The 113,730-nt window shown below is 39.1% G+C and overlaps 7 protein-coding genes and 3 long non-coding RNA genes across 19 annotated transcripts; 3 read left to right on the plus strand and 7 right to left on the minus strand.

Moving 5' to 3' along the window:
• Positions 1 to 12,014: 12,014 nt before the first annotated feature.
• Positions 12,015 to 15,510, minus strand: foxb1a (forkhead box B1a). Its single transcript, XM_037765966.1, has one exon. The coding sequence runs from the start codon at positions 13,452 to 13,454 to the stop codon at positions 12,495 to 12,497; it is 960 nt and encodes a 319-aa protein (XP_037621894.1). The 5' UTR covers positions 13,455 to 15,510; the 3' UTR covers positions 12,015 to 12,494.
• Positions 15,511 to 16,203: 693 nt separating this feature from the next.
• Positions 16,204 to 24,426, plus strand: LOC119486095. Of its 4 annotated transcripts, none has more exons than XR_005206454.1 (5): positions 16,204 to 16,338; positions 17,596 to 17,673; positions 17,832 to 17,991; positions 18,245 to 18,458; positions 24,125 to 24,426. It is a non-coding gene; the product is annotated as an uncharacterized LOC119486095 (long non-coding RNA). The 4 variants fall into 4 exon arrangements; XR_005206453.1 differs by lacking the exon at positions 24,125 to 24,426 and adding an exon at positions 18,663 to 18,953 and having other exon boundaries at positions 17,596 to 17,722; XR_005206452.1 differs by lacking the exon at positions 24,125 to 24,426 and adding an exon at positions 18,663 to 18,953 and having other exon boundaries at positions 17,774 to 17,991.
• Positions 24,427 to 33,476: 9,050 nt separating this feature from the next.
• On the minus strand, positions 33,477 to 51,389 carry LOC119486096. Of its 2 annotated transcripts, none has more exons than XR_005206455.1 (3): positions 51,168 to 51,389; positions 50,980 to 51,078; positions 33,477 to 35,785 (listed from the first exon to the last, which is right to left on the minus strand). It is a non-coding gene; the product is annotated as an uncharacterized LOC119486096 (long non-coding RNA). The 2 variants fall into 2 exon arrangements; XR_005206456.1 differs by having other exon boundaries at positions 50,980 to 51,055; positions 51,168 to 51,388.
• Positions 51,390 to 53,972: 2,583 nt separating this feature from the next.
• bnip2 (BCL2 interacting protein 2) lies at positions 53,973 to 66,182 on the plus strand. Of its 5 annotated transcripts, none has more exons than XM_037767227.1 (13): positions 53,973 to 54,384; positions 54,600 to 55,012; positions 58,511 to 58,606; positions 58,738 to 58,805; positions 59,220 to 59,396; positions 61,062 to 61,244; positions 61,435 to 61,537; positions 61,615 to 61,746; positions 61,873 to 61,959; positions 62,051 to 62,149; positions 63,313 to 63,369; positions 63,932 to 63,959; positions 65,461 to 66,182. In XM_037767227.1, the coding sequence occupies exons 2-12, from the start codon at positions 54,618 to 54,620 to the stop codon at positions 63,942 to 63,944; spliced, it is 1,410 nt and encodes a 469-aa protein (XP_037623155.1). In that variant the 5' UTR covers positions 53,973 to 54,384; positions 54,600 to 54,617; the 3' UTR covers positions 63,945 to 63,959; positions 65,461 to 66,182. The 5 variants fall into 5 exon arrangements, with proteins under 5 accessions (XP_037623155.1, XP_037623157.1, XP_037623153.1 ...); XM_037767229.1 differs by having other exon boundaries at positions 63,313 to 63,348; XM_037767225.1 differs by lacking the exon at positions 63,932 to 63,959.
• A 370-nt stretch (positions 66,183 to 66,552) lies between these two features.
• LOC119486817 (beta-1,3-galactosyl-O-glycosyl-glycoprotein beta-1,6-N-acetylglucosaminyltransferase 3-like) lies at positions 66,553 to 67,994 on the minus strand. Its single transcript, XM_037767231.1, has one exon. The coding sequence runs from the start codon at positions 67,992 to 67,994 to the stop codon at positions 66,702 to 66,704; it is 1,293 nt and encodes a 430-aa protein (XP_037623159.1). The 3' UTR covers positions 66,553 to 66,701.
• A 7,008-nt stretch (positions 67,995 to 75,002) lies between these two features.
• Positions 75,003 to 76,386, minus strand: LOC119486818 (beta-1,3-galactosyl-O-glycosyl-glycoprotein beta-1,6-N-acetylglucosaminyltransferase 3-like). Its single transcript, XM_037767232.1, has one exon. It carries the CDS (start codon positions 76,316 to 76,318, stop codon positions 75,029 to 75,031), a length of 1,290 nt encoding a protein of 429 aa, XP_037623160.1. The 5' UTR covers positions 76,319 to 76,386; the 3' UTR covers positions 75,003 to 75,028.
• A 2,681-nt stretch (positions 76,387 to 79,067) lies between these two features.
• Positions 79,068 to 82,099, minus strand: LOC119486134 (beta-1,3-galactosyl-O-glycosyl-glycoprotein beta-1,6-N-acetylglucosaminyltransferase 3-like). The gene has a single exon (XM_037766016.1). The coding sequence runs from the start codon at positions 81,620 to 81,622 to the stop codon at positions 80,147 to 80,149; it is 1,476 nt and encodes a 491-aa protein (XP_037621944.1). The 5' UTR covers positions 81,623 to 82,099; the 3' UTR covers positions 79,068 to 80,146.
• Positions 82,100 to 82,198: 99 nt separating this feature from the next.
• On the plus strand, positions 82,199 to 86,723 carry LOC119486135. 2 transcript variants are annotated; one of them, XR_005206462.1, is made up of 5 exons: positions 82,199 to 82,221; positions 84,412 to 84,556; positions 84,654 to 84,768; positions 85,106 to 85,311; positions 86,314 to 86,723. It is a non-coding gene; the product is annotated as an uncharacterized LOC119486135 (long non-coding RNA). The 2 variants fall into 2 exon arrangements; XR_005206461.1 differs by lacking the exon at positions 82,199 to 82,221 and adding an exon at positions 83,793 to 83,985.
• A 7,534-nt stretch (positions 86,724 to 94,257) lies between these two features.
• On the minus strand, positions 94,258 to 94,929 carry LOC119486661 (beta-1,3-galactosyl-O-glycosyl-glycoprotein beta-1,6-N-acetylglucosaminyltransferase 3-like; the record flags this gene model as incomplete). Its single annotated transcript, XM_037766951.1, has 1 exon — positions 94,258 to 94,929. A coding segment is annotated over one exon (672 nt), but the record flags the coding sequence as incomplete, so codon positions are not given.
• A 14,951-nt stretch (positions 94,930 to 109,880) lies between these two features.
• Positions 109,881 to 111,414, minus strand: LOC119486100 (beta-1,3-galactosyl-O-glycosyl-glycoprotein beta-1,6-N-acetylglucosaminyltransferase 3-like). Its single transcript, XM_037765961.1, has one exon. The coding sequence runs from the start codon at positions 111,412 to 111,414 to the stop codon at positions 110,125 to 110,127; it is 1,290 nt and encodes a 429-aa protein (XP_037621889.1). The 3' UTR covers positions 109,881 to 110,124.
• Positions 111,415 to 113,730: the final 2,316 nt, after the last annotated feature.

Consider the following 113,730-nt stretch of genomic DNA (forward strand, 5'->3'; position numbering starts at 1 on the left):
GTCCACTGCATATGGAAGGGATTGTTTGTCTATAACACTGGGGGATGGAGACGAGGAGAAGTTCATGGACAATGTTCCTGGCTGTGTTAGCACCCCACAAGCAGCGAGGCTGCCCTCCCTCTGTTTTGTTGTGCTTTGTGGAAAAAGTTGATAAAAACAGGTTGTAAATGGAGATGGGCAGTTGGAAATGAACATGTTGGGGTGGAGCAGTGAAGCGGGAAATCCAAATATACAAGACCTCAAAGAAAACTGGCAAACGCAGATAGAGAGAGAGAGAGAGGGAGGGAGAAGCCCCGGGGACGTTGTTTATGACGCATTAAAATTCAAACTACAGGAGCAATTGAGAAAATTACCCAATAATTTAACACTAAATGTTGAGATTTCTGCACGCACTTTGGTGAAAAGCAATTTTAACTTAATTTTAAACTGTATGTGCAGTGTCTCAAAGTCATTTATCCCTCTTATATTTGGCACTTTACAACAACAATAATTTCTAAATATCATATATTCTAGACATTTTTATAATAATTAAGTGCAGATTTGTATTCTGTGTTACAAAAATATGAAAGCGCAGAGTCTGAATTCAATATTTGATGAGTCTCTATTTGTTGTGAACTTAACTGTTAACAAGATCTTATACTCAAAAGGTCTTCAGGAAATCCTTTAAGATGTATCAACACACGCACGGATATCATCCTAAAAGAAAGATTGGCAGTTGCAGCTTGCTTTCAGAGAGTAACAGTTAAGAGTGGCACAATTGGATGAGCTGCAAACAGTATCAGAAAAGCCTGGAAAGGAATGAGCAGGCAGGGAAGCTTCAAATCCCCCCTCAACCCTAAGTGGGTGGTCCTTTCACTGTGGGTAACTGTGCAGTCGCCAGGCATTCGCACTGAGGTTTTTTTTTTTTTTTTAGGAGGACTGGCTCTCCAGACGCAACATTCACCGTCCCGGCAGGGCCCATACATCCACAGAATTAGATTCATGCTACACTGACTTTATTTAAGCTAAGAGTCCTGGCAGTGGCAGCGTTAAATGACAGCCAGTTCTCGGGGCCTTTTTCTCTGGATTAAAGGATGATTCAGGAGAGGAAGGCCGAATGGCTTAAGAAAGAATTCATTCAGGGAGAAAGAAGTCCATAGTTTATCTGAAAAAAGTAACTGAGACCTGCAGAGGTTGCCAAAGTGTATTGAACACTGTGGACATGTGTGAAGATTGACAGAGAAATATGCTGCAGCCCCTCGCTCCTCCCATCCACCACCACAGGATACACACACACACACACACACATCCTTTCCAGTTTTAATCGTATAGAAGTTCACACGTGCATTAAAATATTCCAAAATAAAATACAATTAAGTGAAAGTCCTCCAAAAGGCCATGCAAAAGAATGCTAAAAATTACAGTTTTATCCCAAATGTTAAATTTTTTTTGTAGTTATAAAATGTAATGTATTGATTATAATACACTTGTTTACTTTAATATCATACGATATTAAACTTACTTTTCTCATTCATAAAAGCTGCAATGTAGTTACTGGTTCCTTAAAAGCACAGGATCAATAATCAAATAAAAAAATATGACTTTGGCATACTTTCTTCTCTCATTTTTGAAGTTAATTTACAATCAAACATCTTTTATTGCCTCTAAACTTTAACAACTATTTTAAATGGACGCGTAAAAAAGAGGATTAAGAAACAAATGGACAGATCAAAAGGTCAGAACAGGCAATTCATTGTATATTTTTTTCAGTTACCATCAATAAACACCCAAATTTTTCTGTCACTTTAACTTGTCTTGCTTCCATGGACTCTTTCTGGACTATTTCTGATCTGACTATTTCAGTCGTTGTATGGATTTACATGTACATGCACTTTTTCTATGAGCTGGCAGTTTGTTTGTTTGTTTGTTTTATTTTGTTCAATTCTGTCATGTCTATTTGTCTGCTTTTTTGCATTGTAAAAAGGAAAAATCTTTATAAATAAAATACGTTAAAAAAATCTTTTTATCTAACTTAGAAATTTTAACGATGATAAAAAAAAAACAAATTTATATTTAGATCACTTTTACTCTTAATAGCTAATATTTGAGTGCCACCCAGGCCTGGGAATGAAAGCCAGCCACCCTCCAAAGCCAAGCACATGAGAACTGTTTAAGTTGGCCCCACAAGTCATACATTTCAAGGATTTCAAAGAGAGCCCCAATTAAAAGCTACAAACATGTCTTTGGAATGCGAACTAACACAATTAAAAGTGCTTCATGAGTGTATTAGAGGAATAAGTTGTGAATTAGCACTTTGAATACACAAGACTGTTTTCATTCCCCAACTCCTTTCACTCATTCAAGAAGCCAAGGGAGAGAGGTCTTTTTGAAGTCAGCCGGTTCTCTTTCTTTCTCTCTCTCTCTCTCTCTCTCTCTCTCTCTCTCTCTCTCTCTCTCCGAGCAAAAGAAGATTGAGTCAGCCTAATCTGCTCCTTGTACATTTGAATGTCTTCTGCAAAGAGCTCATCCTGGCTGCTTGATAAAGGCCCAGGTGCAGAGACAGTGGCCGTGCCTAACTTCGTCTCTGTGGGGGCTGTAAATCACGGGGGGAAGCCCACCCTTTGAAGATACAAGCTTGCCTCCCCGGCTGATTTGTGGCCAGAAGGGCAAGCCCTTTTCTCCAGGCCCTGCACAACGCTCTCGCCAAACCAGAGAGCGGTGTCAGAACTAAGGAGGTAGACTCATAACTCGCCGATATGCTCGAGGACCCTCAATCAAGCCGCACAACACACACTCTCCATGTAGTGAGAAAGAAGAGCTCCTGACTGTCAAAGGTCAAGTGGAAGGAGACTCGGGTGACACCGTGGGGATTTAGTCACAGTTCGGAAAATCGTATGCAAACAAAAATGTTTGCTTTGCTCTCACGAGAAACATCAATAATGACTGTTGACGAAGTTCCAGGTGTTGAGCGCCGCCGATGGCAGCGAGAAGAGATTTTTTTAGACAGGTCATAACTCTCTTTTTGCAAGTCCTCAATTAAAGAATGAAACAAAAGACGAAGCTGTGAATCTAGCACGACCTTTATACTTAAAAAGGCTTGTAATTCATTTAGCGCTGCAGGGCTCAGACATAGTGTCAGTCATTTTTGCATTGAGGCATTTTTCACAAAATGTTCATCATCAAACTGACAACATTGTTGGGGTGTGAGATAGGTGTTTTAATGACTTGCATGTTGCAAAATCCAAATTTGATTTATATATAAGCGCAACTGACAATGTCACATTGAAGACATCACATGTAGAAAATGTGACTCATTTTCTTCTCCAGCTCTTTATAACAAGGCCAAAGCCAGTAATCCATGACACACACACACACACACACCAATGGCCCTGCTTTTCATTTGTCCACTACAGTGCCATCTAATGATGCCAAAGAAAAGAAATTAGTCGACCATTGCACGCTCCCTTTGACCGAGTCATTAAGGTGGCCAGTGTGGAGCTAAAGCGGAGCCCTGTGAAGCTCACTGTGACACACAGACTTGCATTCCTCTGTTTGTTATTTAGATCCTTATTTACACTTGTTGTCAGAGACAGCCTGGAAGCACAGCAGTGGCTTCCTCCATAGGCTGGATAACAATGAGCTGTAGGGAGCAGCCCAGCGAGGCATTTAGCCCGGCCCTGCCCCGTCTCCAGAATGAAGGGGAGAGGGAAGTTTACTGCCCGTGAATCAGAGACTTTCACTCCCCAACACACCGAGCCTTCCCGTCCCGCTGATCTCTGCCCGACAGCTCGGTCGATCATACTGTCAGGGTGGAAGAGACCGCAGTTTGATTTCAGCTCTGAAAATATACCTTCAAGTCTTGAAGCGAGTCCAAAAATCAGAGATAGAGCATGACTGTAAGAATGAGTCATTCTTCTCATCTGCTCTACTTTATACTTTACAGAAAAGAAAGATGGATGCAGCAAGCAAGTGATGTTCATTTGTGGTTCTTAAAGTGCTGCCCTGGCTCTTTCATCATATTTCATCACTCTGCGAGTTAGCTAATGAATTTAATGACCCAAAAAAAGAAATAGAAAATGAGAGGAACACCACTTTTTCAATGCATCATCACAAAAAAAAAAAAAAAAACGGCAACACAAACTAGAGCTTCTTTGCACACAATTTTGGGAAACTCAACGCTATATGAAGATATGATATCAACTATTTGGGGAAAGCAAGACACTGCCGAGTTAAATCAACACTTTACTTAATGGAAAAATAGTATGTGGCATATTTTATTACCTTAATTAGTAATTGATAAATTAATTGTAGCTAGAGGACCCACAGAACCTTGAAAGCTTGTTTAATGACAGCACCTTACATCATTCATAAAGAACCCCATTTCCCAAGAGTATTGGCGACTCTTATCATTTAGATTAATGAAGTGTATGATAAGAGTACACAAAAATCACAGTTTAAAACGAGCCGTGTATGGGTGTGTGCGCCCATTGTAACCTTTTTGTTTGGCGACTTCCTGAGAAGACAAGCAGTGTGTTCGGAGGTATCAGCAGCTGTGTGCTACGTGCCTCTGATCCAGGCAGCTATTGACTTCCTGAGATTTGAATTAATTACTTGCTTCACAAGAGAAACTGGATTGCAGTGGAACCCCCTAAGAAGTCCACTCATTCTTAGGAAACTGCCCCATGGACTTGCAGATGGTTTCACTGAGATGTGCTTTCCCATAGAGAACAATTATACAGGGGATTGTGGCGCTGGCATAAACCTGGAGCACACAGTCTCCATTCTGAACATTTCAAAACAGCCATAGGGGAGGTTTGTGACTTAACATAAATTAGACCACCAGGGAATGGGGAGATCTGAAGTGGCGGAAGGGCAATATTACAGATAAATGCGCTGTGCTGAGAGCTCCTGCACCACAGAAGAAACAGAAAATTACACTGTGACACATTGGAATCAGATAATAACCACATTAAAGCCCTTTTAATGTTTGGCAAACGTGATCGCTGCACCCTTTTCTGCAAATGTAACTCGATGCTGGTTTTGCCAATTCCTCCTCATGTGTGTTTTCAATCCAACAATGGCGAGAGCAATTAATGACATGAAGAAAACAATTACAGTTGATACTTTCGGGGCCGGTGTGTTAGTCTGAAAGGGATTAAGTTGCTGCTTGCGTTTGTATTCTTGCTTACTTTCAATTGGCTCGAGGCCCTGTGTTTGGTCTTGTCAGTGCCAGCGGCCCCAGTGAAGAGTACACTTCAGCTGTGATGAAGGATCCTGGAACGCAGAGGTTACCAGTGGCTGCTAATTAACCTCACATTGTGTTCGCTAACAAAGAAACAAAGGAACAAAGTGGAATTTCAATGCAGGAGATTATCACAATCACAATGAGCGTAGTGCTGGATCATGCACTTGATAGGGATTTTCACACTGGCCACGACAACATGAGATTGGATCAAAGACAGATGAAGTTACATTAACAAAACAATGCAGCCTTGTTATGCAATGACAAGCAGCCATCTGGGCCTCCTCTGGTTTGGGAGAAGCCTCCGAGTGTGCAGCTACACCAGAATCTTCCTCTGCCGCAACTTCTTCTGCAAGATTGCATTTGATTGTGAGAACTTTTATTGCGGCTTTGTTCTGTCAGAGAGGAGGTAGCATCCTTCCTCAAACACATCAAGACAAAGAGGAAACGGGCTGTGTGCTCTTCGCTGGTTATTGTTGCTTCTGTTTCTGTCCCACTGGCTGAATGGCAATTACTGCTGACTTCCTATCCAGCGTAGAGTCTGGGACTGCTGAGGGTGCCCTGACCCTCCGGTATCCAGAGGGGAGAGACAGGAGCTGTCAAATCTCACACCTCTCTTCCTGCTCCCGTGGGGAGTGCTCCTCCAGCTGCTGCCCCCACGGGGCTCGCTGCACACTCCCACTAATCAGCTCCATCTCATCTCTGGGAGGAACTAGCCCCAAGTGGATGTAGGCCCTTTTCTCACCTCTGCTACCTAGCGCACCTTTGAAGTCCTGCGCAAGTGTTAGTTTATGGCTGGAGATGGTACGATAAGATCCCAAGGAAAGGTGATAAATTAGCTTTTCGTCCCACATTTAAAAGGGGGAAATAGCAGGCTGCTAGAAAATCCACAGAATCTGTTACAGATCTAACACCTAACAGCTAAAGCACTCGAGAAGCGAAAACATTGCGGTGTCAAATCTGTTAAGTACCTTCATTAAAGCAGCTTGTTTGTATTTAGTTTGCTTCCCACACCGAGGTTCTGCATGAACAAGCATTTGGTCAAACTGTAGCTGTGGGGTAAGTAAGTATATTAGGATAAATCTATTATCTAATATGCTGCTAGTGCAATAGATATCTACTACAGGACGTGCTGGGACAGAGCACCCACCTTTTGCTCTCAGAACACACCCTTCACAGGCATGCCAATTTAAACACTGGAATAATGTTGGACTTAGCAGCAATTAACACAATAGAATTAGACACGATCGGCCACGTGGAAGAGGCAATAAAAGAGTCCAAACCCTACTAATTTTAATCCCACTTTTACTATGAAATGAAGAAGACGTGAATCAGATGTAATGGCTGGAGGTTGACAGGGCTGGAGCCTGAAGTTTGATGAAGGAGTTTCTGTCTCACCTTGTCTCAACCCGCCCAACACTTTCACACATTCAGGAGCCAATAACATGAGATCCATCTAAGTACACTTGTACAGAGACGGCGACATGTTGCATCACATATTGTAAACTGAAAAACATGTCAGTGACTGTCACTGCGTTGTAAAACCAGTGTCCTATCAAGGGAATATGACATTTAATGATTTTTTTTTACAATCTGTACAACATATGGTGCTCTCTATCCAAAGACACTCTATTCAGATTGGGAAAACTCCACAGAAACAGTTAACACAAGGGGGAAAAAAGGGAATAAGAGCAACAGAAGAGGGATTACTGTTTGCAAAATGTATTTCCACTTAACATTTTAAAGATTTCCAATGTTTTTCTGCATGTGAAATGTTTATCTACAAACTTGTTTTTCTGCTGACAATGTCAGAGTAGGAACTCTTTCATTTGCACCCCGCCTGCGACAATATGCATCCTTATCTTGAATAACAATTATCACCCCATTTCCTGGAACCATTAGATCTTCTTTACGACACTACCACTTCCATTTGAAAACTTAAATGTTCCTGTCTGCAGCTCGAGAATATATTGAAAAAGCAATTCTTAAAAAATATACTTTCACTCCTTTTTTGTGCTGAGCTGGAGCGTGAACTGAGAACCTTTAAGTTTATGACGTAAAAAAAAGTTTGATCACAGTCTAAATCTACGGCCTGCTGTAACTTCCACGCAGCCACTGTCTGCTGCAGCTCAGTGGAATTTCGCCGCTGCCACCCGCTGACATAATTTGTTTCACAGTCACCACCCAGCAGCATGAATCAGATGTTGACACTCTAATTTCATGCACACATGGGTGTTTGGCTGAGCCAGCCTTGAGTGCTGCTACATCCCCCTCCAGCTGCCCACTATACCTGACCTTTGCCCTCCGACACAGCCATGTAATGTATTTAACCTAGGAGTCACACATTATGACTGATGATTTAACCATATACTCTCATAATGATGATGTGCACCGTGAGGAGTTCATTTAGAATATCATTCCCATTGTGATATCAAATAAAACAGATGGATGACCTCTGACAAAATCTTATGAATGGCAAGTTTTAGTACGAGCACATTGTGTCCGATTTATAAAAACAGTTTTAAAAGAATGATAGTATCTAAGAAAGTAAGGATGTTCACTCAGTAGCTCCTTTCTCAGCCGTCAGGAGAGCACCACGCTGCTGTATGTACCACTAAAATAAATCTGTTTACCATGGTCCACAGCTCCGTCTGAAAATATTTGTTTTACTTTGTTGTTTTTATAAAAAAAAATATGTACTTACAAGAAATAATAATATATAGCCACTAGCCATGTTTCAAAATGTCAAAAGGCTTGTCAAGGATTGACACATTTGCAGAACATAATTAATGCAAGTTTTGTCTATCACTGATTATTATTTTGCTTCTTCTAAAAGTCAACGCTGACAGTCTGTCTGCGGTGGGAGAGGAGCGGAGCGGAGCTATACCTGGTGGTGTTTGTCCACGTCCTCATTCTGTCAGCTCAAAGAGCCAGCATAAAACTATTTTTCAACACTATAGTGACCGGATTACCGTGAACATATTCCCAATATCTCTCCTTCACAACAAACCTGACAGCTTCTCTTATGAGTGAGCATAAATCCACAAGATAAACTCATAAACAAATAAGTTGTTTGTGTGCAGTGGAAGCCAGATAACGGCCAGCAATTTTTATGAAACACTTGCTTCCTCTTGACAAATATCCAAACAATAAACACATAGTAAATAACAGCACCCTGTCCGTATCAGCTCCCTACTTGAGGTTAAGTTGAGTTTATTGCGGAGGCCACTGCCTGCATGCATTAAGCAAATCATAAATTATACATGCTAATTACCTTGGGCCTCCACTTTAATGAATTATTTTAATTAAACTACAACATTGGGGTTTTGCATGTGGGTCTATATTTCATCCCCTGCCTAAGATGACCTTCTTCTTTGTCTAAGTGGAACATAGTTGAGAGAACAAGGACAATGCTGACTTGGATTATACAACTGAGTTCATACTGATGCTACTGAAAATATGGAAAACATCATCTGTATAATAGGCTGAAATAGCGAGAAACAGATTTTATTTCTCATGGGAAAGAAATGAGGAAAAATCTGGGATCATGTTTGCAGATAAAAAAATGACTGTAGTGTTAGAAACAGTTATTGTTTAAAGGTTTTATTCATCATTTAAAAAAAAAAAATGTTTTCCAGACTATTTGATTCAGTTTCATGGCTGTCAGGGGAGTTTCCTATAGTGAGGTTTTAGTATGTGTTTCCTCTCTTTCCCACCTGTAACCTGTGGTTTCACACTTTCTCTCTTAGGGGTTAAATTCATCAGCACATTTGGACATTTTGTGCGGGAAAAGCTGAAGGTGTTTTATTTATTAGTAATGAACTGAGTGCCAGCCAAACAAAGCCCTTCATACTATTGATGTGCAACATTTCCACAGAACATCCACGTGTTAAAACATAATTATAGGATGGCAGGATGTTGTAATTTGAGTATTGCATTTCTGCTCCATAATAGCACATACTACATCAAATGATGAGGTTATTTCACATTATTATTATTATTCACATTCTGGGAAAAGAATGACTTCTTATTCACAAAAGTTCTTTTCAGACATTCATCTATATGTATATTACATTAACATTTTATTTATAACAGTGCAATACACACCAAATAAGACAAAGTTACACTGAAATCCAAATTGATAGAAAAAAAAAATTGCACAAGTATAAATGTATAGTAAATATATATATATATTGTTGTTACAGTTGCTGGATTTCATAGCTTTTTTAAAATAAGTCCCATAATGTGGTTTAAATGTAATTGTAATGACCAGCAAGGAAAATAAAAATCTGATTCAAAATTAAATCTTGTAATCTGCCGTTGCAGTTTCAATACATTTAATCATCCAGAGTCAGAATTAATGTTACACACACAAATGCACAAAGTGGGGAGAAAGAAAGAAGAAGAAGAAGAAAAAAAAAAAAAAAAACTAACACTGTTGTCCAAACAGTCCATGGGGGAGGGGTGGATTTAAATTCCAAAAGGGTCTTGCAGCTCGTTTCCTAGTTCCCCAGTCAGCAATGTGTTTGTGAAAAAATCAGTCTTTTTGTCTCGCTGAAAAAAGGCTAAATCTACATTGGTGGCCCAGTCTAAGTTTGCTATTCTTTGCACTTTCAATTCAAGTGAATGAGGGAGAATGAAGTGGCCCGAGACCCTTTTATTTGATCTACTCGATTGCATAAAGTGACGGAATTCTAATGTATTTGTTTAATACCCCGAAATAGGCTGTTGCTTTCTATAGGGGAGCCACATAAAGCGCGTTATTTATTTATTTATTTTTAATCCTGAAAACAAATCGGATAAAAGAATGAGAAATATATTTGGATATTTCTCAGTTTGTATTTATAAACCTGTTGAATAAAATCCACCCGCAAAGGAAAACATTATAAGGTCGAACAAAAAAAAATCAGCATGACTCATTTAATTGCCTCTCTATGACATTTTTTAAGTCAAAAATATGCAACAACATTAATTCGGACACTGTGTGCAGCTTTTTCTAAATGTTTATTGTTGGGCTTAATTGTGTTTCGCCTACAGCTTGATGAATGAGCCCAGTTGTCTGCGCTGTGACCATGGCATCGCAACTCCATGCATCCTAATCGACTCCACGATTCATTTCTCTCTCCACTGCTTCTCTGCAACTCTCACACTCTGAAATCATACAGGTCTGGATACAACACAAATCAAAGTATTATTATTATTATTATTAATATTATTATTATTATTATTATTATATAATATTATAGTTGTATGAAAATTTCAAGAGTGATCAATATTTTCTGCCAATGTAATAACTGTGTTCTCTGATACCTATTATTATTATTAATAATAATAATAATAATAATAATAATGATAAAAATAATAATAATGATGATGATAATGATAATAATAATAATATGTGACATCTTCTTAGATTAAATCTTCAGAAACATTTTTGATTGTTTACTTCACTTTTAATGAGAAAATATTTTGATGACCAGTTTTTTTTTTTCCAATTCATTGCAGACTGTTTGCACACTTTTCAAAAGCACGCATGCTTGCAAAAAATAAACAAACAAAACAACAACAATAACAACAATAACAACAGCACCAACACAATTTTTTTAGAATGCATGCTTTTACCTAAAAAAAAAAGAAAAAAAAAGTACAAATTTACAGCATCTGATACACATGGTCACCACAGCCTTTTTAAATTAAATGCTTCACAGAACATTTTCTGGAAAATAGATATCTAAAACATAAAACTAAAAAGTGCATTTTACAACATTTCAGTATCAGTATTATTTGCAATATTCACATCTTGCATTTTGAGGACGTCTCATACTATTTTTCCATTTTGAAAAGATTTAATTTTGCTTTCTTTTTTTTCTTTTTTACAGGGATGGTAAGAACAAATCTAAAATCCTATTCCTATTTGGTATACCCTTACCCATCATTCCAGTATTAAAAAAAGCAAAGAAAAACAGAGCCTCGCAATTTTTCATTGACATTACAGTGGTCAACACAGAAACGGTGCAAAAGTTTTGCTATTTGATAAAACTGAAAAACTGGAATTGCAAGCACTGAAAATCAGATGGTGCCAAAAAGAAAAAAACTGGATCCCCCCCATCAGTGGCTCCACTTTTCAACACTCACATTTCACAATAAACTGAAAAATATAACTATCAAATAATTTATATTCTCAAGAGCAAATAACTTCTTCTGTGCGATTCTGTGCTGGACTTCTATATGACACAATTATTTTTAAAGCGACACATTCAACACATTAATACACAAATAAATTCGATATGCAACAACTTGCAACTCGCCTTGATAGTTATTCCGACGACAGAAAATATAAACTTTGGGATTGGTAAAGGCAGGGCTGGACTGGGACAAAAAAACAGCACTGGCATTTTGGCCCAGTTATCTGTGCTGTGTGTACCACGTTTTGTTGAAGGCTCTGTTCGAGGAAATTCCTTCAAATGTGGTTGTTTTGCATACTCGCCAAACTTGAGACCTCAAAAAATAGGGATGATTTCAAAACCAAAAGCTGGGGGTCTGAAAAATTAGAGCTTCAGAGACTTTTGTTTCCTGAATTCTGGTGACTTTAAAACAATGAAAATAACACAATAATAAGTACACTTCAACAGCATTTTTTTTAATGTTAAAACTTCTAATTTTACCTTTAAATCTCAGGAAACAAAAAAATGATTTGCCCTCTCTGGCATAAACTTTGCATGTGAATATCTAAAGCATCATCTAATATTCATCAGTTATAATTCATTTTTGTTAACCCCTGCTGTCCTGTCTCTTTTTTTAGGATTATACATGCTGTACAGTGCCAGGAACATGTTAAAAAAAAAGTAAATTTGATATAAATTGGGAGAAATACGAATTGTGACCCAGAGCACCATCTAATATTCATCAGTTATAATTCTCTTCTTTTTTTTTTGCCCCTGCTGTCCTTTTATATTATTATATTATACATGCTGTACAGTGCCAGGAACATGTTAAAAAAAATATGATTTGATATAAATTGGGAGAAATTGTGACCCAGAGAGGGAAACCAAGGAGAGGGCGATAAAGAAAACGTGAGTCACACAGCACACAGCACAGAGCGATTGGGCCAGCAACGTGTCAATTAAGGAAAAGAAATGGGCCTATTTACCTGTTTTATGGGCCAAAAAATAAGACATACATTGGCCCAAAGGGCCGTCTGTATGCACAGATGGCCAGTCCAGCCCTGCAAAGGTAAAGGTAAAGTTTACTGGAGGGAAATAGTTGATCTTGGTCAGTGCACAGCCACAGACTGCTGCTGCTGCTGCAGTGTGGAGGCGCTCGTCAGAGTGTCGCTCGGAGTCGCAGGGCTGCTTTGGCTCGTCGCTGTCTGTGGCGACGTCGGGCTCAGAGACTGCGGAGAGTTTGATGAGAGAAACGCGGGGATGTGTGGAGGTAAAGCCGATGAGAAACCGGCCATGGAGGTCGGCGTGGGCTTTATTGGCACAGGAATAGCTGGTAAAGACTGTCCTCCATGGCACAGACTCTTTATGGGCACTCCATACGCGCTGTAGTCGGACATTGGTGCCACAGAGTCAATCATACTGGTGTTGTACATGTGTGGCCATGCTGTCGTCAGCTGGTTGTGCAGAGGGTAACCTGCAGACATGGACTGCATGGTGGAGAATGCAAGACTCCCTGGCACTTTATACTCTCTGGCGATGATGTTCTCGATGGCAAAAGGATGCTTAAACGTGGAGGATTGAGACACTCCCAGGTTGTAGGTGGACATCTGTGGAAGATGCGTCCCTGTCGTGGCTGCAAGGGCGCTCAGCCTCAGCTTGGCTTGCTGCTGCAGGTAATGCTGTGCAGCATCCTGCGACTGTTTGCTCGGTGCCAAGTGATGATCGGATTGCATCAACAGCTTGAATCTCTTGCGACGTCTCAAGAAACTTCCATTCTCAAACATGTCTCCACAGCTCGGGTGCAGAGCCCAGAAGCTGCCTTTACCTGGCTGATCTGGACGTCTGGGGATTTTGATGAAGCAGTCGTTGAAGGAGAGGTTGTGTCGCAGGGAGTTTTGCCACCGCTGAGTGTTTTCCCTATAATAAGGGAATCGATCCATGATGAACTTGTAGATTTCGCTGAGAGGCAGCATCTTCTCTGGGCAGCTCTGGATGGCCATGGCTGTGAGGGAGATGTAGGAGTATGGAGGTTTCTGGTCGCTGTATGTGTTTCTCCCTGGGCGAGGCATCCTGGAGGTTTTTCAGAAAAAAAGCAATAATAAAAAAAAGTAGTCTCCCTTTTAATTCCTATGCGAAAAGTTGCCGCTCTTCATGAGAAACAACCGCTGCTGAGGAAAGTTTCAATGCTGGAGTTGCGTCGTGCGTAAAAGCAAGCCAAGGTTTTGCGCGCCTCTCTGCAGAGTGTGCAGGACGGTGCACATTTATGGAGTGACTTGCTTGCTTTAAGTCTTTTTCTTTGCAAAGTAAGTCAGCTTGCAGAGCTGAATAGACTTCATTTGGCGTCCCTGGATCTGGATATAAGACGACGAGCTAAGTGGATGCCTCCTCCATGGCCCTTCCTCTCTAACCATCTGATAGTTTTATGTAGTGACATGAGCAGAAAAGACCCCTGTAGAGGCGCGCTCCATTAATGTGCCACCTCTTTTTTGCTTATCACATGACAATTGCCATGGGAGGGGAGGGGAGGGCGGGGGTTTGTGGAGAGGAGGGAGGCAAGGCATAATCTGGTTTCATTTACACCTATTTACATGGACACCTTGGGCCAATGGAAATCATTTCCATTTGAAGACAGAGGAAAGAAAAAAAGGGGTGAAAAAGGCTCGGCAACCGGAATTGAACTGCGATGGCACTCAGTGTGTGTGAAGGTATGCGTTAATACTTCTTCAGCAGGACTTTACAGTTTACAATTCACAAGAAAAATGTGGAATTTTTAACGGACACGAAATTAATATTATAGCATATTGTGATTTAATTATATTTTGTCATAAAATTGGCTTATGTGATATTGTAAGGCAGATGCATTTTGATCTAAAGGTGGATTTTTTTTTATTTTTAAAAATGCTCCTGTCTGTGCAGTGATGTGCGTAATGAGTGCAGTTTTCCATAAATTGTAAAAAGACAATAACATGTCAAAGACAATTTTTGGAACAGTAATGCAAAACAGCACTTTTAACTATGGACATAAATGCACTTTTATCTGCTGCTAAACACGACTGCAAATTGTATGAAATTGTGTCTTTACTTATTTTATTCTTTTATTGTTATTTTTAGGTATGGTTAATCTTAATGCTTATTTATTCTTTTTAATTCACTGACGGGAGCTGCTGGGAGAAACAATATTTCGTTTCCTTCTGTGTACTCAGTGAAATGACAATAAAGTGAATCTAAATTGTTTTATGCAAGCTTCTAACCTTTTTTATGATGTTGGATTTGACTGAAAACAGATTTTTTACAGATAAACTGTGATTTCTCCCCCCCCCCCCACCCCCCCCCCTCCTCCTCCTATAATTACAGCCTAATATTGTTTACGAAAATGCCACACAAAAATACTTTGCCATGAGCAAGTTTGTTGATGAGCCCGACTCTATTAGTTTTTCTCAGCTAATTTGGCCCAGAGCTGCTTTGGAGGAAGTAGACGATATGAAAACATCAACACAATGCAAACAAACGCTGTTCAAACTGAAACTTCATGAGGCAATCAGGTCTATTGTGTTTATGTAAAGAAGATTCAAAAAAAGTACTTCAGAAATGCAAATAAACCCTTGAGGATGGTGTGGCGATAAACTGTATAAAATATCCATAAGTCAATTATATGAATGTGAAAAACCAAATGGGGAAGCCTATTTTGAGCTATTGCTATTCAAGCTTTTTTGGCCATGCAGGGCCACCTTTTCCGCTTGGAGGGTTTGCAATGCCAAAGGACCACACACACGCACACGCAGATTTGCTCATAATTTATGCTAATTTCCCCCCATAAATCCACAATGCACCCCATCACCAGTCTGACGGATTACGAAAAGAATCGCATTGCGGGGGGACACCGAGATATTTTCACCCAGAAACCAGGAGCTGCTGGATAAACACTGTTTAACAATCTAAAACCATGACTTACTACACACAAAAAGAAAAGGAAAAAGGGCTGTTTCATAGAAATGATCTAATTATAGTAAATCATTTTATACTTCTTATTCTGAGAGGCTATAATTATTCTAGAAAAAAATATATATAAATTGGAAAAAAGTAAAAACAAATTGTGTGTATAGGTTGAAGTTTCTTCTAGTCCAAATCTTCCATCGTGCAATTTCTTTATTTTTTTCCCTTCATATTCTAAGAGGCTATACATTATTCTAGAAAAAAAATATATATAAATTGGAAAAAGTCACATTTTTTTGTGTCTATAGGTTGAAGTTTCTATAATCCAAATCTTCCATCGTGCAATTTCTTTATTTTTTCCTTCATATTCTAAGAGGCAATACATTATTCTAGAAAAAAAAATAGAAATTAGGAAAAAGTCTAATTTTTTTGTGTCTATAGGTTGAAGTTTCTCTAGTCCAAATCTTCCATCGTGCAATTTCTTGATTTTTTTTTTTTCCTATACAGAGTGCCTTTTTAACACCTGTCATTTCCCATTAATGTTCAGCTGAAAAGGTTTTGTCCAAAAGGAAGTGGCCCAGTCGACCCATCTCCAAACACACTGCGCGGATAATGACAACACACTGCCAAGTGCCAAACATCTTCTGACATCCACCTCTATTCATTCATTCATTCCTTTACAAAAAAAATATATATTATTATATTATCTCCCTCAGATTAAAATGTCCGTATACAAAGCAGTCAGACTGACTTTGTTATACGTGCAACAAAAAAAATATGATTGTAGAAATGTGATTAATGTGAGCTGTTAAAAAAAAAAGCGCACTGACGCATGCAGAGAATCCTTCGAATGAATTCTGGAATTTTACGCACGATTCTTAATCACACAATTTCCTCTTGAAATGGCAAAATCTTTTAAAAGTCACTTTTATTTCTTCATGTTTGCACTGCAAAACATGCTGCCAAGTTTAGTGCAAGTTGACCTGCAACACTCGCATTATAACCAGCCACAGAGGAGCAGTAAGAGTCTTTTTCTCTCTCTCCTCTCACACACAGACGGTGTGGCTTTTTGAGCTTCAGGGTTATGGGATATTGGTAGACCTTTTGTCCCACGTCGAATGCACACACTGAAAAATACCACCATGACTCTGAATCTGAATAGGTTTTTTTTTTTTAGCTTGCTCCCAAAACTCCCCGAGTTCAAGCAGCAGTAGATCAAGTCTGCACTATGTTTGGTCATTTGTAGAAACACCGAACAAAGGTTGGGATAAGCCAAATTGCATTGCACTTGTGAACCGTGCCTCAGCCTGAAGTATCCTTTATAGCAGGAGAGGAGGGGGGGACCTCCACCAAGAACAATTTTGTGTGAGCTTTTCACAAAAAAAAAGAGGGGAAAACAAAGGGCACTTTCTGAAACATCTTAAAGTAGAGTAGTGAGGCGTGACATTCCCAGGGTGACGAGACACAAAAGCTGAGGTCATGGGGATGAAAAAGAGAATCAAACAGCCACTTTCACACGTCTGCCCTCCTCTGCTGCACCCACCAAGAACACAATAGGAAACAAATGTTGTTAAAAGAGGATCGATGCCATTCATCCCTAAAGCAGCGAATGATAGCCAAACAATATTGTCACAGTGAATCGAGTTGAGATATGCTGCCACCCAGACCTATAAGGGAGAGAGAGGGGGAAAAAAAATAATCTGCCTTTCAGGGAACGATTAAGAGAAATTTAAACCGGATTGTTGTTAACATTTATTCCAAAGGGTGAGCTCAAAATTAATATTAATTAATAAAACATTTTTTTTATTTAAGCTTTAATATTTTGGAAATGTAGGTCTACACTTTTTTTGGATGCTGAAATATATATTTTTTGTGGTGATTTTCTTTTACACTCCTGTGTTTGTTTTATGCATGTCAGTGCCCTAGATGATAGGGTGTAATGTCCTAGACCTCTAACAATTTATCATGATTTATGTTTATTTATTTTGTTTTATTTATTTATCTATTTATTTATATTTATTTTTATAATTTTTTTTATAACAGTGCCCTCTGGGTATTGTCATGGGTGGGGGGTGAGTGGGATATCTATCAGTCCAAACATGTTTGTGCAATGGATTGTCAGAGTTGTATTAACAAAATTCAGAAATAAACTCTGTTTAAAAAAAATATATATATATATATATTATATATATATTTTGGAAAATGTAGGTCTACAATTTTTTTGGGGGTGCTGAAATATATTATTTTTGTGTTGATTTCTTTTTTTTCCCCCTACAGAGCTGGCAGGTTGCTGACTGCAGGCAATGTATATTTAGGCCACTAATCAACCTATAAATAGACAAATCATTGCTAGAGGTGAACAAATTCGCATCTTTAAAACAAACATTTATAATCCCACTGAATTGTGAGTGTAAATTACAGCAATTTTCTTTTTTTTTCTTTTTTTGTCACGCAGATTATCTCGAGCAGGCCTATAGATTTGAAAGGGGATTTGTTTTTGTTTCTACCTGCAGCCTCTGCGTTCAAACACACGCTCAGTGAAAGCAGGTAGAGTTTGTTGTCTGCTGTGACTCTCCAACTCAACCAATAGGCCTGAGCTGCTAATTAAGTCCGTGGTGATTTCAGCCCCCAGAGATGTTTTACGGTGCAATTAAGGACGCGCTGATGATGAAGGTATGAATATTCAGCAGAATGACAATTAATTAGCAGACAGAGGGCTCTCACAAGAACCTCCTCAATGGCAAATTTAGCCTATATATATATATATATATATATATATATGACAGGGCAATGTAAAGGCCATCTTCACAATATTAATTTTTGTCCCAAAAAAAAAAGGATATCAGAATAAAAGCATAATCTCTATGTTCAATATCATATAAATATGGTGAATGTATTTTTTCGTGTTGTTTATTTTATCAAACAGCGGGATTATAGTGCTCGCAGCAGCCCGCCCCATTAGTTTGTTTCTGGGTGACATCAGAGGGAGTACCTGGAAGAAGACCTCAGGGCATTTACAACATATGCTTGGATTATGCTTAATGGTCTAATTACATAAATTAGGCATTCATTATACGGCACATCATCTGTAACAGATATCTCAATTGTACGGAGGCGGGAACATCTAATTCAATTTGTCTGTGAGTAGTTTCATCCAATTAAATACTGAAAGACGTGGAAAAAGGAAGAAATGTTGACCATTATGCCGATATTTATTTATTTATATATATATATATTAATTATAATTATTAATTAATTAATTAATTAATTATCCAAGACACTAAGGATTTTTTTTTAAATATAATTTTCTTTTATTCTTTTTTTTTGGACTAGTTTTTTCTCAGGCAGCAGTTTCACTCTGTGACCATCAGATGGGGACACATGGTTGATGATCTATGTATCTCTATATATGATCTATATATAATTGCATTTGCCTTAAGTATAATTAATATATCTATATCTATCTATCTATCTATCTATCTATCTATCTATCTATCTATCTATCCATCTACACATCTATCCATTTATCCATCTATCTATCTATCTGATTTTATAAGTATAATTAAATGAGTCACTGTTATTTTGAGTCAATATGACAATTTTGGACAATATAAAACACATCTATCCATCTATCTACTGTGCATTACTATGAATTTGTATCTGCAGGCGCATGTGAGTGTGCATGTGAAGCCTGTGTGTGTGTGTGTGTGTGTGTAGGAGGGCTGTCCCAGTTCATTGACTCCATATGGTGAGAAACAGCAGGACTGATGAGTGTGCTACCTGAGGTCCGTGTTTGTGCTGTCGACTGTAACCAAAACAGAGGCCCCTGACCCACTGCATAATTCATTACAGACAAGACAGTGCCGCTCACACTCTCATTTCATCATTTAGCTTTTGGTGACAGATGACTCCGTAACAACAAATCATCCTATTAAACTGCACATGATACTTAGCCAGCTGACAGATATGAAAGGGAAGGAGCAAAGAGCAAGAAGAAAGTCGCTGCGAAGATGGTGAGACAGGGAAAAAAATGTAAATGGGCAGAAAGATGAGAGGAGAAAACAGAATAACAATATGACTGAGTCCATTTCAATATTGAGAAGAACACGCAGAAGCCCTCACTACTATATGCATCGCCGTATAATGAACTAGTTTCACATGAACACTGATTCTCAGTTACTGTATATATTGTTGAAAATGAGAGAATAATGCAATATTAAGCAATGTGAGATCATAATATATTAACAACAAACTCAACAGAAGAGTGAACTTTCACCGTAAAGCAGAAAGATAAAAGGCCAATTATGCAAAAAAAAGAAGGTGTGAATTATCATACTGTAGTTCAATCACATACAAAGAGTTACCTTTCACAGAGGAGAAAAAAATGAGGTGGAAGGCTTTGAGGTGGATGAATCTGTGCAGCAAGGATCACAGGGTGAAGTGATATTATTGGAGGTATACTATGTTTAGAGAGGGAGGATTTTAAAGCTCCCTGAACTGTGTTGTCATTAAACGCTGATGTACAACACACCCAGATGACAGGTGACATATTAACTGAAGAGCATAAAATGGATCAATATGTTGGGTCACTTTAAGTGAAATTACAACCTCTTGAGGTCAATGTTGTAGGTTTAACCTTTCACCTCTCCTTTTGTGTTTACTATTATCCTTTCATTGTGGAGAAACTGGTGGAAAACTGTTATTAACTTTGACTTGTTTGCCCCAAATTAATGACGTTTGTAAAGGTATGGGATATAGTGAGGGATGAAAAGCTTTGAACTCCGGGATCAATTCAGAGAAAGTTGACATTGTTGTTTTGTTAGACATGTCCTCGGCAACGCCACCAACACGTCTCTCCTTTGGGGGTTTAGCGTGTAAGAGCGTCTAAGTGAGGCAAATCCTTTTTTTATTGTGAGCTTGTGTGAGGAAGGCACGGCCCTTTTGTGTGGCTTATGTTCATCCAGACCTTGGCAGTGATCAGAACGCGCTTAACCAACTGGGACCAAATGAGGGGGCATTTTGTTCTGTCTTTCATCTTATACATCAGGGAAATGCCTGGTCTCCAAGGAGGTGGCTAACGGAGCCAAAGACCAGAACAACACAATACACAATAACAATACAGGAGTGTTTACAACACACGTAAACAAAAAAACACACGGCTGATAATGGGGACACCCACGGGGAAGGTAACAGAATGAAAGGATATCACAGGAAATGTTAATAGAAAAGTTTGAAAATGTAATCCATGTGTGGACGTCCGGTTGTTAAAGCAAAAGAGAGACAAACTCAAACACCTAAATTGTTCTTTCTGACCTACATCTCATCTTATTTTAAAGACAAGGGTCTGTACTTTGTTTTAATGTCACTTTGTATTTGTATTTTACAAGACAGGACTGCAGCCACCCAAGCAGTGATCAGTCCTTTTTTTCCTGGGTGACTACCACAATGACCAATCACCAAGTGCCACTTCTATTGATATATTTTAATTGGTGTGTGATATATGCTGCTGTAAGACTCACATTTGCATTGCTAAGCATAAACAAGCCTCAGTAAATCACAAAAGAGCTTTAAAGAGAAACGCAAACAAGCGATGTTGCATGGTATACGCTTTGCACTGCTCCTTTATGGTTGACCAGCTCAATGTGCCTCCTGCTGAAAGGTAATATGCATGACACATTTCCAGGCACTAATTCATTTGTTTAGTAATAGGGGAGCTAACCTGTGCTGAAAACATGGGTGCAGTGAGGAAAACACAAAGGTCCTGTTAATCCACGGCTAATCAAAAGGGCACTGAAAACAACCCCTGCAGAAGGATTTTGTCATATTAATTAAGGCGAGGCTTGAATATTTGTGCGTCTATAAAAGCATGCTCATAAGGAAGGGCACAGTGCCGACTCTGTATTATTATTATTCCTCCAGACTGCTTTGACACTGCCAGTGTGAGAATGCAACCCCTAGCTGGCGGCCAAGGACCTTGGAAAGCATGGCTAATATCTAGAGAGAAATATGTATTTATGTGTCTGAAATCCTGTTGATTAAGGGTTCTTGAAGCGGTGGCTGATATATACGATACGGTGTATTTTTTGAAGGATAGTAGTAATAGAACTGATGAACTGTGGTGTTGATTACTAGACCCTTAAGGGGCTACACTTGAAAATAATGTTGTTGACTCTGACCTGTTCAGGAGCAAGTACTCCAGATGTGACAAAGCATTTGAATTATAGATGGGGAAATACACACAGACTGCATGCACACAAAAGAATGCAATTACATTTCTATCAAACAAGTTTAATCTAGAGTTGGGGTTTACGCTATTACAATGCACTGATGGAAAAAAAGCACAGGAAGAATCCTATGAAATGTCAAGTACCGCTGCATGCCAGGAGAAATCTTTATCGGTCACGGCAACTGTATTCACAGAGTATTAACAGCCTTATCAGCTGGGGAAATGTTCAGTTCCCCTGCCTAAACCAAAGCTATTACAATCCCAAATAATTAACTTTCAGCTGGATAGCCAGTTGTCGTGACAACTAAGATGAGAGGATCTGCATGTAGAACAATTTTGATCAAAAGTATCTGTTTCTCACTACATCTCTAAGTCTTCTCATACGCAACTGGGTTCAGATACCAAATCATAATGACGCACTACGCTTTTACACACTGTTATCATGTTCAATTCAGAGCTTTGGTGGAAATATGTCCACTTTCTATATGAAAGGTTCTTATTTTTCATATAGCTGACAGATACTGCATATATCTAATGTTTCTATTTGAAAGGATGCACATATCAGTCTTCACAATAAACAACATCTACATAGCTTTCCACAATTCATATCCTCCTCTCCTTTCTCTAAGAGAAAATACAAACTTTCTTATAAAACAAACATGACATCACAAATTTCTGTATATTGGTCTTAATAAATAAGCTAAAATGCCATTTAAAAAGCTAAAATTTGCATATTTTAACAATTTACATATTAAATATTGTAGTTTTATGTTGTGACAAAATGCAGTGAATAATCGTCCATTGTAAAACAGAAAACTGCAAACAAAAAAAAAAAAAAACAATAAATCAAAAACAGAAAATAAAGGTAAACATGGTCATTGACTCAAATGAAAAATTTCACAAAATAAGTCTGAATTCAGTTTCTTTATTTCTGGACTTTTCTTGCCATCTCGGTGTGCAAAGTTTTCTATGAGTCGTAAGTCTTGTAGTCTTGTACAAACACAGTCTGGGAATATTTAAAGCAAACTTCTTAATGCTGAAAGTTAACAGCCGCGACTGGGAGGGAGAGACCGTTTTTAAGTTAGTATTTTCTTGGTTCAATCAAAGTGCTGAAAGTCAGCTCCAGTTCTGAACTGAGCTCTCAAATCAACACTGTTATTCAATCATTACACTGTTTATGTCCTCATCTCACTGACAGACTTCAACAGGCGTTAAACCAACTCAGGTAATATGGCCTAATAAATCGGGACCAATAAAAAGCATTTAATCGTGAGTGTCAACATGATTAATTGTGCACTAAAATCCATGTGAGACCTCCCAGTCATGGGGGCAGTGAAAAGGCATTTTGCATTTCAGCATAACTGGCACCAGGATGAGCAGTTATGTGAGTCTATCCATGGAATTGGTATGAATATCAAATTAATAATTAGTCATGTAATTTCTCCTCAGGAATTACTACGCCTCAAACTGGTTGGTGAATTTAATTATTAGCAGCCTTTTTGTTTCCATGTCCCTCTCATTACTGTCAGGATTGATGTAACATAAACTTCATTAAAAATTAAAGCAAGAGTCTTAATTATGAGGCTACACTGACTGAAGTTAGAATTAGCCAACTCAGTGATGTGCAAATGAGAGCATTATTTAAGAAACATGCTGGAAGTAGTTATGCTAATTTCAAGAGTTCACAGTAGCAGACCTTTCACTTGCAGTTGCATATTCATTAAACACACTATGCAAATTTAATGTAGCAGTCTTAGTAATGCCTTGTTAATTTATTCAGATTTATTGAGTACGACTTGTAAAAAGTACCAATTTAATTACCCTATCTCCTTGGAAGGTAAGGGATGTGGCCAAGGTTTTAAACTGTGTAAATCAGGATTAGTGTGGTTTGATGGAGAAAAAGGGAATGAAAGGACGTTTCTGTTAATGGCCATGCTTGAAAGACATATTGATTTACTTAAGATATGATTCAAGTGAAAATATGTAAAGCACACTCAACCAGTCCAAAAAAAAAGCATATGTGCTGGTATAGCTGAGTTGGAGTTCATCATGCATATAGTCTTCAGGTCATATAAAGTAGCATGAGCTCCCTGTCTACTGAGGGTGAGGTTGTTGTTTTTGTATGGAATATGAATTTAGAAAAACGTGAGGGATTTATACAAAGTGCTGAAAAACATCACAGTCTGGGATTTAGTGCTAGTGAATCCATTTTAAAAGCATGAATCATACCTTAGAGGCAGCAAATGAAGAAGTACTCACATCCTTTACTTATGTAAATGTATGGATACCACAGTCCATAAATACTCTGTTACGTGTTTAAGGGCTGCATTCAAAATGTTGTATGTCGGCGGTTCGATCCCCGGCTCCTCCAGTCCACATGTCCAAGTGTCTTTGGTCAAGATACTTAACCCCAAATTGCTGTGTATGAATGAGTATTTATGGCAGGTGGCACCTTGCATGAGAGCCCTACCAGTGTATGAATGTGTGTGTGAATGGGTGTTCAGTAGACTAGAGGCACTATATAAATTAAATGCAAGTGATGCAAGCTCTTATGTCGTCCTTCTCTTCTTTTCTCCCCAGATGACGTCAGAGTTCCAGGCCAAAACTAAGGGCGGCAGAGTTTCTTCACTTCATCCACATTGTCCACTGTATGAACTCAAGAGGTCTCAACAACCCCATGTCAGGTTGACCCTAGGAAACATTTTGGGTTGTCTGTTCCATAACCTCCTCCTTCTATCTCTCCGAAACAATGGGAGGCAATAGTCTCATACTCGCTTGTCCTCCCTTTCAGTGTTGGACCTCAAAATTCACTGTGCCTCATAAGGATCAAACATACAATTTCCAGTCTTCAGACTACTCTTCTATCATCCCGAGTTATTTGATGTGAGACATTTGACAACTGTTTCATAGAGCTTTTGTTTAGCTACGGGGGAGACGGGATATGATCTTTTCACTTCAGACTTTTCGTTGTAGTTTTCAACTTTTCTTGCTGAGACACTTATTTGGTCAGAAATTAGGTGATCATTGTTGATCTTGTTCACATTACAAAGAACAGATATCCTGAAAACTTAGAGAAGTGTGAGGGCAGGATTTGATCTCTCAGTTTCATATCCAGGAATGACATATTATACTTTCTTTTTTTACCACTTTTTTGACATACTATACTACGACTTTTTTATCACTTCTTTCGATATACTTTCTTTGACTTTTTTTCGACATACTATACTATGACTTTTTAATCACTTTTTTCAACCTATTATACTATGACTTTTTGCGATGTAGTATACTATGACTTTTTTATCACTTTTTTCAACATACTGTACTATGACTTTTTTAATCACTTTTTTTCGACATACTATACTATGACTTTATTCAACATTCTATAGTTTTACTTTTTTAACACTTTTTTCGACATACTATACTATTATGTTTTTTACCACTTTTTTTACATACTATACTATGACTTTTTTTATCACTTCTTTCGACATACTGTCCTTTGACTTTTTTCGACATACTATACTATGACTTTTTAATAACTTTTTTCGACATACTATACTATGACATTTTTATCGCTTTTTAGACGTACTATGACTTCTTTTGGTGCCCAACAGCAGAATGAGACAAGTGTCTCCTCACAGGACTTTGGAGAGATACAACATGGGGGTTATGCAACAGAAAACCAGAAATTGTAATAAATTCTACTGAATTGTTACGAAATAAATATAAAATACCTTCACACATAAAACACCTTCCTGCCCTCTGTGTGCTGGAAGAGGATTCCTTTCAACATCTCCTCGGCAGCTGCCATAAAGCCTTGGCTGATGGACGTTACTGCTGGCGCCACAACCAGGTGCTCAAGGCAGTTGTGGACACAGTCACCACAGCCATTCAGTCCAGCAAACACCACCCCAGGAAGAAAACCATCGCGTTCCTCATGGCTGAAAATCATATGTATGTTGAAAGAAAAGTCATAGTTTAGTATGTAAAAAAAAAGTCATGGTACAGTATGTTTAAAAAAGTCATAATATAGTATGTGGAAAAATAGTCGTAGCGTAGTATGTCGAAATAATTCATAAAAACTCATAATATAGTATGTTGAAAAATGGTCATAGTATGGTATGTTGAAAAAAGTAAAAAAAAAAAAAAAGTAATTGTATAGTATATCAAAAACTTTCATGAAAAGAAGTCATTGTATAGCATGTCGAAAAATGTATTTAAAAAAAGTCAAAACAAATAAAAAATTCATAGTAGTAGTAGTATGTCGGAAAAAAAGTCATAGTATATTATGCCGGAAAAATAAGTCTCACTATGTAGTAGTCCTGTTTGTGCATGTGTGTGTATTTCGGGCCTGTGTGTACTATGTAAAAAAATAACAGAGTGAATGAATTTCTCCTCGGGGACCTTTCTTCTTCTTCTCTTCTAGTATGTCGAAAAAATATAAAAAGTCATACTCTAGTATGTCGAAAAAAAAGTCATATAATAGTATGTCAAAAAATATAAAAAAGTCATAGTTCAAATGAAGAAGATACAATAACAAACACCATGTTAGTGTATCTGGTCAGATAGCTCAGTGTGGTAAATATCTGGTTAGAATACTGGAGGTTGTGGGTTTGATCCTTATGTGGCACAGTGTTTTTTCAGGTTTAACGTCTAATGACGAAGTCAAATATATGAAGAGAACAGCTCCAAGTGCGTGTGGCAACTTGGTTGCTAAGTTCCCGGTTCTGGCTGCGGCAGAGCAGGGTTTGATCCCCACCCTCACATCGATGCCCGGTGCCTGACAGTGGAGTGAGATGAGCGTCTCCTCCCAGGGTTTACCAGAAATACAACTGGGGGGTTATGCAACAGAAATTGGAAATTTGGTTTTACTGCTACTACATTGGGATGCATCATCAGTGACGCAAGTTCAGCGAACTTGAGTTGTTGTCCTAGATCCACTCTCAGCGGCTGTGGACAGTCGGCATTGTGGTTGGGAATGGGGCTTCTCTCAAGCCTTGAGGAACGGGATGGTTTCTTCCTGGGGTGGTGTTTGTGGTGAATGAATGTTTGTGGTGACCGTTTCCACAACTGCTTTGAGCACCTGGTCGTGGCGCCAGCAGTAACGTCCATCGGCCAAGGCTTTATTGCTGCTGAGGAGATGTTGAAGGGATCCTCTACCAGAGGTGAATATATTATAAATTATTAGGGTTATACATTATATAGGGTTAGAATGGGTTATACATTATATAGGATAGGGTTAAGGTTAGGGTTATATATTATATAGGATAGGGTTAGGGTTAGGGTTATACATTATATAGGATAGGGTTAAGGTTAGGGTTATATATTATATAGGATAGGGTTTGGGTTAGGGTTATACATTATATATGCTAGGGTTAGGGTTATACATTATATAGGATAAGGTAAGGGTAAGGGTCAGGGTTATATAGCATGCAGGTCAGGGCTATAATGTATATGTAATGTATAATATTATTTATAATGAATATATATATATTTATTATCATTAATATATATGACACTGTGTTTTCTGTTGCATAACCCCCCAGTTGTATTTCTGGTAAACCCTGGGAGGAGACGATCGTCTCACTCCACTGTCGGGCACCAGGCATCAATGTGAGGGTGGGGATCGAACCCTGCTCTGCAGAACTGGGAACTTAGCAACCAAGCCACCAATGCCACACGCATTTGAAACTGTTCTCTTTGTATATTTGACTTCATCATTAGAAGTTAGACCTGAAAAAACTCTGTGCCACATAAGGATTGAACCAACAACCTCCAGTATTCCAACCAGTTATCTACCAACTGAGCTATCTGACCAGATACACTGATGCAGTGTTTGTATATGTATTTCACTTCTTTATTTGAAGTCAGCCCTCAAAACTCACTGTGTCACATAAGGACTGAACCCACAACCTCCAGTATTCTAACCAGATATTTACCACACTGAGCTATCTGACCAGATACACTGATGTAGTATTTGTTATTGTATTTAACTTCTTCATTTGACGTTAGACCTGAAAATAGATTGTGTCATGTCGAAAAGTTAAAAAAGTATGTAAAAAAAAATAAAGAAAAAGTCATAGAATAGTATGTCGAAAAATCAAAAAAAGTCATGGTAAAGTATGTTGAAAAATTTCATCATAAAAGGTCATAGTATAGTTTCTCAAAAAACTTTATGAAAAAAAGTCATAGTATAGTATGTCAAAAAATTGTATGAAAAAAGTCATCGTATAGTATGTCGAAAAAACGGCTAAAAAAATTTTTTTGTCAAAAAAAGTAGTGAAAAAGTCATAATACAGTATGTCCAAAAAAGTGATAAAAAAGTCATAGCATAGTAGGGCGAAAAAAATTATATTATAATATGTTGTAAAAAGTGCTATACCATGCCTTTTTTTCACCTTTTTCGACAAACATTACTATTACTTTTTTTTTAAATACTATGCTATGACCTTTTACGACATACAATACTATGTCTTTTTTACCACTTATTTCAACATACTATATTATGAATTTTTTCGACAAATTATAGTATGACTTTTTTTTAATCTACATAATATACTATGACTTTTTTAGAATTTTTTCGACATATTATCCTATGACTTTTTTAGACATACAATACTGAGACTTTTTTCTTTTACCGTTTTTGACATACAATACTATGACTTTTTTCGATATGCGATACTATGGATTTTTTTCGACATATTGTACTAAGAATTTTTTTCAACATAATATATTATGACTTTCTAATTTATTTGACATACTATACTATTATTTTTTTCGACATACTATACTATGACCTTTTTGTTGATTGTTTTTGACATACTATACTATGACTTTCTTTTACCTATCTCGACATGCTATGCTGTGACTTTTTTCGACATACTATACTATGACTTTTTATTTCGACACACTATACTATGACTTTTTTTTTTACATACTACACTGACTTTTTCAACATAATATACTATGACTTTTTACGACATACTATACTATGACTTTTTTTGACATACTATGCTATGACTTGTTTTTCGACATACTATACTGTGACTTTTTTTTACACTTTTTGAGATACAATACTATGACTTTTTTCGACATAGTACACTACAAACTTTTTTTGACATGGTATACTACTCCTTTTTTCAAATGTTTTTCGACATACAATACTGTGACCCTTTTGTTGTCTTTTCTAGACATATTATACTATGACTTTATTCACCTTTTTCGACATACTAGTCTATGACTTTTTTATGCTATACCATGATTTTTTTTTTTTTACCTTTTTAGACATAGTATACCATGTTTTTTTTTCACCTTTTTCGATATACTATACTATGACTTTTTTATCGAGATACTATCCTAAGACTTTTTTAGAATTTTTTCAACATACTATACTACAATTTTTTTTTTTTACCTTTTTGACATACAATACTACGACGTGCAATACCATGACTTTTTTTCAACATATTGTACTATGACTTTTTCTAATTTTTTTTACATACTATACTATGACCTTTTTGATGACTTTTTAGACATACTACAGTATGACCTTTTTGTTGACTTGTTTTTGACCGACTATACAATGACTTTTTTTTACCTACCTCGACTTACCTACCGTGACTTTTTTCGACATACTATACTATGACTTTTTTAGAATTTTTTCAACATACTATATTACTTTTTTTGACATACTAAACTATGACTTTTTTGACATACTATAATATGACTCAGTCTTCGACAAACTATACTATGATCTTTTGTTGATTTTTTTAGACATACTATACTATGATGTTTTAGTTGACTTTCTTCAACATACTATACTGTGACTTTTTTTTTTTTACCCTTTTTGACATAAAATACTGACTTTTCCGACATGCTATACCATGATTTTTTTTTTTTTTTTTTATCTTTTTAGACATACTATACTATGTTTTTTTTCATCGATATACTATACTATGACGTTTTTCGACGTACTTTACTTTGACTTTTTTATCAAGATACTGTACTATGACTTCTTTAGAATTTTTTCAACATACTATACTATGAGTTTTTCCACCACACTATGACCTTTTTTTTTTTTTTTACTTTTTTGGACATACTATACCAAGACTTTGTTATAACATTTTCATGACATATCATACTATTACATTTTTAATGACATACTATGCTATGGCTTTTTATGACATATTATACTATCACATTTTTATGACATATTATACTATGACTTTCTTATGACTTTTTTTCAGCATACATATTCTGTTATATTTGTTGAAATCCTCTTTACATTGTGACTGCAATCAATAAATCAAATGCTCTGACTCTCTGCCTACCTACCCGCCTACTTGCATGCATTCTGCCTGTGCACTCATTGCGTATCACTGGCCTCCCACAAGCTGCTAGTTTGACAGCTGTGAGTACTAACAATAGCCATGTTTACTTTCATTATGATAATTTTACATTCATAATGATAATTTTGTGAGACTTGATTTAGTGGGAGACCTGAACGGATGGACTGTCTTGGCGACTTGCTCACTAAACATTTTTTTGGTTGAATTATTCTTAAAATCTATTGTACTCTTGCTACTTTGTCAGCATAACCGACCTGGCCTTTAAGTGGTTGGTGCATTGAAAACAATGGCATAATTGCAATTCATACAATGAATAGCCTACTTCCAAATACATTGCTTGGATAAACAATGTTATTATTTATAAGTTTGTCTGACGTCTTATCATCTGACTCATATTGCCCCAATAGACTCTGGTGATGCTGCTATGTGTCTAGATCTCAGCAACCGAAACGGTGGGTTTAATAGACAATAGGAATGATGACAAAACTACAAAAAATAAAACCCAGATTGCATTAAAGGTGTAGTTTTCCTTTAAGTTTCACTTCCTGTATTTAAAGTTAAAATATTCCTAATTTGCAATCTATAACTGTCACAGCATGTAAAATGCTGGTTCAATGAAAGGTGACTATTACAAACAACACAGCAATAAACATTTGCATCTGAGAGCAAGTTTACTGTGTTGGACCAAATCCAAATATAAAGAATTACTGCACAAAGAGAGGGGTGTTAATTAATATGCACTTTTAATGCAATACATAAACCCCTGAAGAAGAAAATAAACATGTCCGCACACATCTGGGCACATGGGCATAAATATGTCACTAGAAACTGATTTTGAATCATATATTTGAATTGCTCAATTTGAATTGTATTAAAAAACTGAATATAGAATCACATAATTTGAATTTGCATTGTTTATAGGCTTGGACGATATAAGAGATTATCGTTAGACACGATACTGATTGGCCACGATAATGGTCCTCACGTGTCCACGATAACAGAACGATATTCGATTATGTTGAATACAGGGATTCCGCCAGTATTTTGCAAGACCGACGGGCCTGAGATGACTCCCCGCCGAGGCAAAGCATCAGGGAATTATGTATTTTTAAGATGTTTTTTTAAACTAAAATGTGTTATACAAGTAGCAAACTGCTTTAAGGAATAACTCAGTGTGTAGGTTGTGTGCTTAACGTTAGCGAGTGTTGGTGTTTGCGCTCAAGGGAGAGACAGAGAGAGAGAGCGAGGGAGTGTGTGTGACGGAGTGACTGCAGTGTATGTACAGTTCAAGCTGTTGGTGAATAAACGCTACAACTCCTCAAGACACAAGCCAAGTTCCTGTGTCTTGTAGGATTTTTCCATACATGACTCGGAGCGTCAGCCCAGCACGGCAGGGATTTACGTCTCCATTACAACAGTTACCCGCTACTCAAAGGAGCAGCTGTAAAACAGTGTTAAACACATTTCATTTCCTATATTCTTCACAATAAAAGTCCCCTGTTATTTTGTTATTTTAAAGCTTTTATCATGAAGAAACAATTCAGGGAATGTTGGGTTATCAGCAGCAACTTAACATGACTCCTATGCAGCTGAAAAGCGAAACGGTAAAATAAAGCAGATATCTGAAAGTACAAACAGTGAAGTCGGAGATTCTGTTAGAAGCTACAAAAGTACTGAAAGCTGAACACACAACGTCTTTCTCTCTGGTTTCCTGCACGCTTGTTTGAGAGGGAGAAGGGGGCGATTCTTTGGTTTTAAACCAAACCAAAAAGGGGAGCCAGACAACGTGACCAAAGTGATTTGTAAGCTGTGCGATAAATAAGTCAGGACTAAAGATGGAAACGCCACAAATCTCTGCTCCCATCATAAAACTCACCATCTAGTATACGCAAGTCTGCCACCGACTCCTTCAACAAAGAGCAACCGGACCAAAACTCCTCCCACGGTGAGCAGTCAGCCCTCAATCAAAGGTAACCAAATATAAAGGGTGGCGAGACTGTACGAGGGCAGTTACTAGTCACCAGCTGATTGATCCGATTTATTAATCTCAGCATGTCATTGTGTAAAACAGCGCTAACTTCAAATTCATTGTGGCCACTTATTGGTATTGCAATGTACGTGTCTCCAGTCCATAGATATTTATATCTATGTGCGTCCCTCTTCAGCTTTTTTTGGACGATAATATCGTATATCGTTTTTTTTTTTCTTAAAGCAATATCGTCAGTAGGGAAATTTCAATATCGCCCAACCCCAATTGTATAATAATAATTCAAATACAGTTCTTAGTGACACATCTTTCTGCCCATAATTCCCTGTTTATTATAATAAACCTTTATTTTACAGTCACATATTCTTGTGGAGCAGGTTCTGATCTGTATTCTCACAACAACACAATGTCTTCTCAGGTAATGGAGACTTCAAAAAATAAGAAAGACAGAAAAGGAAAGCTAATACACTGTGCAACCAAATAATCTTGTTAGTTTCAAGTGGTATGGTCACTTGTCAGTGACTCAACGTTAGTCCTTGGGGACACAGTTGAAAGGCTGAACTGGAGAAAAACATCCTTGGGGCTTTTTCGGGGAAGAAGCCCAATCATTGTGGTGGTAAAAACAACCTGCAGATGAGCACTGAGGGTCACACAGCTCTGACCATGGCAGAGCAGAGCTCACTGACTACATACACCACCCCAGGAGACAATTACACTGGCTGGGTGTCTATTGCTCATGTCTGTTCATTCCTCCCTGTTGTCCCTTGGGGGTGTTTATGGGACTGTGTGTGTGTGTGTGTGTGTGTGTGTGTGTGTGTACTAGGGGACCCTATACACACTGAAATCACCTCTTACTGCTTTGCTGAACAAAAATTAATCGTTCGTGTGTTTGACGCAGCCATCCAAACAAAAATAAAATAAAGACACAAAAGCTGTTAAAACACACTCTGTGCAATTAAGCTGCTCAGGGTTATATTTATTTTGAACTAAAGGATAAGACCTTACTTACTTGTTTTTTTTATTACAATCTCCATAAATAAAAAAAGGCACTCAAAGGAAGCAAATGTAAGTGCCTGAAAAGATTGCACACAGTATAAACTACTGATGTGTGTAGGCGTTAGCGCTGTACCACAAACACCTCTGAGTTGATTACATAAATATAGCATTACTCAATTATTTATGTGTTATTAATTAAAAAAAACATTTTACTTGAAAAGGAAAATATTTGTTAGTAGAATCACTGGACTTGTGTTTAATATATTGAAGCATACTTTAGCAGCATAAACATAGATATTATCATTCTGCATGCTCGGGGTCAAAAATGACACCTAATAAAGTTTGAAATCCAATAAAACTAAATAAAAGTTTTTTATCTTTTCAATGTAAAATATAGAGTTTTACTTGCACAATTAATAATTAAGTTAAGAGAAAACAAATATACAAGTATGCATGGGGTTTCTCTTAGACATTAAAAGAGTTGTATTAGCTGTAATCCATTTTTCTGACCATATGGGGAATATGGTCTGTGTCACTCTGAGTTTTTTAGAGAACTAATTTGTGAGTGGGCACAGTGGGAACATGCTAAAAAAAAATCTTAAAACTGTCTGATTACTATTTTTATTTGACCAAATATACAAATTTGCAATTTGCTGACATAACAAAAGCACTGAACATATTACACACACAGGCACAGAGAGTATGCTCAGGTGTAGATAGGCAGAAAATATTAGAGTCAGTTGTCATTATCTCTGCAGACTTTGGTTTTACGAGACAGGGTTGTGAGTTGTCTGGTACAATGGTTGTAAACATTGACATTATCACGTCTACTGCTGCAGTTTTTCCACATTATTCTGACACTCATAGTGCTGATGTCGAAATCAAAATGCTGATTGTATTCATCCCCGCTGAACCTCCAACCAGCATATGACTTAATATACATCCTTTATCATCTTTGAGGGGCCGATCATTTCCATTTTTCTCACTAAGACTGACAGATGTGAACCATCCCATTGACCATAATTAATCTGTGTTTAAAATGAACAGGCCACAGTAGTGGAGGCATAGCCCAGGGTCTGAGGGGGCCCGTGTCACAGTGCTGTCTGTCTGGCCCCATGCATCTCAGTGTAATTATCCCATTGCCATGAATAATGGGACAAGGGGGATCAGAGAGATGCTTTGATAGAGATGAGATTAGTTTAATCAAGTTCATTGCTTAGGCTAGGCCACCGAAACGCATCATCCTTCCTCTCAAATCACCAGACCCTCGCCCCACCCGCCAAAGCTCCCTTTACGCCTGCCACATTAGCCAGAAAAATTTATGACATCGTTAGTTTTAAGTGCTACCTCTGTTAGGACAATGCATACTTAAAGCAGAACCCTTTGTGACTAAAGGATTCATATTAAACGGGGCAAAAGCAGGAGTCTTGAATCTGTGGGCCGACTCATATCATATGGTCTGAAGGCACATTTACAGAACGGAAATAATATCACAATAATGATATTACATTACGGTTGTGCTGGGAGTCTGCCTGTAATTGTAAAATTGTTCAATAAAATTCTACTTTCAAGTCAGACATATGGCATATCTGAGGTGCCTCTACATTCAACTACAACCTTTGGACAAACAACTGAACAATTTGGGGTCACATTTCGATTCATTATAAAGAAAAAGTGTTGGTTTTCAATAGTTTAGGCACCTCTCATTAGAAAGTCAAACATGGGATTTATCATTGTAATGTGTTGCCACCCCTCAGGCAGATATTCATGTAGAAGAGAAAGAACGTTGCAAGCCACTGTGTGTATTTACAGACAACAAATCATGTTTGTCAAAAACTGACAAACCCAGCGTGAGACAAAAGGCGGCGGACTCCTATAGTGATCTTAGCCAGGAGAAATCCATAAACACATGTTCCCTGCAGCGCACCATCACTCTCTCTGGCCGGCCTGACGTCAGAGGACAGGGCTTAAACTGTCCACAGAGGACTACAACTTTGCAAACAAAGCCCCAAGTCCAGCCTCTCGGAAGTCCCGACTTTGACTTTCTCCTAGCTCCGTGTCAACACTCCGCGCCGCAGCCCCCTCCGCGAAAAAATACCACTATTACAGCACAATTTGGGAGCCATTCATCAAATAAGACATAGGATTAATTAAGCCTGAGGACTGAATTAGCCTCCCTCTTCACTCATCAAGGTGTACCCTTGGCCTGATGGGGGTGGGGGCTCCACGCTGGTGGTGAGGTGGGGGGGTGGGGGCAGGGATTTCATACCACTAGCATGTGTTTAGTACACCGCACATTCATGCTGGCACAAAAAAAAAATGAAAATCCCTTTATCCCCAATTTACATATGATGTATGACAATAAAAAACTCCAGAGGGTAATGCTACCACAGTGCTGTTCATTACATATTAGCTTTATGGCAATATATTTACCAGGCTGAAAGGCCTTGCAGGAAAAAAGTTGGAGATAGATTGAATGACAAAGTGTCTGCCCCTGCAGGTACTTTTTCACACTAAAACATTAACCTCCATCTGTTTTATGTATATCGGCTGTTGAAACCAATAAGCATCACACCCAATACATCACAATGGCATCCAGCCTTTCAATGTTGTTTTTAGTGGAATAATTCCACATCCAACACAAGGACAAAGCACCCCAGACAGAGGTGTCTCTTTATATTGAAATATGATGCAAGTGTGTTTTAACGTGTTGTGATGGCCTGTAACAAATAAAGATCCCCCTCCCTTATGTACAGAGATATGACACACATGCGTTCGTATCGTGCACTGAGTTCATTAGTCCATATAGCATCCTGTCCCTCACCGGAGAGGGTCATGCTTTTGATGAATGGACTGTGTAGCTTTGTAGCTTCAGGCTAGGATTCAGCACCTCAAGAGGCAGAGAGGAGACCAACTCTGGTTAGGGCGAAGAAAGAGAAGAAAGAAAAGGAGGAAATGAGGGAGAGAAGCAGAGCGAAAGAGAGAGATGAATTTGGATTACCCAGGAGTTCTGTCTCCCCCGAGTCCTGCATCCGAGAGACATTAGGAATCTAATGTGCTATTATTCTCCATCACCCCCCTAAGCCTAAAACATCTGTCCTTGGGGTGTCTCCGGTAATAGACAAGGGCTTTCGGACCCTTCGCTAAGACAAGACAGTAGCTTCTACAAGGGCCCTTGACGTCCTGCCGACTTAATCTGGAAGTACTTTCACAAAATTGACATTGCCTAGAGAGTAAAGCAATCAGCAGACACGGTGCTGCAGAGCATTTATATTTCAGCGGTGCTTCCAGAGACAGTGAAACCTGACCTTTAGGAGGGCCCGGCAAAGAATTAGAATTTAAGGCAATTATTACAAGAATTTCTTTTCACTGTTTTTTCTAACTTAAAAAAAGTTTTTTTTTTGGTCATTGAGTTTCTTCAAGGTTAGCAGTAGGTGGGTTAGTTGTGTCATGTGTGGATGTGTGTACATCAAGATATGTTGTATTAGGGCTGCGGTATTATGGCCAAAATGATAATCACGATTATTTTGATCAATATTGAGATCACGATTATTTATCCCAATTATTAATAGATTAGGGACAAAATATTTCTATTGCAATTTCACATTTAAATAAACAAAACGCTGCTTTCACATCCATGTTGTGCTACATTTCAACTGTCAAAAACTCTAAATATTATCCTTTTACTTATTTATTGTCATCTATAGCGGTTACAGAAATACATGATTGTATTTCTATTTAAATATTTGTTTAGATTAAAACAAATCTTGGCATCAGTATTTCTAATTTTATATTATAAGCAGCTTAGAGCTAGTGTCAGGATGTTAAAAAAGTCAGAATATCTATTTCATAATGCTGTGAAAACATCTCCTACAAACAACTTTCTTCACGTTTCTCACCAAAAATTACATTTTACAAGATTACATTTGAACGCATCATGATAGCGTTATTATTTACCATCGCCCAATACTCATTTGTACCATAATGTAATTCAATGGAATCTTTATTTGTATTTTTTTCATTATTTATCTGCTTTTGAAGGTGGATACAAAGTAATCTGGATAAATCTCAAATGATACTCGACTCTTTTCTCTCACAGTTTTAATATATAAAAAGCTTTTTATCAACACCCCGATCACTGGTGGACTAAATCAGTTGATTACGCGTTCTAATAAGGAAAACCATGTGAAGCTCTTCCTCCTCCTTCCTTTCTCACACTTGACTTTCTTTTACCTATGTATGTTTATGCCCCAATTACAAACACCACTGTAAATCCAAATCTTAACATAAACTCTACATCCCTTAGATTGTGTGCTTAAAGGACGATATTCTATATTTATCCTATTGCCAATCAAACCCATGAAAAGACTAAAACCAACAATGACTTTATCCTACTAACATGTATTATCTGTGTAGCCAAAGCCTGATATACCGTGATTCTTAAATTTACAAAAAAAAACATATGTGAAACTCATAGTTGTAATGGCTAAAATGTTCCTTTATTATGATTAGCATGGGGACTGTATTTGAGTCAATCCCACCAACACTGTTCTGGTGCCGTAAATAAGTCACTTGCTCACTAGTCCCCAACAAAAACACAATTTACTTCGGTTTGAGTGGTTTGCTAAAAAAAAACAAAAAAAAAAAACTACAGAGCCCAGCTGTTTTAATAAATTGTTTAACCTTTTTTTTTTTTTAAATTAAAATTAAAGTAACTGTGTTTTTTTTTTTAACATTTACTTCTTCATTATAAATGAATGGGCTTGAGGCTGAGGGCCACAGACAGAGTAAGTTGGATTTGGTATTTTCAGGGATTTGTTGACAATAACAATAATATAGAATATTGATGATTAGCAAGAACGTGATCGTGAAAGCATTTCCCACCAAAACTTAAAGGGTAAAACGCTCTGTTTTCACTGCCACTTGATCCTCTGGATAGTATTTGTCATCTGATCATTTAGATGGGTTCTGTGAAGTGTTATTTCATATTAAAACAGCCTGTAATTATGTGAACATTACAGCCCGGAGTTAATATCTGTCAGATCTAAAACTAACCACTACCTGAACAATGTGGGGAAATTACTTATGCAGTTTTTTGTATCTCCACAGCATGAGAGAATAATTGTTTTCATATGACCACAGATGTAATATTCATGATACTCATTTTTAACATGAAAGATCTGTTAATGGAGGCATAGTATTTGATGTTGTATTTCTACTAATTGAATTAAATCTAGTCAAAGAGCAGAAATATTTGTCTTAAAGGCTTTCAAACCCCCAGGCTCTGATTATAAATGCACCCCGTTAAATGAAAAGAATATATCTTGATTCATTTATTATTGATGAGACGGAGAAAAAATACTATGGGTACTCATTAATTTAAGAGAAATAATGTCTCATCGTTACGTAGGACGGCGTAGCAACAACTCTGCTGTGAGTGTGAATGCCCCAATAGATCCATCACACAGGATGCAGTGGAAACCATGCAACCTGTTTAAATAGGAAGTTTCTTTGCTAAAGAGATGAACAGATGGCCAAACCTGTGCTTTTCACTCCTGCTTCTGTTGAGCAATTAAAAGTTTCTGGCTGTTTTTCTCCCTTCCCCCCAAAGTACAGATTGCAAACATGACAAGAGGTCAAATATCTGCAAGGGAAAAAGGAGTGGAACAACTGTTCCACCGAGCTGCTCTGGCCTCAGCTGGTGTGCAAGCGGACGTGTATTCACCTGAACGAGGACTGGTAATCACCCCACACCGAAGTGAATAATTAGTGTAATAATTACCAGGCTTAAAATGAATCTGCGAGCTGCCCTCTCTCACAATGCCATCAAGAATAACAGGTGTTGAAAGTGCCTCGAAGGGACAGAGATTAAAGATTATTTCGTTATCCCGAGTCTCCTTCAGGCACTACTGTCTTGTGTTTCATCCTGTCATCCACAGCGAGGGTCGTGTGGGGGCTCATTTTCCTCTGGCTTGGCAGTTTTGGGAGCTAGGCATTTGACAGAGAGTGAATGTTGTTTAATCTGGGAGTGTGAGCCGTCCTTGAGATCCTGGACACTCCATGTCCACATAACCTCCAGCTACATGGAGTTAGGTTGTACTAATGGTTATTATTAGCTGCCACACTGTCTTTTTCTTTTAGTGAAAAAAATTGTAGATAAACTGAGATGACATTTTTGGTGTTTATTCATATCATGTAGACAAAATTGTAAAAGAAATGTCCGGATAACAATCTCAGTAATAAATCCAAATAATTACACTATTATGCTTTTGTATATTAATGTCAGTATAACCACATTCATATTGATTTTAAACCCTTTCCAACAACACAATAAGCTCATATTTTCCTCAGTGATGACTATTCAATAACCTAAATTTTCTTATTAAAACAAATGGGCACTACTTATCTTATTTCCATGGCAGTCTAGTGGCTGTATGTGCTCTCTGTTTTGACTTAAGCAATGAAGCAAGTGAGCCTTGGGGTGTTTGTTCTTGTAAGAATTACTTAAAGACTTGTCAAGATGCCACAACTCGTGCTTCGGTTCCCGGGCTCTTTCTGTGTTTGTTATTCACACTTCCTGTGTGTTTTTGAAATTGCTACAGCAGGTGTAACAGATCTTAGACACAACGAATTAAATATTTGTTTCTAATGCTTAACAAAGTGTATTTTGTGTCTTAATTACAGTGGAACTGGAACGGTCCCAGTAGTATTACAGGGAGACGGGTATAAATGGTCATTATACTTCCAGCTATAATAATAATATAGCCGTAATGTGGTGATATTCCTGTGCCACACAAAAGGATCCAGCTACATAAATAGCTATTCGAATGAGATTCCTCAGTGTTTCCATTCAGAAATGGCTCGAATATGTGAATGTCTATGCAAAATCAAGATGAATGTGTGGTTGAAACAGACATTGGTTGATTATAGTATCAGCATGACATCCTGCACTTTATCTTTTTCCGTGCCCCTGTTGTCTTATAATGCCGTATCATTAGTTTCCCTGACAATGATTTAGCATTCAGCCATCTACCCCATTGACCTGTGCTGTGTTTAAATGTAACCTTCTTTTAGCCCGAGCCATCATTTGTCACCTCTGAGCTGTCAAATGCACATAAATTGGAGACGAAGCTGGCTTGGCCAGTGACAGGGGAGACACAGAGGGGCTGCAAAACAGAAGCAGGGCAATCAGCTGCATCTATTGCATTTACATGGTCTGGGAAGGTTAGCAAGTTGTTCCTGAAAGATTACCACCTCTAATTTCTTTGGGGAGGATGGGACCTTGGTTCTGCTGCCAAGCCTGCTTTTCAGGTCAGGGCCCCCTGAATGTTAACTAAGACCCAAGAGCAGGTCAGCAGGCAGGCCAAGGGACCAGAGGAAAGCCGGCGCCCGGCTCTTACACTGGCGGCCAGCAAGTCGTGCAGAAAGTTGCCATCCATCTTTGGCACGATGCTAATGATCCATTCTGGGAGAGGTCTGTGGTTAGGAAAGCCATCCAGGTATAGTTCTCCACTGGTGCCTCCCTGCTGCTAAGTGCAACAACCCGCTATGAGATCTCTGCCAGCCAAAAAGACAGGCTCGATTACCAAAAAATCTCTAGTATTTCTTCAATAAGAGGCAGAACTGTTTGATGTCCTCATAACTGCTCGTCAACCCTCTGGTTGTCTTCTTTAAGCTATGCTGCCAGAAAAATTTCATGCTGTGCCACAAAGGGCACCTTCTGCTTTCAGTTTTTTTAACTTTTTACTTTGATCTAAATTATTAAACAATTTCAACTCCATCTCAAACTGTGATGAGCGCAACTATTTTTCTGCATCTGTTTGAGCCCTACATCATGTTTTGGTTGCCACTCAGTGCCTTTATTGCAGGCAGCTACAGTAGACTGCATTAAATAAAGTAGAATATAGGTCTACGACACTATATATGATTACTATACTAATATTATTGCACATACATGTGAAATTAAACTGTCAGAGACACGCAAACAATAATAATAAGTGGTGAATACACTAATTACAGTATTTTTTAACAACTGTATGTAATGTACTCTGTGCTAACATGTACAAATAATGTAAATTAAAATTGTTTTTTTTTCCAAATCAGCTCCAACTAGCTTTATTAAATACTTAAACTTAAAATCCATTTAAAATACTATTGAATTTTCATCAACACTAATACTGACATATTCATGTAATATACATGTCTCAATACTCTCACTTTTATATTATGGCTTTTTCTTAACTGATGGTGCATTATTGTAAGTATTTATATGATTTTATCTTGTTTAGATCTTAAGTTCTGGAAGTTAATTACTTGTATCATGCTTATATTGTAAAGCACTTTGTAACCTTGTTTTGAAAGGTGCTATATAAATAAAGTTATTATTATTATTATTATTATTAATATTAATATTAATATTAATATTAATATTAATATTAATATTAATATTAATAATACTGTACAGACAAAAATGGCCCTGGCCCTACACAAATCTACATTTTCATAATACACATCATAATAAACACCTATGTTTCAATATCATACAATACATAATACCCACCTATAATAATAAACAGGTCATAGACTTACACTAAAATAGTGTAGGCTTACACCTAAATGTGTAAGTATATAAAGTTGTTTCAGCACTTTCATTAAAACTATATTTTAGATCATATTTTTACTTCTGATGAGGAAAATATCCTTTGTCCTGACCATATGTCATTAGAAATACAAAAGGTTAAGAAGACAATACACTGTCCTGTTCTTCAGAAATGTGCCCATGTCATTTTATCTAATTTGGTTTACAATGAAAGGGCCAATTAAAAATAACGTCATTACTTTGTTAATAAAGCAGAAGACTGACTCGGGGGAACATTTCATTGGCAGTTAATTATGCAGTCTGGTATTCTCAGATGTTCCGAGCAAATGTACAGTGAGACTATAAAGCTGTTATTGCGCTCTGGTTGCATGTCATATTTGCATAACAGAAAGCGCACCATGTGTTTTGCTGCTGCCGCCACATGCAAAGGCTCAGCGTGTTTAGAAAAATGCTAGTGTTATTTGTGTCTGTAGAGATGCATTATCAGTACGTCAGTAACTTACACGATTCAGTTGCTGTGACATAAGGTGGTAATCCCTAATGTTTGATTTTCATAACATGAGTATAATCATGTATTTATGTTGTTGATGCTCTGTAATCCATAAGTACACACACAATACACTGAAGAATTGATGCCCACTATGTATAAGAGCTACATAATATTCTATATATAAATAGATGAAGAATATATACAATTATGGTCCATCTACATTTCTTCTATGAAGCGAATCCTTCAATGCTTTTACCCATCTTCATTGAGTTATGTTGTGACACTCTCTGTTTTCGTGTCTTTCTGAGGTAAATGATGCTTGAACAGCAGGGAGATCGCTCACTGTTAACCATATGGTTTGGTGCAAAAGGTCACCAGTGTTTCTGAGGGTTAATATCAAACACCCAAACATAGACAAGAGGGACCCATGCATATTAATGACAGTCTATATTCCCTGGTGCGAAGAAGACCAGGTAGATGGCATTGTTTTTTTTAAAAGACAACAATGAATGTACAGTGTTTTCAATGCACTTTCATCACAGTCTATTCTAACTAACAGACTGATATGAGATTCAAAACAAAATAGAATAGGATTAATCAAAAAAATGTCATTCTTTTTCAACTATTTGCTCAAACTAATGGCAATAATGGGGATGGATCTTTGCAGTCTTTCAGTCAGTTATCAACAAGACAACGATCATGTTAGACTGAAATGAACTGAACTCATAAAGTTTAAATATATAAACTTCACAAAGGGTTACATTAATAAGTGATTTTTCTCCTAGGTATGATTTTTCCGCTTTCCTTTGTCGACATTTCTCTTTACATTGACAGTGTGCGGGACCGGTCTCCCCCTCAGCGATAATACGAAATATTGGCTTTTAACAGCCACTTTAAAGCATATGGACGCTCAAGGCCATTCCAACATTGTGTAAAAGCCTAAAGGGATTTAAACAGAGTGTAGTTTTCCCCCCACAAAACTGCACCAAAACAACTATCACTTTATGTGAGAATTAGCAAATAGTTATCATTTCTGTGACATAAAAGGGTCCGTGCTAACATGCAGTGAAATAATAAAATATTGAAAAGGTCTATGAAACATAAATGTGAATTCTTGCTACATCTGTCTCTTGCTAATTGAGTTGCTACCAAGAATGTTAGTACTCTGGAGAATAATTTGTCAGTGCAAAACATCGAATGGACCAATTTATTGGTTGCTGCAGGCTGTTGAGTTCCAACAGTCTTTGATCAACCTTTTTAGGTCAGTATCTCTCGAAATACAGAGAGGAGAATTACATAGCAGAGAAAATATTTCATCTTTTTAAAAGACAAGGAAAAGTATTTTTTGTAGTTACACTGTTTGGCTGTAATGGTGGATAAATTCTAAGCCCGAGTAGGGGGGAAAATAGCAGCTTTTGTGCACAATATTTATTGTTTTGTGTGTGGATGGTAACTTAAACATTTATCATAAAAAAGTGACAGAAAGAGTAATTATAAGTTTTGCTTTTTCTCATCGCTCACTGGATGTAAGATGCATGCACTGACAGTTACCGGTAGGCTTTTCTGACACACTAGATAAAAAGGATGCTTCAAAGAGTTTTGTGTTGGCTGAGGGGTTGATCAATCTTTGACTTTGAAAGATTCTTGTCATTTTGACAACAGATGTACTAAAGTTTATTTGATAGCTCAGTCAACTGTCAAAATTATAATTTGCCTCAATAACATGATAACTCTTAACTGAGTTATAAGTAGTGTGCTGGTGTTAGTGTCCTTGGTGAACCTGATGTAATATAACATTTCCCGGTATTGTATCAATAGTGTTGAACCTTGATCTATATATTGTATACATGAAATGTGGACCATGTGAACTCAGTTAGGCAGTATTCAATTACTTATTTTAACAGCAACAATAAACATGACTAACCTTTTGCTATTACCTTAAGTGACTCTAAACTTACTCTGATAACATAACCTAAATACAAAACAAATTATACAAATCTATACGGTATGTTACAGTTATGCTGTAAATCAGAATGTCTTCAGCTTTAATAGGATGTGAAAATAGAAGTTGTGCTTATCATACGATATAATACAAACTGTTGGGAGGAAAATCACAGTTTCAGGACATGTTTTATTCTATTTTTAAAAAGGACAGATCATAACCAGACGCCCCTTTAAATGGTAACCTCTCTTTGAACAGAGATGTGGAAAATTTCAATCCATCATTCCTACGGACGACATAAATGCACTTGATACTCCATTAGGTAATTGCACATGTTGGTGGCCCCACAAGGCAAACAGAGGCAACTGACTGAATACTGAGGACTGCAATTTGCATTACTGAGAAATCACAGTCATATCTCACATCTGCAGTCCAATGGTGTTCCGAGACGAGTACACAGTGTATTCTTAAAGCTTATCAATTAATATTAACTACAGTATATCACAACAGTAAATTGCACACTTCTTAAAACTATATATCTGATCTTAGTGGTCATTTGGGGGAGAAAAAAAATCTGTTTCTTTTCAGTTTATTCTTTCTGGATGATCTGAATAAAAGTCAATAAAATGCTCATTTATTTGTCTTATTTGTTAGTGAATTCAACGCTCTCACTGACCACCCAAGAACCTCAGCGGTTCCTCCCTAACAACCTTTGCTTTGGATGTGCATAAAGACTATGTTTACTATTTGTAAAGGCTCTGCTTAAGCACCAGGCACCCTGGGTCTTGTAACCATAGAAACAGACAACAAATCCTATAGTGACTTTTTAAAGCCATTTTGCTGTTAACTCACACTGCAACATTTTACAGTAACAGGTGACAGCTGGATGAATCAAATGACACTGGAGTTTCCAACGCTGTGTGTGTAATACTATGCACTAAGTACCCAATATGTGTACTATCATTCAGCATACTTTTGTGCGAACAAACAGTAGTGTGTATCTTTTCGGACGCATTGAGCAGTAATTTACGTCGTCATTTCCTGAGTGCCTCCTTGCCGGTTGGAGACATGTAACCATGGTAATCCGTACCAACCTCATGTGATCAAAATGACGATTTGTGAGAATCAAAGTCTGAATGAATTTAAAATATATATTACTCCTAGCAAAGTGAAATCTTACTTAAACTAGACTTACTAACTACCAAATTGAAGCATTATGGACGTTAAAGAGCTGTCTGTCAACGTCTGTTATGAACGTTGTCTTCACTACCACATTGCATTGTGGGGTATTTATGCCAGTGTAGTGTCCAGCAATCCATACTGTAATATACGTTTTGGATGTACTAAAAAATCTCACATACTGTTTTAGCGTACTAACTTTCATGTTAGTATGGAATTTTGGATGCAACCATAGTGTTATTGCAAATAATGGCATGGTGTGTTATAAAGGTATAACATGTTATAGACCTTATGCAACATATTTTATTGTAATACCTTAGAGTAAAGCTGGCCTTTCTCTCACTAAGCAATTTTAGTTAGAAAAATGTGAGTCTATGCTGATCATCGTCTTACCCCATTCATTATACCGAAGAATGGTCCCTTGGTCACTTGGCTGGAAACTGCAGTTATGCTGGCAGTAAAAGGAAAAATTGAGCAGTACATTTAAAAATGCTGAATTGGTTTAATTAATTTGGAAAAAGTAGACTTAGCTAGTGGAGGCCTATCCTCCTGTGTCCCTTTCAGAAATGCTGTCTCAACACCAGGCCAACGCTTTGTTGGTCTGTGCCCACGTGAATCTAAATGTAGCTATGTTTGATTTTTTTCACCTTGTATTCAAATTAAAGTAAAGAGTTACAGTCTTTTAGTACAAATCATCCAACACTATCAACTGCAATATGGCAACAAACACTTCCATATTTCAACCACAATGAGAACCTAATCACAAAGCAAATATCTGCTTGATATTTTGATTGTAACACAACCAAACCTCTACTAAAAAAAAAACTCTGAATTCACAACTGAAAAAAGTCAGAATTATCAGTCAAGAACAGACAATAAAACTAAAACATGTTTGCTTGGAATATATCCACACTCCATAAAAGTGAGGTCATGTAATTCATTTCTACTCACAACATTTCAACAAGGCCCTCCAGATAAGATATCAGGCTGCACAGCGCACTACATCATTAGCTCACACATGTACAGCGTCTCAGAGGACCTTTAATTTGAGTAGGAAAAGTCTGTTCCTCCGCTATGAGGTTAAAGAGTGGGTGACAAGTGAAGAAAATCACGGCGGAATGCATTAATTAGATAGACCTAAAAGCATATTTATCAAAGGCTAAGCCATATGGGAATTATCTTAGAAAGGATCCAATAAAGACAGGACAGGTTAATAGAATAAAAGGCCTTGAATAGAATGTGTGCTTATACATAAAATATCAACCTGATCTCACATGTAAACGAATCATTAGGATGTAACGATTAAATGTTATGGCAAGCAGATCCTTAACAACTGAAATGACCTTCATGTGGTGTGACAGTGACAATTGGCTTCTTATGTTCACTCTGATTAAAATGTCAAAGCCTCTGACTTAATTCATCTCGCCCGTTTGAAAGATTCCACATGAAATGGACCAATATTTGCTCAGAGTGAAAAGACTCATTGCATGAAGTTGAATATGCTGATATCAAGAATAAATATTTCATGAACTCCCTTAATCAGAAAACATTACACTGGTCCGCAGAGGAAAATAAACAGCCCAGTGATTTCTGACTGAATTATCTAAACGGTGTCAATCACAAGTGAATATGGAAGGGGCTGCCGTCCCGGCTAGTGATGACGGATGGCCCCTTCAGCGGCGATTGAGACAGACGGAGCTGATTGAGAGAGCTTATCTTTATGGTGGAGCCATGGAATTGTTAACAGGATGTGATGGCTCGCGTCCGCCAAGTTGAGCTGGGAAATAAAGCTGTTGGGCTCGGGCTACCTTGCCATCATTCACAGAGGTAATGATCTCTGTCTGGCTCAGAAGTAAGTAATAGTCTGCCCACGGGTTAGTAAGGGCATGACACAGCATCACTGACAAAGTTGAACTCGGACAGATGAACTCAGGTCGGTACACTGCTACATTTGAATACATTTAATAGGCAATTTAATAAAGATTAGAATATATTGTGAAACCTAAGGTTCATGAAGTTTAAGTCACAGATATATACTTTGATTTCTAGCCATGGACATTTTTACATTTTTTTCCTTATGATACAGGAATAATGTAGAGTAGTGCGGAGCAAGATGACAGCAAAATTAAAATTTAAAAAGGTCCCACATGTCATCACACCATGGCAATTTCTGTGAACACACACAGAAGTGTGCACGATGACCACATATTATAACCGATGGTGGAAATGATATACTTCAAGATCAAAATGGAACGTTGAAAGGAAGCAGTCAAAGATCCAGCTCCACTCAATTATCTTTAGCAGGATAATTAATCAATTCAGTATGCACATCCAAGTCTCAGAGGCGTCTTTGAGATAATTGTTCTCATTGACTTGAATAATTATTTGTTTGCTGATTTAATCATTTTCGCATTTGGAAAACAAATGAACTGTGCTGGTACATACTCCACATTGTTTTGTTTTTTTATTTTGACATCGGTAGGTTTGAGATTTTACAAAATGTAGTAGTGTAGAGAATCAGAGTGAAACACTGATGTTATAAACCGTTATGCAGAATGTCTCCAGAGAAATTAACCAGCAACCATATTCAGAATTTATGTCATTATGTGTTTTTTCAGAAACCTAACCTCAACATGAAGAAGGTCAATAAAACATCAATAGTTTCTGCCTTGTGGCATCAATACAAACTCCACTGAATCAAAGGCTAATATTTCTCAGCTACGAGGTCAGCCCTGGGTTACAGACACAATGTCCTCATATAATGAGTGGCATGTTGAAAATATTGTCGGAGTCCTCAGTTCGCAGCATTAGTTCGAGTATGAATGAGACCTCATGGCTACTGCAGCAAATAGCACAAATTAAGAGGGTCATTTTAATGGCACTCGCTACTATTTATCATGCCGTTTTAAATGTTTTGCTCATTTGTTTCCATTAAATATTTCATCTTCCCTTAAATATTCATTTAACTTCCTCTTTAAATTTTTTACCAGTCTCTTTGCAGTTGCTATCTTTTTGCCTCCCTTTTAGGCTTTGCAATCATAAATAATTATTCATCTACACCCAGAAAGAGATTGCATAAAACATGCACATGAATCCTTTTTGTCTTTTCTCATTAGTGATATACTTCGAGTAGCCTAAATACATCCCGCTACCCCACTTATGGAAATTGGTTGGAGAACCCTCCTAATGATTCTGCTTCACAAATAGGTTACAGCTTCCATCTCTGATCCCAACGTTCATCCCTCCTTTCATCATGAAAGGAGGGGTCTGCTACAGCATCTGCACTGAGATCTGGAGCTCTTGTATTACTTTTAAAAAGGAGACACATCCTGCATCAGACAACGCTACTTTATTTTTTAAATCAACTGCTATACAGTGGAACTGTATGAACAACAATAGCAACTCCCTGACACTTAACTGTGTATTGACAAGACAGGTTTAATGAACAATGCAACACAAACATTATAATAGTGCTCTTTCACTATGGTTATTTGCACTGGCCTTTTCTGTTTTAACAATATCATATTCTGGTTGGATTTTTGCTAAAAAATTTTTTTAAAAAAAGCTTCCTTATTGTCATATTTTGCATTTTCACATACAATTTCATAAATAACAAAAAAGTAAGGATGAGGACAAGCTAAAAATATATATATATATATATCTCAAAAGTTAAGATTAATCAAAATGCTGCTGTTTATCTTAGTATTTTCTGAGACATTTGGGGTATAACTGTGAAATGAATTTACAAGAAACCTCATTCTTCTATCTGTGTTATATGCGTTAATGCTATACCCTGGCACAATACATTTATCTTGGCTAAACAGGCAACATTTGTCTTAATTTGTTAGATAATTGCAACAAGACTCATTAGCAAACAGCACCACGGTGGAAGGTGGAAGGGAAGCATAAACTCTCAATTTGACTGGATTATCCTTTTGTGATGAGGCCTAATGATCCAACAGAGTAAATAGCAATGTGTTAATTAGAAATTACACTGAATGATCCGCTGCACACAGAGGAGGTATTAACCAGGCAGCATCATTATATTAGATCTATAGCCGTCTTTTCTTTCTTTTTTTTAACCGTGAGGTCTGATAGTAAAATTGCAATTATAACTATCCCCAAAAGAAAAATTATAGCGCATTTGTTGACTCCTTTCGGTTTGGAAGTGAGTGTTGCTCAAAGTACTTAAAACTAAATAGACTGACATGCTCTATACTCAATAGAATTATTTATCGATAAGGCCACACCTGAGATGTGACTGCAACCATATTAATTTGGGAATATCACTATCAAAAAGACATGTAATTTTGCCTGAATTACAGGTCATAACAGCATGTCATTGCTAAATTCAGATAAATCTGGAACCATCTGGAAATGTAACTTAAAAGTTGGCTTTTATAATTATAATTTCAATTGGCAAATTTCTCCTCATTACATCTCCGCCTTTGGTCCAGTTTGCGTTGCACATTGAGTTATGGTGGATTTTTGATCAATAAAGGCATCCCCCCAGACTGCAGTGTTTAAACAAGCCTCTGCCTCCACCTAGTGGCAAAGATTAGTCACTGAGGGTAAAGCTAAGACTTATTGAAGTGACTAGTGTAACTGTTCAAAATTAGATTGTGACCTACCATGTATAGGTGGGAATGGTATAATTAACCACACAAAATTTGTAGCACATATAATGAAATGATTAAAATTGTAATATGATATATCATTTAATGTGATGATGTGGTCTTTAATACTACCGATACACTTTACCTGTGCATGTTTATCCACAAATACCAAAGAGAAAGAAATATTATATTTGTAGCCCACAAACTGAATTCCAATTTTGTTATCAAATTATCATTGCATACTCCACATCTGATAATCCCTTCGCATGCGAGGTGAATTGCTGAGGGATACTAAAACATAAAATTAGGATGCGTCTACAGTAAATAACAAATTTGGGCATATGACTTTGACGAGGGTGCAAGCGAAGCCAAGTTAGCTCATTGTATAGCTATACTGTTATTGTGATCTTAAAACTCCTATGCATACGTAGTCACTACCCTTATTTTGCCACATGAATCACATTAGAGATTCACAAGATTAAATGCAATAACAAAGAATATTTATAACAGAACCAGGTAATTCACACCACTAAAATGTCCTGGTGACCTGAATTAAATAAAACTAAAATAACAAATACCCAGGCTTTTATATTTCAGTTTGGTACCACAATGTTGGACATCATTTGAAATCCTCTTCAAAGGTCTTTTTAATAATTGTCTATAATCAAGAGAACAGTCACTATACAGGGAAAGTTAATTTTAGTTTTTCTGAACAACACTCAGCCGTGACACAAAACATCAGTCAATCATACCTGACAAAAACATACACACAAACAGCCACAGCTGGCCACAAAGGACCTAACTAAATCTCAATCATGGACACATAAAATTCAAATTGTAGAGAATACAACACAGGGAGAGTATCCACAAATAAGTCATGAAATAATAATAATAAGAAGAGAAACATTTTTTTTTTAAATATATATAAATATAATATGCTAAATTATATTTAGCATAATATATATAATTTATATATTAATATTAAATTTATATATATAACGTTTTTTTTTCTGATTCTGATTTTTTTTCTATATATACATACTTACATACACACACACATACACACACATACATATATATACATATATATATACATACACATACATATAAAAATAGAATTAAAAAAAAAATAATAATAAAAATAATAATGATAATGAATAAATAAATAAAATAAAATTTAAAAAAGAAGATACTACTACTGGCTACTCAGAGATTACTGTAGTGGGTTTCTCAAAAAATGACAAATTTAAAATCCTCAAGGAAGATATATGTTGTTGTACTCACTGTTCCATGAACTCAGCACACTGTTAGCATCAGTCTGTTCAAACCCTCAGTCCAGCAGGAGTCCTGCAGCAGCAACCTGTTGCAACATCCCACACAACACTAAACCAGACAATTCACAAACACTAATGAACTTACATCTTTTAACTATTAATGTACAAGTCATTGCATGTTTCAGTGTACATACTCACTCAGAAACTCGGTGGCATAAAGGTTTCCTGCAGTCTGGTCTCTCCTCCCAGCTAGCTCGAGCGCTAGCGTTAGCTACTTAGCAACAGTCCACACGTGGCGGTTGCTTTACCCGCTTCTCTTTGCCAATCATAGAACTAGTCTAAATACTCATCACTGATTGGCTAATTACAATTTAAGGATCTGACAGGTTCAGTGGCTACTCAAAATCAGAGGACATTTCAGCTACCTTACCAAACTAAACTCGGAAAAAAAAGTTAACGTAATATTAAGACATTATTCTCGTAAAGTTATGACTTTTTTCTCGTAATATTACAATTTTTTTCTCGTAAAGTTATGACGTTTTTCTCGTAATATTACGACTTTATTCTCGTAAAGTTATGACTTTATTCTCGTAATATTACGACTTTTCTCTCGTAAAGTTATGACTTTATTCTCGTAATATTACAATTTTTTTCTCGTAAAGTTATGACTTTTTTCTCGTAATATTACGACTTTTCTCTCGTAAAGTTATGACTTTATTCTCGTAATATTAAAAAAAAAATCTCGTAAAGTTATGACTTTATTATCGTAATATTACGACTTTATTCTCGTAAAGTTATAAGTTTATTCTCGTAATATTACGACTTTTCTCTCGTAAAGTTATGACTTCATTCTCGTAATATTAAAAAAAAAATTCTCGTAGTTATGACTTTATTCTCTTAATATTACGACTTTTTTCTCGTAAAGTTATGACTTTATTCTCATAATATTACGACTTTATTCTCGTAAAGTTATTACTTTATTCTCGTAATATCACAACTTTTTTTCTCGTAAAGTTATGACTTTATTCTCGTGATGTTACACCTTTTTTTGTAAAATTATGACTTTATTCTCGTAATATTACCACTTTTTTCTTGTAATATTATGACTTTATTCCGGAAAATCTCCTATTTTTTCCCCTCAATGTGGCCCTAATACTCCGTAGAACATTTGCACTTTGGCCCTCACTGCATTAGACGTATATACTATATACTTAGACTATAAACTGTGTTACCGTCATCACAATGCTTAAATGTTTTGCAGCTCCAGACGGATTTTTATTTTTTATTTTTTTTACTAAAATGTCTCTTTTGATAGTAAAGGTTGCTGACCCCTGGTCCAGAGGAATATCAATGTGTTGAATACACCTCGAGAGTTCACGGAAGGATCAAATCTTGCAGGGGTGCCCGTTCTCTTTATACACTCCTGGGGGTTGCCAGGTTTGATCATTTTCCACGCATTTTCAATCTGAGCACAATAGTCAGAAACAGTTAGACTCATTATTATCTAACGTTATTAACCTATATGTCAAAGCACCTAACTCTAATAATATGACACAATTTGAGCTACGGTTTGAGAGAAATACACTTTTATCAACTTTGTTTCGATCGTTTCAACTTGTTGTGAGACACTTTAAAGAAGTGATATTTTTACAGTATAGAATATCGCAAGATGAGGCAATGAACAACATCATTATTCAGATGGTGAAAACAATGCAACAGAAATATAAATGTATTGTTATGTAGCGTGCTTTTTGTGTGCTTTTTTATCGCTTGACAGATGAAGACAGAATGTTGAGATACGAACCTGCAGGAAACACAACTGGCAACTCCATAGCAACGCTCGCTTACTAGTGATGGGAATTCAGGCTCTTTTTAGTGAGCCAGATCATTTGGCTCAGCTCACCAAGAAGAGCCGGCTCTTTCGGCTCCCAATCGGCTCTTCGTTTTACCACTTCTGCCTTTTATAATTTAGCCAAATTTAGCGCTGTTTTATTAATATAATTATACTAGATCTTATAATTTCCAATCCGTAATTTGACATGCTGCTTCGTTTCCGACTGGCACTCATCTTGTCTGCTATTCGTACACCGCACTCCTCTCTCTCTTTCTCTCCTCCTCTTCCTCCTGCTCTGTACCTGTAGACCGTCAGCACACTGTGCATTCCCGCCCCTTGCTGCTTGATGGTATGATCCTTGTCTGTCATTACCTGATTGGTCACACGGATGTCATTAACACAACATTCAGTCACAGTCAGTGCATGGAGTGCCCGTGGCGCGGAGAAGATCGTCCTGTCATTTTGCCTTGAATTAAAGGGACTGTTCGTAAATTTCAGAAATGCTTGTTAACAGCGACACCTGTGGCTGTTAAGTCAACGAAAGTCAGCATCGGGCTATCGCTTGCTCGCTCTAAATATACATGAACGAGCATCGCTCAAAACAGGGAGGCGACACACGTCAGCTAAAACCACAATATCACTCTATATTTCACCTGCTTGGCAGTAATGTTAGCTGACCAGACGAATCTCTCTCCATGAATCAATGCTGATCCTAGTGTTGGCTTTTCCTGCCTCAGCCTCCGGGGCTGAAGCAGGAAGAGAAACGTTATCGTCTCCGACCGGGTGCTGGAGGAAACACCGGCACCCAGTCAGAGACGATAGCGTTTCTCGTTGCGGAGCCCCGTCACTTCACAAGACACGGAAAACCTCTGTTGGTCTGGAGGAGCTGCAGCAGTTATTTCTGCACAAACGTCCACTGTACATTCACTAGATATCCCAGAGCTAAACTAACTCTTCTGCAGTGTGTGGTGAGACTCCGGCCAAACGTGAGCATGCATATGCAAGCGCGCATGGGAAACCGACCCGGTAGATTTATAAGTGTAAAAAGTTACAAACAGTCCCTTTAATAAAATTTTTTTTTTTAAAAAACGGTTCTCGGACGGTGCCGGCTCCCATCGTTCACTTAAAAGAGTCGGCTCTTTTAACCGGCTCGTTCGCGACCGACACATCACTATCGCTTACCGTTAGCTGGCAACGTAGCAACAGAATGCTCCGGTTAGCTAGCTAGCTAGCTAGCGTTGTTAGGAAACAACCGTCTTCTACCACATCGATACCGGTGGACCGGCTAGTTAAATCATCACATACTGACACGGATCCATGGATTAGTTGTCATAACATTGCGTCGTAGCTCGATTTCATGGATTAATGCCAACTGGCGTTAAAGTGGACAACATTAGCTTGTCTTTTTAGCTGTGGCTAAGGTAGTTAGCATATGCTAGCGTGACGTCATCAGGAGAACATTGTGACTTGGAGGAAGGAAAGGGAGGAAATTGATCAGTAGGATCACTGCGTGCTTATGTAAAGCGAGCATACTCGTTTGGTGTCCTGAGTTCACGCACTGCGACGCATTTAGAAAAAAAGGTGACTATCTGCGCACCCTGTGTGACATTTAACACTTATTTGGTTATTGTTTAGTTGGCATAGCAAGCTGTCAACAACAACAACAGCCTTCTTGGCTAGTTAGCTGTAGAGCGGACCAGAGCTAGCTAGCCACAAACTTTTAAAGAAGTTGTGTAGGTCGGATTCAGCTCTTTAACTCATCTAGATTATCTGTGTTTTTAACTATTTATTGGCAGGACGACAGGAGCAACTCAATGGCATCGGATGTGATTGAGAGTGAAGCGGTGCTGAAGGCTGGAGGCGATGTGAAGTTGAACAATAGCAGCTTAGATTGTGTCACACCCAGCAGGAGGACTCATCATGAGGAGCTGCTGGGACACAGACAGACGTCTAGTAGTCCCTCGTCTTCTGGAGTGTCTGGAGACGGTGATGATGAGGATGAGGAGGAATTATTAGACGACTTGGAAAATAGCACAGCTTCTACAGTTGAAAATGGCGAAGAGGCACTTCAAGAAACCAAAACAAGAGGTGAGCCACCACAGGAAAGGACAACTCCAGACAATGAGAAGGAACAGCCGGGAGCAAGACGAAGCTCTTCTACCCCAGTGAGCCTCCCACAGCCCAGATCACCACCTGGACCCATTGGAAGGTCTGTAAAGTGGACAGTTTTACATGTTGGCTTCTTAAAAAAAAGTATTATCTAGTTTCTGGTTTCTTCTCTCCATTGCAAGAATACTGTTCTCCAAGACTCCAGCACCTGAGCCAGATGACTGCCTGTGTTCAAGTGTCTGGAAGTTTTCCAGGGTACTGGATTTGAGAGACTATCCAGTGTTGTTGTTGCCAAAATCAGTTGCCATTATTTGCTGTATTCAGCTCCTCAATTTGAAACCTTCCCCTTACAGTCAAAACTTAGCAGTTTGACCCAGAAAACAAAGAGGACCAATACTGTTAAAATCATAACGGGATCCCACTACACTGGCTTTCAAACATTTAGTTTTACAGAAATGTCTCTAAGTCGATTCTTACCCTATGAACAGGTTTTCTTTTTTTTTACCTTTATTTATTCAGGGGGAGGTTCACTGAGAGCAATGCTCTCTTTTTCAGGAACGCCCTGATCATGTTCACACAGTTACACAGTCACACAGTCACACCAGGAAGCTGCCACAGTACAACTACAGTCTGATCTGCTGGCTACTGGAGTGGTTGGGGTTGCCTTGCTCAAAGGCATCTCAGTGGTGGTAATGAGGGAGGGGCAAGCGCTACTTTTCACTTTCCCCACCCAGATTTATCCTGCCGGTCCGGGGGATTGAACCGGCGACCTTCCGGTCTCACTTCTCGCTTCTCTAATCTTTAGGCCACCACTGCCCCCCACTGCATTGATACTAAAAGAGTAGGACATATCCTTTCAAAACCATATGACATTACCAAATTTGTAGCTTAGCCAGAAATACAGGAAAAGTAGAAGCTAGACTGAGCAAGTGGACACAATAACAGGGATACCTGTATAATCTCATTTTATTATCTTGTCCATTCATCCATTATCTGTAACCGCTTGTCCTAGTCAGGGTCACAGGGGGGCTGGAGCTGATCGCAGCATGCCTTTGGTCCAAGGCGGGGTACAGCCTGGACAGGTCAAAAAACTACCACAGGGCTGACACATAAAGACAGACAACCAGTCACGCTCACACTAACTACTGCACCACTGTGCGTTCAGACTAGGATGTCACAAATGGCCAGTTAAAACAACACTTCTCTGGCACAATCTTAACCAAAATTGGTAACTATAAGCTCCAGGAATGTAGAATATTGGCTTGTTGGGACGGCGTGATATTGTACACATGTAACTGTCGAGCCTTTGTAGGTTATAGTAAGCAACATCTGTGGACAGCTGAGCAACATTACATGCACAGAGCATCATTTAGCTGACCTTTGACAATCTTAACAATTGTCTGGAAATGCCCACTGTGTCGATCTGTGTTTGACAGGATAAGATGTTGCTATGCATTTGTGTTTTGGCCTTTTTAGTCTTCATATAAAATAACCAGCAGTTTTACTAACAGAAGAACTAGAAATTTAAACTCCGAGTGCTTCACTCAAGCCAAAATAGACCACTCCGATCTTTATCTGACAGAGACAGATTAGCGTATCATAGAGACTGTGGTAAACAGGTCCGTGCCAGGGGAACTCAAGGCTCTCTCTCAGTGGGTCCATCCAGTTTGTGCTGTATTGCTATAAGGGAACTAAATTCAAATATAGCATAGTAATGCTTCCCCACTCTTTTCATCATAAAGATGGGACATAAGAAGAAGAAATGTGTAGATGAAGAACAGAATAATATTGCCAATATGTTAACAACAAACCATATTCCATCCTGTTAAGATTGATGAAATCATGACCAGGAAAATCTTCTCAATACACATTTTGGTCAAACCCTTTGGTCTGATCTGCAGTTTAATTAAAATCACCACTAAGTGCTTTATTATTATTATTATTATTATTATTATTATTATTATTATTATTATTGTTGTTGTTTCTAAACTGTCATTCATCTTTTCCTCTCCTGAATGTGGTTGATTCCACTTACATGCAGCTCGGTGGTCTCCAGTGTACTTTGATTGCAATGGTTTATTTTCAGGAAACCACATTCCTGCAGCACTTCTACCTCCCTCAGTTGGATTTCAAATGTAATGTAGGGATTAGGACTATACTTGAGCAAACGGCTAAACTTTAGAAATGTTGAACACCAAATGCCCAGAATGTTTTTGTGTCTGGGAGCACAAATACAGTCGTGTATGTGATTTAATGCATCAAAGGGAGCTCTGTACAGCAAAGATACAGATACCATGATCAGCATTAGTGAATAGCCTTATGGTTTATGAACTAAGCCCTTAATACAAGCTTGTAAGCTTTTCAAGAAGCCAGTGATCTGATTATGTGGCCAATGGCCAGTTGCAAGCTGAAACTCTTAAGGAGATTCTCGATCAACATGCAGGACTGCGAATTATGTATTGGTTAGCACTGCAACACAAAGAACCTGTTCAAATCAAAGTGTTTGTTGAGAAAAGGCAATACCGCTTGGCATATAAACATAAGCAGGGTTGTCACTGACTCAATGTAATGCTGAGGTGGTAAGTAGCAGGCGGGGCTACCACAGCACACAATAAAGCTGTTATTATTACCCTTTATTATATGTTAAGTATTGGAGGTTTAAGGCTCATCCTAAATGCCAAAGGGACTCTTACCCACACATTTTGGTTAGGTTTTAAAAATTGCACTTTATACACAATATGTCCAGTTGTGAAGCTAAAAAATGTGCTTAAATGATGCAAAAAGTGCCTGAATGCAACATTGACATGTTTCATTCCAAGGTATTTGTTCACTTGTCATGTCATGTGCAATGTGACTAAAATCTTACGTAATGCAAACTGAGGAGTAAGCTGTATAAGTGAACTTATTAGCCAATTCATTTCAACTATTTGATAATACATGACACACACAATCTAGCAACTGTTTCAACAGATCTTGTTAGAATGATCTGTCAACCATAATAATTGTTACATCAGATTTCAAACGTTGATCTACAAACCTGTAAAGGTTCATTGAGAGTCAGTAGAGGCTGCTGTTGGCCCACCAGAGGGAAAGTATTAGATTTTTACACATCAGTAGATTTTATATAAATCATATATTGAATCAGTTTTAAGAATGAGATTTCATTCTTTTGTCCATTGAATCCTTTAAAATCAAATTTACTGGTACTGTGTTGCATTTTCTCAACATAGCCTATCCTATTCACAACATAATTATCCCCACCCTTGAGTGTAAAATCATGTGCTTTTGTGCAGCTTTATTCAAGTGTATCTATTGTCTCGTGCCGCTATCCATATCCACTAACTTTGTTGTTGTTGCTGACTGACTTATGAACCCAAGAACAAGTTTCCCCCCATAATCCTCTGAGGATTGTACAAGTCACAAGCAGCCGTTGTCAGACAACTAATTATGTGTTTGGGTTTTGTTTGTCACGTATAATCTCTGCTGGCCCTGCTCTTGATTTTAATACATTTGTAGTACAAAAGGGGCCTTTTAGCAATTATAGTAGAGATCATTAAACTCAAATGATGGTATAATCATTTTGTGTTTTCATTCCCAGCCTGGAGCGGCAGGAGTCGGTCGCCACAACAGAGGCTCGCCTGAGAATGGAAGGAGTTGAGCTGAAGGAAGAATGGCAGGATGAGGACTTCCCACGGTATTATCAATCACTCCCTAATGTTGTAAATCACGTATGGATCATGGTTCCACGGCTTTGTATCACATGTTTGTGTTTTTGAAAGTCACATGAAACGTAACCCTACTGAAGGCACGATGTTTGATTATTAGGCCCCTGCCGGAGGAAGAGGAGCTTGAAGATGAGCTTTTTGCAGGAACCTCTGAAGAGATAGACCCTGGTAATGAAAACACAGTCATAAACGGTGCATTGTATTACAATAATTAAGAACATGTTCACATTTTCAAGTCTATCTTAACACCTACATGTACGCTGAGAGAGTTATTAGTCACTGTAATCATTCCTGTTCATTCTTGTTGTTCGTGGAAAAATGTATTCTAACATTCAGCTGAAACTAATATGAGGCCTCAGCAGTCTGAGTTAGCCAACAAAAAGTCTTTTTAGTAAAAAAATTCTCCCAGACAGTAACACAAAGAGGGAATATTGTACAGAAAGACTGTAAAATTGGAAGATACCACTTGATTTTTGTAACTCAGACTAAAAAGAAGCCCCATATGAGCTTTGGCTGAGTAATAGAATTGTTTTATAAAAGACTTGAACAGTATAACCACTCATGATTTGGCATCTACCCCAGGCTATGCAATGGACCGTGGCAAGAAGGCTAAGAAGAAGCTTGCGGCTCCGGACATCAGTCTCACACTCGACCGCAGTGAAGGGTCTCTTCTCTCTGATGAGCTGGATGACAGCACAGAGCTGGACCTCGACGACATGGACACACCTTCAGACAACAGCAATGAGTTTGAATGGGAAGGTGAGAGCTTTATATCAATGATAACAGTTTCAGTGCAGCTGGAAACATGCTTTCAAATTGGACCCAGATGAAGTCCACAGTTGTGTAACTTTATTTATGAAAAGATTTACCTTTTCTTGGGTTTATTTGTTGGCTTGTAACACAGAAGTGTGTTATTTCCTGGCTGTTGGATCCATTGGTATTTTCCTTCCTTGATTTTACAGGTCTGGGTAGGCAGCAGACTGCCTTAAGTGTAGTTAAAATGTGCTTTGTTGTTTTTGTGTTTCCACACTGCTGCCTTCCTCTTTTTCACTTGGAAGAATTGTTTCCGTTCTCAGCCTGGAAACAGGCTGCGGGCCAGCAGCAGGTTTCGCTCTTCCTCGTGGTAAGGTCTCTTGGACAGCCCCCATTTTTGTTCTGCCAGCCATGAGTCAATCAACTCCTATTGTCCAGATTATGTTCTGTCTTCTGTTTTTTCAAACAAAATCATGGGGAGAATTTGTGTTTCACACACTTCATTTTCAGTTCATATTTTTGTGCATGTCATTTCCTAAATCTGTGTATGTGGATCATACAGTACTCTAAAGAAGAAACAGATCAGTGTGTTTGATTCGGTATATTTTACGGAAATGGGCCGCTGAAGGAGAGATACTCATAAAAGTGTGTTGATGTGATTTTGTTTCACGTATTTTTGATTCTGCTTGTTGCATGCTTGACATACTGCATATGATCATTTTAAAGGGGACCTATTATGCTTTTGTGCTTTTCCCCTTTCCTTTAGTGCATTATATAGCTTTTTGTGCATGTAAAAGGTCTGCAAAGTTACAAAGTCCACGTCAAAGGGAGTTACTCTCCCCCACAGAAACACTGATCCTGAACTGCCGGAAACACCTTGCTCGAAGTCCTGCCTTTTCTTCCGTAACGTGGTGATGTCACCAAGTAACACATTTTGCCTAGCGGCTAGTTTGGCACATCCTCGAACAAAGCTAGTTAGAGCAGAGTCCAAAGAGTTTGGTTCAGTTTACCAGTCACAACAGTGGGCCGGCTGACCAATCAGAGCAGACTGGGCTTTTCGAGAGGGAGGGTTAGGAGCTCAAACGGAGCGTTTCAGACAGAGGGTGATAAGAGGTGCTGCAGAACAGCTGGTATGGGAAAAATAAAGTGTTTTTTGAACATTAAAGCATGTAAACATGTTCTAGTAGAAACCCAAAATACAAGTATGCACCTGAAAATGAGCATTATAGGTCCTCTTTAACACTTTACTTGATGTCTACACATGATGCGCATAATTAGACATTGTGCACGGCATGCAGCCTCACATCTTACGAAAGATGCACAGAAGTCCTTTCAGCAGTGTTTGTTCGACACATTGATTTCTCATGCAGGGAACAATAGCGGGGTTTCCCCCAGGAAACTGTATCAGGTAATTGTAAATGCTGACCTCAAGTGGAAGTTGAGATGTTGATTGTTGGTGTTGATTAAGAGAGAAAGCATGCCGTCCAGATACAATAGATGAAAGCAAAAAAATGCATGTGATTGAAAAGTTCAATTCTGAATTATTGAGTGATCTAAACATTTAATAAATAATTTGATAAATAGATCTGATTTGATGACATCAGACAGCCCTCTCATCTGTTGTGGGTGTAGCATCCAAGCTGTGGGTTTAAAATGCTTCCTCTCCTTTAGACGATCTCCCCAAGCCGAAAACCACAGACCTCCTACAGAAGGGCGTGGAGTCGGTCCAGGAGTTCTCCGCCTCGGAGGAGAGGGAGGAGGGTCGACGCTGGAGGGTGTTTCGTATCGGAGACCAGGAACACCGAGTGGACATGAAGGCCATCGAACCTTACAAGAGGGTTATCAGCCATGGAGGTCAGTGGCAATACTTTACCCACGTACATACAGTCATTTTAAGTGTGTCTTATGTTCCTTGATGAACAAGCTGTATCGCATTTGTGTTTGACATGAGTTGATCAGTCTGTTTATTCAAAAATGTTTTGACAATGAAAATAGTGTTTTGATACTGAAACATCAATTCTTCATGTTTGATCTTTCACTGTAGGTTACTATGGAGACGGTTTGAATGCCATAATTGTGTTCGCTGTGTGCTTTATGCCTGAGAGCAATCAACCAAATTACAGATACATCATGGACAATTTATTCAAGTGAGTGTTTATTTGATTTCCTCTGGCCTCGTGAGCGAACATTTCAGAACCGGCGCTAATGGTCCCGTTTCCTGCAGGTATGTCATCGGCACGCTGGAGCTTTTGGTCGCTGAGAACTACATGATTGTGTATTTGAACGGGGCAACCTCTCGGAAAAAGATGCCAGCTGTCGGCTGGCTCAGAAAGTGTTATCAGCAGATAGATAGGAGGTGAGTCTGAGTGGCCCCGACAATTAAGCACAAGTCGTTTTTACAACAAATGCAGACACATCAAGAACAGCATCATCATATGTGATTATTAAGTTGATGACAGCTTCTCTCTTTTTCTTTTTACAGGTTACGGAAGAACTTGAAGTCTTTGATAATTGTCCATCCCTCTTGGTTTATTCGCACCCTGCTGGCACTCACAAAACCCTTCATAAGGTAACTTTAATGTTTCAGGTCGCTACAATAAATAGATGAAGACCTTCTCCGGTAACCTTTAGATCCTGACATTTCCTGCTTCTTTTCACAGCACCAAATTTAGTCAGAAAATCAAGTATGTCTTCAGCTTGACAGACCTCGCGGAACTGGTTCCAATGGAGTATGTGTCCATACCAGATTGTATCAAACAGTAAGTATGCTCCACTCAAATACATCAAACACGAGACAAAGGTCCTGTCAGAAGACAAAATATGTAGGTGTCTGCAAGCTAATGAATATAAATCCAAGGCCGTATTAAGAGATTTGGTGATTTTACCCTCTGAGTTTTATACTTTAGCGAAGAAAAGGTGTTCATGATCAATTCTAACACTTGAATACGCATTCACGTTATATGTTTACATATCAGGGTGGTTCTCAGTTGAGGGTAGAATCAAGACTGTTTTTGTTTCCCTATGAAGTGGACCTGGTGATTTAGAGATTTTACAGCAGTGCAATGAAGCAACACATAGCCGCTCACTTGAATTAGTAAATAATAAACCAGTAGAGGTAACCTTCCAGTTCCTCCTTTCTACAGATTTCATCCAATCCCCATCAAACGTGGTTCACAATATCATTAGATAATTCATAAAAAGTAACTCCTTTGATGTGCCTTCCTGTTTTTCCTTGAATTGGTTCCCTAATTCTAGAAACGTTTTGTGCATACGCAGCATCAGCTCTGACTGATCCTGCAAGATGTGGTTACATTTCATCTGTAGGTGGTGCCACAGAAGCGTTCTGCTTTTCCTGTGTGGCCACTGTAGATAAGATGTCGGTAGTTATGAGTCTGACTCACTTGACATTTTGCACAGTCTCATCTTAGTTCAAAGCCCTGATATTTCTATGCAGGATTTAGGCATTTTGCAAGCATGATTGTCTCACTTACACTATATGTATTCTGATGGGGAAGAAATCCAAATGCAAACTACTGATATCTAAACATTTTCTTTTGTAAAATATACATTTAGAGCGTAGTATAGTCTGTGTACACTATGTGAGTTCTTTTAACATTAGTGTCAACATTACTGAAAAAATGCATCTAGATCATTTTGTCCTATAACAGCTATTCAAGAATACATTAGTCATTTCCTTATGTTAACCTTTCCTGATATGCATAACTATTGAGCTCATGCTGAGAAATTGCTCGTGCTGTATTTTTCCATGATGTGGCTTGAACCTGAGGCGGGTCCATGTGGCATTTGAAAAAGACTTCAGATCTCATCTTATCAAATGTGTTTGTGCTCTTTTGGATGTCTGGTTGCTGTTGGCTGTGTAATTCTCCTTTCCTTAACTCCATTTCCCTGCCCCCCTCTTAAGGTTTGACGAAGAAAAAAATAGGAAAAGCCGTAAAAGGTATATGCACTTTCACTCAGGGTCAGTCTCAGCATTTTAAATTTTTTTTTTTTTTTTTGCATTTCACAAAACTAACAACGAAATGATCCGTTGGCTTTCAGAAATGCACCAATACACCTCATTCTGTCCAGCGTGTTTGTAGTTGGATTTGCTTTTTACCTTCTGGCTAAAAAACCAACAACTTTTTCTCCCCAAATGTCCCACATTTTCCTCTCAGTAGATTTCGGACGTTCCCTTAAAAGCAGGCTGAGAAGCTGTTTGATTGGTTTCCAAAAATAGCTGGCTTGGTGATTGTTTAACCAACTAAATCCCATTTCTGAGCCAATTCTGTGAAGTTCATTTCAAAGCCGATTCTTGTTAAATTTGTTCTCTATTTATTGCCTCAAAGTAATATCAGCTATCTGTATGTGGTTTAAAAAGTACCTTTTGTAGCCCATTTTACACCCAAGGTACTGTCTCCACTGTGATGCTGAATTATTCTTTCATGTCCAAGTTAGAATAGTTGTGAGGTAAATGATTGCATTGCTGCTTTCTGATATTAAAGTTGGTGCACTTACCTGCATGTATCTTTTTGAAAAAACAGGTTTAGATTTTGATGTGGTTGATGTTGGGTAAATTTGTTCATGTTTGTACAACTGAATGGGGTGAAATTACAAGGAAGTAGCTCGTCTTAGTCACCGTGGGTTTGTGGTTGCACCGTAACCATGTCCTCCTCACATGGTTCCCCTCAGTAGCTCGTCCTCACTGAACACTCGGCTTGTCCACTCTCACAGCTCTTTGCATGACTCACTGCATACCCGCTCCCTGCTGATGTTTAAACATTGCCACAAACCTTTTGTCAGACTTGTTCACGCACACAGAAATATGCTGCTCAATACTGACAAGTGTGAGGTTATTCATTGGCAGATATATCCTTGTGGCGTGTTAGAAAATGAGAAAAGTAATGACTGTGGGGTTGTAGAAGAGACTCGGTGTTGTGTGTGCTACAAGTAGTTGCACTTCTGTTATCGGGTGCATGAGTTCCTGAGCTGATTGCAAACTTGCAAGACGAATGCACTAAAACGTCACACGTTATGGAGTTTCTGAGTCAGTTTTAAGCTAGTGAAGACACTGGCATCATATGAAAACCAAATGAATCCATTGTTACCAACCGTGTCATGCTAGCTTGTCGTGATGGAGGCTAAATAAAACTCCAAACTTGTGCTAAATTTTTGCGAGGAAAAACTGGCATGGCCATTTTCAAAGGGGTCCCTTGACCTCCGACCTCAAGATAAGTGAATGAAAATGGGTTCTACGGGTACCCACAAGTCATAGTCTAGTCAGCACACTGACAGCTGTTGTTGCCTGTTGGGCTTGAGTTTTCCATGTTATGATTTGAGCATATTTTTTTATGCTAAATGCAGTACCTGTGAGGGTTTCTGGACAATATTTGTCATTGTTTTGTGTTAAGAAACTTCCAATAATAAATATATACATACATTTGCATAAAGCAAGCATATTTGCCCACTCCCATGTTGATAAGGGTATTAAATACTTGACAAATCTCCTTTTTAAGATACATTTTGAACAGATGAAAAATATGCGATTAATCACGATTAACTATGGACAATCATGCGATCAATCACGATTATTTTTTTTAATCGATTGACAGCCCTACCGTATACATTTTCTTATTGTACAGTATGACGTCTACGACTATTTACAGTGTGTGCAGCAGATAATGAAAATGGTCTGTGCCCAAACATGAATTTTGGGCTTCAAAGTACACGTTAGTGCATTTGTCTTGCAAGGTTTCAAGGGAAGTCAGAACTTCATAATAACAGAACTCATATTGGTGGTTTGTATTGCTCAGATATTTAAATTGTTTTCAGCAGAAAGCGTTGCTAATATAAGGCATTCATTTGTATGCTGAAAATAAGTCCGGTAAGTCCAAAAAATAGAAATATTCTTTGACGTAAAGAATTCCCTTTGTAATGGTTTATAGGTAATGATCACATTGCAGGATGTGATTATATGAAAAGTGTGTTTATGGGCAGCGTAGTAGCCTGTCCCTGTTAGATGGCATGCCGTCCCAGTCCCCCAGATGTCTGATGATGTTGAATGTGTCTGCAGAACCGACCAGGACATGCACGGCAAAGTGGAGATCGCTGCTGCTGCTGTTCCAGAGTGACCCGGCTCGCACTGCAAGATGTGGAAGAGGAGGATGTCGCCAACAGCCGCTCTTATGATGCGTATGTCCTGGGCGACGTGACTGAAGATTTAGCTCTTTGCATCAAGAGAATGCCTTTTTGAAACTATGCTGCCTGTTACACCGTGGAACTTTTTACAGCTCGATCTCCAGCTTTTTTTCCACATGCTGTCTGAAATGTTTTAATCTGTTGTTTTTTTTTTTTTTTTATTTACTGCCGATATATCATGTAAAAACTTAGCTTATTGGTGTTCCCTAGTTACTGGTGTATCTCCACGTTATTTAAGGCACTCTGTTACAAATGGTTGATGCATGTTCTGCTTTATTACATTTAAATATATATTTATATTCAAAAGGTGACAAAGGAGAGAAATTAATATATTTTTATGGTTACTCTGATTTTAGACTGCATTTTAGGTCTCTGACCCGTTGAGTGGCATTTCACAGAACAAGTTTTGACTGCATCTTTTTCACTGTTCACTGCTGACGTTCGCTATCAAAATCCTGCCTGGGGAAAATAAAGTTTTATTTTCACTTGAATGTGCCCTCTGACTTGTGGAGGGAGGACATTTGTGGGAGCAACAATCTGAAGCAAAGATGTAGGTATTCATGTAACATTTCCTCCAAGTAAAGTCATGGATCCACATCAGTGTTTTGTATTATTTTTAATTCCATTTAGTACCAGTTTTGCAGTGGTAACAAGGTCGACATTGTACGCAACATTAAAAGTATATAGTGACCAAACACCAAGTATGTTTGACAAGATTCAAACAATAATCTCCAAATTGCTATTGATAATGTCATTTTGTTTTGCTTTGTCTCTTTTGCTTAGAATCCACTAGATGGCACCACAAATACAGATCTCATTGAAATCATAAAGAAAATAATAATATAAGAAATGACATAGCAAGATACATATCAATATCTTGACAATAAATTCAAATGCACTGAATATTATAAATTATAGATCATAACAATATACTGACAACATTAAAAGCTACAGACTTAAAGAAAAAATCAAGAATAAGAAATATTTAAAGCCATTTCAATTGAAAATCTTTGACAATATAATAATCAATGAATATGGTTTCTATCATATTTAGCTGTCCAGGTACGAACTGTTTCCTAAGTACATCATATTTTACATTTTAAATAATGACAAGCTTTACAACGTGGTGGAATATTGATCTGTTAGCAGTGGGTCATGGCCTAAGGCTTTGTGATACAGGACTGACTCCAGACATCTGATAGCAACATCATCAACCAGAGGATCAAACTTATTTGCAAAGAGATGATGTTGTCTCATGAGCCACGGGAGGTCACCAGCTCCGTACACACAAATTGCTCTTCTGTAAACACCAGTGCAGGGATAGTACGGGGCTCCATGTTTCACATCTCCTTCTAAATCGCTCCACTTCACCACACGAGCGATGGCCTGCAAGTCTGATGTATCGTACTTGGAGTGGGCTGGTGTTGATCCGGGAACAGAGGGCATCCTCTGTAGAGTGGCCCACAAGTGCTCATCAGGGCTGTATGTGTCCCTCTCCCACTCCACAAGCTGCTGAACCTCTTTGTCCTGCATCACATGTTCCACAAAGACTCTTGTGACCACAAAGTAAGCAATTCCTTGGAACATGGGGCTGCTAATGGGTGGGTCGCTTTTCTTCACATGTGTCCTGATGACAGTGTTAGTCACATCGTAATGATACTGCCAACGGCCTTTCTTGTAGTCCTCGGTGGTCTCAGACTCAATGCTGTTTCTCCCGTTTAGGGCCTTCAGAGCATGAACAATCTCTCCATTGGTTTTGATGGGGAAGTCTGTCCCGCAGGTGTTTAGCAGGTACCTCCACTGGACGTGTGAGTTCATTAGGTCTATCATGCAGTTCAAGTCTGCCTGCACCCGCGACCACGAGGCATATACAACTCTTTCTAACCTGCTGGCTATAAACACATTAGGAAAACAAGAAGTAATTGCCTCCACGGCCTTCTGAAATTCCTTAGGGGATTTCTGGTCCACATGTACACAGTAGATGTTCTGCGGAGTGTAAACAGCTCGTAGAAGTCGCTCGAACATCTCAATCTTCTCATGGATCACCATGGAGTAGGCAATGGGAAAATCCTTCTCCTCTTCACTGAGAGGCTCTGTAAAGAAACCTCTCCTTTCAATGTAAGAAGGACAGTCTTGAGTCACATTAAGGTAGAAGTCCTCAGATAAAAGAGACTTTCTCTTCCTGGATGTCAGAAGCATTTCTAATTTGTCTTTCTTGCCCTCTACGTTTCCACTGAAGATAGCCGAGCAGCCAGGCAGGTCATTAGAGAGCTGCTGTGGTATTCTGAGATCAGGCAATGACGTCCTGTTCAATGCAGTTTCCCAAATGACAAAAGAAAGGAGCATACCTGTGAGGATAAGACAGGGGATCCTCAACATCTGCCTCTTCAACAGCCTTGTAAAAGCCATTTCCTTGCTTCAGGTAATTACAAAGCTGTTGAGCTTGTCTTCAGTGCAAGTTACAGTTTGACAAGTGCCACATGATCAGCCCCCTGCAGCAGGTAGGTGTGAAAAACTAAGACGTGAAAGGAAATTCATCAGAATATTACTCAGTAATTCCTAAATAGAATGTGACCTAATGCATTTCTGTGTGGCTCTTTCAACATCAATTGTGTAGAGTGTCTGCAACAGTTTGAGGTTGATCCTCTAGACCAGTGGTTACGCAAGCTGTCTGTAGTGGTAGGCCTACGCGGAGGAATCTCTGAAATATTTTTTAAAAATTAATAAGAAACAGGGCTAGCAAAGTACACTTACACTTGCAGTTGTAAGTTTTATTGAAGTTACAGTAACGAGTAGTTGTAGCTGTCTCCAACGCGGCCTCTCTGATCAGCTGTTCACAGACTGACTGCACTGTGTGTTGATGTGAGTGGAGAGCTCCAACACAGCGCAGCAGAGGAGAGGATGCAGCGTTAACCATCCCTAAATATAATGATTTTTCTGATTCATCGTGTTCCAGACAGCCTTTTGCGATGTGTTCATCGCGCATGATAATATTACAATGACGATGAAAATACGATTTATGGGTCAGTCCTATTTCTTATTACTTTTTTAAAAATATTTCAGAGATTCCTTCCTCCACTACAGAGAGCTCCACAGTTTGAGAACCACTGTTTTAGAGGATATGATTATCAGCTTAAATAAATGGGCTACTGTTTGTATTATAATTAGCCAGAACAGCCCTTACAAATAATACATGGCAGAGTTGGTTTTAGATACTGTGGATTTAGTACTTTCTACATAAGCATAAGCAAACATTCATACAGTTGTAAATCTTTGCAACGGTTTCCAGTGATTTATCTGATCAACCAGTTAGAGCACAGTGTTCTCGTCATGCTGGATTTCCACTCCACAAAGCTGGCTAGCAATATCTCAGTGTGCACTCCTTTAATATTCATATCTTAATACCTTTGTTGAATACTCTCGGACTCTGGAGGACCATTTTTGTGTCAAATCATTATATTATTAAATATTCAAGTTCAAGTTAAACTTTATTGTTATTTTTCCATATACAAAGTACACAGTTAAAAAGAAATGTCGTTGCTCACGGACCAAGGTGCAAACACAGACACACAAAAACAGTCACAAACATAGAACATAACACAGTGAACAAAGTGCGATGGTGCAGCACAATACAAAGTGGATGACAGGATATTAACAGAGTAAAGCAGTATAAAAGCAATCAGGTCTTTAGAAGTGCTATATATAAAAAACCCAATGACTCTCCAGTAGTTCTCCTTGTATAAATACCTAATAAATAGATAAATAGATAAATAGAAGTGTCAGTGCAAAGTAGTCCTGAAATCAGTAGTAGTCAATTAATGTCCAGCATGAGACGTGGGGAGGGAGGGGTCACGGATAGGAGAGTGGTGTGGGGGGGATGAAGTGTTTATGTGGTGGATAGCAGCAGGGTGTTCAGCGATCTGACAGCTTGGGGGTAGAAGCTCTTGCAGAACCTAGCAGTGGTGGTTCTGATGCTGCGAAACCTCCTGCCTGATGGCAGAGGTGTAAACAATCTGTGTGAAGGGTGAGAGGGGGCCTTCACAATGGAAGAGGCTCTGCTTACACAGCGCCTCTGAAAGATGTCCTGGATGGAGGGGAGAGAAACCCCTATAATCATCTCAGCTGTCCTCACTATGCGTTGAAGGGACTTGCGTTCCGCTGCTTTGCAGTTCCCAAACCACACTGTGATACAGCTGGTGGGGAAGCTTTCCACAGTGCCTCTGTAGAAAGTGGTAAGGATGGGCAGTGGTAGGCTAGATCTCTTCATTCTCCGCAGGAAGTGAAGGCGTCGCTGTGCCTTCTTGGCTACGGAGCTGGTGTTCATGTGCCAGGTGAGGTCGTCGGAGATGTGCACACCAAGAAACTTGGTGCTCTTGACCCTCTCTACTGTGGAACCACTGATGAGCAGTGGAGAGTGGTCAGCGGGCCTCCTCCTGAAGTCGACAACCATCTCTTTAGTTTTTTCGACATTAAGAGATAGGTTGTTGTCCTTGCACCAGCTCACCAGTTGCTCCACTTCCTCTCTGTAAGGTGTTTCATCATTGTTGCTGATGAAACCGTCGTGTCATCAGCAAACTTAATGATGTGGTTGGATATGGACTTGGCAGCACAGTCGTGGGTCAGCAGTGTGAACAGCAGTGGACTGAGCACGCAGCCCTGGGGGGAACCCGTGCTCAGCGTGATGGTACCTGATGTTCTCTTGCTGATCCGTACAGTCTGTGGTCTCTGTGTCAGAAAGTCGACCAGCATTCTAACACAAGTGCCCCCAGTGTCCAGGTGAGATAGGGCTGAGTGCAGGGTGTGTGAAATAGCATCATCGGTGGAGCTGTTGGGGTGGTATGCGAACTGGAGAGGGTCCAGAGAGGTGGGGAGGGCAGATTTTATGTGTCTCATGACCAGCCTCTAGAAGCACTTCATTATGGTGGGAGTCAGTGCCACGGGGCGGTAGTCATTGAGACACATCACAGTGGGCTTCTTTGGCACTGGTATGATGGTGGTCTTTTTGAAGCCAGCTGGGACAACAGCCTGGCTCAGAGAGATGTTAAAGATGTCCGTGAGGACGTCTGCCAGCTGGTAAGCACAGTCTCTGAGCACCTGCCCGAGTATGTTGTCTGGGCCAGCAGCTTTCCGTGGGTTGACTCTGGATAGGGTCCTGCTCACGTCAGCAGCGTCCAGACGCAGTGCCTGCTCCTCGGGGGTCCGGGGAGTCTTAAATGCTGGCATGTTGTTTTGGGCTTCAAAATGTGCATAGAGGCCATTTAATGTGTCAGGGAGGTAGATGTCATTGTCGCTGACCTGTGATGTAATCTTATAGTCCGTTAAGGCCTGTATGCCCTGCCACATACGCCTGGTGTCATTGGTATCACAGAAGTGGTTTTGAATCTTCTGTGCATATTGACGTTTTGCTTTCCTGATGGCACGGGAGAACTCCACCCTCGCTGACCTGAGTGCCGCTCCGTCCCCGGATCTGAAAGCAGTGTTCCGTGATCTCATCAGGGCACGTACCTCCCCCGTCAGCAATGGCTTCTGGTTGGCCCGTGTGGTGATGGGCTTCATTACAGTGACATCCTCTATGCATTTCTCTATGTATCCAGTCACAGAGTCACCGATTCCTCTACACTCGTGTGCTGGCCATAGGTAGCTGCCTCCCTGAACATGTTCCAGTCCGTTCTCTCAAAGCAGTCCTGCAGGGCTGAGGTGGCTCCTTCTGGCCAGGTTCTGATGGTCTTTTGAGCTGGCTTGGAGCGTTTCAGCAGTGGTCTGTATGCTGGGAGAAGCATGACAGATAGGTGATCTGAGCAGCCCAGGTGTGGGCGGGGAATGGCCTTATATGCCTCACGAATGTTATATTATGAATAATATGTATTATTGTTAATATTATTATTATTATTATTAATAATAATAATAATAATAATAATAATAATGTATTATTACTGCCTTGTTGTTGAATGACTCCACCAACCAGTCAAGTTGCAGTTTCCATCCATGTCTGTCATAAATGTTGTCACTTCATCCTAAATGTGTGAAATTATCATAATTAGTATATGCATTGATGTCATGGCCAAAAACACGTTTTGTGAGGTCAGAGTGACCTTTGACCTCCAAAATCGGACGTTCAGTTGTACAGTATGTAGGTACAGACAGATGGACAGACAACCCGAACGGCATAGCAAGCGCAGGGGCATAAAAAGGTGACACATTGACTATTTCAAATAAAGTTTCCATAGGTGCATGCCAGATAGTGCACGCTACAGTCAGAAATCTATGTTTCCCTGCATATTTAGCACTGCTTAAAAATCAAATCAAGTCACATCTGTGGTGGCAGTGTCTGTTAAAACAAGACACAAACCAACGTAACAACTTGTCTTTCAGTGAATTTAATAAAAAGGCATACATCAATAACTAAAGCATCTGCAGATGGACTCACGAGCACAGCCACCTGTTGTGGACTGTGGCAAGTGAGCCCCGAATACAAAGAGTAGTCCGTATTTATACATTTAAAGCATAACACGAAGATAAGTGCAAAGAAGAAAAAGAAAAAAGAGAAGGATAGAAAGTGTATCAATGCGTCAGCACACAGCAGACAACAGAGCATCACAAGACATAACAAGTATTTCAGCAATCTGTTGTTTGCAGTTACAGAGAACTAAAATGTCAGGTCACTGTCCTATGGTGACGAAGTTGAACATGTGAGGCCCTGAGATTATCTAAAGGTACAGTGTTAAACTGCAGATATGAAAATTGCCATTACACATCTTAGTATCGAGAGGCTCACCTTGACATTCCATAGCTTCGGTTTCATAGTAGGTACCATTGGGGCAGTCTTTGGAGCATGCACACTTATAGAGTTTGGGGCTAAACGTCGAGCAAGTCTCACAGTCATCTGCCAGGGGCCCTGAACAGCTGCCACAGGTCGGGTGGCACTGACCACAGCAGCCCTCCTCCATGTCCTCATAATAGCCCATGGGACAACTAGCCTTACACACACCGTTCAGCATCAGGTAAAGGAAACCGCATTCTGAAATGATATTGAGGAGGAGTTGTCACAAGAGATTTCAGTATGTGATACAATGTCTTACAATTAATTTTAAAATATCATCCACTATCATCCGATAACTTACTGAAACAGGTCCTTTCATCTGAGCAAACGTCACAGTGAGGAGAACAGCGTCTGCAGGTACCATCGTCTGCAGGGTATGTCCGCAGTGAACAGTTGAGTCTACACATACCACTCTCCAAATAGTGGCCATCAGCACAGGACAGACACTGGGACTTGATCCCATAACATGACAAACATGAGCTATCGCAGACTTCACATGACCCCTCTGCTGTCTCAAAGGAACCTCTGAAATTAGTCAGGAGATTTGTTAAGGCATAAGGAGGAAAATGCAGTAAATAAAAACACACCATCATTACAAAAATGATCTGACTGCTTACTCTCAGCAATTTGAAAAGCACCTCCCCTGGTGGAGAAAAAGTTTATAGCTGCCTTTGGAGCAGCTGATGCAGTTATCACTGGTGTCCACACAGGCCTCACAATTTGGCGAGCAGTCCTCACACAGCTGAGTGGCAGAGTTTGCGTACACTGTTAAGAATTTCCAAGAACAGTAAAGAACTGGCAGCAAGGTTGCCTTTATGTTACTGTAAAATTAACATTATTATACTGTCGCTGAAATTTACAGCTTTGTACTGATAATGAAAAATACAGTTACAACTTTATTAATTTCACAGTATTTTACAGTTAATTTACTGTTTAAAGATACATTATATAGCTGTTTTTCACCTTTCTTTTACATTATCTTACTGATTTGTTTTAATGCACTATTTAGGTTGTATTTTTTACATACATTTTAATAAACATTATTTTTTGCCTAGATGAATAGACTTTAGGTTACAGACATAGCAATTGTCACACTAAATACAATTAAAGACACTTGTTAGGAAAAAGGCTCTAATAGACTCGTTGACACTTTTCCCGAAATGTATGTCTCTACCTGGCTACAAGCACAAAATGCAAACCATAACAACATGTGAGTGAAGAACAATAAAGCTAATTCACTGATTTTTCAATCATGTACAATGTACAAGCCTCACATGAGCAGATCAGGTCCTAAAATTAAACAAATACTGCATGAAACTGTTACTGATGATACTTTAGACAGTTGATCAGCAGTAAAGTGCTGTTTTTTAAGAACGCATTATAGTTCAGTTAAAAACAGCCTATGAGCGTAATTTAACAGGTTTTCTTTTGTATTAACAGTAAAGCACTGTTTTTAGCAATAACAGGTTAATACTGTTGAAATCCTGCTGTAAATTAACAACAATTGTTTACAGTGTAGGAGCCAGATGGACACTGTAATAAACAATAACTGTCCTGACCAAGAAATATCCTGTGACACACAAATGCACACACACACACAATTTACAAGAAGAACTGGGATAATGTTTCAATTTATTGTCATGACCAAAGACAAGAAGAACAATCCAGTGCTTGTGGGCCAAAGTAGGACTTACAGGATGCATCACATGCGTGGCATTTGCTATATTTGCCTAAAATAAAAACAATAAACAGAGTAACCACATCTCATACTATAACAAAACATCACATTTGACAGACCACAGAGAGAGTGTCCTGTTGACCTGAGCACTTGGGCACAGAAACTTCAGAAATGTCTGCTTTACCCACCTTTACCACCAGATGGGGGCATAAGAAGGTGTAAGTATGGTGTTGCTTAGGCACAAATGATGGATGCAGTTGGTGTGTATTAAACCTGCAACATGTTACCTGCTATTGTAGGAGTCTAACATCTCTTACACCACTGTTACAAAACTTAAATGTGAAGATTAGTGTGGGAAAATTGTTTAATGTTTAATTTTCTGATGGTCAAACAGTTACACAAAAAAGATGACACAGGATATAAAGATTGCATGGAAGGCATAATCAAACTTTTTAAATTAATCTGCATTACAAACAGTACAAACAGTATAACATACATTTCCACAGTTTGTCCATAAAGGTATATAGTTAATAATAAAACTTTAAATGTAGCTATTTATACAAATCAAATTGTACACAAATATAATATTGCATATATATGGGCAAAACCTGGGGGCATTTATTTAACTCCACTGACGCATTCACATCAAATGTCACCTTGAAGGAGGCTACAGTGTGTCAAATCAACATAAATTGAGTAAAACAGAAAACTTACCGACAGCCTCAGAGTCAATTTGCACTGCAGCTCGCTATAAAAGGTAAGAGTACTAATGTGGGCAAAAAACAGAAGTACCTGTACTCAGTACCAGTGAGAATCGACCCATTTCAGGCACTGATTACAAACATAAAACTCACTTATACATGTAATGCAACATTGTTCTGAGATTACTAGCTTTTGGTCAAAATCTCAAATCATCATATTTTACATTTCAAATAATTACTAGCTTTACAACGTGGTGTGATCTGTTAGCAGTGGGTCATGGCCTAAGGCTTTGTGATACAGGACTGACTCCAGACATCTGATAGCAACATCATCAACCAGAGGATCAAACTTATTTGCAAAGAGATGATGTTGTCTCATGAGCCACGGGAGGTCACCAGCTCCGTACACACAAATTGCTCTTCTGTAATCACCAGTGCAGGGATAGTACGGGGCTCCGTTTTTCATATCTCCTGTTAAATAGCTCCACTTCACCACACGAGCGATGGCCAGCAAGTCTGATGTATCGTACTTGGAGTTGGCTGGTGTTGATCCGGGAACAGAGGGCATCCTCTGTAGAGTGGCCCACAAGTGCTCATCAGGGCTGTATGTGTCCCTCTCCCACTCCAGAAGCTGTTGAACCTCTCTGTCCTGCATCACATGTTCCACAAAGGCTCTCGTGACCACAAAGTAAGCATTTCCTTGGAACATGGGGCTGCTAATGGGTGGGGGGCTTTTCTTCACATCTGTCTTGATGACAGCTGTGTTAGTCACATTGTGATGATACTGCCAACGGCCTTTCTTGTAGTCATTGGTGGCCTCAGTCTCCATGCTGTTTCTCCCGTTGAGGGCCTTCAGAGCCTGAACAATCTCTCCATTGGTTTTGATGGGGAAGTCTGTCCCGCAGGTGTTTAGCAGGTACCTCCACTGGACGTGTGAGTTCAGGAGGTTTTTCATGCAATTCAAGTCTGCCTGAACCCGCGACCATGAGGCATATACAACTCTTTCTAACCTGCTGGCTATAAACACATTAGGAAAGCAAGAAGTAATTGCCTCCACGGCCTTCTGAAATTCCTTAGGGGATTTCTGGTCCACATGTACACAGTAGATGTTCTGCAGAGTGTAAACAGCTCGTAGAAGTCGCTCGAACATCTCAATCTTCTCATGGATCAACATGGAGTAGGCAATGGGAAAATCCTTCTCCTCTTCACTGAGAGGCTCTGTAAAGAAACCTCTCCTTTCAATGTAAGAAGGACAGTCTTGAGTCACATTAAGGTAGAAGTCCTCAGATAAAAGAGTCTTTCTCTTTTTGGATGTCAGAAGCATTTCTAATTTGTCTTTCTTGCCCTCTACGTCGCCACTGAAGATAGCCGAGCAGCCAGGCAGGTCATTGGAGAGCTGCTGTGGTATTCTGAGATCAGGCAATGACGGCCTGTTCAATGCAGTTTCCCAAATGACAAAAGAAAGGAGCATACCTGTGAGCATAAGACAGGAGGTCCTTAACATCTGGCTCTTCAACAGCCTTGTAAAAGCCATTTCCTTGCTTGAGGTAACTACAAAGCAGGTGAGCTTGTCTTCAGTTCAAGTTACAGTTTGACAAGTGGAGGTAGAAGGAAGTTAACGCTTTTATTGTTGTAGTCTGAGTAACATGACAACAGTGCCTGAGGTGGACAAAAATAACTCCCCTCATTCACATGTTGGTGTGTGTCGGCCGGTATCAACAGTCTCTTGCAACCTATTCCTATTTATTAATTATTTCTTTAAGCATGTTAAACTGTGTCAGTCATAATCAGTTGTGATTTTATTGCTATATACATGTGCTTGGGCTGTGCATCTTTTAGTAGGCCTGTAATACTACTAGAATTTGATATGGTTGATGTTGGGTAAATTTGTTCATGTTTGTACAACTGAATGGGGTGAAATTACAAGGAAGTAGCTCGTTTTAGTCACCGTGGGTTTGTGGTTGCACTGTAACCATGTCCTCCTCACATGGTTCCCCTCAGTAACTCGTCCTCACTGAGCACTCGGCTTGTCCACTCTCACAGCTCTTTGCATGACTCACTGCATACCCGCTCCCTGCTGATGTTTAATAATTGCCACAAACCTTTGTCAGACTCGCTCACGCACACAGAAATGTGCTGCTCAATACTGACAAGTGTGAGATTATTCATTGGCAGATATATCTTTGTGGCGTGTTAGAAGATGAGAAAAGTAATGACCTTTGGGTTGCAGAAGAGACTCGGTGTTGTGTATGCCACAGTTGCACTTCTGTTATCGGGTGCATGAGTTCCTGAGCTGATGCAAACTTGCAAGATGAATGCACTAAAACGTCACACGTTAAGGAGTTTCTGACATTATCAACAAAAAAATGCACATTTTAAGCACAGAGGTTGCATTCACCACATGGCCATGGATTGTAATAGACTGTTCACAGGTTTGCAAAGATTACATAACCTGCATACTAGGGCTGTCAAAGTTAACGTGAAAATAATGCGTTAAAGCAAATTTGTTTTAAAGTCACTCATTTCTTTAACGCAACTTGCGATTTTGAGGTTGTAGCGGGCTCATTTTTAAAGCTAGTGAAGAAACCTAATGAATTAATTGCTATCTGTAGCGGACCTCAGCCAGACAATGATGAAGCGTACTGATGTTTCCAGAAGCCTTTTATTTATGTTCAGCCGACAGCCATATTTCGAACACAAATTCACTTTGCTTTCTGTAATAACCTTCCTTCAGAAAACACCTTTCTTCCTTTAACACCGCAAGAGCTAAAGGACAGACAAATAAAATAAAATGAGCTCTTACTAAAAATGTAAACATTACAACCCTTATCCATATACTGTATTTGCCATACATATTAGCATTAATCAAACCTTAAGCCTAATATGTGCACATGAAAAGCTAGAAAGCTAGCATTATAGTGATGTCCACGAAAAGCTAATGTTAGCAAGACTGTCAGAATGACAACACAATTAAACACACACACTGTAAATGCGTCCCCCTAATCACATAATGTTACTGAGGCTAAATAACGCTCCAAACTTGTGCTAAATTTTGGCGAGGAAAAACTGGCATGGCCATTTTCAAAGGGGTCCCTTGACCTCCGACCTCAAGATATGTGAATGAAAATGGGTTCTATGGGTACCCACGAGTTATAGTCAAGTCAGCACACTGACAGCTGTTGTTGCCTGTTGGGCTTGAGTTTTGCTTGTTATCATTTGAGCATATTTTCTTATGCTAAATGCAGTACCTGTGAGGGTTTCTGGACAATATTTGTCATTGCTTTGTTTTAATGGATTTCCAATAATAAATATATTTCCTTGCTTGAGGTAACTACAAAGCAGGTGAGCTCGTCTTCAGTGCAAGTTACAGTTTGACATGAATGATCAACTCAGATACAGGAATTAGGTGTCAAACTATAAGGCGTGGAAGTAATTTCTTTAAAATATTACTCAGTAGTTCCTAAATAGGATGTCTCCTATTGATTGTCCGTGTTGATCTTTCAGCGTTAAATGTGTAGAGTGTCTGCAACAGTTTTAGGTTGATTCGTTAGACACCATTTTCACCATGACAACAAAGGACTTGTTTAAACAAAGTATTGTAAGTTGTAAGACTTGTTTGAACCAAGTATTGTTAGAGTTCTAATCATGCATGGTACATATGATATTGGCATAAACTTGTGACATTTCCTACATCATTTTATGATACTGTACGTTGAAATGAAACCTGCAAATATTCTCAGTACAGCCATCGTAATGAAGCCAGTTTTATTTCATTTAAATTTATTTTTACAACAACTCATGCAGATTTCAATTATTATACATGATCATTTCACTGTTTAGCAAATATCTCTTTATTTCTCGGTGCGTACCGGCCCACTTCAAGCACTGCGTAATGTCATATCCGTTCCGTATCCGTCAACCAAAACAAACCGCAGCGAGCCAAAAGGAGAAAGTAGAAAACGGCGGACGGTCTCCGTGGTTACAACCTGCACCCTCCCATTTAAAATCCAAAGTGGTAAACACTACACATACAGTAAAATATGGAAACACTTTGGGTTCCACACATTACAGGAAACACAGAGGTACACATCACGGCTAAAGCTGCATGCTAACATTGTCATGGACAGAAAACGTTATCATATTGAGGTAACGTGCGGTCAAGCCGGCCGTCGCTACAACTGTAGAGCATAAACTGATATTTATGTTAAATGCATTCAAACGACATTTTTTTGCATGCATGTTTTTTTTTATTATTTTTCATTCTTTTTTATTATTTTTCTATTTTATTTTATTTTATGCTTGTTTTCTGTATGTGGGGTTGGTATGTTTGTGAGTCTGTCTGTAGATGTTAGTTTCTTTGTTTGTTATGAAAATAAAAAAAAAAAACATGAATGAGGAAACAGGTCAAAGATAAGCACAGGTCATAGTATATAGGTATATAGAGCCTATATTGATTACCCTTTTCCTGCCTGTTAGTAAGAGATATTGTGAAAGGGGAAATAGAGTGATTTAATATGACATTGTAGGTCTTGTCGAAGCAAAATATTTCAGACCTTGGGCCAAATGATGTCTGAAATCCCTGATAAACTTTCTACAAAAATCAATGTTCAGGATGTCAAAAAAGTCAACAAAGGATACTCAAATAAGAGCTGGGTTTTAAACAAGGTCTCTGTTCGGTCTATATTCTGGTGGAGAGAAGAATGCAGTCTTATCAAATTGTGCTGTGGTCATGCAAATGGGCAGGGTGAAGTCAAGTTGGAGACACACACACAGAAGGTGAACAGTATGCTGGCTGGGGATTATAATATAACATTTAATAAAGATCTTATACCTTTATGATCAATATTATCTATCATTGGTTAACATATTTCTATAAGTTCTAAAAGTTTTACTTCCACAGTCTCTGAACTGATGAGACGTCGCTATCAAAATCCTGCCTGGGGAAAAAAAAATGTCTATTTTCACTTGAATGTGACCTCTGACTTGATTCTTGTCTCTTCCGCTTAGAATCCACTAGATGGCACCACAAATACATTGAAATCATAAAGAAAAGAATATTATAAGAAATTACATGGCAAGATACATATCAATATATTGACAATAAATTAAAATGCCCTGAATTTTATAAATTACAATACAATTACAATAACTATATAATGACAACATTAAAAGCCACAGACTTAAAAAAAAATCCCATTACAAGATATTTTGAAAATCAAGAATAAGAAATATTTAAAGCCATTTCAATAGAAAATCTTGACAATATAATAATCAATGAATATGGTTTCTATCATATTTACCTGTCTAAGTACCAAGTGTTTCCTTAGTACATCATATTTTACATTTTAAATAATTACAAGCTTTACAACGTGGTGTGATCTGTTAGCAGTGGGTCATGGCCTAAGGCTTTGTGATACAGGACTGACTCCAGACATCTGATAGCAACATCATCAACCAGAGGATCAAACTTATTTGCAAAGAGATGATGTTGTCTCATGAGCCACGGGAGGTCACCAGCTCCGTACACACAAACCTCTCTTCTGTAAATACCAGTGCAGGGATAGTACGGGGCTCCGTTTTTCATATCTCCTGCTAATTCGCTCCACTTCACCACACGAGCGATGGCCAGCAAGTCTGATGTATCGTACTTTGAGTGGGCTGGTGTTGATCCGGGAACAGAGGGCATCCTCTGTAGAGTGGCCCACAAGTGCTCCTCAGGGGTGTGTGTGTCCCACTCCCACTCCAGAAGCTGTTGAACCTCTCTGTCCTGCATTACATGTTCCATAAAGGCTCTCGTGACCACAATGTAAGCATTTCCTTGGAACATGGGGCTGCTAATGGGTGGGGGACTTTTCTTCACATCTGTCTTGATGACAGATGTGTTAGTCACATCGTAATGATACTGCCAACGGCCTTTCTTGTAGTCATTGGTGGCCTCAGTCTCCATGCTGTTTCTCCCGTTTAGGGCCGTCAGGGCCTGAACAATCTCTCCATTGGTTTTGATGGGGAAGTCTGTCCCGCAGGTGTTTAGCAGGTACCTCCACTGGACGGGTGAGTTCAGGAGGTCTTTCATGCAGTTCAAGTCTGCCTGAACCCGCGACCACGAGGTATATATCACTCTTTCTAACCTGCTGGCTATAAACACATTAGGAAAGCAAGAAGTAATTGCCTCCACGGCCTTCTGAAATTCCTTAGGGGATTTCTGGTCCACATGTACACAGTAGATGTTCTGCGGAGTGTAAACAGCTCGTAGAAGTCGCTCGAACATCTCAATCTTCTCATGGATCACCATGGAGTAGGCAATGGGAAAATCCTTCTCCTCTTCACTGAGAGGCTCTGTAAAGAAACCTCTCCTTTCAATGTAAGAAGGACAGTCTTGAGTCACATTAAGGTAGAAGTCCTCAGATAAAAGAGTCTTTCTCTTTTTGGATGTCGGAAGCATTTCTAATTTGTCTTTCTTGCCCTCTGCGTCTCCACTGAAGATAGCCGAGCAGCCAGGCAGGTCATTGGAGAGCTGCTGTGGTATTCTGAGATCAGGCAATGACGGCAAGTTCAATGCAGTTTTCTGTGGTACTCTGATATCAGACAATGACATCTTGTCCAATGCAGTTTTCTGTGGTATTCTGATATCAGGCAATGACGGCAAGTTCAATGCAGTTTTCTGTGGTACTCTGATATCAGACAATGACATCTTGTCCAATGCAGTTTTCTGTGGTATTCTGATATCAGGCAATGAAGGCAAGTTCAATGCAGTTTTCCAAAGGACAGAAAAGAGGAGCATACCTGTGAGGATAAGACAGGAGATCCTCAACATCTTCAACAGCCTTGTGAAAAACATTTCCTTGCTTGAGGTAACTACAAAGCAGGTGAGCTCGTCTTCAGTGCAAGTCACAGTTTGACATGAATGATCAACTCAGATACAGTAATTAGGTGTCAAAAGGCGTGGAAGTAATTTCTGTAAAATATTACTCAGTAGTTCCTAAACAGGATGTCTCCTATTGATTGTCCGTGTGGATCTTTCAGCGTTAATTGTGTAGAGTGTCTGCAACAGTTTGAGGTTGATCCGTTAGACACCATTGTCACCATGACAACAAAGGACTTGTGTAAACAAAGTACTGTAAGTTGTAAGACTCCGCCTCCAGGTCGGTACATCCGCCCTAGAGTCCGACTCGTTTCGGCTATGCGCCTCCAGAGAGGGCACTGTCCGCACACCGGACTCGCCTTTTCCCTCAACAGTTCAAATATTTAACATTGAACATTTTTGAGGCAAGAAATAAACTGTAGATTTTGAATATTAACTGTTTTACAACATTTGCTCCACAAACTGCCGTGACAGCTAGCTAGCGCGTGCCGGGGTTGCTACCTCGCCAGCCGGGCGGTCACGCGCACAGAGCGGCTACAGAGCAGCAGAGTGGTGAGGGAAAGAGCAGCAGAGTGGTGAGGGAAAGAGCAGCAGAGAGGTGAGGGAAACAGCAGCAGAGTGGTGAGGGAAAGAGCAGCAGAGAGGTGAGGGAAACAGCAGCAGAGTGGTGAGGGAAAGAGCAGCAGAGTGGTGAGGGAAAGAGCAGCAGAGAGGTGAGGGAAAGAGCAGCAGAGTGGTGAGGGAAAGAGCAGCAGAGTGGTGAGGGAAACAGCAGCAGAGAGGTGAGGGAAAGAGCAGCAGAGTGGTGAGGGAAAGAGCAGCAGAGAGGTGAGGGAAAGAGCAGCAGAGAGGTGAGGGAAAGAGCAGCAGAGAGGTGAGGGAAAGAGCAGCAGAGAGGTGAGGGAAAGAGCAGCAGAGAGGTGAGGGAAAGAGCAGCAGAGAGGTGAGGGAAAGAGCAGCAGAGAGGTGAGGGAAACAGCAGCAGAGAGGTGAGGGAAAGAGCAGCAGAGTGGTGAGGGAAAGAGCAGCAGAGAGGTGAGGGAAACAGCAGCAGAGTGGTGAGGGAAAGAGCAGCAGAGTGGTGAGGGAAAGAGCAGCAGAGAGGTGAGGGAAAGAGCAGCAGAGTGGTGAGGGAAAGAGCAGCAGAGTGGTGAGGGAAAGAGCAACCTCTGGCTGATGTTGGCAGTTACAGTTTTTCTCGATTGTTTACACACATTTTCTGAAAGCATGCCTCATACTCTCAGAACTCTACACACAAATCAAAAAACACACACACAATGGGCAAAACCCCTCAATTCTCCTGCAAAATGAAACTTTACATTCAAAACAATGTTATTTCTTCTCAAAATGGTATTTTGTTTTCAAATGACACACACACACCATCATATGAATAGACATTTATAAGAACCAGTTGAACACTGATGTGCTCAATGTAAAACACTATGATGAATGGAAAACACTTCTTCTCCATTCATCATAATGACTTAGGCCTTTTTTTTGTTCAGTGTTACACTTACTACAGACAGTACATACATAAGTGTGTTGTAAAATATTTTAGAATATTGTTTTTATACTCAGAACACACAAATACACGGTAACAAATATATTTTATTTTCCCCACAAAAACAATGTACACAGTGTACATCCCAACCAACACAAAGTTGCACATACAGTGGAAAAAAAAAAACTGCTGCATCCTCTCTTCTGTTTCGGTCTGGCCACAGCACCTCATCCACATCACAAGCAATGTTTTCCCTGGCCAAGCAGCGGGGGAAATATCGCTTAGCATGTCGAATCCAGCCATGAAAAGCATCAACTGATTGCTAATTGTAACACTGTGTGACAGGTGTTTGCCCATGTGATGAGTCAGTGTGCATAGAAGGGCAATTGACTTTATAATTTTGAATGACAGTGTGTTCTTTGTGAAAACGAGATTTTCTTCATGAAAATTGTGCCAAATGCAGAGAATTGTGTGTAGTGTTTTGAAAAAAGTGTGTTTTAGAACTGCAATTTGAGTGTAAAGCAGGAATTGTGCTTGTAGTTTAGCAGAATTGGTTCAGGGGGTTGGTGCATGAGTTACATGTTGTGGTCATTGTGTGTCAAGTACCAGTATTTGTGTGTAAACAATTGAGAAAAACTGTAATTCATTTCCAATTACAAGACAAAGGATGAAGCCATTTTTAGCTTGTTGTCATATTGTTGTTTCCCAGGGAGAATGATGATGTATTGATGGTAGCAAAAGTTGTAGCTCTTGTAAAATAAGGATCTGTGACAAAAACGGACAGTGACTGCATCATCACAAACACGACAGTCCATGTGAAACTGGATAATAATTGACTGTAAGTACTTTGTATAAGTTGCTTGTCTTCAATGTGTACACCAAACCTATTATTGCTGTTCAGTTATTACATGTTATACAGTATACCTAATGTTTTCAAACCCAAATGAACTACTAAAACAGTCACTTATTTATCAAACCTTCAAGTGTAAAGTCAAGTGCAAAAAAACACTTCATAATGTTAATATGTTAGGAAATAATTAAAATGTTGTCAGAGAATAGAAATAAGTACATTATTTCAGATTAGAAGGGGCTTGATCATCAAAATTGGACCTTTCCTTTTGTTGGTACTCCATGCCACTGCTTACTGATTAATATTGTTGGCTATAGAAGGTAATTGAGTAATCACTTAATTGTTTCAGAACTTCTTGGAACAGGAAGTTATATTTCTGTGATTAATGGTGCTGTTTGTTTTTTTCCTTCTCAGTTAAGGATGTTCCACATAATAGAGTCGGTGTCACCTTTTGGCCAAACTACAAAAATGATGAAAGAGTCGACAGGGCAGTAAAGGAAAGCTGAGGAGCCTGGACCTGACTGGCAAAGCTACGATGTCAGAGTTGTTAAGTCATGTGGTATGCTAATTCTCAAAAATATATATATATCTACAACTGTTCTTTTTTATACTGTTACTTTGAAACTCTAGTGACGTGTGACACATTTCATTTTTAGATCATTACTTTGAGGCACGTCATCTCTTAAAAAAATCCCTGACGTGCAACACGTCAGATTTACAGTCAGAAGAGGAAGAGGAGGAAGTTCAATCAAAGAGAAGGCCAAAGCCGATGTAAGTATTAGGGGTCAGAAAAAAACTATGTATTGCTTTTTTTTCTTTTCTTTTTTTTTTACAATTCTGAAATAGATTTTTGTATAAAGAGAACGGAGCTGACACTTCGATGACACAGCTGGTTGAAAATCGACTAAGCATCCCGTTAAGGCAGAACTGTGCATGCAGAATATTCCTAACACAACCATCATGGCATTCTTGACCTTTTACACTAATTTACAACTTGAGTTCTTTAGCCAGTGAAAACATCTATGATATTATTAATAAGGGAGTCTGCAAATCAAGATAACATTATGTTGACAGCTGAGCATGGTTATTTTTCCATCCCACTTTATAGTCATTTCTTTGGGGACTCCGATGATGACAGTGTGGATGAAAGTCCTCTATAAAAGAGAGCCAGAGGTCCAGCCAAACCCTCACCACAGCCACCAGCTCCTATTATCCCACCCCCACCAGCAGTAGAGCAAACCCCTTCTTCAAGCCAGGTCTACAGACCTACCTGGCTAGGGGGAAGGTGTGGATCAGACACCATGACCTGTTCGGGTGAGCAATACCTCAAATGGCTATGAGATTCAAATTGAACCTTTTAATCATTGTGCATTTGAATTGTTGAATCATAATCAAATCGTGGGTGCCAGTGAAGATTCACCCCTCTAGTAGATATGTATAACATGTAAGACATTAATTGACCTTTACCAAATCAAGGCTTCTTTGTGGTAAAGAAATAAGCAAAAATAAACATAACCATCTGCTAAGTTAAATCTTTCTTAATGAGTTGTCCAAAGCAGACTGACATTTTTTATATACTGTGTGTATATATATATATATATTTATATATATATATATTCTAATCTTTTTTTAACAGCGGCAGAAGTCCATATTAGGAATTTACTGGAGTATATAAAACACCAGCAAGAGCAATTAATTGCCAAAATGAACTATCTGACCAGCAAGAACCCAGCTGGCCAAGAAATGGAAAGGCCTGTCCCTGTACAGTTTGTAATGCACTACAATTAGGCTCAAAATGTTGTGCTCATATAGGATGACATCTCCCTTGGGTCTTGAGAAGAAAACGTATGTAATTAACACTGGATATTTACACACTGTCTGATAAAAATATATTTTAAAAACATTCTGTGAATTATAAGATATTGACAGGACTTTTTTTTTTTCCATTTTAGATTTCCTCCCTGGCAACCATCGGGGGACATGACACAAAACGTGTGACATGGAATATCCTTGCCCAAAGGGATAAATGGGAAAAAGTCTTTCAGCCAGATGGCATCGAAGACGTTGCTCCTGAGTAGGCAATTGTTACTGTTTACATTAAAATTGTTGGTAGACATTACTCCTCTATAGCTTTACATAGACAATAGTTGATGATGATATATTAATGCTCTGAATATTGTATAGAGAACCTTTGCATGTCAGAAAGCAGCCTTTAAGTCTAAAAGTGCTTATGTGTATCCTTTTAAAACATAAAAACTGGTGGTTACAATGGGGGTTCATGAAATTTTGTATGATAATCTGCTTATGTGATTACAGATGCCGTGAGAAAGAGTGCCGTCTCCCGTGCCGCCACTGATGCTGACATTTCAAAACACGCAATACGGTGGTTCAACCTTGCCGCAGATCGGGGGAGCTCGAGGAAGCGTGCCACTGTCGGCATCCCTGCTGAGCCGACCGGTATTTAACCCTCTGACTGTCTTTCAGAGGCTCTAGTAGGTTCAGGTTTAAGGCTAGAGTCATGAGCTCCACATCAACAACAGCCAATCACATTTGTTGCCTCCGTTGTTTTCATACAGTTGAATTTGCTGATCCTCATCATCCTGTTAACCCTCTGAGACCCAACTTTACTGTCTTTCTGAGGCTGTAGCAGGTTCAGTTTTAGAGCTACATATATCATATGAAACTAGAAAAACCTAAGGAATCTATTGGTACCAACCATGTCATGCTGCCATGTCGAGAAGATTGCTAAATAACACTCCAAAGTTGGGCTAAATTTTGGAGAGGAAAAACTAGCATGGTCATTTTCAAAAGGGTCCCTTGACCTCTGACCTCCAGATATGTGACTGAAAATGGGTTCTATGGGTACCCACAAGTCTCCCCTTTACAGACATGCCTACTTTATGATAATCACATGCAGGTTTTTTGGATGCAGTTTAAATGTGTTATTGTCTCCTTTTCTAAAATGGTGTATTTGAATATTTCTGCATACTGGGGTCCCTAAACAGTCTTTTTAGAATTACATAAATTGGGTATCACTGTTAAGCTGAGATTCATGTGTGATGATGTTAGTCCCCATAGTAGCCATTTCATTGTACTGTATTGTCACTTCTATCATTCTAAACCCCTATACACTTTTACTATTCATTTTAATTCATTCATTCATTTGTATTTCTTATTATTGACTAGAAGAACTTGACACACAGTGCTGAGCTGCATGTCATTACTTCATCTTTTTATGAAATTGTCATAATTACAATATTAATTCTTGAGTTGTGGCCAGAAACATGATTTGTGAGGTCACAGTGACCTTGACCACCACATTCTAATGAGTTCATTCTTCAGTTCAAGTGGATGTTTTTTACCAGATGTAATGAAATTCCCTCAAGGTGTACCTTACTGTGTTCATTAAGATTTTCATTAAATAAAAAAGGATTTTATACTATTTATGGAAGAATATCCTTTTTCCAGTAACACCTATTCAATACATTTACAGTCTAATGACCTCTGTTTTTAGATTATTTTTTGGCTTTTTCCCTTTATTAGATAGTCAGGACAGATGTGCTGGATAGGGGGAGAGAGAGGGGTTAACATGCAGCAAAGGGCCCCAGGTCAGATTTGAACCCGGGCCACAGTGGTAAGGCAGAGTCCACCTTTGGATAAAACTACATACGGGATTTACAAGAAACTATGCATTTATGTTTCCCAGCGTAACTCATTTTATCTGACATGAGCCTCACTGATAACTGCTGGCTCTCTTACAGCAGTAGCAGAACTATTAAGTTACTGCTAATAACCCAATTTTCCTACTTCTGCTTCACAGTAAAAGCATTTACCTGGAGAATCACAGGGTGGCTTAAAGAATAGGTTCAGATTTTTTCAAGTTTTAAATTAATTGAATGTTTTATTAATAATAAAGAATGACTGGTTATAAGAAGTATTCAAGCTTTTATAGAGCAATCTAAATGTTGGTCAGCTAGATTTTTGATATTTCTGTAGCTAGTTTTGGCCAGAGCCATTTTTAATAAGGGATCCGGAACGGGTCCGGACCGAATGAGCCACTTCATGAACGGGTCCAAATCGGATCCGGACCGGATGAGCTGCTTGATGAACGGGTCCAAATCGGATCCGGGCAGGATGAGCTCATTTGTGAGCGGATACGGGCAGTGTCCGGGTCGGATCTGGTCTGGATCCGTGATCCGTATCTGTTACGGATCCATCCCGCCGTGCAAGTGGACTCCTATCCGGACCCGTTTTGCGGATTCGTACCAGAGCCTATCATCTCCGTGGTCAAATCGGCTGACGCTACAACTGTAGAGCATAAACTGATATTTATGTTAAATGCATTCAAACAACATTTTTTTGCATGCATGTTTTTTTTAAATTATTTTTATGCTTGTTTTCTGTATGTGGGGTTGGTATGTTTGTGAGTCTGTCTGTAGATGTTAGTTTTTTTTGTTTGTTATGAAAATTAAAAAAAAAAACATGAATGAGGAAACATTACCAAGCAAAAATAGATTTGAACAGGTCAAAGATAAGCACAGGTCATAGTATATAGGTATATAGAGCCTATTAATTACCCTTTTCCTGCCTGTTAGTAAGAGATATTGTGAAAGGGGAAATAGAGTGATTTAATATGACATTGTAGGTCTTGTCGAAGCAAAATATTTCAGACCTTGGGCCAAATGATGTCTGAAATCCCTGATAAACTTTCTACAAAAATCAATGTTCAGGATGTCAAAAAAGTCAACAAAGGATACTCAAATAACAGCTGGGTTTTAAACAAGGTCTCTGTTCGGTCTATATTCTGGTGGAGAGAAGAATGCAGTCTTATCAAATTGTGCTGTGGCCATGCAAATGGGCAGGGTGAAGTCAAGTTGGAGACACACACACAGAAGGTGAACAGTATGCTGGCTGGGGATTATAATATAACATTTAATAAAGATTTTTTACCTTTATGATCAACATTATCTATCATTGGTTAACATATTTCTATAAGTTCTAAAAGTTTTACTTCCACAGTCTCTGACCCGATGAAACGTCGCTATCAAAATCCTGCCTGGGGAAAATAAAGTTCCATTTTCACTTGAATGTGACCTCTGACTTGTGGAGGGAGAACATTTGTGGGAGCAACAATCTGAAGCAAAGATGTAGCTTATTATTTTTAATTCCATTTAGTACCAGTTTTGCAGTTGTAACAAGGTAGACATTGTAAGCAACATTAAAAGTATATAGTGACCAAACACCAAGTATGTTTGAAAAGATTCAAATAATAATCTCCAAATTGCTATTGATGTCATTTTTTTTTGCTTTGTCTCTTCCGCTTAGAATCCACTAGATGGCACCACAAATACATTGAAATCATAAAGAAAAGAATATTATAAGAAATGACATAGCAAGATACATATCAATATATTGACAATAAATCAAAATGCCCTGAATATTATAAATTACTATACAATTACAATAACAATATAATGACAACATTAAAAGCCACAGACTTAAAAACAAATCCCATTGCAAGATATTTTGAAAATAAAGAATAAGAAATATTTAAAGCCATTTTAATAGAAAATCTTGACAATATAATAATCAATGAATATGGTTTCTATCTCTATTTCTTGGTGCCAAACCATGCAGAGCTTTAAAAGTTAATAATAAAATCTTAAAATCAATTCTAAATTTTTCAGGCAACCAGTGAAGTGCAGCTAAAACCGGAGTGATGTGCTCAAATCTCCTCGTACCCGTGAGTAGTCTAACAGCTGCATTTTGGACTAGTTAAAGGCGATGTATTGAAGTTTGGCTGAGACTGGAATAAAGGACGTTGCACTAGTCTAAACGGGAGCAGATGAGAGCGTTGACTACTCTATTGAGGTCATGAGTTGATAAAAATGATTTTATTTTAGAAATGTTTCTGAGATGCAAGAAGCAGGATTGCACCACCCATGTTATTTGTGATTCAAAACAAAGTGTTGTGTCAAATAAAACACCCAGGTTTCTTGCAACTGGTTTCATATTTACAGAGAGGGATTCGAGACTGTCATGTAAATTTGAGTTGTGACTGAGGGGACCAAATAGGAGTACCTCTGATTTGTCAGAGTTCAACTGAAGAAAGTTCTGGGACATCCACCAATGTACAGTATATCAGCTAGGCAGGCCTTGAGGGACGTTAAACAGCTGGAATCTGAGATTTTAAGCGGGACATAAAGCTGTGTATCATCTGCATATCATAAATAACAGAATGAATAACTTTAAACAGGGTCCTGAGGCCTGTGCTACGAAGCGAGTTCAACATACCCAGGGTACCTTCTCGTTATCTGGCTTCACTTAACCTAACAAACGAGATTTCGCTAAACTGTACTACGAAGCTGGTTATCAACTCGGTAAGTCAACCCAGGGTTTCTCAGTCTGGATATGAGCGCGTTCACATGAACGAGGAGGTGTTTGCAGCATCTGACCCATCACAGACATGGACAAGTCTACAGACAGACAGGCAGAGAGGCACATTTAACAAAGGAAGAGCAAACTAATATATATTAGACAAATACGAAGAAGTTAAACACTTAATCCAGATTAAAAGTAACACAGTTGAAGCTGCCAAATGCAGGAAGAACAGCTGGAAAAAGAAAAAACTCCCGATTTGTGGATGCGTAAATTAACAGACTTATTAATTTAACGGAACACTCAAAAGTGAGAAATTGTCGTCTAAATATAAATAGCTTTGAAGAGTGTAATAGATGAATGGATTACACCTATTTTAACCCTGTGTTGACAATGTGGCGTCAATGACATTTTAAACATCCTTTCACCTGCTTTCCCCCTCTGTGAGGGTGTGAAACGGAGTGCACTCTTCTGCAGACTCTGTGTGACTCTGTATAACCAGTGCCTCTTCTTGCAAGAATAAAATACGACAAAGACATTTCATCTGTTCGAGATCTTTATTTCAACATTCATTAGGACTCATCTAGGGAAATTGACAGAACTTCCATTACAATCATCACCGCTTCACGCCTTCCCTTCCTTCACAATAAACTCCCCGGACACAAACACTGGATCACTGCTTACTAGGGAACTAAAGTCAGTCACAACTAAACTAAATACCTTACACGTGTTTACAGTTAGCTGTTAGCCATGGATGTAAAAAGAGAACGGAGCCGACGGGGAGAGCCAGCGACGACCTTGGAGAAGTTAGAGGAAGTATACACATGACTACGTCCGGTTTTCAAAATAAAGTGTTAACAAAGGTAACTGTATATACAACATACATATATGGAAATAAGATTGATTGGATTATATTCACCAGAAGTATAAAACATTACATGTCACTTCTAAAGTAAAAAGAAAATACTGCTAATTTGTGAGGGAAATGTCTTTATTCTTTGATTTTTGGGTTGCTGGAAAGAATTTAATAAATAATTCCTGACAATGACTTATATATTTGACTTCAGGACATATCTGACTACATACAGTACATGCTGAAAATCAAACACTTTTACTGGATTAATTTAGAGATTTTTCAAAGTAAAAGTCCCTAGAAGTGTATGATTCAGCTATTTCCCATTGTTTAGTGCTAAAAAAAGTGAACAAAAATGACAATATATCGTAATATCGAATCGCAATACTTAAAAATCGCAATATATATCTCAAGTATCATGATAGTTTTGAATCAGGAGATAGGTGTATCGTCCCAGCCCTAATATATATACTGTACATGTAGCGGCGTCATCATGCAGAAACCTACGTCAGGTCACGATGTGGGGAAAAAGGTTTTAGAAGGACTTGAAAGGAAAATAGCATTTTGATGTAAAATCATACTTTGACCAAAATGTGAATGTTGGGATTTGAATACATGAAGAACACCACTGGGAAGATACAGGATGATAGAAAAAAACTAAAAAGAAAGTACAGAGAAAATAGAAAGATGCTGGGAGAGATTTTGACCCTCTCCTCTCTGGTAAAACAATAAAAGAGCGATTATTGTTGGTTTATCAGGTCTGAAGAGAGTGCTGTTCTGGGAAATCTTATCAGTTTTGGCAAGAGTCCACCTCAACATGTTGATAAAGTGCAGTTTAGATGATTGGTTTTGCAGGAAGCTGTGATTGTGTTTCTGCAGCTCGTCACCTCTTGTGTGTCAATCAAGGTATGACGTGAAGCACAATGAAGTGCAGCATGCCAGTAACACTTATTATATGAAGACATATGAGTAGAATATCAGAATACTGTACATATTTACTACGGTTGGGGAAAAATAATCGATTCACCTATCGCAATTTTTTTTTTGTACGATTTTGAAATAGATTTTTCTAATACCAGAATTGATATTTGCTTCATTTGAGTCTATGTGGAGGTAGAAGGAAGTTAATACTTTTATTGTTGTAGTCTAAGTAACATGACGACAGTGCTTGAAGTGGAAAAAAGTCACTCACAACTCAACTAAATAACTTACACGTGTTTACAGTTTGCTGTTAGCCACCGAGCTAGCGCACTATGCCTGTCTAAAGCGGCGGTGGATGAGAGACTGCAGACAGAGCATATTGAAACGTTGCTTTCCTCCATGTTTAACCGTTTCATCATGTTTATGCTTGTTGAACAAGTGTAATGATAACGTGTCTTGGCTTTACACTTACACTCATGACCAAAGACAGTGAGTATTTGTACCTTTCAAACAAGAAGAACAATCCAGTGCTTGTGGGCCAAAGCAGGTCTTACAGGATGCATCACATGCGTGGCATTCGCTATATTTGCCAAAAATAAAAACAATAAACAGAGTAACCACATCTCACATTTGACAGACCACAGAGAGAGTGTCCTGTTGACCTGAGCACTTGGGCACAGAAACTTCAGAATTGTCTGCTTTACCCACCTTTACCACTAGATGGAGGCATAAGAAGCTGTAAGTATGGTGTTGCTTAGGCACAAATGATGGATGCAGTTGGTGTGTATTAAACCTGCAACATGTTACCTGCTATTGTAGGAGTCTAACATCTCTTACACCACTGTTACAAAAGTTAAATGTGAAGATTAGTGTGGGAAAATTGTTTAATGTTTCATTTTCTGATGGTCAGATAGTTACACAAAAAAGATGACACAGGGTATAAGGATTGCATGTAAGGCATAATCAAACTTTTTAAATTAATCTGCATTAAAAAAAGTACAAAGAGTATAACATACATTTCCACAGTTTGTCCATAAAGGTATATAGTTAATAATACAACTTTTAATGTAGCTATTTATAAAAATCAAATTGTACACACATATAATATTGCATATATGCTATAATAAAACCAACTGAAAATAGGATATCTTTTGGCCTACAGATTAAATTGGATAATGAGAAGGAATACCAAAGGTAAGTCCATAATGTATGGGCAAAACCTGGGGGCATTTATTTAGCTCTAATGATGCATTCACATCAAATGTCACCTTGAAGGAGGCTACAGTGTGCCAAATCAACATAAATTGAGTAAAACGGAAAACTTACCGACAGCCTCAGAGTCAATTTGCACTGCAGCTAGTTATAAAATGGCAGAGTACTCATGTGGACAAAAAACAGAAGTACCTGTACTCAGTACCAGTGAGAACCGACCCATTTCAGGCACTGATTACAAACATAAAACTCACTTATACATGTAATGCAACATTGTTCTGAGATTACTAGATGACATGATTAAAATAATAGTTGTTTTTACTTGCTAGTTTAGAAAAATATTGGCTAAATGACTAGTGCCCCTGACAACAAGGCAAAACTGAGCATGGCTCACATACCCTCGCTCACAGCTTGACTCCTACTAAAGTAGGGCCAAAGGTTTTGCCCGTTTGGAACTAATGGAATTACAGTTTTTTGGCGAAATTTCAAAAATGTTGGGCACCCTGGACTACTAAACCCCAAAAGACACAACGAGACCACACTATCAACCATTATACCAAATTTGAAATTCCTAAGTTAAATAGTTTCCGAATTCTGCTACGGAAACAAAATGACATGGCAAGATACATATTAATATCTTGACAATAAATACAAATGCACAGAATATTATAAATTATAGATCTTAACAACATACTGATAACAACATTAAAAGCCACAGACTTAAAATAAAATCCCATTACAAGATATTTTGAGAATAAGAAATATTTAATGCCATTTCAATAGAAAATCTTTGACAATATAATAAAGAATAAATATGGTTTCTATCATATTAACCTGTCTAAGTACGAACTGTTTCCTTAGTACATCATATTTTACATTTCAAATAATTACAAGCTTTACAACGTGGTGGAATATTGATCTGTTAGCAGTGGGTCATGGCCTAAAGCTTTGTGATACAGGACTGACTCCAGACATCTGATAGCAACATCATCAACCAGAGGATCAAACTTATTTGCAAAGAGATGATGTTGTCTCATGAGCCACGGGAGGTCAACAGCTCCGTACACACAAATTGCTCTTCTGTAATCACCAGTGCAGGGATAGTACGGGGCTCCGTTTTTCACATCTCCTGTTAAATAGCCCCACTTCACCACACGAGCGATGGCCAGCAAGTCTGATGTATCGTACTTGGAGTTGGCTGGTGTTGATCCGGGAACAGAGGGCATCCTCTGTAGAGTGGCCCACAAGTGCTCATCAGGGCTGTATGTGTCCCTCTCCCAATCCAGAAGCTGTTGAACCTCTCTGTCCTGCATTACATGTTCCACAAAGGCTCTCGTGACCACAAAGTAAGCATTTCCTTGGAACATGGGGCTGCTAATGGGTGGGGGGCTTTTCTTCACATCTGTCTTGATGACAGATGTGTTAGTCACATCGTAATGATACTGCCAACGGCCTTTCTTGTAGTCATTGGTGGCCTCAGTCTCCATGCTGTTTCTCCCGTTGAGGGCCTTCAGAGCCTGAACAATCTCTCCATTGGTTTTGATGGGGAAGTCTGTCCCGCAGGTGTTTAGCAAAAGTATGCATAAAATACATGAAAAACGCACATATTCCAATATGGCCGACTTCCGGGTGGGCAGAGCTAATGAAACCCGATGACGAATATGTTAGCAATAATGAGCAGGATGTACCTACCAAATTTTATGAATATAGGATAAACTTTGACCAAACTACGGCCTTCCACGCATTAGAGGGCGCTATAGAGCCCACTAAACACGCTGAACCCAAAAACTGTACGTTCACGTAAAGTTCACAGGTGTTCATCTTTTTGACAACTTTCATGAGTTTTCGAGTATCCCAAGGGCGTCAAAGGCATGTTCAAAGGATAAAAGACATAAGGGGGCGCTAGAGAGCCAACATGCCACGCCCAAGCAAAATTTCACTACTAAAATAAAGTAAATACTAGTTTGGATGTGTGTGTAAAGTTTCATAATTTTTTGTGCATCCTAAAGTCCTCAAACATGTGTTCGTAAATTAAAAAAAAACGCAGGAAGTCCAACATGGCTGACTTCCTGTTGGCCGAAAAAATCTCAAAAATATTTAATCCAGGTATGAGGGCGTGAGTTATGACATACATGAATTTCGTGAAGATCGAAGAAACTTTCTCTGAAAAACTGCCTACATTAGGGGGCGCTATCTCGCCCCCTGGTGACACCCGAGCCCAATCACTCCAGAACATTGAATTTCCCACCAGTTCTGACGCATATTCCACTTTTGGTGAGTTTTTGGGGATGGCTAAGGTCCCAAAAGGGCAATCTCCGCGCGGAAAAATAATAATCCTTAGAAAAACAATAGGTTTCCTTGCACTTTCGTGCCAGGACACCATTGGGGTCCTGGCACTTTCGTGCTCGGGCCCTAATTAAAGCTGCAAGCAGCGTTGAACGGGCCCTCGCCCCTTTGCGCACGTCGGGGGTACCCGCTGCCGTGCATTTCCATGAAAGTCGGACACTGCACGCAACAGTTAGAGAGTATTTTCTGCGTGGAGCGCGTGGCACTGTAAATGACCTGTTGAGAACCTGTGGGGCATCCTTAAAAGGCACTTCTATGAGGGTGGGTGGCAGTATACAACAATTTCTTGTTGCCAGTAGGTGGCGCTATCACCATAACTCAATAATGGAACGTATATGTCTTCAGGCCGGGACTCTTATCCAGCTTGTGAAATTTGGGGCAGATTGGAATATGTAGGGTCAAGTTACAACAGCCTCCTGTGTCATGTCGTATGCCTCGAATGGTTGAGGTTAGGTTAGGTCGTCTGGCAGCGAGTCTCACGAGAGTTTTTGCAGATCTCAGATCAAATTTCGCAATTTACAGGCTCCTTTCTAGTCGCTAGTATGGAAGCGGAAAATCAGGGCTGAAGTCGAGTAGAGTGAACTTGCTATAACCAAACTGCCAATCACTGGGCATTTTCATAATGTAGTAATCACATTTAGTACCAACTCGAAGGGACTGGAAGATCTATACTCATTTGTTGTTTTTTGTTGTACATCTGAACACTTCAAACTCTGTATAAGCTGAATCTGTTTGTCCTTTGAACACCCACACAGGTGTTGTCAGTTATTCTGAACAAGAATGATAAGAATGCCCAAACAGGTGCAATAAAAGCTGACAGGAGACTCAGGAAGCTGTCAAGAAATTACAGTGAGCAGAGATCTAATCAGCCAAATAAACTGAAAACACCTGTGTGGGTGTTCATAGCTTTTAACGCAGGGTGCAGAACCCTCGGAACCTCCTCCACTGTCACCTCTCTGTTGTCAGTGTCATTCCTACACCCAGACTGAGGAGTAGGAATTTGTGGTGTAGAGACTACAGGTAAAAGAAATGCACTGCACCTTTTTTTATTAGCTTCTGGTGCCTGTAATTTCAGATATTGTACTGGCATCACCTATAATCATGACTAAAAGAATATCAGTATGTCATTTGGTACCCCGTTACATTCATGAAGTCAAAACTGCAGCTACTGGTGACAAAGTTAAGAGCGAAAAACAACGTTACTGGGTGAGCGATCTAATCGGCGTGAACGTCAGAGTTTGGGTGTGTCCCATTGTCACTCATGGGAAAAGATGCTGTAAAGACAAACTTATTGTCTGTGTTATTTATTGGTTTTGATGTGAATTATTCACACTCTACGGTGTTGACTTCATTAAGTCAGAAAGATTAGTGACATGGTTTGATTTGATTAAAACCTGATTCTATTGAGCAGGTTCCTCAGGCACGGCTCAACAATAAGGATTGCTCACATGCAAGTATAATGCCACATTGGGCTCGTAAATCTAACAACTTCCTGTTTCCTTTAGGTGGCGCTATGACTATCACTCATAATTGAACGTATACGTCTAGATGCTGGGACTCTTATAAAACATGTCAAGTTTGGTGCAGATTGGACAATGTATAGTCAATTTATAACAACTTCCTCTTTCCTGTAGGGGGCGCTATGACTTTCACTCATAATGGCACATATATGTCTTCAGGCCTGGACTATTATCCAGCTAGAGTAGTTTGGGGCAGATCAGACTATGTAAAGTCAAGTAACAAAAGCCTCCTGTGTTAAGGCGAGCAATCAAAATTCACGTACGACATCACCGTTCGAGCGATCAAAAATTCCTTCGCAATTTAGAATCACAGTAGTTTGAGGGTTGTACCACCCAAATTTCACACGATACCGATGAACTCTCTAGGAGGAGTTCGTAAAAGTATGCATAAAATACATAAATGACATGAAAAACACAAAATTCAATATGGCCGGCTTCCGGTTGGGCGGAGCTAATGAAACCCAATTAGGAATATGTCTGGAATAATGAGCAGGATGTGCCTACCAAATTTGGGGCAGATCGGACAATGTATAATCAATTTACAACAATTTCCTGTTTCCTGTAGGGGGCGCTATGAATTTCACTTTTAATTTCACATATATGTCTTCAGGCCTGGTCTCTTATCCAGCTTGAGTAGTTTGGGGCAGATGGGACTAGGTAAAGTCAAGTAAAAACAGCCTCTTGTGTCATGGTGAACAATCAAAATTCAAGTATGACATCACCGTTCGAGCGATCAAAAAATCCTTCACAATTTAGAATCATAGTAGATCCAGGGTTATACAACCCAAATTTCAAGCGAATCCGATAAACTCTCTAGGAGGAGTTCGTAAAAGTATGCACAAAATACATAAATGACATGAAAAAGACAAATTTCAATATGGCCGACTTCCTGAAGGGCGGAGCTAATGAAACCCAATTAGGAATATGTTTCAAATAATGAGTGGGATATTCATACCAAATTTGGGGAAGATTGGACAATGTATAGTCAATTTACAAAAATTTCCTGTTTCCTGTGGGGGGCGCTATGACTTTCACTTTTAATGTCACATATATGTCTTCAGGCCTGGACTATTATCCAGCTTGTGAAGTTTGGGGCAGATGGGACTAGGTAAAGTCAAGTTACAACAGCCTCCTGTGTCACGGCGTACCTTTGTACCTTCAAAATTTACGTATGACATCACCGTTCGACCTATCAAAAATTCCTTCACAATTTATCATCACAGTAGTTTGAGGGTTATACCACCCAAATTTCACACGAATCTGATGAAGTCTCTAGGAGTAGTTCGTGAAAGTATGCATAAATTAAAGCTGCAAGCAGCGATGAACGGGCCCTCGCACCTTCCCGCACGTCAGGGGTACTGGCGAGACGCCGGTCGACACACCCGTACATTTCAGTGACCATCGGACACTGCACGCACAAGTTAGACGTTATTTCCTTGCCTCTTTGTTTTTTTTGGAGCAAATGTGCTCAGAAAGGACAAAGGGGGGTGTGATGTGGGGGTTGAGAATGTGTATGTTTATATTTAAAACTAATTCAAGTTTATGTATTTGATCTTAATGTGTGTCAGATAATGCAGTGGGTTAGAAAAGATGGTTAGTTTGCATGCAAGACCTTGTCTATGTGAAGCATAAACTAAACACATCAGGTGTGGCAAAACCAGCTACCTAAATATCTCTAATCTTTTAACTTTAATCTCATAATATTACAACTTTTTTTCTCATATTATGACTTTTTAACCTAAACTTATGACTTTTTTCTCGTAATATTACGACTTTTTTCTCGTAAACGTATGACTTTATTCTAAAAATCTAAGATTTATTTGTTTCCTCATTGTGGCCCTAATACTCTGTCGTACTCTTGAGTCTTAACAGTTAAAAATAAACCTCAGTCAAGTTGATCCAAGCTGTCAGACCAGTTCAGACACATTTTTCACTGATGTGAACTCAGATTACAATCAAACTGTAGATGAGATCAGGTGGCAGCAGCAGCAGGGCGGTGACTAAAAGCTACGGTTTGCAGTTTGAAGCAGCCTTCACTAAATTTACAGGAAGTCACATGTTTTAAGAGAAATGAGACGTTGTTTCCTCTTAAGCGTCACGTTAATATTTTAGATTATAGCTTCTGTGTACTTCTGTGTACAGTGAACTGTGCAATTATTTGTGCAAAAGACATCAAGTAGTCCGACTCCTGCAGCCATGACCTATGAGCAGGTTCTGAAATGAACTTTTTTCATTGCCTGCCACTGTGGCAAACAAGTACCTTTTTTTTTGTCTGCCACTCAGAAATGTTATCTGCCACTTTTGAAATCTCTGCGCCAAATGAAGGAACAAGGCAAAAGTGAGCATGGCTCAGATACCCCCGCTCACTGCTTGATCCCTACTAAAGTAACACCAAAGGTTTTGCCATTTTGGAAAAACTCAAAAAAGGTTTGGGCACCGTGGACTTCTAACCCCCAAAAGGCACAACTAGACCACACTGTCAACCATCATACCAAATTTGAAGTTCCTAAATTAAATAGTTTTGCTCCGGACACGAAAATGTGACAGGTGAACGGGCGGACGGATGGAAGGGCACGTGGAACGCTATATATCCCCAACTACTTACGGGGGTATAATAACATCTTAGATCTGATGTCATTCAATGTTCAATGTATTTTACACAAAAAACATTATATGCATGGTAAATTACAATATTCGAATTACACCGTGGCTTCCGGGGAGCCCTATTTTTCAGGGCAGGGAGGGTACTGTACACAGTACTGTACTGTACTTTGTTATTGTCATCTATAGGGGTTGTTTGCATAAAAACACACAATTCAAATGATTATGATTATTTAAATATTTGCTTTGATTAGAAAAATCTTGGCAAGCTGTTGAGAGCTAGTGTTAGGATGTTAAACAGGTCATACTGTAATTCCCTCTCTATTATCTATTTTATATTGCTGTGAAAACATCTCCTTCAAACAACTGGATTTATTCAAGTTTCTCGCCAAAAACATAATTTTACGAGGTTACATTTGAACAAGACGATAACGTAATTTACCAATAGTCATTTTTCCTGAGGTTGAGTTTGAACGCCACATAATAATAACAACTGCCTAATGCCTAATGTGCCTAATGGCACCTCCATTAACATTAGTAGATCTGTTATTTAACCAAGCAGGACTGTGCTGCCCACCGGCTGCTAACAGGTAACATTACTAACTCTCCTCCTGGCCAACAGGTTTGTTGTTCACAGTGTTGCATTATCAAGGAAAAAACAGGGTGCGTCCCTCAGGCAGTGTCTCCGGTCCAAAACAAACAGCAACATGATACAATGTGCTTATGCGTCATTGTGCACGCGTTACTGTGGAAGGGCATCAATACAGAGGAATCAGTAGTCACGGAGGCTTGAGATACCAAGGAATCAGACAATAAGGAGTCTGTTCTCTATTCCCTCCCCTAACATTTTTTACTGTCTGCCAAAATGGCGGATGGCCTGCCAATTTTACCCGCCAACAATTTACCTGCATTTGGCGGGTGGCGGTTGCTAATTTCAGACCCTGCCTATAAGTATATGTGAATAATAAGTACAATATACAGCTGAGTGAAGGCAGGCAGTTCAGAGGAGCAGAGTACAGCAGAGACTATGGTCCTGGAGACCAAATTATTAGGCTGAATGTTTCAGGGAAAATGTAAATGATATAACTCATATCAAACCCGACGTTCAGGAATTATCAGCCTCACATGTGACTGAATGGAAATGACGATAAATAATGTAAAACGTGTTTGTTGCTGACAGACAGACTCTCCGTCTCTCTCTGACTTTAATAGTATCATTAATAAAAGTTAAAGGGACTGTTTGTAACTTCTTACACGTGTAAATCATTGCGGGTCGGTGTCTCATGCGCACTCACGTGTGGCTACGCTGTTCAGACAAGACTCCAACAGAAACTACACGGAAGCACCAAAACCACAAAGTTCTATATAGTGAAGCCGGTCTGTTAAACAGTGTTGGCTGCGGTCAGAGACCGTAGCTTTGGTCTCCAGGACCGGAGTCTCTGCTCCTTTGCTCCTCTGCCTGCTTTGCCTGCCCTCACTCACACACCGCGCTTGTTCGCACTCTTTCGCTCCACTCTCACATGCATGCGCGCACACTACACACTGCAGAAGAGTTAGTTTAGCTCTGACAATATTTAGTGAATGTACAGTGGACATTTGTGCAGAAATAACTGCTGCAGCTCCTCCAGACCAACAGAGGTTTTCCGTGTCTTGTGAAGTGACGGGGCTCCACAGAGAGAAAGGTTATCGTCTCCGACCAAAACTCTGAGATCCCCTGTTCCCTCCGGCCACGGGCGGGAGGCTGAGGCAGGAAAAGCCAACACTAGAATCAGCATTGATTCATGGGAGACCTTCGTCTGGTCAGCAGTGTCGGCATTAGGGGCGGGCCATGGGGGTCCAGGCACGTACATGTCTTCAGGCCAAGACTCTTTTAAAACATGTCAAATTTGGGGAAGATTGGACAATGTATAGTCAATTTACAACAATTTCCTGTTTCCTGTAGGGGGCGCTATGACTTTCACACATAATGGCATATATATGTCTTCAGGCCGGGACTCTTATCCAGCTTGTGAAATTTGGGGCAGATTGGACTATGTAAAGTCAAGTTACAACAGCATCCTGTGTCATGGCGAAACATCAAAATTCGCCGCGCCGCCACAAGAACGCCGTTTCACGAAAACACAAAAGCTTCGCAATTTAGTATCATGAAGGTGTTGAGATTCTGCTACCCAACTTTGAGATGGATCGCTTGTATCCTCTAGGAGGAGTATCGCAAAGTTCCATACCTAAAAAGTGACAAAATGGCGTCTTCGCACATCACGTATGATATCACAGTTCGAGTGATCAAAAATTCCTTCGCAATTTAGCATCACAGTAGTTTGAGGTTTATACCACTCAAATTTGACGCAGATATCTGATAAACTCTCTAGGAGGAGTTCGTAAAAGTATGCATAAAATACATAAATGACATGAAAAACACAAAATTCAATATGGCCGGCTTCCGGTTGGGCGGAGCTAATGAAACCCAATTAGGAATATGTCTGGAATAATGAGCAGGATGTGCCTACCAAATTTGGGGCAGATCGGACAATGTATAATCAATTTACAACAATTTCCTGTTTCCTGTAGGGGGCGCTATGAATTTCACTTTTAATTTCACATATATGTCTTCAGGCCTGGTCTCTTATCCAGCTTGAGTAGTTTGGGGCAGATGGGACTAGGTAAAGTCAAGTAAAAACAGCCTCTTGTGTCATGGTGAACAATCAAAATTCAAGTATGACATCACCGTTCGAGCGATCAAAAAATCCTTCACAATTTAGAATCACAGTAGATCCAGGGTTATACAACCCAAATTTCAAGCGAATCCGATAAACTCTCTAGGAGGAGTTCGTAAAAGTATGCACAAAATACATAAATGACATGAAAAAGACAAATTTCAATATGGCCGACTTCCTGAAGGGCGGAGCTAATGAAACCCAATTAGGAATATGTTTCAAATAATGAGTGGGATATTCATACCAAATTTGGGGAAGATTGGACAATGTATAGTCAATTTACAAAAATTTCCTGTTTCCTGTAGGGGGCGCTATGACTTTCACTTTTAATGTCACATATATGTCTTCAGGCCTGGACTATTATCCAGCTTGTGAAGTTTGGGGCAGATGGGACTAGGTAAAGTCAAGTTACAACAGCCTCCTGTGTCACGGCGTACCTTTGTACCTTCAAAATTTACGTATGACATCACCGTTCGACCTATCAAAAATTCCTTCACAATTTATCATCACAGTAGTTTGAGGGTTATACCACCCAAATTTCACACGAATCTGATGAAGTCTCTAGGAGTAGTTCGTGAAAGTATGCATAAATTAAAGCTGCAAGCAGCGATGAACGGGCCCTCGCACCTTCCCGCACGTCAGGGGTACTGGCGAGACGCCGGTCGACACACCCGTACATTTCAGTGACCATCGGACACTGCACGCACAAGTTAGACGTTATTTCCTTGCCTCTTTGTTTTTTTTGGAGCAAATGTGCTCAGAAAGGACAAAGGGGGGTGTGATGTGGGGGTTGAGAATGTGTATGTTTATATTTAAAACTAATTCAAGTTTATGTATTTGATCTTAATGTGTGTCAGATAATGCAGTGGGTTAGAAAAGATGGTTAGTTTGCATGCAAGACCTTGTCTATGTGAAGCATAAACTAAACACATCAGGTGTGGCAAAACCAGCTACCTAAATATCTCTAATCTTTTAACTTTAATCTCATAATATTACAACTTTTTTTCTCATATTATGACTTTTTAACCTAAACTTATGACTTTTTTCTCGTAATATTACGACTTTTTTCTCGTAAACGTATGACTTTATTCTAAAAATCTAAGATTTATTTGTTTCCTCATTGTGGCCCTAATACTCTGTCGTACTCTTGAGTCTTAACAGTTAAAAATAAACCTCAGTCAAGTTGATCCAAGCTGTCAGACCAGTTCAGACACATTTTTCACTGATGTGAACTCAGATTACAATCAAACTGTAGATGAGATCAGGTGGCAGCAGCAGCAGGGCGGTGACTAAAAGCTACGGTTTGCAGTTTGAAGCAGCCTTCACTAAATTTACAGGAAGTCACATGTTTTAAGAGAAATGAGACGTTGTTTCCTCTTAAGCGTCACGTTAATATTTTAGATTATAGCTTCTGTGTACTTCTGTGTACAGTGAACTGTGCAATTATTTGTGCAAAAGACATCAAGTAGTCCGACTCCTGCAGCCATGACCTATGAGCAGGTTCTGAAATGAACTTTTTTCATTGCCTGCCACTGTGGCAAACAAGTACCTTTTTTTTTGTCTGCCACTCAGAAATGTTATCTGCCACTTTTGAAATCTCTGCGCCAAATGAAGGAACAAGGCAAAAGTGAGCATGGCTCAGATACCCCCGCTCACTGCTTGATCCCTACTAAAGTAACACCAAAGGTTTTGCCATTTTGGAAAAACTCAAAAAAGGTTTGGGCACCGTGGACTTCTAACCCCCAAAAGGCACAACTAGACCACACTGTCAACCATCATACCAAATTTGAAGTTCCTAAATTAAATAGTTTTGCTCCGGACACGAAAATGTGACAGGTGAACGGGCGGACGGATGGAAGGGCACGTGGAACGCTATATATCCCCAACTACTTACGGGGGTATAATAACATCTTAGATCTGATGTCATTCAATGTTCAATGTATTTTACACAAAAAACATTATATGCATGGTAAATTACAATATTCGAATTACACCGTGGCTTCCGGGGAGCCCTATTTTTCAGGGCAGGGAGGGTACTGTACACAGTACTGTACTGTACTTTGTTATTGTCATCTATAGGGGTTGTTTGCATAAAAACACACAATTCAAATGATTATGATTATTTAAATATTTGCTTTGATTAGAAAAATCTTGGCAAGCTGTTGAGAGCTAGTATTAGGATGTTAAACAGGTCATACTGTAATTCCCTCTCTATTATCTATTTTATATTGCTGTGAAAACATCTCCTTCAAACAACTGGATTTATTCAAGTTTCTCGCCAAAAACATAATTTTACGAGGTTACATTTGAACAAGACGATAACGTAATTTACCAATAGTCATTTTTCCTGAGGTTGAGTTTGAACGCCACATAATAATAACAACTGCCTAATGCCTAATGTGCCTAATGGCACCTCCATTAACATTAGTAGATCTGTTATTTAACCAAGCAGGACTGTGCTGCCCACCGGCTGCTAACAGGTAACATTACTAACTCTCCTCCTGGCCAACAGGTTTGTTGTTCACAGTGTTGCATTATCAAGGAAAAAACAGGGTGCGTCCCTCAGGCAGTGTCTCCGGTCCAAAACAAACAGCAACATGATACAATGTGCTTATGCGTCATTGTGCACGCGTTACTGTGGAAGGGCATCAATACAGAGGAATCAGTAGTCACGGAGGCTTGAGATACCAAGGAATCAGACAATAAGGAGTCTGTTCTCTATTCCCTCCCCTAACATTTTTTACTGTCTGCCAAAATGGCGGATGGCCTGCCAATTTTACCCGCCAACAATTTACCTGCATTTGGCGGGTGGCGGTTGCTAATTTCAGACCCTGCCTATAAGTATATGTGAATAATAAGTACAATATACAGCTGAGTGAAGGCAGGCAGTTCAGAGGAGCAGAGTACAGCAGAGACTATGGTCCTGGAGACCAAATTATTAGGCTGAATGTTTCAGGGAAAATGTAAATGATATAACTCATATCAAACCCGACGTTCAGGAATTATCAGCCTCACATGTGACTGAATGGAAATGACGATAAATAATGTAAAACGTGTTTGTTGCTGACAGACAGACTCTCCGTCTCTCTCTGACTTTAATAGTATCATTAATAAAAGTTAAAGGGACTGTTTGTAACTTCTTACACGTGTAAATCATTGCGGGTCGGTGTCTCATGCGCACTCACGTGTGGCTACGCTGTTCAGACAAGACTCCAACAGAAACTACACGGAAGCACCAAAACCACAAAGTTCTATATAGTGAAGCCGGTCTGTTAAACAGTGTTGGCTGCGGTCAGAGACCGTAGCTTTGGTCTCCAGGACCGGAGTCTCTGCTCCTTTGCTCCTCTGCCTGCTTTGCCTGCCCTCACTCACACACCGCGCTTGTTCGCACTCTTTCGCTCCACTCTCACATGCATGCGCGCACACTACACACTGCAGAAGAGTTAGTTTAGCTCTGACAATATTTAGTGAATGTACAGTGGACATTTGTGCAGAAATAACTGCTGCAGCTCCTCCAGACCAACAGAGGTTTTCCGTGTCTTGTGAAGTGACGGGGCTCCACAGAGAGAAAGGTTATCGTCTCCGACCAAAACTCTGAGATCCCCTGTTCCCTCCGGCCGCGGGCGGGAGGCTGAGGCAGGAAAAGCCAACACTAGAATCAGCATTGATTCATGGGAGACCTTCGTCTGGTCAGCAGTGTCGGCATTAGGGGCGGGCCATGGGGGTCCAGGCACGTACATGTCTTCAGGCCAAGACTCTTTTAAAACATGTCAAATTTGGGGAAGATTGGACAATGTATAGTCAATTTACAACAATTTCCTGTTTCCTGTAGGGGGCGCTATGACTTTCACACATAATGGCATATATATGTCTTCAGGCCGGGACTCTTATCCAGCTTGTGAAATTTGGGGCAGATTGGACTATGTAAAGTCAAGTTACAACAGCATCCTGTGTCATGGCGAAACATCAAAATTCGCCGCGCCGCCACAAGAACGCCGTTTCACGAAAACACAAAAGCTTCGCAATTTAGTATCATGAAGGTGTTGAGATTCTGCTACCCAACTTTGAGATGGATCGCTTGTATCCTCTAGGAGGAGTATCGCAAAGTTCCATACCTAAAAAGTGACAAAATGGCGTCTTCGCACATCACGTATGATATCACAGTTCGAGTGATCAAAAATTCCTTCGCAATTTAGCATCACAGTAGTTTGAGGTTTATACCACTCAAATTTGACGCAGATATCTGATAAACTCTCTAGGAGGAGTTCGTAAAAGTATGCATAAAATACATAAATGACATGAAAAACACAAAATTCAATATGGCCGGCTTCCGGTTGGGCGGAGCTAATGAAACCCAATTAGGAATATGTCTGGAATAATGAGCAGGATGTGCCTACCAAATTTGGGGCAGATCGGACAATGTATAATCAATTTACAACAATTTCCTGTTTCCTGTAGGGGGCGCTATGAATTTCACTTTTAATTTCACATATATGTCTTCAGGCCTGGTCTCTTATCCAGCTTGAGTAGTTTGGGGCAGATGGGACTAGGTAAAGTCAAGTAAAAACAGCCTCTTGTGTCATGGTGAACAATCAAAATTCAAGTATGACATCACCGTTCGAGCGATCAAAAAATCCTTCACAATTTAGAATCATAGTAGATCCAGGGTTATACAACCCAAATTTCAAGCGAATCCGATAAACTCTCTAGGAGGAGTTCGTAAAAGTATGCACAAAATACATAAATGACATGAAAAAGACAAATTTCAATATGGCCGACTTCCTGAAGGGCGGAGCTAATGAAACCCAATTAGGAATATGTTTCAAATAATGAGTGGGATATTCATACCAAATTTGGGGAAGATTGGACAATGTATAGTCAATTTACAAAAATTTCCTGTTTCCTGTAGGGGGCGCTATGACTTTCACTTTTAATGTCACATATATGTCTTCAGGCCTGGACTATTATCCAGCTTGTGAAGTTTGGGGCAGATGGGACTAGGTAAAGTCAAGTTACAACAGCCTCCTGTGTCACGGCGTACCTTTGTACCTTCAAAATTTACGTATGACATCACCGTTCGACCTATCAAAAATTCCTTCACAATTTATCATCACAGTAGTTTGAGGGTTATACCACCCAAATTTCACACGAATCTGATGAAGTCTCTAGGAGTAGTTCGTGAAAGTATGCATAAATTAAAGCTGCAAGCAGCGATGAACGGGCCCTCGCACCTTCCCGCACGTCAGGGGTACTGGCGAGACGCCGGTCGACACACCCGTACATTTCAGTGACCATCGGACACTGCACGCACAAGTTAGACGTTATTTCCTTGCCTCTTTGTTTTTTTTGGAGCAAATGTGCTCAGAAAGGACAAAGGGGGGTGTGATGTGGGGGTTGAGAATGTGTATGTTTATATTTAAAACTAATTCAAGTTTATGTATTTGATCTTAATGTGTGTCAGATAATGCAGTGGGTTAGAAAAGATGGTTAGTTTGCATGCAAGACCTTGTCTATGTGAAGCATAAACTAAACACATCAGGTGTGGCAAAACCAGCTACCTAAATATCTCTAATCTTTTAACTTTAATCTCATAATATTACAACTTTTTTTCTCATATTATGACTTTTTAACCTAAACTTATGACTTTTTTCTCGTAATATTACGACTTTTTTCTCGTAAACGTATGACTTTATTCTAAAAATCTAAGATTTATTTGTTTCCTCATTGTGGCCCTAATACTCTGTCGTACTCTTGAGTCTTAACAGTTAAAAATAAACCTCAGTCAAGTTGATCCAAGCTGTCAGACCCGTTCAGACACATTTTTCACTGATGTGAACTCAGATTACAATCAAACTGTAGATGAGATCAGGTGGCAGCAGCAGCAGGGCGGTGACTAAAAGCTACGGTTTGCAGTTTGAAGCAGCCTTCACTAAATTTACAGGAAGTCACATGTTTTAAGAGAAATGAGACGTTGTTTCCTCTTAAGCGTCACGTTAATATTTTAGATTATAGCTTCTGTGTACTTCTGTGTACAGTGAACTGTGCAATTATTTGTGCAAAAGACATCAAGTAGTCCGACTCCTGCAGCCATGACCTATGAGCAGGTTCTGAAATGAACTTTTTTCATTGCCTACCACTGTGGCAAACAAGTACCTTTTTTTTTGTCTGCCACTCAGAAATGTTATCTGCCACTTTTGAAATCTCTGTGCCAAATGAAGGAACAAGGCAAAAGTGAGCATGGCTCAGATACCCCCGCTCACTGCTTGATCCCTACTAAAGTAACACCAAAGGTTTTGCCATTTTGGAAAAACTCAAAAAAGGTTTGGGCACCGTGGACTTCTAACCCCCAAAAGGCACAACTAGACCACACTGTCAACCATCATACCAAATTTGAAGTTCCTAAATTAAATAGTTTTGCTCCGGACACGAAAATGTGACAGGTGAACGGGCGGACGGATGGAAGGGCACGTGGAACGCTATATATCCCCAACTACTTACGGGGGTATAATAACATCTTAGATCTGATGTCATTCAATGTTCAATGTATTTTACACAAAAAACATTATATGCATGGTAAATTACAATATTCGAATTACACCGTGGCTTCCGGGGAGGGAGGGTACTGTACACAGTACTGTACTGTACTTTGTTATTGTCATCTATAGGGGTTGTTTGCATAAAAACACACAATTCAAATGATTATGATTATTTAAATATTTGCTTTGATTAAAAAAATCTTGGCAAGCTGTTGAGAGCTAGTGTTAGGATGTTAAACAGGTTATACTGTTATTCCCTCTCTATTATCTATTTTATATTGCTGTGAAAACATCTCCTTCAAACAACTGGATTTACCCACCTTTACCACCAGATGGGGGCATAAGAAGGTGTAAGTATGGTGTTGCTTAGGCACAAATGATGGATGCAGTTGGTGTGTATTAAACCTGCAACAGTTACACAAAAAAGATGACACAGGATATAAGGATTGCATGGAAGGCATAATCAAACTTTTTAAATTAAACTGCATTACAAACAGTACAAACAGTATAACATACATTTCCACAGTTTGTCCATAAAGGTATATAGTTAATAATAAAACTTTAAATGTAGCTATTTATACAAATCTAATTGTACACAAATATAATATTGCATATATATATGGGCAAAACCTGGGGGCATTTCTTTAACTCCACTGACGCATTCACATCAAATGTCACCTTGAAGGAGGCTACAGTGTGTCAAATCAACATAAATTTAGTAAAACAGAAAACTTACCGACAGCCTCAGAGTCAATTTGCACTGCAGCTCGCTATAAAAGGTAAGAGTACTGATGTGGGCAAAAAACAGAAGTACCTGTACTCAGTACCAGTGAGAATCGACCCATTTCAGGCACTGATTACAAACATAAAACTCACTTATACATGTAATGCAACATTGTTCTGAGATTACTAGATGATATGATTAAAAAAATATTTGTTTTTACTTGCTAGTTTAGAAAAATAATGCCCTTTTGGAACTAATGGAGATACAGTTTTTGGTCAAAATCTCAAATCATCATATTTTACATTTCAAATAATTACAAGCTTTACAACGTGGTGTGATCTGTTAGCAGTGGGTCATGGCCTAAGGCTTTGTGATACAGGACTGACTCCAGACATCTGATAGCAACATCATCAACCAGAGGATCAAACTTATTTGCAAAGAGATGATGTTGTCTCATGAGCCACGGGAGGTCACCAGCTCCGTACACACAAACCCCTCTTCTGTAAATACCAGTGCAGGGATAGTACAGGGCTCCGTTTTTCATATCTCCTGCTAATTCGCTCCACTTCACCACACGAGCGATGGCCAGCAAGTCTGATGTATCGTACTTGGAGTGGGCTGGTGTTGATCCGGGAACAGAGGGCATCCTCTGTAGAGTGGCCCACAAGTGCTCATCAGGGCTGTATGTGTCCCTCTCCCACTCCAGAAGCTGTTGAACCTCTCTGTCCTGCATCACATGTTCCACAAAGGCTCTCGTGACCACAATGTAAGCATTTCCTTGGAACATGGGGCTGCTAATGGGTGGGGGACTTTTCTTCACATCTGTCCTGATGACAGATGTGTTAGTCACATCGTAATGATACTGCCAACGGCCTTTCTTGTAGTCCTCGGTGGTCTCAGTCTCCATGCTGTTTCTCCCGTTTAGGGCCGTCAGGGCCTGAACAATCTCTCCATTGGTTTTGATGGGGAAGTCTGTCCCGCAGGTGTTTAGCAGGTACCTCCACTGGACGGGTGAGTTCAGGAGGTCTTTCATGCAGTTCAAGTCTGCCTGCACCCGCGACCACGAGGTATATATCACTCTTTCTAACCTGCTGGCTATAAACACATTAGGAAAGCTAGAAGTAATTGCCTCCACGGCCTTCTGAAATTCCTTAGGGGATTTCTGGTCCACATGTACACAGTAGATGTTCTGCGGAGTGTAAACAGCTCGTAGAAGTCGCTCGAACATCTCAATCTTCTCATGGATCACCATGGAGTAGGCAATGGGAAAATCCTTCTCCTCTTCACTGAGAGGCTCTGTAAAGAAACCTCTCCTTTCAATGTAAGAAGGACAGTCTTGAGTCACATTAAGGTAGAAGTCCTCAGATAAAAGAGTCTTTCTCTTTTTGGATGTCAGAAGCATTTCTAATTTGTCTTTCTTGCCCTCTACGTCTCCACTGAAGATAGCCGAGCAGCCAGGCAGGTCATTAGAGAGCTGCTGTGGTATTCTGAGATCAGGCAATGACGGCCTGTTCAATGCAGTTTTCCAAAGGACAAAAAAGAGGAGCATACCTGTGAGGATGAGATAGGGGATCCTCAACATCCGCCTCTTCAACAGCCTTGTAAAAAACATTTCCTTGCTTGAGGTAACTACAAAGCAGGTGAGCTCATCTTCAGTACAAATTACAGTTTGACAAGTGCCATTTAAATGATCAACTCAGATTCAGTAAGTAGGTGTGTCAAATCAAGGCGTGGAGGGAAAGGTAACTCGCATCTCTGTGGTCAAATCGGCTGACGCTACAACTGTAGAGCATCTATATTCTGATGTTTATGATAAATGCATTCAAATGACATTATTTTGCATGCATGTTTTTTTTATTATTTTTCATTTGTATTTTATTTTATGCTTGTTTTCTGTATGTGGGGTTGGTATGTTTGTGAGTCTGTCTGTAGATGTTACTTTTTTTTATTGTTATGAAAATAATAAATAAATAAATTAAAAATGATGCATTCAAACGGCCCTGATGGAGCTGACCATGGATATAAATTATAAAGAGAAAGGAGCTGACGGGAGAGCTAGTAATGACCTTGGAGAAATTAGAGGAAGTATACATTTGTGACTATGTCTGGTTTTCAAAATAAGGTGTTAACAAAGGGAACGGTATACAAAATACATATATGGAAATAAGATTGATTGGTTTATATTCACCAGAAGTATAAAACATTACATGTCCATGTACTTAAAAATCACAATATATATCGAATTGGCACCCAAGTACCATGATAGTATCGAATCAGGAGATAGGTGTATCGTCCCAGCCCTAGTATATATACTGTACATGTAGCAGCGTCATCATGCAGAAACCTACGTCAGGTCACGATGTGAGAAAAAGGTTTTAGAAGGACTTGAAAGAAAAATAGCATTTTGATGCAAAAACATACTTTGACCAAAATGTGAATGTTGGGATTTGAATACATGAAGAACACCACTGGGAAGATACAGGATGATAGAAAAAAACTAAAAAGAAAGTACAGAGAAAATAGAAAGATGCTGAGAGAGATTTTGACACGCTCCTCTCTGGTAAAACAATAAAAGAGTGATTGTTGAGCTGGTTTACAGCTGTTTTTTATTACCTTTATCTGTTGATGGGGAAGTTCACTGAGAACAATGTTCTCTTTTTCAGGAACGCCCTGATCACATCCACACAGTTACACATTCACATCTGGAAGCTGCCCAGTACAACCACAGTCTGATCTGCTGGCCACTGAGCAGCTCCACTGGAGCGGTTGGCGTTAAGTGCCTTGCTCAAGGGCACCTCAGTGGTGGTAATGAGGAAGGCGCAAGCGTTGCTTTTCACTTTCCCCACCCAGACTTTTGAGATTGAACCGGCGACCTTCCGGTCCCAAGCTCGCTTTCCAACGATGTAAAATACAATGCCAATTAGCATTGTAACAACAGAGACATAATCTACCAAACACAAATTTCCAAACTTTTTTTTCCGAGTTTAGTTGATTTGTTGGACTCAATCGGGTATTTTGGGTCCCAGTAGAGACGGTCCAGATACATCCTCCCTCAGGTGGAGAATCCTGAGTTTTACTCTTCCCTGAACCCATCCTGGGTTTCAGGTACGTGTACACGTCACTTTACAACACGGGGCGTCCCTCCGTGAGGTCTAGCTTACTATAGCTTAACCAAGATAGAGCTGTGAGGTGGACAATGAACCTCGCTTTAAGCACGGTCACTTTCCCCTTTTCTTCCTCTTCAACAATTGCTTCAAACAATTGCTTCATATGCTTCAAACATATGTTTTCCTTTTAAGCAATGTGTGTGAACAATGGCCACCTAACACAAATACTTCTTAGGTCAAGAAACTACAATGTTCAAAACTAATTAAATTTTGAAAATCCATTTCTATTTTCCAGTTCTCCTTTATTATCCCTTTCTTTTATGGAGGACAAAAGATTCCACAAAGAATACCAAGTCACGTCAGAAAATTACTTCAACCCAGTGGAAATTATTATGAAACTCAAGAAACCTCAATTTACCACATTATAGTTCATTATTTATATCATACTGGTTTTCAATATCGTTATTATCAATGATTAAAAGTCATCAGAATTTCAACATCTCACCCAGTTAATAAACTCGGAAAAAAAAGTTTGGATACTTGTGTTTGGTGGATTATTTCTCTGTTGTTACAATGCTAATTGGCATTGTATTTTACATCGTTGGAATGCCTGTTTATTTACCTTCACAATGATGTCCGACTTGTAAGGATCATGCATTTGTGGGATGAGCAGCACAGCTGATTATGTGAGTAGCGCCCAAGAAAAATTTGCCAAAATGCCCTGCCAGTGGTAAACAGTGTATTCTCCTGTTGGTATTGACTCTTGTTTTGAGTTGTTTGGTGGATTTGATGATTTAACTCTCTATCAGTAACAAGACAAG

The sequence above is a fragment of the Sebastes umbrosus genome, chromosome 4, assembly GCF_015220745.1.
Source record: "Sebastes umbrosus isolate fSebUmb1 chromosome 4, fSebUmb1.pri, whole genome shotgun sequence".
Classification (NCBI taxonomy): domain Eukaryota; kingdom Metazoa; phylum Chordata; class Actinopteri; order Perciformes; family Sebastidae; genus Sebastes; species Sebastes umbrosus.

Coding starts and splice junctions, on each gene's coding strand:
- foxb1a (XM_037765966.1), bottom strand. CDS start 13,454: ATGCCTCGCCCAGGGAGAAACACATACAGCGACCAGAAACCTCCATAC.
- LOC119486818 (XM_037767232.1), bottom strand. CDS start 76,318: ATGGCTTTTACAAGGCTGTTGAAGAGCCAGATGTTAAGGACCTCCTGT.
- bnip2 (XM_037767225.1), top strand. CDS start 54,618: ATGGCATCGGATGTGATTGAGAGTGAAGCGGTGCTGAAGGCTGGAGGC. Junction 58,607..58,737: donor CAGGATGAGGACTTCCCACG/GTATTATCAATC, acceptor TTTGATTATTAG/GCCCCTGCCGGAGGAAGAGG. Junction 61,747..61,872: donor TATCAGCAGATAGATAGGAG/GTGAGTCTGAGT, acceptor TTCTTTTTACAG/GTTACGGAAGAACTTGAAGT.
- LOC119486100 (XM_037765961.1), bottom strand. CDS start 111,414: ATGTTTTTTACAAGGCTGTTGAAGAGGCGGATGTTGAGGATCCCCTAT.
- LOC119486817 (XM_037767231.1), bottom strand. CDS start 67,994: ATGGCTTTTACAAGGCTGTTGAAGAGGCAGATGTTGAGGATCCCCTGT.
- LOC119486134 (XM_037766016.1), bottom strand. CDS start 81,622: ATGTTTTTCACAAGGCTGTTGAAGATGTTGAGGATCTCCTGTCTTATC.